Source organism: Oncorhynchus kisutch, linkage group LG13 (genome assembly GCF_002021735.2).
Source record: "Oncorhynchus kisutch isolate 150728-3 linkage group LG13, Okis_V2, whole genome shotgun sequence".
In the NCBI taxonomy this organism is placed as follows: Eukaryota; Metazoa; Chordata; class Actinopteri; order Salmoniformes; family Salmonidae; genus Oncorhynchus; species Oncorhynchus kisutch.
Genome location: NC_034186.2, coordinates 55,465,110 through 55,601,008, shown reverse-complemented (window position 1 = coordinate 55,601,008; position 135,899 = coordinate 55,465,110). Strand labels below are relative to the sequence as shown.

At 41.6% G+C, this 135,899-nt stretch overlaps 3 protein-coding genes across 12 annotated transcripts; 2 read left to right on the top strand and 1 right to left on the bottom strand.

The window, feature by feature from the left end:
- The first annotated feature begins 47,787 nt into the window (after window positions 1–47,787).
- LOC109902155 (thyroid hormone receptor-associated protein 3) lies at window positions 47,788–77,379 on the top strand. Of its 6 annotated transcripts, none has more exons than XM_031786590.1 (12): window positions 47,790–48,193; window positions 58,023–58,144; window positions 63,681–66,167; window positions 67,265–68,218; window positions 68,937–69,665; window positions 70,048–70,220; window positions 70,774–70,885; window positions 71,295–71,379; window positions 73,493–73,674; window positions 74,043–74,235; window positions 74,526–74,675; window positions 74,889–77,379. In XM_031786590.1, the coding sequence occupies exons 3-12, from the start codon at window positions 66,151–66,153 to the stop codon at window positions 75,156–75,158; spliced, it is 2,865 nt and encodes a 954-aa protein (XP_031642450.1). In that variant the 5' UTR covers window positions 47,790–48,193; window positions 58,023–58,144; window positions 63,681–66,150; the 3' UTR covers window positions 75,159–77,379. The 6 variants fall into 6 exon arrangements, with proteins under 6 accessions (XP_020353860.1, XP_020353861.1, XP_031642450.1 ...); XM_031786591.1 differs by having other exon boundaries at window positions 47,791–48,193; window positions 74,055–74,235; window positions 74,889–75,664; XM_020498271.2 differs by lacking the exon at window positions 63,681–66,167 and having other exon boundaries at window positions 47,788–48,193; window positions 74,526–74,679.
- A 1,518-nt stretch (window positions 77,380–78,897) lies between these two features.
- On the top strand, window positions 78,898–97,181 carry LOC109902156 (SH3 domain-containing kinase-binding protein 1-like). 4 transcript variants are annotated; one of them, XM_020498274.2, is made up of 17 exons: window positions 78,899–79,026; window positions 80,199–80,356; window positions 80,643–80,700; window positions 81,246–81,355; window positions 82,330–82,420; window positions 82,537–82,598; window positions 82,710–82,755; window positions 83,844–83,938; window positions 85,443–85,544; window positions 86,052–86,103; window positions 90,918–90,968; window positions 91,177–91,300; window positions 92,782–92,947; window positions 93,826–93,879; window positions 94,128–94,318; window positions 94,721–94,784; window positions 95,094–97,181. In XM_020498274.2, exons 1-17 carry the CDS (start codon window positions 79,023–79,025, stop codon window positions 95,124–95,126), a joined length of 1,461 nt encoding a protein of 486 aa, XP_020353863.1. In that variant the 5' UTR covers window positions 78,899–79,022; the 3' UTR covers window positions 95,127–97,181. The 4 variants fall into 4 exon arrangements, with proteins under 4 accessions (XP_020353864.1, XP_020353863.1, XP_020353862.1 ...); XM_020498273.2 differs by having other exon boundaries at window positions 81,243–81,355; XM_020498275.2 differs by lacking the exon at window positions 93,826–93,879 and having other exon boundaries at window positions 78,898–79,026; window positions 81,243–81,355.
- Window positions 97,182–102,409: 5,228 nt separating this feature from the next.
- On the bottom strand, window positions 102,410–125,903 carry LOC109902157 (protein eva-1 homolog B). 2 transcript variants are annotated; one of them, XM_020498276.2, is made up of 4 exons: window positions 125,568–125,903; window positions 110,129–110,280; window positions 107,895–107,994; window positions 102,410–107,696 (listed from the first exon to the last, which is right to left on the bottom strand). In XM_020498276.2, exons 3-4 carry the CDS (start codon window positions 107,959–107,961, stop codon window positions 107,260–107,262), a joined length of 504 nt encoding a protein of 167 aa, XP_020353865.1. In that variant the 5' UTR covers window positions 107,962–107,994; window positions 110,129–110,280; window positions 125,568–125,903; the 3' UTR covers window positions 102,410–107,259. The 2 variants fall into 2 exon arrangements, with proteins under 2 accessions (XP_020353865.1, XP_031642448.1); XM_031786588.1 differs by lacking the exon at window positions 125,568–125,903 and adding an exon at window positions 124,954–125,051 and having other exon boundaries at window positions 105,925–107,696.
- Between the last annotated feature and the right edge of the window lie 9,996 nt (window positions 125,904–135,899).

The window sequence follows — 135,899 nt, the reverse complement described above, 5'->3', positions numbered from 1 at the left end:
CTACTATAGCCCATTTCTTAAAATTCTAAGGGATACATATTGGGTAGCCACAAAACCATCGTGTTCATGAGAGTCTCATCTCTCCATAGAGTGATCATCTTAGTTTGTAGGCCAAACTGTTTGGATGCTACAGACATTTTTGTGAGAAGACAGATTTTTGGGATGTCTCAGTGTCTGACAAACACCACTGTAGCTCGGCCACCTTTCACTGCAGATGGGTAAGGCCGCCATAGGCTGATGCGGTGGTAAATACATATCGTTTTATACATATTATACACATTTTACAGACACAATCTATTTTACAATCGTTACATTTAGTTTGTTTTTAGTCCTAACTACATTTCTGATGTTCATCCAGTTTGATTTCTGTTTGTAACTGTGCTATTTCACAAAATCAGCCCTGAGTCAATTTCTGTGGCCCTGTGGAAAACTAATTGGCATAATAAAACAGTCTGTTTAAGCTAGATATCTGTGGTGGAAGCTGGCCGAGCTACAGTACAGAGGAATAAAGTCCCATGAGACATCCCAAAAACCAGTATTCTCACAAACACTAATATGACACCTCTATGGACAGGTGAGTCTCTCACGAACACGTCCACAAGCCTTACAAGACTCTCCTGAAGGCAGTCCGGTAACAGTTACGAAAATGAAAGGAAGTTCAGTGCATTTGGAAAGTATTCAGACCCCTTGACTTTTTCCACATTTTGTTAAGTTACAGCCTTGTTCTAAAATTGATAAAATAATTTTTTTCACTCATTAAATATCACATTTACTCTGTACTTGGTTGAAGCACTTTTGGCAGCGATTACAGCCTCAAGTGTTTTTGGGTATGACGCTACAAGCTTGGCACACATGTATTTGGGGAGTTCCTCCCATTCTTCTCTACAGATCCTCTCAAGCTCTGTCACGTTGGATGGGGGCGTCGCTGCACAGGTCTCTCCAGAGATGTTCGATCGGGTTCAAGTCCAGGCTCTGGCTGGGCCACTCAAGGACATTCAGAGACTTGTCCCGAAGCCACTCATGCGTTGTCTTGGCTGTGTGCTTAAAGTTATTGTCCTGTTGGAAGGTGAACCTTCACCCCAGTCTGAGGTTCTGAGTGCTCTGGAGTAGGTTTTCATCGAGGATATGTCTGTACTTTGCTGCCTTCACCTTTCCCTTGATCCTGACTAGTCTGCCAGTCACTGCCGCTGAAAAACATCCCCACTGCATGATGCTTCCACCCCCATGCATTACCGTAGGGATGGGGCCAAGTTTCGTCCAGACGTGACGCTTGGCATTCAGGCCAAAGAGTGCAATCTTGGTTTCATCAGACCATAGAATCTTGTTTCTCCTGGTCTGAGAGTCTTTTAGTCCCATCCTTCCTCTACTCTCAACCCCTCCCATCTATATCTGAAGACCATCCCGTTTTGCCATATATTTTTCAGCTATGCTGTTTCACAATTGTTTTGAGCCTATATACATTTTATGGACACAGTATATTTTACATGAGTTATCTTGTTATTTTTAGTCACACCCTTCAGCTCCACTGAACCCTTCCCATCTATCTCTGAACACCATGCATTTTCTTTGATCCATTTCCAAGTTTTTTTTCAGCTGTGCTGTGATGTTTCACAAAAGTTATACTCTGCTGATTTTGCATTATTAATAGGAAAAAATGTTGGTCGCATTTCTATGTTGAAGATGAAAAAATAATTTGGTGTATTTTCCCCCACATTCCATCCAGTTTGCTTCATTTTTTATAATATTTTACACTTGCTCTTTCTTGAGTAAGTACCTCCATTTCTTTTTGTTTTTCCTCTAATGTATTTCTGTGTCTCTGTGGTACAGTTTTTATATTGCTATCTATCTGTACTGTTAGTCCCTCTATTTCAATTTTTAATTCTGAATTATTTTGACCTAAATTGCTCTTGTTTTAAAGATGAGTAGTGAATTTCATGGCCTCTAAAGGCACATAAAAAAATGGCCCATACAATAAGGGGATCTGCTATACCTACAGTTCGTTATGTCGGAAAACGTCAGTTATAAAATATTCTGTCCTGATTAAAATTACAACATCCTTGCCCACGTGGACATTCTGTAAGAGTAATGTATATGCCAATTATTTGATGGTCCGACAACCGCATTCTGTCCACTATCAACACTTTTTAAACTTTTGGTGCCAACGAGAATGACATAAGAAAGTAGACAATACGACTTGCTAATATTGAGCCTCCGCCATGTATATCTCCGTAGGTCAGGATATTTAATCCTCCTTATATCAACTAGTTCCAATATATCTATGATATTTGTATCTATGATATTTGTAGTTTGAGTTTGTAGTGTGATTTTCTTTTACGGTCCATTGAGGTATTTAAAACCATATTATAATCTCCACCATAATAATAGATTATTCTATTGCTTGTAGGCTTGATAAATGATGATATATATTTCCTATGAAGCGTTGATCATTATGATTTGGAATGTTTCATTAGATTAATGAGCCAAATCTGTTTGTGGTTCAATAACATATTTAAAAGTATCCATCTACCTTGCGGGTCTGTTTGAACAATTGGCACATTTGAACAAAATTATTGTTAATTAATATCATCACCCCTTTTGAGTTTGTTGTGTGACAAAACTGCACATTTTAGAGTGGCCTTTTATTGTCCCCTGCACAAGGTGCGCCTGGGTAATGATCATGCTGTTTAATCAGCTTTTTGATATGCCGCACCTGTCAAGTGGATGGATTATCTAGGCATAGGAAAAATGTTCACTCACAGGGATGTAAACAAATTTGTGCACAAAATTTGAGAGATGTAAGTTTCTTTGCTTGTGTAACATTTCTGGGATCTTTTATTTCAGCTCATGAAACATGGGACCAACACTTTACATGTTTGCTTATATATTTTTGTTCAGTATATAATAAAAACTGCATATCTTAATGCATTTCCACAATTAATGGATAATATGTGTAAAAATGTAGTACGAATGATTGTTACCTATAACCAGGATTGGCATTACGAAACATATATTTATTACTATTATTTTGGGAAAAAAACAATTATTGTGAATCGTCCTGAATTGTCCCTAACATAATTGCCCCATCGCAACAGATGTGGAATAGACACACACAGACACACATGCACACACTCACACACACACGTACACACACAAGTGGTTGCATAAATTTGTGAGGCCTACAGATGCATAGTACAAGACCTATCGAGAAACATCCACCTGGAAAACTTGCAACCCTGGGTAGACCCTATCTTTGGGTCCGCCTGTGTTTGATAATGGGCCAAACTGAGATACCTATTCCTGTCAGTGACGAGAAGAACCTAAACACACACACTGTGTCAACGTCACCTTTTCACCCCTGGCACTAGCAGGGTTTTGTTCAATGTAAAAATTAAACAATCCTGGACAGGGACCATTGGATAGTGATGGGACAGGGATTGGGTGGGTGGGTGGATTATATGGCAAAGTCTGATGTGTGGGGGTTCAAAAAGTATTCATACCCCTTGATTTATTCCACATTTTGTTGCATTACAAACTGAATTCAAAATGGATTAAATCAATTAAAAATTCTCAACAATTTAAACACAATACCCGATAATGACATGGTGAAAACATGTTTTTAGATATTTTTGCAAATAGATAGGCTGTTAGTAGCCTGAAACCAATTGTTTCACGAAGCATACCCATTTAAATGTCAGTCTATATTAGTTGGACTCCATGTTTGCCAAAGTTACAGCCTTTAGAAGGCCCGTTTCAAATCAAGAACCAAAAACATGGAGGGCCTATGTTGAGCCTATGTTAGCCCCAGTTCTATCTTGAGGTGATCTCTCGTTAACCTCTAAAAGTCCAAGCCGTTGGGGGGGCCTTTACTACTATAGCTCATAGAAACTAATTGAATAACACATACATAAATGGCAAAAAAAGACAGTCAAAAAAAAGAATCATAAGCAATAAGGTTTTGAAGTGTCTGTCTCAATGGAAAGATGAGACTCCCACGAACAAGACGGTGGCCTCTGTTTTGCTCTGCGACAAGTGTCACAGGACTCATCTGAAGGTGACCGGTACCAGTTAAAACAATGAATGGAAGTATAGAGGGAGTTCTGTGCCTACCCAAAAAATTGTACTGCAAAACCATCTGGTTCATGAGAGTCTCATCTTTCCATAGAGTGATGATATTAGTTTGTAGGCCAAACTGTTTGGACGCTACAGACATTTTTGTGAGAAGATTGATTTTTGGGATGTCTCAGGGTCTGACAAACACCACTGTAGCTCGGCCACCTTTTACCACAGATGCGTTCAATGCAGATATCTCTAGTTTATTCTGACATATTTTGATTTTGATTTCTTTATTATGCTACTTAGATTGACGCTGGGCTTCATTAATAGACTCCATTGTTTGGGGGGGGGGGGGGGGGTGCATTATGTAACTTAATATGTGACCAAATCCACAGAGAAATGTGAGTTATAGATATGTCATTCTCATTGAAAGCAATTCTAAGAAGCGGTAGATCTGTTCTATGTGCACAATTTTTATGTTTACTGTGCTTAAATTTTGTTTTTTACTTTTGAACACCAGATTCAAGTAGCTGAAAAAACAATATTTTTGGTTATGGAAAATATATTTAGATGGTGCAATGATTCTCTGCACTATACTTGCTTGTTTTATCACAAACTCAAATTAGAAAACTATTACAATTCCAGCAACTAGGAAATGGAGGAGCGATTTCTGCATAGTGCATCTTTAAACCATCAACACGTGCTAAGATCAACAACACAGATGTTCTCAATTGCTTCCAAAATGTCCCACTCCCTTAAAACCTGTTGAGTGTAGGGGGCAGTATTTTGATGTTTGGATGAATAATGCACCCACATTAAACTGCCTATTTCTCAGGCCCAGAAGCTAGAATATGCATATAATTGTCAGATTAGGATTGAAAACACTCTAAAGTTTCCAAAACTGTCAAAATATTGTCTGTGAGTATAACAGAACTGATATTGCAGGTGAAAACCTGAGGAAAATCCAACTAGGAAGTGCCTCTTATTTTGAAAGCTCCCTGTTCCATTGCATGCCTTCCCTCCATTTAAAGGGATAACAAACAGATACATTTTCCTATGGCTTCCACATGGTCTGAACAGTCTTTAGACATAGTTTCAGGCTTTTATTCTGAAAAATGAGCGAGAAAGATCACATCGCATCATTGGATGGCTGGGTGCCAGCAGCGTTTTGCATGCGCCAACAGAGTGGAGCAGACATTTTCTCTCTCACTCCTAATGAAAAAGCTAAGGTCCGGTTGAAATATTATCGATTATATATTGTAAAAACAACCCGAGGATTGATTATAAAAAACTTGGACATGTTTCTACGAACTTTACGGATACTATTTGGAATTTTTGTCTGCCCCGTTGTGACCGCTCGAGCCTGTGGATTTCTAAACAAAACGCGCCAACCAAATGGACGTATTTTGGATTTAAAAATAATCTTTATGGAACAAAAGGAACATTTATTGTGTAACTGGGAGTCTCGTGAGTGCAAACATCCGAAGATCTTCAAAGGTAAGGAATACATTTTCTTGCTTTTCTGACTTTCGTGACCAATCTACTTTGCTGCTAGCTGTTTGTAATGTTTTATCTGCTGAGAGAGAAGTCCTTACATAAATGCTTGGTATGCTTTCGCCAAAAAGCGTTTTTGAAATCTGATACACCAGGTGGGTTAACAAGAAGCTAAGCTGTGTTTTGCTATATTGCACTTGTGATTTCATGAAAATGTGGCGCTCTGCAATTCAGCGGATGTTGATGAAAATGATCCGGCTAACGGAATGGGTGCATCAATTAACCCTCTTTTTATTTAAATTTATTGTCACGCCCTGACCTTAGAGATACTTATTTTTCTCTATGTTTGGTTAGGTCAGGGTCTGACTCGGGTGGGAAATTCTATGTTTTCTGTTTCTTTGTTTTTGGCCGAGTGTGGTTCCCAATCAGAGGCAGCTGTCTATTGTTGTCTCTGATTGGGGATCATACTTAGGCAGTCCTTTTTCCCACCATTAGGTTGTGGGATCTTGTTTTCAGTTTAGTGTCTTAGCCTGACAGAACTGTGCTCTTTCGTTTTTGCTTTTGTGTTTTTTGAAAAAAAGAATCATGAACACTTTCCACGCTGCGCTTTGGTCTACTCTTCCTACCGCCAACGAGAGCCATTACATTTATGAAGGGGTGGATCAGCATTAATATTGCGGATAGATTGTTGTTTCCATCAATGTAAGGGAAGACCCCCCTGAAGTGGACAAAAATGAATGGCAACACATTGGCACCGGACAAACCATATACACATTGGTCAATACCACCCAATTGGACGTAAATTCGTGCAAAGTTGATGGCAAATGTCATATGGCTATTGCCAGTTGTAACACTTCAAAAATCCAACAGGGGGTGAGTGCGCTCCACCGTGGTTTTTCATATTGGAAATGGACATCAAGTCAACATCCAAAAGCAAAATTTGGAAAAAATGTTATTTTTGTAAAAAATTATCACCCCTTAAAAAAGTGCTTTCTGGACCGTTTTTCGAAATTCTTTCGATTTTTTTGTCAATTACACATGTGTAAGAACTGTATGAATATACTTTTGTCCAATTTTATTAGCATATATATTTTTTTTTTACATGCGCATAAGAAATATGTTTTGTCCATTTACAATGTGATTTCATAGGAAGTCAAAAGTCAAAAATGTCAAAATTTAGTAAAAAACTTCACACACCCTTAAAAAAGTGCTTTCTGGACCGTTTTTCAAAATTCTTTCCATTTTTGTGTCAATTACACATGTATAAGAACTGTATCAACATACTTTTGTCCAATTTTATTAGCATAGTTTTTTTTTTTTACATGCGCATAAGAAATATGTTTTGTCCATTTACAATGGGATTTCATAGGAAGTCAAAAGTCAAAAGTAAAAAATGTCAAAATGTTGTAAAAAACTTCACACACCCTTAAAAAAGTGCTTTCTGGACCGTTTTTCAAAATTCTTTCCATTTTTGTGTCAATTACACATGTATAAGAACTGTATCAACGTACTTTTGTCCAATTTTATTAGCCAAATTTTTATTTTATTTTTACATGCGCATAAGAAATATGTTTTGTCCATTTACAATGTGATTTCATATGAAGTCAAAAGTCGAAAATGTGAACTTTTTAAAAAACTTATCACCCTCGTAAAAAAGTTCTTTCTGGACCGTTTTTCGAAATTGTTTCGATTTTATGTCAATTCATCATGTGTTTTTTTGGGGCCAAATACCATAAGAAATTTGACATGCTCAAAAATCCTGCAGAAATGCAAAATTGACTGGCCAGATGAACTCGGGATGGCCTGGCAGTGATAGTTGCTCCTTTCCATCGCTCATTGTGTTGACTTCATCATGTCCATTTTGTGATGTTTTTTCACTGTTGAATCATATTGCAAGTGTACGGGCATTTGCAATATGGTTCAATGGGCATTTACCATATGAAATTTGACATGCTCAAAAATCCTGCAGAAATGCAAAATTGACTGGCCAGATGAACTCGGGATGGCCTGGCAGTGATAGTTGCTCCTTTCCATCGCTCATTGTGTTGACTTCATCATGTCCATTTTGTGATGTTTTTTCACTGTTGAATCATATTGCAAGTGTACGGGCATTTGCAATATGGTTCAATGGGCATTTACCATATGAAATTTGACATGCTCAAAAATCCTGCAGAAATGCAAAATTGACTGGCCAGATGAACTCGGGATGGCCTGGCAGTGATAGTTGCTCCTTTCCATCGCTCATTGTGTTGACTTCATCATGTCCATTTTGTGATGTTTTTTCACTGTTGAATCATATTGCAAGTGTACGGGCATTTGCAATATGGTTCAATGGGCATTTACCATATGAAATTTGACATGCTCAAAAATCCTGCAGAAATGCAAAATTGACTGGCCAGATGAACTCGGGATGGCCTGGCAGTGATAGTTGCTCCTTTCCATCGCTCATTGTGTTGACTTCATCATGTCCATTTTGTGATGTTTTTTCACTGTTGAATCATATTGCAAGTGTACGGGCATTTGCAATATGGTTCAATGGGCATTTACCATATGAAATTTGACATGCTCAAAAATCCTGCAGAAATGCAAAATTGACTGGCCAGATGAACTCGGGATGGCCTGGCAGTGATAGTTGCTCCTTTCCATCGCTCATTGTGTTGACTTCATCATGTATATTTTGTGATGTTTTTTCACTGTTGAATCATATTGCAAGTGTACGGGCATTTGCAATATGGTTCAATGGGCATTTACCATATGAAATTTGACATGCTCAAAAATCCTGCAGAAATGCAAAATTGACTGGCCAGATGAACTCGGGATGGCCTGGCAGTGATAGTTGCTCCTTTCCATCGCTCATTGTGTTGACTTCATCATGTCCATTTTGTGATGTTTTTTCACTGTTGAATCATATTGCAAGTGTACATGCATTGTTGTGCAACTGGTAACCCAAAAATAAAAATATGGTGATTTCATTATGTCCATTTGTTTATGTTTTCTTACTTTTGCAAAGTCACTGTGCATTTGCAATATGGTTCAATGGGCAGGTACCATCACGAATTTGTCATGCTATAAAAATCCTCAAGGAATGTGAAATTGACTGGCCTGATGAACACAGGATGGCCTGGCAGTGATAGTTGCTCCTTTCCATCGCTCGTTGTGTTGACTTCATCATGTCCATTTTGTGATGTTTTTTCACTGTTGAATCATATTGCAAGTGTACGTGCATTGTTGTGCAACTGGTAACCCCCCCCAAAAAATATGGTGATTTCATTATGTCCATTTGTTTATGTTTTCTTACTTTTGCAAAGTCACTGGGCATTTGCAATATGGTTCAATGGGCAGGTACCATCACGAATTTGTCATGCTATAAAAATCCTCAAGGAATGTGAAATTGACTGGCCTGATGAACACAGGATGGCCTGGCAGTGATAGTTGCTCCTTTCCATCGCTCGTTGTGTTGACTTCATCATGTCCATTTTGTGATGTTTTTTCACTGTTGAATCATATGGCAAGTGTACGTGCATTGTTGTGCAACTGGTAACCCAAAAATAAAAAATATGGTGATTTCATTATGTCCATTTGTTTATGTTTTCTTACTTTTGCAAAGTCACTGGGCATTTGCAATATGGTTCAATGGGCAGGTACCATCACGAATTTGTCATGCTATAAAAATCCTCAAGGAATGTGAAATTGACTGGCCTGATGAACACAGGATGGCCTGGCAGTGATAGTTGCTCCTTTCCATCGCTCGTTGTGTTGACTTCATCATGTCCATTTTGTGATGTTTTTTCACTGTTGAATCATATTGCAAGTGTACGTGCATTGTTGTGCAACTGGTAACCCAAAAATAAAAATATGGTGATTTCATTATGTCCATTTGTTTATGTTTTCTTACTTTTGCAAAGTCACTGGGCATTTGCAATATGGTTCAATGGGCAGGTACCATCACGAATTTGTCATGCTATAAAAATCTTGCAGGAATGTGAAATTGACTGGCCCGATGAACTCGGGATGGCTGGGCAGTGATTCTGGTTAATCTCAGTCGCTTGTTAGGGTTGATTTCAGAATGTCACTTTGGTGATGGTACCTCACTGTTTAAACATATTGCAAATGGACAAGAGTCACCAGCAAGTCACCGTCCGTCAGTCAATTAGATATCATTCTGACACCAAACTGATAGAAACTGACACCAAACCCACTTTTTCCAACTCGTTTAGTAGCCAACTATCACATACTTCAGAGCTGGCCCAAAATTCACAACGCCTTCGGTTCAAACCATAAAAAAAACATAAAACACGTAGTTACGTTCTAGCTGCGGGTCCATTTCTTATGTTATGTGTAGGCCTAGCTGAGGCGACCCCGAATCCCAAGTTTCGGCTCGATCGGTCATTTGGTGTCCGAGCAAAACCCTAATTGGTGCTGAAAATCCACTTTTTTCCATGACTTGCTATGGGGTCCTTGAATGAGCTATCGGACAGAAACGTTGGGGTCCGTCTCTATGAAACGAGACGGTCGCAATGCACCTAGTCTTGCGTTTCTGAGACTTTTCTAAATGTCGTCATTTTCGTAACGGTCAAAATGAATTGAAGTCATTGCAAATGTACGAGGCTGTTTCTCGGTCCGAGAACCTTCTAGAGTCACGTAACTCACCACGCACTATTGACCGGAGGTCTAGAACAGGATTCTAAAGTTTCGGAACTCTAGGTCTGACGGTTCTTTTTTAGCTCGAACAAAGCAAACTATTGCAGTCACTGTCTGTCTCTACGCACCCCAATACGTCCCTCCATCCAAGTTGTGTTTTAGGGTGATTTATTTTTCCTTTGAAATTTTATGGGAAAAATGACTGATTTACAGTTCATGGGGGTTGCCTAATCACATATATGAAGTTTTGGAAAGGTCTGACTTTTTTAACCCCTCGAAACAGCCCAAGAGACACCAATTATGACACTTCCGGTTGGCACAGGAAGCTATAAATCAACACATATCCTCACTGGGGTATGCTTTTACAGAATCCTGAGTTTTAAGTCCTTACGTTAAGAATTGACTGATTTACACAGGGTTGAATGCACTATGTCTATCAAACTGCAGGCAGGGTATGGATAAACACTTTTAGGGTGATTTTAACCACTTCCGGTTGGTCCAGGAAGCTTAGAATCAACACAGGTAGACCTCGTAGTGGCCTGATGGACTGTCATCGAAGACAGGTTCATACGACATTCATAACCCACATAGGCTTCAGGTTGAATTTAGGGGTGCAGGCAATGTATTCCTATGGGGAGAGAAGTCAATGCAAACTCTTTGAAGTAAACACCCTCTTTTAACTATTAAGGTTTAATGCCACACGGTCAACGTTAGGCTTGCACGGATCGGGAGGACCTTAGGAACGTACCTGAGGTCGAATTGTGCTTCTCACCCTAACGGTTCTCTCACTGTCACCCAAAAGCAAATGACGTTGTGGGGCAGGCTTCATTTTGGGCCTACTTTTCTAATGGTCGCTGCGCCTAGACCGAGCGAGCTACGGTCAAGCGGGATATCTCGTTGAACTCGGCACGGCCTAGAGATTATGTTTATGCCATTGCCTGCTCTCTGTGTCTTTGAGCACCGCACTTTATCACTCCATCCTTGCTGTGTGTGTATGTGAAAGCTTTTCTTTGACATCTGTTGGGAGAAATGACTGATTTACAGTTCATGAGGGTTACCTAGTCACACATATGAAGTTTTGGAGAGATGTGACTTTTCTAACCCTTCAAAACAGACAGTGTGACCCAATTAAAGGCACTTCCGGTTGGCACAGGAAGCTATAAGTCAACACATGTCTTGATTGACATAAACACTTACAGAATCCTGAGTTTTAAGTCTTTAAGTTAAGAATTGACTGATCTACGATCTACACAGGGTTGAATGTAGTCATTTTCACCTTTGAAGGTTATGGATTTATTCACGTTTTGGTGTTTCAGCATATAGCCCAAGATGGCGGCCAACAAAGGTCAAATAAGGTTTTGAGGCCAGATAGAGGCATATAAACTGGTTAGGGGTGTTTGGCCTTTAGGCTTGTATGTCCCTTCATCCCATGAGAGAGAGTTTAGCCTTTTAAGCCTCTCTGTGTCCTCTCATTCCCAGAAAAAGTCATTTTACCGGTTAGGTCAAATAAGGCCTTGAGGCCTGTTTGTGACCTCTGATGCCCAGATAGAGGCATATAACCTGGTTAGGGGTGTTTGGCCTTTAGGCCTGTATGTCCCTTCATCCCATGAGAGAGAGTTTAACTTTTTAAGCCTCTCTGTGTCTTCTTATTCATAATCTTTTAATTTTTGGGTTACCAGATGCACAACAATCAGTATCCATCGTGAAATTTCAAAGTGTCCATAATGCACTCAGGTCGCCCCCGACAGAGAGAGGGCCGTAGTAGGGTGTTTCCATAGCGGGCATTAATATCAGAATGACCCTTAAATGCATTTAGGACCATATTTGAATTTTTGGGTTACCAGATGCACGTTTTCAATCACCAGGTGCACGGGTCTATTTCCTCTTGGGTTACCAGATGCACGTTTTCAATCACCAGGTGCACGGGTCTATTTCCTCCTCCAGCACTTGGCTAACAGTCCATAAAGCACCCAGGACGGCCCTGAGTGAAAGAGGGCCGTAGTAGGGTGCTCCTATAGCGGGCATTAAAATCAGAATGACCGTTAAATGCATTTTGGGCCTTCTTTTTTTCAAAGTCGCTGCACTCAGAACGAGCTACGGTCAAGCGGGGTGTCTCGTTGAACTCGGCACAGTCTGGAGACTGTGGTGATGCCATTTTTTGTGTTGATTTCAGAATGCCATTTTGGTGATGGTCCCTCTCCGTTTAAACACATTGCAAATGTACAAAAGTCAACTAGCAAGTCAGTGTCCATCAGTCAATTAGATGTCATTATGACACCAAACTGATATCATTTGACACCAAACCCACTTTTTCCTACTCATTTAGAAGCCAACTATCACATATGTCAGAGCAGGCCCATAATTCACAGCGCCTTCGGTTTAAAACATAATAAAAACGTAAAACACATAGTTACGTTCTAGCTGCGGGTCCAGGTCGGACATTATGTGTAGGCCTATGTGAGGCGACCCCGAATCCCGAGTTTCGGCTCGATAGGTCCTTCGGTGCCCGAGTAAAACCCTAATTGGTGCTGAAAATCCACTTTTTTCCATGCCTTGCTACGGGGTCCTTGAATGAGCTATCGGACAGAAACGTTGGGATCTGTCTCTATGGGCCGAGCCGGTTTCAATGCACCTAGCCTTGCGTCTCTGAGACTTTTCTAAATGTCGTCATTTTTGTCATGGTCAAAATGAATTGAAATCATTGCAAATGTACGAGGCTGTTTCTCGGTCCGAGAACCTTCTAGAGCCACCTAACTCACCACGCACTATCGACCGGAGGTCTAGAACAGGATTCTAAAGTTTCGGAACTCTAGGTCTGGCGGTTCTTTTTTAGCTCGAACAAAGCTAACTATTGCAGTCACTGTCTGTCTCTACGCACCCCAATACGTCCCTCCATCCAAGTTGTGTTTTAGTGTGATTTATTTTTCCTTTGAAATTTTATGGGAAAAATGACTGATTTACAGTTCATGGGGGTTGCCTAATCACATATATGAAGTTTTGGAAAGATCTGACTTTTTTAACCCCTCGAAACAGCCCAAGAGACACCAATTATGACACTTCCGGTTGGCACAGGAAGCTATAAATCAACACATATCCTCACTGGGGTATGCTTTTACAGAATCCTGAGTTTTAAGTCCTTACGTTAAGAATTGACTGATTTACACAGGGTTGAATGCACTATGTCTATCAAACTGCAGGCAGGGTATGGATAAACACTTTTAGGGTGATTTTAACCACTTCCGGTTGGTCCAGGAAGCTTAGAATCAACACAGGTAGACCTCGTAGTGGCCTGATGGACTGTCATCGAAGACAGGTTCATACGACATTCATAACCCACATAGGCTTCAGGTTGAATTTAGGGGTGCAGGCAATGTATTCCTATGGGGAGAGAAGTCAATGCAAACTCTTTGAAGTAAACACCTTCTTTTAACTATTAAGGGTTAATGCCACACGGTCAACGTTAGGCTTGCACGGATCGGGAGGACCTCAGGTACGTTCCTGAGGTCGAATTGTGCTTCTCACCTTAACGGTTCTCTCACTGTCACCCAAAAAGCAAATGACATTGAGGGCCAGACTTCATTTTGGGCCTACTTTTCTAATGGTCGCTGTGCTTAGACCGAGCGAGCTACGCTCAAGCGGGGCATCTTGTTGAACTCGGCACGGCCTAGAGAATATGGAAATGCCATTGTAGGCTTTGTGTGTCTTTAAGCACCGCACTTTGTCACTCCATCCTTGCTGAGTGTGTGTTTCTGTGTGTGTGTGTGTGAGAGAGAGCTTTTCTTTGACATCTGTTGGGAGAAATGACTGCCTTACAGTTTATGGGGGTTGCCTAATCACACATATGAAGTTTTGAAAAGATCTGACCTTTTTAACCCTTGGAAAATGCCACTGTGACACCATTTAAGGCACTTCCGGTTGGCACAGGAAGCTATAAATAAACTCATATCCTGATTGAGGTATGCCTTTACATAATCCTGAGTTTTAAGTCTTTACGTTAAGAACTGAGTTATTTACGGAGGGTTTAGGGAGTGTGTGTTATTTCAGAAAATCATAAAAAATCACAGAAATCTCGCAGAGCTCCGAAGCACACTTTAAAAAGATTCGTAAGAACACCCTGCAACTGGATCTGTAACCGTTGAAAAAAAAAACACCTATCCGTGAACATCACCAATCTGTCGTTGTACGATTTCTCTTAAATGACGATAGATAAATGGCTGTTTTTTTTTTATTGACACCGGAGGCTCCTTGACTTTGACGTGAGGTGGAAAAATAATTTCTCTATTTTCATTTTGGACCTTTAATCCCAGATAAATGGCCATAACTCAAAAACCGTTGAGGCCTAGACGCCATCTTGTTCGGGGCCAACTGCCCATTATGCCAAACCTACGCTCACCGAGTTTCGGCTTTGAAATATTTTAAGTTTTCGAGATAAGGCCCCGTCGTGAATTGTGATGTTTTGTCCAATAGCAATATGATTGCTTATGCCCTCTTGTGGGAATTTCCGGGACAGCGGCAAAATGACCAAAATCGTATTATTTTTGTAAAACGGAAACCGAATGTCCGACAAAGTTCATTTGATGACTTCCCGGTAGGTCCGGCCCTGCCGCTCGGAATTTTACAAACGATTTCGGACGTCTAGTAAGGGACCGTACATTTCCAATATGGACTTTCTCACTAACCATATGGCACCTGCCGAAATCTTCCCTTAAGGTATGTAATTGTCTGCATCATTTCCAATCCCCCATACATTTTTGGGTAAATATATATATCCACATACATACATACATACTTACATACATACATACATACCCATATATATATATGCATACATAAACATTCATACATATACACATATATTCATACATACATACAGAAACATACTTTTTTTAGAATATACCTTTATTATTCCCCGCAAACCCTACCACCCTTCCCCCAATTGGAGTAAACTAATAAACAATATCACTTAGGCTTCTACCTTCAGTGTATACATATTATACACATTTTACAGACACAATCTATATTACAATAGTTATATTTTGTTTGTTTTTAGTCATTCCTCTATTTCTGATGTTCATCCAGTTTGATTTCTATTTGTAACTGTGCTATTTCACAAAATCAGCCTTGAGTCAATTTCTGTGGCCCTGTGGAAAACTAATTGGCATGAAAAAACTGTCTGTTTCAGCTAGAGATATCTGCGGTGGAAGCTGGCCGAGCTACAGTACAGCGGTATTCAGTCCATGAGACATCCCAAAAACAGTTTTCTCACAAACACTAATATGACACCTCTATGGACAGGTGAGTGTCTCATGAACACGTCCACACGCCTTAAAAGACTCGCCTGAAGGCAGACCAGTACCAGTTAAAAAAATGAAAGGAAGTACAGTGCATTCGGAAAGTATTCAGAACCCTTGGCCTTTTTCCACATTTTGTTAAGTTACAGCCTTATTCTAAAATTGATTAAATCGTTTTTTCCCCTCATCAAATATCACATTTACTCCATACTTTGTCGAAGCACCTTTGGCAGCGATTACAGCCTCAGGTCTTTTTGGGTATGACGCCAAAAGCTTGGAACACCTGTATTTGGGGAGTTCCTCCCATTCTTCTCTTCAGATCCTCTCAAGCTCTGTCAGGTTGGATGGGGGCGTAGCTGCACAGGTCTCTCCAGAGATCTTCGATCGGGTTCAAGTCCATTCTCTGGCTGGGCAACTCAAGGACATTCAGAGACTTGTCCCGAAGCCACTCATGCGTTGTCTTGGCTGTGTGCTTAAGGTCGTTGTCCTTTCGGAAAGTTGAACCTTCGCCCCAGAGGTTCTGAGTTCTCTGGAGCAGGTTTTCATCAAGGATCTCTCTGTACTTTGCTGCCTTCACATTTCCCTCGATCCTAGTTTCCCAGTCCCTGTCCCTGAAAAACATCCCCACTGCATGATGCTTCCACCACCATGCTTCACCGTAAGGATGGTGGCAGGTTTCGTCAGAGAGTGCAATCTTGGTTTCATCAGACCAGAGAATCTTGTTTCTCATAGTTTGAGAGTATTTTTGTCCCATCCTTCCTCTACCCTCAACCCCTGCCATCTATCTTTGAAAGCCATCCAGTTTAGATTTCTATTTGTGCCTTCTTACCACACTGTCTGTGTGAGTGGACCATTTCAGTTTGTCAGTGATGTATATACGCCAAGGAACTTGAAGCTTTCCTCCTTCTCCATTGTGGTCCCGTTGATGTGGATATGGGGGTGCACCCTCTGCTGTTTCCTGAAGTCCACAATCATCTCCTTTGTTTTTTGATGTTGAGTGAGAGGTTATTTTCCTGGCATCACACTCCCAGAGCCCTCACCTCCTGCCTGTAGGCTGTCTCGTCATTGCTGGTAATAAATCCTACTTCTGTTGTGTTATCTGCAAACTTGGTGATTGAGTTGGAGGTGTGCTTGGCCACGCAGTCATGGGTGAACAGGGAGTACAGGAAGGGACTGAGCACGCACCCTTGTGGGGCCCCTGTGTTGAGGATCAGCGAAGTGGAGGTGTTGTTTCCTACTTTCACTACCTGGGGGCAGCCCTTCAGAAAGTCCAGGACCCAGTTGAACAGGGCGGGGTTCAGTCCCAGGGCCTCAAGCTTAATGGCGATTGCATTGTTTGTGGATCTATTGGGTCTAGGATGACAGGTACGGTAGAGGTGATATGATCCTTCACTAGTCTCTCCAAAGCACTTCATGATGACAGAAGTGAGTCCTTGACTAGTCTCTCAAATCACTTCATGATGACAGAATTGAGTGCTATGGGGCGATTGTCATTTAGTTCAGTTATCTTTGATTTCTTGGGTACAGGAACAATGGTGGCCATCTTGAAGCGTGTGGGGACAGCAGACAGGGATAGAGAGAAATTGAATATGATCAAACACACCAGCCAGCTGGTCTGCGCATGTTCTGAGGATGCGGCTAGGAATGCTGTCTGGGCCAGCAGCCCTGCGAGGGTTAACACGCTTAAATGTCTTACTCACATCGGCCAAGGAGAAGAAGAGCCCACAGTCCTTGGTAGCAGGCCGCGTCGGTAGCACTGTTTAGCTTGTCTGGAAGTAAGACATCGGTGTCCTCAAATACATAGTCTCATGTTTGAGCTGTTGAATTGCAACTCCACTTTGTCTCTATACTGACGTTTTGCCTGTTTGATTGCCTTGCGGAGGGAATAACTACACTGTTTGTTTTCTGCCATATTCCCAGTCACCTTGCCATGGTTAAATGCGGTGGTTCGCGTTTTCAGTTTAGCACGAATGCTACCACTTATTCACAGTTTCCGGTTAGGGTAGGTTTTAATAGTCACACACTCTTCCTGATGAACTCAGTCACCGAATCAGTGTATTCGTCTGTTCGTCCATTCAGTTAAATGTTTAATTGGTTGTTGTTGTCCAATGTGGATGTATTTCCATAAAAACAGAAACAAAAGAGGGACACTCACGGTATGAAATCAGGATGACCCCTCCCCCGGCCTGTCATTTTCTCCACTGATCCATGGAAAAGTCTTTCTCCCCCCCTCTCTCTCATTCCTAATTTATGCTCTGCACCGTCTCCCAAATGGGGAGTGAGACACCGAGGATTCTAACTCTTAAAAATGGAAAGTCCCCCTGGCATTCCTCTCCTCATCTCTCGCTCTCTCTTGTTGACGTGTGATTGGAAAGGAAGTCATCTCACCAAAAAGACAGGGGATGGCTGTCTGCTGGTCTGAGTATTTGGTGTGATGATGTGCCTTGGTGTGACATGGCCGTCCTTACATATGGTCTTCGTACAGACAAAGATTTATTGTCACTGACTGCCACATTGTCCAAATCTGATTCTGAATGAAAATAGATTATTACATAAGCAACACGTGCACATGACTGGACATGAAAATGTTTCAACATTGCAGACCGGTCTATTCTTTTTCAATTAGATGAATTTTTATTTAATCTTCTTAATATATAGTATGTAAATACCATTTTAAGAGGTTGTAAAGAGGGAATGGGAGGAGTGTGACAGAAATGTGCAGTGAGAACTCTCTCAAGCATATAGTATATCATGTTTCATATCAGTAAACAGAGTGTATTGCACAACCTCAAGGAGCTGCACTACTGTATCTGAATATAGGGCATCCTGCTTCACAGATTGGCCTTCACAGATTGGCACTCACAGATTGGCCTCTCTGATTGGCCTCTCTGATTCAACATGCATTTTTGGTAACACTACTTGGCCACAAAATAACTGGAAAAATATACAGTACATGTTTCTATTAAAGATTATAGTTTACCTTTTGGATTTGAAGTTATTAACGTATGGCTACTTTATGGATTTTTTCTTCTCCTGTATCTTAATTTGCTTTGACAACTGGAATGAATGACTGGCAGATATACAGTCGTGGCCAAAAGTATGGAGAATTACACACATTTTTATTTCCACAAAGTTTGCTGCTTCAGTCTTGAGATATTTTTGTCAGATGTTACTATGGAATACTGAAGTATAATTACAAGCATTTCATAAGTGTCAAAGGCTTTTATTGACAATTACATGAAGTTGATGCAAGAGTCAATATTTGCAGTGTTGATCCTTCTTTTTCAAGACCTCTGTAATCCGCCCTGGCATGCTGTCAATTAACTTCTGGGCCACATCTTGACTGATGGCAGCCCATTCTTGCATAATCAATGCTTGGAGTTTGTCAGAATTTGTGGGGTTTTGTTTGTCCACCTGCCTCTTGAGGATTGACCACAAGTTCTCAATGGGATTAAGGAGGGGTTTCCTGTCATGGCCATGGTCCCAAAATATCAATGTTTTGTTCCCCGAGCCACTTAGTTATCACTTTTGCCTTACGGCAAGGTGCTCCATCATGCTGGAAAAGGCATTGTTCGTCACCAAACTGTTCCTGGATGGTTGGGAGAAAATGCTCTCGGAGGATGTGTTGGTACCATTCTTTATTCATGGCTGTGTTCTTAGGCAAAATTGTGAGTGAGCCCACTCCCTTGGCTGAGAAGCAACCCCGCACATGAATGGTCTCAGGATGCTTTACTGTTGGCATGACACAGGACTGATGGCAGCGCTCACCTTGTTTTCTCCGGACAAGCTTTTTTCCGGATGCCCCAAACAATCGGGAAGGGGATTCATCAGAGAAAATGACTTTACCCCGGTCCTCAGCAGTCCAATCCCTGTACCTTTTGCAGAATATTAGTCTGTCCCTGATGTTTTTCCTGGAGAGAAGTGGCTTCTTTGCTGCCCTTCTTGACACCAGGCCATCCTCCAAAAGTCTTCGCCTCACTATGCGTGCAGATGCACTCACACTTGCCTGCTGCCATTCCTGAGCAAGCTCTGTTCTGGTGGTGTCCCGATCCCGCAGCTGAATCAACTTTAGGAGATGGTCCTGGCACTTGTTGGACTTTCTTGGTGCCCTGAAGCCTTCTTCACAACAATTGAACTGCTCTCCTTGAAGATCTTGATGATCCGATAAATGGTTGATTTAGGTGCAATCTTACTGGCAGCAATATCCTTGCCTGTGAAGCCCTTTTTGTGCAAAGCAATGATGACAGCACGTGTTTCCTTGCAGGTAACCATGGTTGACAGAGGAAGAACAATGATTCCAAGCACCACCCTCCTTTTGAAGCTTCCAGTCTGTTATTCAAAATCAAATCAGCATGACAGAGTGATCTCCAGCCTTGTCCTTGTCAACACTCACACCTTTGTTAACGAGAGAATCACTGACATGATGTCAGCTGGTCCTTTTGTGGCAGGGCTGAAATGCAGTGGAAATGTTTTGGGGGATTCAGTTCATTTGCATGGCGAAGAGGGACTTTGCAATTAATTTCAATTAATCTGATCACTCTTCATAACATTCTGGAGTATATGCGAATTGCCATCATACAAACTGAGGCAGCAGACTTTGTGAAAATTAATATTTGTGTCATTCTCAAAACTTTTGTGCACAACTGTACTGTATGTCTCTGTGGTAGGTCAGGCTAATAATACTATAGTGAATGTATGACTTTGAATTTAGAATTAACCTCATATTTTGAAGTAAAAAACACAGCACCCTTGTTCCCTCACATTTAACCCAAATGGACTTAACATTTTGCAAATGCTAACATTATATGAACACATCACACATCGCCTAGACACAGTGCATAGTGGAATTTTCACATACATACATACACACATGGTGTCTGAGTATGGTTGATGGTGTCTGAGTCTGGTTCCCCCCAGTTCTCCCAACTATCTCTCATTAGGGTCCAGCTGCTGAGTGTCCTCATCAGGTAAACCTTTCGCACTAAACGTCTAAACACTGGTTGCGGTTTGATATAGTACCCTTCTCCCCTAAGTGTGCACTCGTTCATTCCATCTCATAGATTAAAAAGTATGCCATTGTTGTAGGGAATATGGTGTAAACTCCCTCTACCCCATGCTCACACCTTCCAATGCTTTTAAATCTATGAGGTGGAATCCAAATCCAAGGGTAGAGAATTGAACCAACAGTGCCTCAGATAACCTCATGGCAACCTAGTAAAGGTTGTCAATGGATCCCATCCATATCTAGACAGAACCCCTTCTTTAATTTTACTCCCCCAAATTGGTGGGTCCCACTTCATTAAAAATAAACAGTTTCAGGGCAGGCTGTACACCAACAGAGGTGGCGAGTCCTGGGGCCACAAGTCAAGTTTCTCCCCCAGGGCTAAGAAATGCAGGCCTTCTTCTTTAGGATACACAAGTAAGTATGCATAGGATGAAGCTCGTGTAGCTCATCAGCAGTCAGCAACCCCCCAAACTTTGGGCCCATTCTGACCCCTCTCCGGCAACAAGGTTTCTTCAGCTATCTCCCTACTTCTGTCAGCATCCACCCTCCATTTTATTTTCTAATTTTGTGTCTGGCTCAGTATTATTACAGATGTACTTACAGATTCAAAATATTACAACTGACTTCTTTTGTACACTCACATTGGAAGCAATACAGGGACCCTAGTATGGATGTTGTACACTGCCTAGACATTGTGAGCAGAACATTTGCATCATAAATAGGCTCCAGACTCCTGTGATTTAAAGTGGAGTTGTTCGACGGTTGAATTTGCCAAGCTAATAAATAACTGCTGATGGTTGGCGATAATAAAGCATTTTGGTTGGCATTGGATGTTGTGGAACCTCTAGCTGCCTGGCTGTCTGGATTTGGTTTACTTCAATTGAATCGTCGAGGAGCCTGAGGTGCTGCCAAGCCAATCCAGAGTGCGGAAGGATGGGATACAAATACACAGATTCATACACACTTGTGCACTCGCGCACGCTGCGTCATGCATTCACGTATGAACAGTCATGCACACACATACACACCAGTGGAGGCTGGTTGGAGGAGCTATAGGACAACAGACTCATTGTATTAGCTGGAATGGAATAAATGGAACGATATCAAACATATGGAAACCACATGTTTGACTCCATTTCATTGATTCTACTTCAGCCATTTCAACGAGCCCATCCTCCTATAGCTCTGCCCACCAGCCTCCACTGATACACACATAGAACACACACATTCACACATGTGGCCTTTGGCATGGCCTATTGGCCATGCTGTTAGGAAGATCATCTGTAAATAAAATAAAGTAGCGTTGCAAGTGGATAGGACACAGTGTTCGCGAGAAGCGGGGCAGTTGATATCGGACATACAGATGACCAGCACGTGTTCCCAGGTGGATAAGACACAGTGTTCGCGAGAAGCGGGGCAGTTGATATCGGACATACAGATGACCAGCATGTGTTCCCAAGTGGATAGGACACAGTGTTCGCGAGAAGCGGGGCAGTTGATATCGGACATACAGATGACCAACACGTGTTCCCAAGTGGATAGGACACAGTGTTCGCGAGAAGCGGGGCAGTTGATATCGGACATACAGATGACCAGCACGTGTTCCCAAGTGGATAGGACACAGTGTTCGCGAGAAGCGGGGCAGTTGATATCGGACATACAGATGACCAGCACGTGTTCCCAAGTGGATCTGATTCCCCATGTAGCAAACACCAACTGAATAACAAAAGAGATCAATCGGGAGAAAACAGAGGGGGTTTGATTATAGGTTATGAGAGTGATGTTGTCTCGGCTGTGTTGCAGGAGACTTGAACAGTTTAGCCATACTGTCATTGTAAATAAGAATTTATTATTTCATGCTACCTGGCACTGTCCATCTAACCTACAATTATGGAAAGACATAGCACACAAACTGTCTACCTTTCTGTGTCACAGCTTTCCACTCTCCCCATCCCTCTGCCTTCTTGGAAATGTCTCACCTGTTGATCTACCACCCAAACATCATCCTCACATTATGATTGCCTGCAAGGGATACTTCAGGATTTTGTCAACGAGTCCTTGTATCTACTTCCCTAGAGTTTTATGTCTCTGTGTCCAGTATGAAGTTAGAGGTAATTTCGCGATCCAATGCTAACTAGCATTAGCGTAAAGACGGGATGTCTATGGGTATCTACTAGCATGCTAGCAGATACCCATATACTTCCAGTCATTGTGCTAATGCATGAATTCCGAAGTATCCCTTTAACTTAAAAAAAAAGAGTTCTTAACCGAATTGCCTGGTTAAATAAAGGTTGAATAAATTATAGAAGGAGAAAAAAGTGCTCTGTAATAGACAACTTGTAATGTATACTGGTGAGAATATCCTTTGGCAATTTTACGTGCGGTAATGACAAATGGCCTTGTTGACCTTTTTATGTGCAGTAAGGTCTGCACTTTGCTGCACGTAAAAAGGTCAACAAGGACCACTGTACTGTAGGTCTGAAGGCCATTTGTCATTCTAGAGGACCAGGCTAAGCAGGGCAATGCTAAGAGCAGGCTATTTCAGACCATTGCCACTCACAAGGCATCTTGTACAAAAATCAATAAACCTGCTTAAGTTCAAGTTCATGGGCCTCGTTCTGTCCAGGAGCGTATTAAAATGACCATGGGAGAATGCTCCCTCCTCTGCACAAAATATAATTGTTCTGTTCTGTCATCTGTTTGTCTTTTCCATAAAAAGAGAGGGAGAAAAGAACTGGGAAGAGAGAACGACCGGATTTCTAGACATGTGTTCTTCATCTGATGTGAAAGAGGCACCAAATCAGTATTCTATAGGAAGAGGCAATCTCCACAGGCATTGGGACTCAGGAAGTCAGACCGGAGAGAATGGATGAGAACTGGCCTGCGATCTACAAGTCCACCTACTGTATCTACAGGGCAGTCACATGATACAGATGTAGGATCTTAATTTGAGCCAGTTAGCAACAGCAGGAAAATAATCCTGCAGCAACTGGAAATGTGAATTATTATGTGGATTATAATTCATGGACATTTTTGTAGGGGTTTATGAAAATCAAGTCTGAAATGTCAAAGTGGAAATTAAAAACTTCAGAAGTGTCAAGATCGTTACAAGGAATGGACCAAGGCGCAGCGTGCGTAGAGTTCCACATATTTTAATAAATTGAAACTCACAAAACAAAACAAAACAAAACAAAACAAGCACAAACGATAAGTGCCGTTCTGGACTGCTCACAGGCATCTACACAAACACAAGATCCCACAAAGCAAAAAGGGGAAATGGCTGCCTAAATATGATCCCCAATCAGAGACAACAATAAACAGCTGCCTCTGATTGGGAAACATACCAGGCCAACATAGATGATTAAACACCTAGATAACCCACCCTAGTCATTGTCACTCCCCAACCACCATAGAGAATAAACAGCTCTCTATGGTCAGGGTGTGACAAGAAGCCTTTTTAAATGTCAAATACAATACAAGCTTTACATTTCTTGCATCGCAAGTTCTCCTGCAAAGGGGGATCAAATTAATATCCTACATTTGTAATATAACATACCCATGCAAAGCCAAATCTCTTTGCACATGATGGTAGTAAAACTCTCCATATCACCAGAGTAAAGAATTATCAGCCTGAATAAAGATGATTGTGAATTCAGAGAGATGTCCGACTTGCGCAACATCTTGTCTTTTAGTAGGATCAAGGGACTGGGGTAACAACAGTCTAACATTATGCAAACTGGAGGAAGACCAGATTCATGTAGTGTTGTGTTCTTCAACATCTTCGTTGCCAGTAGTATGACTCAGCTGTGGAGTGCAGATGTTGTTAGTGGGTAGTTGCATGTGTGGGATATTGCTGATAAAGTATACTGGGTGTGGTTCAGTGCATGATTGTGTGTGGTATATTTAGTCTATAAAGAACCAAGGCTTGGCTGTGTGGTTGAATTAATATAACATACAATGGCCATGATGACTCAATGGTATGGGATGTAGCTATGAATCAGAGTTAATGGGAATGGAAGTTTGACATGGTGTTGCCTGTGATTTGGTGTTGCTTTGAGGCAATTGAAAATGAAAGCTGTGTGTGTGTGTGTGTGTGTGTGTGTGTGTGTGTGTGTGTGTGTGTGTGTGTGTGTGTGTGTGTGTGTGTGTGTGTGTGTGTGTGTGTGTGTGTGTGTGTGTGTGTGTGTGTGTGTGTGTGTGTGTGTGCGCGCACGCACGCCTTTGTATGTGTATGTGATAGAGCCAAATTAAAAGAGGTAAGGCACTGTATATCTGGCCTTAGATTGAACCAGATGTAGAGTATACTATTTCATCGTCCAGATATTATAAAGCCATTTATGAGAGGAAAGATTTTAAGAGTGCCTGGCACTCTTTACAATGGTGTCACATGTTGACACAGCTACTTAGTGAAGACCAAGAGCCTTTGAGCCCTCTGTCTATGGACAGAAAACTTTCCCTTTCGATCCGGCCCCTGGATGGTCCCCCGTGTGTCACGGAGAGTGCATTTACAGTACATGTGTCTGCACCATGGTGAAGAATGGGGGTAACGCTGCTTAACTTAAATTTGGACTGTGCCCAATAGCCACAAGAGTAGAGCTCTGGATCCAGCATCACAGACTCCTAGTGGGAGTGAGACTTTGCACAGAACAGAGCCAAGTAGAGCAGAACAGTGGGTCTATTCAAACCAACTATTTTCCCCCAGCAGTATTCGGAAATTATATAAAATGAGACCACCGTTTTCTTTCACATTCAAAAAACATCAAGCGAAAATGAAAATAAAGTATTTTCCTTTCCGAAACAGCAGCTCAGCAGTGGTTATTGTGTCTTACAGTTCAGTTTCGCTTCACGGCAATGGCATAGCTATGGGGACAAGAGAGAGAGAAAAACATTGGTCTCTTTTTCGGTTGCATGCAAATAGTACCATGAACCTTATTCACTCTTCATTGGGTTGTTTCATTTCAGAAGTGCAGGAGGCATGAACTGTTTTCATCTGGATAGGGGAGTGGAAGAATAAATCCCTTGTTATGAGTCTGATTGCCCTTCGACCCTCCCTCCCTCCCTCCCTCCCTCCCTCCCTCCCTCCCTCCCTCCCTCCCTCCCTCCCTCCCTCCCTCCCTCCCTCCCTCCCTCCCTCCCTCCCTCCCTCCCTCCCTCCCTCCCTCCCTCCCTCCCTATCTCTGGCCATGTGTAGAGAAACAGCGGCTGTTTGGTACAACCGCACCGGTACACACTGTAGCTAAGACTCTGAACTGAACATTTTGAATGCCCTCATCAAACCCTGAACGCCAAGGCTCTATGGCCTGCACAGCACCAACTGCCAAACAAGGTGATAATTGGACCGGACCACTTTGATGGTCAGATAGGGGGCGGGGGATGTTAACAACACAAAATCTGATACGAATGCCTAGCTTATTAGGTTTTTAGTACAGGCTCTATTCTGAGCGCTAGGCCTGTGGGAAATAATTATATGATTATCTTTAGTTTAGTAACCAAATGTGGTACGGCATCAAAGCCAGATGGGTTGCTTTGGCTCTCGTGGCTCAGGGTCAGACGACCTCAGGATTAAAAGAATAGATCACCAAAGTGAATACATTGGGTTATGTCATGGAAATTCATCATGGAAATTCAGTATTGAGAGAGATTGGTAATTTCTTCAAACAATCGTCTTTATTTAATATTGATTGATTGTTTCAATAATGAGACCGTCAGCCCACCGGTCTTGACTGACTGTTAGGTTGAGAGTCTAGCCTTTATAGACGATGCACCGTTTTTATATAGCTGACAGCAAGATTGCTTAGTCAGTCATTTCTAACCTTCCCATAAGCCACCTTGGGTATCTGCACAGGATGGTATTTGACTTAGTTTCCCAGGTGCCAGGAAGATGAGACAATGAGGGACTGTTCTCAACTCTTCCAGGCTCTCTCTATCGCGAGTCACACACACCAAATCCTGTCTACAGAAGGCCAGCTTTTAGGTTTTTCAATCCATTGTCAGCTTTAAGCTATCTCTAGTAGAACCCATGTCCTCAAAAAATATTGCATTCTGTTGAAACAATGTTTCAAACTAGCTTATACTCCCTTATCACACTGTCAACCTCATTCCAGTCATAGGATCAGTCACAGAGTCATGAAGTTATGCTGATCATCCAGCCGACCCAATCTGATGAGTTTGATCAAACCAAAACAGAACAAACAACCATAGGGAGTGCCATGTCTCACTTCAAGGATGACAGTATCCACTTAGTGGCATGGAGAGGCCTGGGGCAACTACTGTAAACAACTCCAGTCAGCTGGTAATGATGTCTCCTTGGTTACAGTTGCAGGTCGAGTTCCACTCCAGCAACGTAAACTACAGGACCACACAGTAGTGTCCATTGATCTATTCAGTCATCTTTACAGTGTGATATGAAGATGGGTCACTTTTAGAACATTTCACAAGACCTAACATTATAAACGTATTTGTGATGTGCTCTGTGTCTGAGGGAGTTGGTGTTATGGAAACAAGTTTTGAAGTGGCAAAGCCACCACTTGTGAGAGGTGCCGTTGAAGTTGGCAAACACTTCTAAATGTATGCCTACTTTGGCTCTGGAGTTGCTAGGGTGGTTAAGTCTGTAGGTCACAGTCCGTGCTCAGCCCAAAGCCATGCACAATACCCGCAAAGCCAAGCTAAATGGAACAGTCGACACTGAAGAATACTAATGAGCCTGGATGGAAAATAGACTTTGTATTATCAGCTGAAATGCAACATTTTACTGCATTTTACTATGAACTGAGGTTGTTAATGGTTGAAGGAAAATTCCTCTTTCATTTTATTGTTTAGGATTATTTTTCTTCCTCCAATTTCTCGTTACCATGTTGACTCGAGACCTAGAAATGTGATCTCCTCCCTTGTCATTGAGGTTGTGGTCTCTGGCTTTGGCCCGCTTTCATCCACCATTTTTCTGCTCTCCAATTGGGATAATTGAGCACTGATCAGATTCAGAATGATTTGGTTAGAATAGGCTCAGAGCCCTATACAACTAGGGTCTTCACAACAACATTCTCTATCAGCCACTGTGAGGCCCAAATGAGCCATTGTGTACCTTAACAGAGAAAACCATAGACATACAAATATTGTTTATCCATCATTGGAGGAAACATGGCATGAGTTCAGTGTTCCAAAAGCCATTTTGTTCTTCCCACAAGTTAGACCACCGGCTAAAGCCTAAACGGATCCACACCAGCGGATACTGGAATGGTCTGGCCATCTTTCAGATGCTATTTCCAGCGCTGTGACGACTGACGCCAATGTTTAATTTCTATGCATGCTCACCTCTAAATCCCATGCCATGACTGGCAAGATTGGGACAGGGAGTGTGGCATTATCGGAACCAAGGATCTTTTTAATTTGGTTGTTTCTCTGTCTCTCTTTCTCTCTTTGAAAATGCGGTCGGAGATTAAGCCCTGGAGCATTCTAGAAGGAACTCACATTGTAGTTTCCCGAAGAGCATTCCCCTCTGACCATATGTCTCCTGGAGGGAGCGGCCATTTTGATTTCCTCGAAAAGCCACACACTTCCGTGAGAGGAAAACCACTGAAGCAATGTTTTGGATATCATAAAAGCTATTTCTAAATGCAGTAGGCATATATCAACCGATGTTTGAACTCAGTGGGCATCTGTATCGTCTTCATGAGATGAAGATTCTTTACGGCTAACGACAAACATTCCCACAACTTTAGAGAATGTTCCCTTAAGATTCTCATTAGGTCATTAACTAACATTTTCATAGGAATGTTCCTGTGATGTGCAGAAAATGTTTCCAAGAGACCATTCCCTTAATGTCAAATAGAATTTTACCAGAACGTGGTTACCATGCTCTCAGAATATAAGATATTAATGTTCTAGACATGTTTCACGGGAACATGGCAGAAACATTAACGTGTCCAGTTTTCTGTGGGTTAGGAGAATATTCCCTCAACGTCCCAGAAAACATACCCAGAACATGGTTGTCATGTTCTTAGAACATAAAATGTTAAAGACATGTTTCATTGGAACATTGCAAGAAAATGTACGTGTAAAAAACTACTTACACATCAAGTCTTGTTACTGTTGCCAAGCCAATTAAGGCCTGACTGGTGAACCTTTGTCTGTTGGCAAGATTAGAAATACTCACACACACAGTGATTTCAATTTACTGTACGTATTCGACACACCTTAACTACATTGTGCATGTTAATTTATTCAGTAAATATTATTCAACATGTCTCCCCCTGAGATTTGAACTCACAACTTCTTAGTTCACGGTCCTCAGATCTTTCTGCTACGCGACCATGTCCAGGGCAGGCATTAGTTAATCTGACTATTCTCTAATCATTGATTATATTTACTTACTTCAGCGATGTAAGGGCTTTCTGTATTAGTTGTCTAATGTTGCAAGTGACTTTTATCAACACTCTTTGCGAGAGGTTTTGTTGTCTTCTCAGGAATTCAGCCTTCTCTGTGCTATCCCTGTTGTGATAACCTATAGGTCTGATGTCTGATTGGAAGTTAACAGCAATGCTATTGGTCAACAGCTCAGATCTAGAATCTAAACATGGCAAAATGGATACAAAAGGGTTGATTGTCTCTCACTCTCTATTTGTTCCTGGCCTGATGTGGTCACTCTCTCTTCTCTTTCGCTTTCTCTCTCTCCACCAAAAGCTTTGGGCCATGGCACAAGCCACGGATAATTTTCTCCCTCTTTCCGTCTCCGATCATGTATAAAATAATGCCTTGTAATGCGTGCTAATGCTTTGTAACTTAAGATTTATGTGTTGTATGTGAATACATACATTTTATAATAGTAAATACACATGCATTTAGAATTCCAATTCCTGTAATTCAAACATAGTCTCTTGTGTATTGCTAAATCATCTTTATGGAGTCCGTTTAAGATGCTGGTGGCCTCGTTGTGGTGGCCTGGGTTCGATACATGCTAGTTGAGTTGCCCTACTCTCACATTCTTAGCGATATACACTGAGTGTACAAGATGTTAGGAAGACCTTCATAATATTGAGTTTGCCCTCAGAACAGCCTCAATGTGTCGGGGAATGGACTGTGCAAGGTGTCAAAAGCCTTCCACAGGGATGCTGGCCCATGTTGACTTCAATGCTTCCCACAGTCGTGTCAAGTTGGCTGGATGTCCTTTGGGTGGTGGACCATTCTTGATACGGAAAACTGTTCAGCATATAAAACCCTGCAACGGTGCCGTTTTTGACACACTCAAACTGGTGCGCCTGGCACCCACTACCATAGCCCATTCAAAGGCACTTAAATATTTTGTCTTGCCCATTCACCTTCTGAATGGTACACATACACTGACAATACCAACTATTAGAAATGCCCTCCTAATACCAAGTTGCACACCCTCCTTTTGCCCTCAGAACCGCCTCAATTCATCGGATCAGGGACTCTACAAGGGGTCGAAAGTTGGGTGGTGGACCATTCTTGATACACACAGGAAACTGATGAGCATGAAAAACCCCGTCTCAATTGTCTCAAGGCTTAAAAATTCTTTAACCTGTCTCCTCCACTTCATCTACACTGACTGAAGTGTATTTAACAAGTGACATCAATAAGGGATCATAGCTTTCACAGGTGTTCCTAATGTTTTGTACACTCTGTGTATGTTAATTATTGCAATTTTTAGTTACACTTGGAAATATTACTGATGAATATCTGTTTATTATCATAATGTGTATAGATTTCTCCTCTTTCACGCATTTGGCAACCAGCTTTGTGCCTTTGTGCACACCCTCCAGATGCCTTTTCATGTTTGATGTGGTGTTTCTTGACGAACAGAACCATGCTGCCTTTCCAGAGTTGGCATTTGCAAAGTAATTCTACTCGATTAACTCAAAATAATGGGCCAATTTTCACAAGGAAAAGGTTAATCAGCCATATTTCTAACATTTTCAGGTTTACTATGGCCTATTGGAAATGAGTTGGCCTACAGAATGAATTCCGTTACCACAAGACGATGGTGGCAGGTAGACTAGTGGTTAAGAGCATTGGGCCAGTAACTGAAAGGTTGCTGGTTCAAGCCCACTAGGTGACAACATCTGCCTATGTTCCCTTGAGCAAGGCATTTAATCCTAGTCATGCAGAATCTGTTTTTGAGGAAAATGACACCAAGCCACCGATTTGAAGGCTGCTGGCCCAGAAGCAAAGCAAGGTAACTGAACTAAATGACTAATCATAAAGTGCTTTCGGAGGCTAGTTAAGGACCATACCAACTCCACCTCCACCTTCCCTATAGACCAAGTATTCCCAAACTGAGGTACACGTACCCCCAGTGGAACACGCAATGCCGTCGGGGTACGACACATTTTTAAACAGTCAATTTTGATTATCCAACAGGGCTATACATTTGGGTGATGTTTTCCTCTCGCCTGATTAGCCTCGTTTCACTGCCAAAAATCAAATTAAGCCATCTAGTGTTCAGCGAAATAACAACACAATGTCAAATACAGGTAGCCTAGTCAAATAATTCAATCACATTAACCGTTACTCTCTCGTGGGAAACATGGCAATTGGAAAAATAAGCCACGGGAGTTTTTTGAGCGAGAACTAAGACTACTTTCGAGTAGTATGACGTGTATAAAAGTATCAGATACCGTTAATAAGAAGGAGCTAGAAGCGTCTTATATGGTGAGCTACCGAGTGTCTAGGACAGGCAAGCCCCATAGTATTGTGGAGGACTTCTTCCTGAAGTTGCAGATATAGCTGGGACAATGCTGGGGGAAAAGGCCCCAAAAACTATACAGACAATCGCTTCATCTAACAACACTGTTTCATGACGCATCAGTTGCGTCATCAACATGGCAGGAGATGTTTTGAAACAATTACTGCTTCGCATACAAGCCAGTGAATTCTATGCGTTACACCTGGATGAATCAACAGACGTGGCGGACCTGTCACAGCTCCTAGTATATGTCCGTTATGTTTATGAGGGGTCAATTAAGGAAAACATTCTCTTCTGCAAACTACGGGAAACCAGGAAAACAGGAGAGGATATTTGTTAAGTACTGGACAGCTTTGTGACATCAAATGAACTTTGGTGGTCAAGATGTGTTGGTATCTGTACTGATGGCGCAAAAGCCACGACAGGGAGACATAGTGGAGTGGTAACTCGTGTGCAAGCAGTTGCTCCCGATGCCACTTGGGTACACTGCAGCATCCACTGAGAGGCTTTTGCTGCCAAGGGAATGCCTTGGCAGCACTACAGTCACTACAGTGAAAATGGTTAATTTTGTTAAAGCAAGGCCCCTGAACTCCTGTGTATTTTCTGCAATATGCAATGATATGGGCAGAAACCATGTAATGCTTTTACAACATACAGAAGTGCGCTGGTTATCAAGGGGCAAGTTATTGACACGTTTTTTAAACTTAAAGTTTTCTTCACTGACCATAATTTTCAGTTGTCTGACCCCTTGCATGATGACAAGTTTCTCAAACGACTGGCCTATCTGGGTGATGTTTTTTCTCGTCTGAATGATCTGAATCTAGGATTACAGGGACTCTCTGCATCTATATTCAATGTGCGGGACAAAATTGAGGCTATGATTAAGGAGTTGGAGCTCTTCTCTGTCTGCATTAAGACACATTAAGCCCTTTGCAACCACGTACCTACGTGAGAGTGGATTCTCGGCCCTCACTAGCATGAAAACTAAATCAAATCCAAATCAAATCAAATGTATTTGTCACATACACATGGTTAGCAGTTGTTAATGCAAGTGTAGCGAAATGCTTGTGTTTCTAGTTCCGACCATGCAGTAATATCTAACAAGTAATATAACCTAACAATTTCACATACTGCACATACTGCACATCCAGGCACATACTGTGTGTGGAAAATGATTTAAGACTGGGACTCTCTCCAATACAACCCAACATTGCAGAGTTATGTGCATTCTTTCAAGCACACCCTTCTCATTAACCCGTGGTGGGTTATTCACAATTTTTGATGCGTTTTTGTTGTGACACCCACCTCCAGGTCGATCTCCTGTGACATCTGCCTCTAGCGGGGCCTTTACCCCTTTTGGTTTTCCTCTTCATCTCCTGTCTAGCTTCAAATTTGTTTAGGATGTAGTGACAGGTGTCTTTCCAATGGGATGTAAGGTGGGCAAAGACAGATGGCACGTAGTCTGGGCTCAGTGGATTATAACTTTTCCTTGTGAAAAGATTCAGAAGAATCTGCTTCCTGTTATTCTTATAGTAAATAGTTCAGAGTAAGTTTAATAGTTGCAACACTGCTGTAGCTAGCAGGCTAACAGTGAAATCAGAAGATCAACTCCAATTTCCACTCTTAAAATAGAGATAGATTAGCAGGTTATTTCATTAAAATGCAAATAGATAGTAGGTAAACGCATATGGATGGCCCTCATTTTGGCTGTAGTCAGTGTGAAGCTTTTGTCGTCATTCCTCGTCGTCATTCCTCAGGTGTCAGTTGTCATGTAAAGATGGCATCATCAACTTCATTAAATTCAACTTGATACAACAACATTGATTCTGTCATGTAGCTAGCTAATATTAGGTAGGTAATCAGAAAGCAATTGTGGCTAACTGATTACAGTATCAATGCTGAACAAGTTGAATTTAATGAAGTTGATGATTTACAACAGAAAACATAGCTAGGCAGCAAACTGTGACAAGACGTACCAGACATGAAATGTACACTGCACAGCTGATAGTGCTTTGTGGGTGTCTATTCATTCCTCCGTAAGGCAGCAAGCCACCTCTGCTGGCAGTCTATGTCGGTTGGGATACGATGGTGTTTAACCCTTTCCATTAAGGTGCAATTGTTACACTCGACAGCACAACATATTACAGGCATGTTTGCTAATTCAGCAATTTAGATAAAACTACTGAGGGAAATAGTGTGAATGCTAATGCTCCGCAACTGATTTTAATGGAACGATGCTAACGAGTTGGGCATCAGTATTGCGGGCACCACGGCAGGCACCACTGTTTATGACATCAGGTGCAAACCATTGATAGGTTTCTAGGTAGAACCATTTACAGACGGTTCATAGAGGGTTCTATTTTTTTTTTTAAAGAACAAGAGTAGCAGATCAGCTAATGTCTTCACACACAGCAGAACATCTTTCTTATCGCGACTGAGTTTTTAGGTCCCTTTCAATGCCTTTGTAACTTTGTAACTTTCCGTAATAGTGGTGCTTAAGATTTGTTGTGTTTGTCGTGTACTGTAGCTTTCCTTGAGAGTGTGAGGCTCTGTCTGTGTGCTGGTGTGGAGCGTGTCAGGCAATGACTTAGGACCTTGGGGCGTAGGCCCTCAGCTCCCAGAGACTGGCATAAAGTACCGTATGTCCGTCATTGATTGCTGCGATTAAGTTACGGCTAAGGAGATGGCCTTTTGAAAATATGCCGTCTAATAAATGAGAGAGGGAAAGACCATCAAATAAACGTGATTTATTGCATGCCCTCCCCACCGAATCAGTTTCACCGTTACAAGAAAAGAGCAGAATGTTTTCTGTTGAAAGAGAGAGAAAGAGAAAGAGAGAGAAAGAGAGAGAGAGTGAGATTGATTGACTTCTGGGGCCACTTCTAGAGGGCAGAGGGGACCCGAAGAAACAACAAGTGACTTGTGGTGTGATAGTAGATTCACAGACCAAATGATCCTCGAACTAAGTTTAAATGAACTCCCCTTGAACCTCTCTCTGTGTGTATGTTAGAGGTGCATTAGCGATGTGCTATATGGTTCTCAAACCTCCCAGACAAAAAAGCAAACTGGACTCTCGGGTGTCAGCAGAGGCCATATGAATGTTTTATGACGGAAACCATAGGGAGCGTTCACTGTCGCCCCATCCCTCTCCCGCGATCTCCGGTTACCAGTGATACTCTGGAACAGTAACGGTAAGCGAGACCGTTAATAGCCTGAAATGTTGACAGACAGGCCTGGGAGATAGGGTGTCCGAGGTAGGGTAGGATTTGCGCGGGCACTCATTGGGGTGCACCTGTGATAAGGGTCTGTGTGGAGTGTTTGCGTGTGTGTGCATGTGTGTGTGTGTGTGTGCATGTGGAATGTGTAGGCAGATGGGCTTCCATCAGGGATGTGTTTGTGATGTTTCACATCAAGCAAACAGAGAGCTGTTTATAGCATCAGACCATAGAGCCTGCTTGTATATTCTTCTTTATTGAAATAACAGATCACAACCTTCCCAACATGGGATTGAGCCTATCGCTATGGAGCAAACAGTTCAGTTTATTAACCCTCGTAGAATCAAGGTCTCAGCTGCCCTACCCGGGCATCTCTCTCCCCTAGGGTCTCTGGCTCTTCCTAGGAGTTTGGGAAGGCAGCTGGTTTGTACTGTACCATGTTTTCACATGCTTCCTTACAAACACACACTCACATGCATGTATGCACACACGTACTCACAACCTGCACAACTGGAGAACTGTGTCCTTTGTGTGGTCCCACCTGTATTGTTCACAACACTCACCATCCTCAGAGGAATGAGCTTCACAAAACCATAACTATTTGCATAATGTCAGCTCTATGCTGGAAGTGTGCGTTGTTCTCTTTTCTCTCTACACACAAACTCTCCAGAGACTAGCACTAACATCTTCAACAGAAACTTAGATATTGACTATGAAGAAGCCGAATTCTTGTTAGTCGTGGAAGGAGGCTGTTGCAGAAGCATTTCCGTCAATTACAGAAGTATGTCTATTCCCATTCCGTTTGGTCTGATCTGAGTTTGATATGGATCAGCTGGGTTTTTATATAAACCCCGTTGAACGCAATGAAGAAGAACATGTCTTTTATCAGCACATAGTGGATGGAAATATAATGTGTCAGCTGCTACTTGTGCGACATCATGCTTCACATCTGTGCTATATGGTCTGTTCCTTACATAGAAGAAGGCCCGGGACATGCCAAAGTGCTTCCTTGAATTTTGGGTCTGAAGATGAACATTCCAGTTGATCATGGGGTGACGCTACTCTCTCCGGTATTCCATGGTCCATTGCAAAGTTGGGCAACCAGACAGCATGTTTTCATTTCGCATCTCATGAATTACTTTCGGACGAATCCACCACAAGAGGTGTCATGTGGCCTTGGACACCTCTGAGTTCAGGTTTGGAGCATTTATTGGTCAACGGTGGAGAGGTTTGAATGGCTTTGTTAGATGCCGGCCCCTTTCCGTTGAGATGAGTTAAGACTACAGCTACAGCGCAAAGCCATAAACAACATAAATCTAATCATGTTAGGGCAGAATCCACCTCCCCCATGTTCCCCCCTACCCGCTCACAGGCCTTTCCACCTTAGGGGGGGATTCATATAGTTCAAATATTTTGCCATTCAATTTTAGCTCAACGCTTTCCCTCTTAAGTCCCCCAGGTGGAAAATGGTTGTACCCCTCAATACCACCACTCTCCTCATCCCCTGCTTGACGTAAATTCTGCTCTTTAGCAGTAACTCCAACTGACCCAGCTGCTGTGTGTGTGAGCCACACGCGGGGAGAGTTCTTTATTTTATGAGTGCACCGTAGTGCATTATAACGAGGGATGTCTATTTAGGTCTGGGCTCTTGGCAGAGACCTCTAAGTAGGGGCTTAAGAACCAAACTTAGATGAGGAAAGAGGCATGGGCCAGGAGAGAGAGAGAATCTCCTCTGTTGCTAAGCCTTCTCAGGCCGTTGACTCTGTGCACAAAAAGGCCCGATAACACTTTACCGAAACCTTCAAATATAAGGCATTCTGAAGCTCATACAAGTAGTGAAGCACTATATACCAGCAGTCTTTAAGTCGTGTTCTCAAAGACCTATTTCAGCTCTATCAAAGCTAGCTCCTGAGATGTGGATAAACTGTGCCATGTTACAGAGCTCTCTGACTCTGCCATGAATTGTCCTACGTTCTGCAATGACGAGCCGCGAAAGAGCCCATGTGAGGCTCCAGAGCAATTAGAGCAATGGGAGAAGTTAACAACTCAAATTGGTCTCTAGCATGTGAACATTTTGCTTGGATACATGTTATATGCAGTGCCTTCAGAAAGTATTAGATCCCTCAACTTTTTTCACATTTCGTTGTGTTACAGCCTGAATTTAAAATGTATTGAATTGATCATGTTTTGTCACTGGCCTACACACAATACCCCATAATGTCAAAGTCGAAATATGTTTTTCCAAACTGAACTCTTGTCATTAAGTATTCAACTCCTTTGTTATGGCAAACCTAAATAAGTTTGTTAAAGTCACGTAATAAGTTGCATAGACAATAGTGTTTAACATGATTTTTGAATTACTCCATCTCATCTCGGTCTCCGACACATAATTATCTGTAAGGTCCCTCAGTCAATCAGTGAATTTCAAACACAGATTCAGCTACAAAGACTGGAAAGGTTTTTCAATGCCTCGCCAAAAAGGGGATGTATTTATTATTATATATATATATATATTTTGTTTTACCTTTATTTTAACTAAGTCAGTTAAGAACAAATTCTTATTTACAATGACGGCCTACCAAAATGCAAAAGGCCTCCTGTGGGGACCGGGGCTGGGATTTAAAATAAATATGAGTGGCAGTGGTGTGGAGAAGGGAGGGGTGAGGGGACGATGACAATGCAAATAGTCTGGGTAGCCATTTGACTAGATGTTCAGGAGTCTTATTGCTTGGGGGTAGAAGCTGTTTAGAAGCCTCTTGGACCTAGACTTGGCACTCCGATACTGCTTGCCGTGCGGTAGCAGAGAGAACAGTCTATGACAGTCTATGAACATTTTTAGGGCCTTCCTCTGACACCGCCTGGTATGGAGGTCCTGGATGGCAGGAAGCTTGGCCCCAGTGATGTACTGGGCCATTCGCACTACCCTCTGTAGTGCCTTGCTGTCGGAGGCCGAGCAGTTGCCATACCAGGCAGTGATGCAACCAGTCAAGATGCTCTCGATGGTGCAGCTGTAAAACCTTTTGAGGATCTGAGGACCCATGCCAAATATTTTCAGTCTCCTAAGGGGGAATAGGTTTTGTCGTGCCCGCTTCACAACTGTCTTGGTGTGCTTGGACCATGTTAGTTTGTTGGTGATGTGGACACCAAAGGAAACTGATCAGAGATTTCACCACGAGGCAAATGATGGCTTTAAAACAGTTACAGAGTTTAATGGCTGTGATAAGAGAAAACTGAGTATGGATCAACAACATTGTAGTTACTCCACATATTAACCTAATTGACAGAAGGAAAAGAAGAAAGCCTCTACATAATCCAAATATTCCACAAAAGAAACATCCTGTTTGCAACAAGGCACTAAAGTAATACTGCAAAGCAATTCCCATTTTGTCCTGAATACAAACTGTTATGTTTGGGGCAAATCTAATACAACACATTACTGAGTACTACTCTCTACTCTTTTCAAGCTTAGAGGTGGATGCACCATGTTATGGGTATTCTTGTCATCGTAATTCTTGTAAAGGACTGAATGTTCCAGAGTGGCCGAGTTACCGTTTCGACTAAAATCTGCTTGAAAATGGTTGTCTAGTGCGTTTCACATCCGTTACACTAGCAATGATCAACAATGAATTTGACAGAGTTTGAATACGTTTTTAAAGAATAATGGGCAAATGTTGTACATTCCAGATGTGGAAAGCTCTTAAAAATTTACCAAGAAAGACTCACAGCTGTAATCGCTGCCAAAGGTGCTTCTACAAAGTATTGACTAAGGGATGTGAACACGTTTGTAAATGACATATTACATTTTCAATACATTTGCAAAAGTTTCTTAGAACATGTTTTCACTTTGTCATTATGGGGTGTTGTGTGTAGATGGGTGAGAAAACCCCCAAATGTAATCCATTTTGAATTGAGGCTGTAACACAAGAAAATGTGGAATAAGTCTAGGGGTGTGAATACTTTCTAAAGGCACTGTAGTTCAGGTTCAACGTGACAAAGTCTATTGTTTAAGTCTGAAATACAAACTATGTGGGTCTAGTCTACAGAGGAAATGAAATACTGTAAAGGTGCATAAAATGCCTGTCTAATTATGCATTGGTCGGTTCTCTTCAAAACATGATTATTTTCTCATTTTCTCCCACGTGTTTCCAATGCAAAGGGCATACTTTGGAAAACACATTAGCTTCCTTGTATGGACTTCTTATTATTTGTCTAATGACACTGTTTACTTCGAATATATTAGCCCTTTTCATCCCTGTCACAATTAGAAACAGAAACATCATTCACAGTTTTTTCCAATACGAAAAAACATTAAACAAGTTCTGTTTGTTCCATCAGAGTTCTAAAACCCTGGTATGATGGTTATTCTCATGAGGGAATAAATAGTGAAACCAGTGCTAATCCACAAACCTACTGATACTGTGTCCACCTGTATACACTGTCCTTGGCCCAGTTAAATACAGTCGCGTCCTTTGTTTTCTTTCCTGCTGACAGATCTTCTATCACATTTGTCAAACCACTTAAGTTTATTTTATATTTTTAACATCACATCCCTGGATGAAAGCATCTTCAGGCAGTCCATCAATCTAATGACTGGCCAAAACTGCCTCACAGCTGTACATACATACAGACAGTACTATACATTTATTTCTTGTTTCTGCTGCATGTAACCATTTACACAATAGCAGACTTGCTGATATTCATATGCCATTACAGCTGAGCTGTACTCGTCTTACTCTTATGCCTTGAATGTATCAAAGTAGAACAATTCCGAAACTATTGTAACAGCAATGATGTCTGTCAAAAATCTTTAGATTCAGAGTGGTTGGACAAGTGTAGCACGGTAAAAATGTAAGTGATTTGCCTGGCCTTTAATTACCTTCACCAGTGGACTCCTGAATGAGATTTCAGGAAAAGGGTAGCCATGTTATTAATGAAGACTCATATTTAATCTGGCGCTATGCAAATGTAATCCAGATTTACAGCAGCATGAAATTTGGGCCGTTTTGGGAATCTGAACCACATCAATGCCAGCGACGGAACAATAACCAACTCACAACAACCAACTTAGACAGACTTCCAGGCTGAAAAAACTGCATAGACTAGCCAAAATGTCAAGCTGGTCTATGCTGGTTTATAATGGTCTATGCTTGTCAAACTGGTCTGACTAGCATGGTCTAGCTGGTTAGGCTGACCATCGGGTTCTTGGTCACCTCCATGACCAAGGCCCTTCTCCCCTGATTGCTCAGTTTGGCCAGTTGGCCAGCTCTGAGAAGAGTCTTGGTGGTTCCAAACCTCTTACATTCATGAATGATGGAGGCCACTGCGTTCTTGGGGATTTTCAATGCTGCAGACATTTTTTGTTACCCTCCCCCAGATCTGTGCCTTGACACAATCCTGTCACGTAGAAACATCTGAAGGATGATCAATGGAATCAGGATGCACCTGAGCTCAATTTACAGTCTCATAGGAAAGGGTTTGAATACTTATGTAAGTAAGATATTTCTATTTTTTGTTTTTAATACATTTGCAAACACTTCTAAAAACCTGTTTTTGCTTTGTCATTATGGGGTATTGTGTATATATTGATGAGGAATTTCAGAATAAGGCTGTAACGTAACAAAATGTGGAAAAAGTGAAAGGGTCTGAATATTTTTGTGATTCGCTGTATGTAATGTATTGTCTTAAATAATTAGGCACTTCGATGCTGGTTTATGATGGTATGCTGGTGACCAGTTTATGCTGGTGCAGACCCAGTTAGGGTTGAAATATTTTCAGATTAAACTATCTCTTTGGGAGCATATACCAGGTTTAATTTTTGTTCCACATTTCTTGATATGGAATGGCAAAGAACTGCGTCAATTAAGATGATCGTAAATCTGCGTGTCAACTTTACTTGTCATCTGTCTTCTCATCAAATTTGGACTGTTGATTATAATGACACGGGTCAGATGGCACCTTCTTGGGTTTCCGACCTTCGTCTCCCTTGAGTGCTGACACAGATTGATGTGGTCTGAGGAGGTCCGAGCACACAGGTCTGTGGAAACATCTAGAGGGTGATAAGAGGTTCTGGCCAGAGGGATGACACCACCTCTGGAGTCTGTCTGGATGTCATGGGAAGCTGTCCACCACAAACGGTGTCATCCTCTTAACCCAAACTCAGGTCAACCCCGGCCTGTCTTTCAAAGAAAAAGACGAAGAGACTGAGCCCGACTTGGTAAAGTGTGAGATGTCCAGACTGATTGTGGACTACGATAGGACTGGCCAGATGGTAGAGACATCGCATATCAATTTACTGGACTCATTATGAACAAATATGACATCTAACTAACTCTACCATCCTGAAATATAAAGTTTTTTGACACATTTGATGGAGGTCTGTGGCTTTAGGAATTTACAACTGAAATTATGAAATGTACTTTCCTCCACACTGACATTTATATCATTGCAGTCACTAATTCTAGCCTTGTGGCACAAAAAAGAACCCATCCTTCAATGCTCTGCAAACAACAGCAGATCAGACAACCATAATCAAATGTCGTTTGGGGGCTGAATGGTAGTGACAGTCAATGGAGGGTAATGGACATTGAACTAGTGTTTCATTTGTTTGTTTTCTCTTATTCATTTGTATGGGACATTGTGAAATCTGTGGATTTCACCTTGTAGTTGTTCTAATCTTGGTTAGAAAGGTTAAATGCCTCTGTACTTAGGTGAAATGGTTTACCTTTATGGGTCCTCACCTTGAATCCTTTAAATCCAATTTAAATTCATTGGCCTCTCCTTTGAAGCTGATCTTTCTGGGCTCCTGGGTAGCTGGATAGTTGCAAGAGGCTCACATAAAAAGGCCTTTAATTGAATAGCAGCGTTCTGTAGAGGGTGGAACAGGTGCCATGGTTGTTTCAGCTTGGAGTAGGAAAGTGAGTAGAGGCTGGATTTGGGAGTTGACGTGGGATTTGACGATAGCATGGCGTCATGGCTCCAACCAACCCCATCTCCCCACGCCGCCATTACCGGGCAGGAAACGGTTAAAGTGTGTAGCACTATGTGCAATATGTATGACTGCTCTATGCATCACTTACATAGTTTGGGCTTTACAGATAAATTGATCTGAATGTTGAGAACGTTGTTAAATGACATACAGTGAGATCTAAATCTATAATGCCTTCATGTCATCACAATGCTTTGTAGTTTAATAATCGAAACATGGCCAACTGTACTGCTAAACTGTAGATCCCGCCACGCTGTGGTAACCATTAACAGATGGTCAAAAGGCTTTAAAATCAATATCATGCAAAGTCACTGGCACGTAGACACTGAGAAGTGCTTCTGAGTTCAGAAGTGCTTCTGAGAAAACATGTTTGGTTCAGACTGTATGCCCATTTATGATACTTGTGTCCACACAGCAATGTTGGGAAATTACACAACCTGCCAAACACGTCACTTTCTATTCAAAGTATGTCCTTGATCCCTAGTAAGGTACTGATTAATCATTGGTCTCAATCAGTATTTTATTATTTAATTGATTTAACCTTTATTTATCGAGGCAAGTCAGTTAAGAATAAATTCTTATTTACAATGATGGCCTACCAAAAGGCAAAAGGCCTTCTGCGGGGACGGGGGCCTGGGATTAAAAATACGAATAAATTAAATTAAAATATAGGACAAAAGACACATCACGACAAGAGAGACCTAAGACAACAACATAGCAAGGCTGCAACACATGACAGCAGCACAACATGGTAGCAGCACAAACCATGGTACAAACATTATTGGGACAGACAACAGCACAAAGGGCAAGAAGGTAGAGACAACAATACATCACGCAAAGCAGCCACAGCTGTCAGTAAGAGTGTACATGATTGAGTCTTTGAATGAAGAAATTGAGATGAAACTGTCCAGTTTGAGTGTTTGTTGCAGCTCGTTCCAGTCACTAGCTGCAGCGAAAGACGAGCGACCCAGGGATGTGTGCGCTTTGGGGACCGTTAACAGAATGTGACTGGCAGAACGGGTGTTGTATGTGGAGAATGAGGGCTGCAGTAGATATCTCAGATAGGGGGGAGTGAGACCTAAGAGGGTTTTATAAATAAGTATATACCAGTGGGTCTTGTGACAGGTTTACGGACACGACCAGTTTACTGATGAGTATAGAGTGCAGTGATGTGTCCTATAAGGAGCATTGGTGGCAAATCTAATGGCCAAATGGTAAAGAACATCTAGATGCTTGAGAGCACCATTACCTGATGATCCATAAATGACATCTCCATAATCTAGCATGGGTAAGACGGTCATCTGAATCAGGGTTAGTTTGGCAGCTGGGGTGAAAGAGGAGCGATTACGATAGAGGAAACCAAGTCTAGATTTAACTTTATCCTGCAGCTTTGATATGTGCTGAGAGAAGGACAGTGTACCGTCTAGCCATACTCCCAAGTACTTGTATGAGGTGACTACCTCAAGCTCTAAACCCTCAGAGGTAGTAATTTCACCTGTGGGGAGAGGGGCATTCTTCTTATCAAACCACATGACCTTTGTTTTGGAGGTGTTCAGACCAAGGTTAAGGGCAGAGAAAGCTTGTTTTACACTAAGAAAGTTTTGTTGTAGAGCATTTAACACAAAATCCGGAGAGGGGCCAGCTGAGTATAAGATTGTATTATCTGCATATAAATGGATGAGAGAGCTTCCTACTGCCTGAGCTATGTTGTTGATGTAAATTGAGAAGAGCGTGGGGCCAAAGATCGAGCCTTGGGGTACACCCTTGGTGACAGGTAGTGGCTGAGACAGCAGATGTTCTGACATTATACACTACACTCTCTGCACAGTAGAGTTGCACAGTAGAGTTGAGGTGATTTTCTTCTTGAGGTTCAGAATAGGTGTTGGTTGAGTCTGTGCTTGTTGTCCATAAGCATCTCCTGCTTCAGTATCTTATATTATTCGTTACTATGAAAGCTGCACTGTCTGTGGCCCCCTGTAGATGAGGGCAGTTATATAGAACTTAGTTTGGATATTGTAAAGACCTGTGTGTCCTGACCTGTCAGTTAGGGAGCAAACGGCTCCAACAGGTGGGCTGTATGTGGGGGAGTGGGACCTCTTTTATCCAGGCACAGATTAAGAAAGTGGTGTCAGAGGGGTCGCCCAAAAATAAACCTCCCTGCTGTCTGTACACTCGTGGGTTATACCAATTCTGTGGGTCACAGTCCAGGGCTAATAGGGTAGGTGGGGAAGTCCACGATGGGCGTGACTCAGGGGGCAACAATTCAACTGTAAGGGTTAATGCAAAACCACTCTTTAGTACATACACACACATACAACAGTTGAGGAGGGAATGTGGCCTGTGTTTGTGATTGTCCAAAAAGGTTTGTAAAGTGTGCGCTGTTCAGTCAAAGAGAACCCAAATATCCTTGGAATCGATATATAACTGGATAGCTATTCATTAATTTACAATAAAGACAAACGTGTCTCCATTTATGTATTGAAATGTGTTGAACTAGTAAAATACTTGTGTTATAGCTGCTCTGAACCATAGACTGGGCTCTGAACACATACAAATGAATTCTGTCAATTAGATCGTAAATCATATACAATATTTGTTTAGATATGAGTGCACAAAACTCATGTTTGTAAAACTCAAGTGTTAAACGTTTTTGGAAGGTGTTCCTGAAGACAGTTTAACACCTATACACTACATTTCACTCCCAAACCCCAAAAATATTCTGAGATACAGCTTGTTAAATAAAGGGTAGGATAGTGAGGCCTTTTGGTGACCCCGTCCAACCGCAAACACTGCATACCAACCCCTATTTGATGGAGAGACATCTTTCTTTGACACTTTAACCACTTTACAACCACTGACCTCTACTTTGCCTGCTCTCACATCTACTCATGAGGTGAACAATGTACTGTAGGCATTTGCTTTTGGCTTCCTGTTTTAAATGAATCTAATAATCTCTCAGATAGCACTATTTGTTTCGAGATTGACTTGTGCTATACATGCCACACATTTGGTTAGAGGAATTTGTGTTTGCAAAGGAAAAATTGGTTCATCATCGCTGTCCAAGGTTCTGGCAGAAGTGGACGTCTGTTTCAAGGTTTAAACCTTCCAAGGCCTCTTCTTTTATCACACATGAGGATAATTTGATAATATTCACAAAATATCTCAGAGTAGGAGTGTTGATGTAGGATGGGTTTTGCCCTCAAAATCAAAATGTGTAACATTTTAGATCTGCACTACTACTCTAGATCTGCACTACTACTCTGAGAGGATTTATGAATACAGGCCCTGCTCTTCAAATATTGGCAGAACAAGTGTTACACAGTAGAAAACAGGACGCAAAGACAAAAGCAACTACTGTCTTTGGGTGATTTGCTAGCAGTCACTGTTATAGGCTGTGTTGCATTTTGAACAAAAAGCTTTTGCCATGAGTGGAAAAGTCTAACTTCCCTTTGCTAGTTACTGTGGTGTAGGGTAACTAAGTAAAAATACTTTGAACCACTACTTAAGTAGATTTTGGGGGTATCTGTACTTTACTTTACTCTTTGTATTTTTGACAACTTTTACTTTTACTCCACTACATTCCTGAAGAATCTATCTAATTTTTACTCCCATACACTTCCCTGACACCCAGAAGTACATTACATTTCAAATATTTAGCAGGAATAGGAAAATGGCCCTATTCACGCACTTATCAAGAATACATATGGTCATCCCTACTGCATCTGATCTGGCGGACTCAATACAAACAAATGCTTGGTTTGTAAATGATGTCTGAGTGTTGGAGTGTGCCCCTGGCTATCTGTAAATGTAAAAACAAGAACATTGTGTCATCTGGTCTGCTTAATATACTTTACTTTTGATAATTAAGTACATTTGAGCAATTGCATTTACTTTTTATACTCACATTTAAAACCAAATATTGTTTTACTTTTACTCAAGTAGTATTTTACTGGGTGATTTTCACTTTTACTTGAGTCATTTTTAAAAATTAAAGTTATTTTTTACTTTTGCTCAGGTATGACGATTGGGTACTTATTCCAACACTGCCTAGTTACTATTTGGGTATTGTTTTCTAGCTGGGTCTACGCAAGGGGTTACTTGTAGGTTACTTGTGGGTTACTTGTAGGCTTACCACTGGAAAGCTGTAGGCCTACTTGGCATGGGAACATTATCACTATGTACTGTACATTCTATCTGGTCAATGTCAAGATAAAGAACAAAGATAAAAAAAGGAAGTGTGACAGCCAACTTGATGAAAAGATCTCACAGCAATGGATGTTTACCGTTAATAGTCAACTGCAAAGTATAGTTCCACGTGCATTATGCTGATGTTATAACTCTATCTCGTGTTATTTTTTTTTTTTGGAAGACATTTCATTTCATTTGGCTTCAATTCATCTGGCTACTGTCTTTGGCATTGCTAGGGCCAGGTGTTTTTCCTTTCCCAGGGTTAGATCACATGGTCAGGAAAAAAATACTGTTGCCTTAACCATGACCTATGAATGAATTATGTATCATTGTATGATGGATTCATTGTGTTATCTCATCCCCCGGTAATGGAATTCCGTAGTTGGGGTTGTGGTTCTTGTGATTTGAATGGGCTCAGTACTACTCAACAGAACTTTGCCTAAGGGGTTGTTTTGTTTCCTGTTTTTCCAGACGGTGTTAGTTTGATTTATCCTAATGTATACCCATATTTGCCTTGCAAATACACAGCTAAAGGCAATGGCATTGTAACCCCGGCATCTGAACTGTCAGTGCAGCCAATTGGTCCAAGCACTCAGGTCTGTTGATAAATTAATACGTTGATTCCTATGGTAGATATTGAACAATTAGTGCAAAGTTTATGCCACCTTCATCATTTCAGTCTTTATGATATATATCTTAATCAAGACTAATGATGTTTCCTCCTGTCCAATTTCTGCCTGGACTGAGAGAACTTGCTGTAGTATGGCAACAAATGATGGAACATGCCTATACGATTCTTTCTTATATTGTATATACAGCGTACATGACCAATGACATTTCTGCAGAAGCGCTGTAGTGACTGCAAATTGTAACAGTTGTGGTGGACTTTGTTACAGTGTAACTCGCAGCTGGAGATGAAACAGAAAACATTTAGCTAAAGTGTAACTATACTGAACAAAAATGTAAACGCAACATGTAGCAATATCAAAGATTTTAGGGAGTTTTACAGTTCATGTAAGGAAATCAGTCCATTGAAATAAATTCATTAGGCTCTAATCTATGGATTTCAAATGACTGGGAATACAGATATGCATCTGTTGGTCACAGATATCTTTTTAAAAAAACAGTAGTGGCATGGATCAGAAAACCAATCCGTATCTGGTGTGACCACCATTTGCCTCATGCAGCACAACACATCTCCTTAGCATAGAGTTGATCAGACTGTTAATTGTGGCCTGTGTAATATTGTCCCATTCCTTTTCAATGGATGTGCGAAGTTGATGGATATTGGCGGGAACTGGAACATGCTGTCGTACACGTCGATCCAGAGCATCCCAAAACATGCTCAATGGGTGACATGTCTGGTGAGTACGCAGGTCATGGAAGAACTGGGACATTTTTAGCTTCCATGAATTGTGTACAGATCCTTACGACATGGGGCTGTGTATTATCATGCTAAAACATGAGGTGTTGGCGGCGGATGCATGGCATGACAATGGGCCTCAGGATCTCGTGACGGCATCTCTGTGCATTCAATTTGCCCTCGATAAAATGCACTTGTGTTCATTGTACATAGCTTATGCCTGCCCATACCATAACACTACCAGCCACCATAGGGCACTCTGTTCACAAAGTGGACATCGGCAAGCCACTTGCCCACACAACGCCATACACGTAGTCTGCGGTTGTGAGGCCGGTTGGACGCACTGCCAAATTCTCTAAAACAACGTTGGAAGCGTCTTATGGAAGAGAAATTAACATTCAATTATCTGGTAACAGCTCTAGTGGACATTCCTGCAGTCAGCGTGCCAATTGCACACTCCCTCAAAACTTGAGACATCTGTGGCATTGCGTTGTGTGCCAAAACTGCACATTTTAGTGGCCTTTTATTGTCCCCAGCAAGAGGTGCACCTGTGTAATGATCATGCTGTTTCATCGGCTTCTTCATATGCCACACCTGTCAAGTGGATGGATTATTTTGGCAAAGGAGAAATGCTGATTTACAGGGATGTCAACACATTTGTGCACAATATTTGAGAGAAAACAAGCTTTTTTTGCATATGGACATTTTCTGGAATCTTTTATTTCAGCTCATGCAACATGGGTCCAACACTTTACATGTTTCGTATATATTTTTGTTCCGTGTATGTTTGACGAGGGAATACCAGGAAGGAAATTTGACCTGGGTGCACTGAGCAGCACTAACACCCCCTGCTGCGCTGCGAAGGAAGGTTCTACTGTAGCCAGTACCATAGCTTCGTATTGTATGCGTTCTCGGATAATTTCTCCACTTTGAATTCATTCCTCGTGAGCGCATAGCGCAGTGTCGCATTACAACTGCTGTAGTTATTTAATGTGACATGAATACAAAACGGACCTGATAAAAGGCTTGTTGAACGAGCTGATAAACGTCATTCCCGCACATTTTTCGGTCAATAAGATGCTTGACACACAGTAGCCAAAGTTAGCTCAACTGGCCTGTTTGTTCGGACTGCAACCTATCATCGAAAATTACTTGGTTGACAGTGTGACAGCAACGGATCCTCCGCCGACTGTCAACCAAGAAGCTGTACGACCCGGACCCGCCAGAGGAGCGTGAAAAAAACAGAAATATCGGAGGTAAGCTATAGCCTGTCTATCCCTGCTGTAGTATGTCCTTTTATCCCCACCAGCTACTATATATGCTATAATGTATTACTTGTGAGGTTATTCTCATGGCATGATACAGTGTAATGTTATGTTTGTATTTCTCATTTCTTGACACCACTGTCAAGCAACTAGCGATGGGTCGTTCGCGAACGAGTCAGCTCTAAGAGCCGGCTCTTGTTGGTGAACATTGGGAGCCGGCTCATATATCAGAAGAGTCGAATCTATTTATAAAAATATTTACCTAAGATATGAATGATCAAAAGATTTAAATGAATAAAATGAACTAATTCAAAGAACGAATAAATAAATAAAATAATGTAGTCCTAAATACTCAAGTGCACACATTCATTCTGAAAGATCTGCATATCTTCTGAGCTGGTGGAAGAACAAGGCCTCTGTCTACCCACGGCTTACTAAAGTCATGACAGGGAGACTCTGCATAGTTGCCACATCCGTTACCTCAGAGGGTCTTCTTGAAACAAATCATTACTGAGAGAAGCAACCGCATCAGCCCCTCGAAAGTGAGGAAGCTTGCATTTCTGAATGCAAATCTCTCATAAAAGCAAAATATGGTCAGCATTGCGGTGTGCTGCTGGTTATAACATGGCAATAAAGAAGAGAGAGAAAAGAGGGACCAGTTTAATGTTTTAAGTGGGATGCTGCAGTTTTGCACATTGTTATTTATTTTTCTTTGATATGGTGCAGTATTATATTATGCTGTTCAGATTGTATTTGTTTTGAATGATTAGATTTATATGCACTTTGTTTATATACATTACAAAGTTATACTTTAAATGCTAATGTTTAATAGCATTCTTTTTCATAACAAACCAATGCATTGTTAAATACATTCTGGTTAAGGTAGAGATGGTTTCATTAAAAAATGTAATTAGAATTGTTTTAACACCAATCATAGTCAAACTATCGCACATTTTTGACTTGAAACAATACAAAACATATTTTTTTAAGAGCCGTTTGGGAGCCAAAAGAGCCTGCTCTTTTTGGTGAGCTGAGCCGATCGAGCCGGCTCACTGAAAAGAACCGGAATGACCATCACGTCAAGCCCCGGAAAGTCAACAGCTCGATGTCACTTTAAATGCATTTCATGTTGTCAATTGATTGATCAGCAATGATAGAGCTCAGTCAGCCAGTGAGGTACCCAGCTTTCTTCATAAATGCATCAGTTGCATAGAGCAAAACCCAGTCATAGTTCATAGTCCACCCCCCAATTATAATTTCTAATTATTTATGAGTAAAAAATGGGACATGTTTAATTGTGCCGCCCTTTGCGTAAATAATCACTACATCATAGCATATCCTGTTGCAGTTTGCTCTAAGATCCTGGTTTATTGTTCTCTTAATGCAAATAATATCTGTTCAAATGTACACAGATAAGAAAGGTGTAACCACATTCCCACCGGTATCCTGACACAGGTCCTTATAACAAAGAGGCTGTGCTGTACTTGCTGTACTTCTATATGCTGTTAATGGGGATCATTGTAAAGCAATAGGATTTACAGTAATCGGCCTTGTTGGTCTTTTACAGTTTGTATGCTCTGTTGTTGACTAGTCTACAGTTGATGCTGTGAATGCATGGGCGATGCCTTCTATTCTGTGTGGTGTACATTTGAGGACACCCCTGTAACTGGTACTCTCCGGTGTCGAGGTGTTGTATCTACAGGATGTTGTATCAACACTTGTCTTTTCACGGGATTCACAACTTACGTGACATTTCTTTTCAGACAGTCGCAAAATGTGATGAGAAAATCAAATCAAATCAAATTGTATTTGTCACATACACATGGTTAGCAGATGTTAATGCGAGTGTAGCGAAATGCTTGTGCTTCTAGTTCCGACAATGCAGTAATAACCAACAAGTAATCTAACTAACAATTCCAAAACTACTGTCTTATACACACAAGTGTAGGGGGATAAAGAATATGTACATAAAGATATATGAATGAGTGATGGTACAGAGCGACATAGGCAAGATACAGTAGATGGTATCGAGTACAGTATATACATATGAGATGAGTATGTAAACAAAGTGGCATAGTTAAAGTGGCTAGTGATACATGTATTACATAAAGATGCAGTAGATGATATAGAGTACAGTATATACGTATACATATGAGATGAATAATGTAGGGTATGTAAACATTATATTAGGTAGCATTGTTTAAAGTGGCTAGTGATATATTTTACATCATTTCCCATCAGGTGGAGTTCACAGGAGAAGTCGACAATTTGATATGGCGTTTTTGACTCTGTCAACTCTGGGGTAACATCACTTGTGTGTGAATGTAACGACTCTGGCCCTGGTAGAATGGCTGACACTGAAAGTTGACCAAATACATCAGATATCTACAGCTTTAGACTACATTTGAATGAAGATGTCTGTCAATGGGCAATACCTAACATATACATCATCTCATCACATTGCTGATATAAGGAACGATAGCTGGCCACTTGCCATGCTGTTCACAACGGACCAAAATAGAGAGGACCTTTAGCTGTTGAGGTCCATCTTAATAGCAGCAAGTTGAGAAGCATGTCCTCGCAATTTGAGGATGCCTCAGTAATGTTCTGCTATGTATTTTCAGGACAACAGTTGTGTAAATCAAAAGCTCACACAGATATGAACTTTCCGCCTATTTACAGCAAGAAATAAACATACTGATTATAGCGCTGACTGAGGAGGTTTTTTAAGAAATCTCAAGTGGGAACAAAGAGTGATTATATGTACTGCACATGGATCCGACTCTTTTGGTGGGAGTGGATGTGAATTCGCTGTGGCGGTTTGCATCCAATAGAGGGACTGTCTCACGTAGACAAGACCCTGCTAGGTAAAGTCCCCCCTTATCCCAGCTCGCTGGTCACCATAGCATCTCCCACCTGTAGCACACGCTCCAGCTGGTATATCTCTCTAGTCACCCCCAAAACCAATTATTTCTTTGGCCGCCTCTCCTTCCAGTTCTCTGCTGCCAATGACTGGAACGAACTACAAAAATCTCTGAAACTGGAAACACTTATCTCCCTCACTAGCTTTAAGCACCAACTGTCAGAGCAGCTCACAGATTACTGCACCTGTACATAGCCCACCTATAATTTAGCCCAAACAACTACCTCTTTCCCAACTGTATTTAATTTATTTATTTATTTTGCTCCTTTGCACCCCATTATTTTTATTTCTACTTTGCACATTCTTCCATTGCCTTTACCTCCCTTCTCACCTCATTTGCTCACATTGTATATAGACTTGTTTATACTGTATTATTGACTGTATGTTTGTTTTACTCCATGTGTAACTCTGTGTCGTTGTATCTGTCGAACTGCTTTGCTTTATCTTGGCCAGGTCGCAATTTTTTTTTAAATAAAGTAGACAGACACTGCACTTTCAGTGAGGACACTGAAATGGGGCCCTGTATTTTCTCACTCTGTATTTTCTCACTCTGAGAAAATAAACCACATAACTTTCTCAGCCTTTCAGTTATTAAGTGATTTTATTTGTTTGTTTGGTATTTAATGATTATTGTTGCATTGTCCAATTCAATGTTGGTTTGTCAGCTTCGGTCAGTGTTGAGTTTGCCTCAGAAAATCACAATGACGCAGTCGTTGGTTGAGTTAATTATTATCTGAGAGTTCCATCATCAATAGACCTAAATCAAGTTACAATGAGCCTATTTGGTAATAAGGCAACTTTAAGAAACATAATAATTATCCTCTGATGTCCATGGAACTGTATGGAAGGAAGCTAACACAGTGTATCTTGACTCCAGCAGCAGAGTCCGCTTGGCAATCCATGAACCGCCTCTACAAAGCCACGTCTTGAGGGAAAACTCTGACAATGATGCCCACATTTCAGTGACAGTTGCTGTTGAGAGAGTTGTCTCAGTGGTCCATATAGTTGCCAAATGTGATTCCAGCTGCTTCTGAGGCATCCAGGTCTTAATGATAGAGTAGTTGATTGAGCGGGGTGTGTCTGCTTATATTCTTGCTGCTATATCGAGTTGCCCAACCATTGTTCGCAACAACTTCTGCCCTTAAATAAAACGAACAGGTGACCGGGCTTGAGCAGCTGTCACTCTTTGCACCAGGGTGGGTGTTTTTGTGTGTCTGCCAGTAGAGGGTACATAATTAGTGTAGATGCTTGTTACAGCCTTTTGGATGTTTAAATCCTAGTGATTAGGCTGGGAAGCACACTCTGTGAGGAGGAGACAGGCAGCTGCCTCTGGTTATCAGTTGGAAGTGGGTCACTGTGCTCTGACTGAAATGGACCCATGATTCATCCCACTTTACTGACACTTATTATTTATTAGGTTACAGTTAACTACACCTGGAATGGGCTACACATATCCTTGCCATTTTACCAGGAAGATAAACCAGTCACACACAATTCAGGGGAGCATCTATTTAAGTTAAAAATGATGATACATGATACAAGAGTTACCTAGTGAATGCCCAGTTTGCCCAGTTTTGGCCCTGGCAATGCGCTACATGGTTTTACCTGTAAGATAAACCAGTCACACAAAATTAAGTGAAGGAAGTGATTATACTCTAGTTACCTAGTGGATGAATGCACAGTTATGGCCCCTATCTTGTTTCGTTTCATTTGACAGGCATTTGAGAGCTTTCAGAAAGGTTTATTCTCAGCCATATGAAACCCTTAAAATATATGTTTTTCTTGTTTGTTTAATGAGTTTTAAACAAATTCTTGGTATTACAGTATATGCACTTATACAGCTATAGGCTACGTGTATTAAGTCAAATCAAATCAAATCAAATTTTATTTGTCACATACACATGGTTAGCAGATGTTAATGCGAGTGTAGCGAAATGCTTGTGCTTCTAGTTCCGACAATGCAGTAATAACGAACAAGTAATCTAACTAACAATTCCAAAAAACTACTGTCTTATACACAGTGTAAGGGGATAAAGAATATGTACATAAGGATATATGAATGAGTGATGGTACAGAGCAGCATAGGCAAGATACAGTAGATGATAGCGAGTACAGTATAACATATGAGATGAGTATGTAAACAAAGTGGCATAGTTAAAGTGGCTAGTGATACATGTATTACATAAGGATGCAGTCGATGATATAGAGTACAGTATATACGTATGCATATGAGATGAATAATGTAGGGTAAGTAACATTATATAAGGTAGCATTGTTTAAAGTGGCTAGTGATATATTTACATAATTTCCCATCAATTCCCATTATTAAAGTGGCTGGAGTTGAGTCAGTGTCATTGACAGTGTGTTGGCAGCAGCCACTCAATGTTAGTGGTGGCTGTTTAACAGTCTGATGGCCTTGAGATAGAAGCTGTTTTTCAGTCTCTCGGTCCCAGCTTTGATGCACCTGTACTGAGCTCGCCTTCTGGATGACAGCGGGGTGAACAGGCAGTGGCTCGGGTGGTTGATGTCCTTGATGATCTTTATGGCCTTCCTGTAGCATCGGGTGGTGTAGGTGTCCTGGAGGGCAGGTAGTTTGCCCCCGGTTATGCGTTGTGCAGACCTCACTACCCTCTGGAGAGCCTTACGGTTGAGGGCGGTGCAGTTGCCATACCAGACGGTGATGCAGCCCGCCAGGATGCTCTCGATTGTGCATCTGTAGAAGTTTTTGGTCTAAGTAAGTAGGGATCAAAACATTTACTTTTCACAACTGTGTGTGACTAGGAGATAAAGGTCTTCTGCGGAGAGTACTTTGCAAAATGTCTAATTTCATAATATGCCATACCATCTGTTGACCAGGGTTTAGGTTCCCTTTATTTTCCAAATGTGGATGCGGGAGCACGCTCTGAATGCTGGTCATGAAATGTGCCCGGTAAGAAGAAAAGTATATTCCAGTGCCTTCAGGAAATTAGCCCTGGAAGCCAAAAATAACAAGCACAGTCTGCAATGAAGAAAAGCAAGGGAAGGAGCACCATAGAGGAGTAGCAGGAGGAGGGATCCATTTCAGTACTCACCAAAATAGTAGCAGGGATATACTCTGCGACCACCATGTGCTGCTTGGTGCCGGTGCACCGTTTTTGAAGTCCTCCCAATGTTTAGTCTGCAATTTCCTCCTCACGGGCATTCCCCCTCAGATGCTTCTCAAAATGAAAAGTAAATGTTTTGATCCCTACTCACTTAGACCGAAGATCATATGCCATGGAGAGTGTCCATAGACTGAATAATCTCATCTGCTGGATCATATGAGTCATTCTCAGAATATAGCCAGAATCCCCTTAAGGAATCGTATTTACCCTCCACAGGGGTAAGGAACATGTTAAGATGTTAGGCACTGATTGTGCTATTCTAGAATGGACATTCTCGGGCCACTGATTGGCAGTTGCATTAGGCCCAATAATCAGATCATCTTCTCAACTCTCATGAGCCAATCCACTTGCTGGTCTGGCACCATATGACTATTATCCTTTCAATTAGTTTATTTCACAGATTGTTGACATTCAAGGTGAGCCAGAGTGACCTCTTCCCTTCTCTTTGTTGGCAGCCCAGTTGTTCAGTCTGTGAAACTTATAAAGCTCTCCAGTAATGTCTTGTAACTTTGTATAATCAAATCACGTAAAATACACGTATTTGCAGATGTTATCGCAGGTGCAGCGAAATCTTCCAACAGTGCAGCTCCAACAGTGCAGTAATAATACCTAGCAATATGAAACTATACGCACATAATCCAAAATGTAAAATAAAAATATATAAAAAATATCAGAACGAGAAATGTCAGAGTTATTGGGTACGCCCATCTAGTACCGGGTCGGATCCCTCTTTGTCTCCAGAACAGACTAAATTATTCGGGGCCTATAAGGTGTTGGAAACAATTGTTGCTCAAATGATATCAAGGGACCTAAAGTGTGCCAGGAAAAAATTCCCCACACAAGTACACCACTGCCACCAGCCTGTACAAGGCATGATGGGTCCATGGACTCATGCTGCTTATGCAAAATCCTGACCATTGAATTGCAACTCCACTTTGTCCCTGTACTGTTGAATATACACTGCAGTGATGATGACCAAATAAAATTATCTTGGGCGGTAATGTGGTCGGCATTTGATGGGGAGGTATTCCAGATCGGGAGAACAAAAGGACTTGAGTTCGTGTACGTTACCACAATCACACCATGAGTTGTTAAAGATGAAACAAACCCCTCCGCCTTTCTTCCTGTCTGCGCGATGGATGGAGAACCCCGCTGGCTGAATGGATGGGGACAATATATCTGGAGAGTGCCATGATTCTGTAATACAGAGTATGTTACACTCCCTGATGTCTCTCTGGAAGGAGATCCTCGCCCTGAACTTGTTTACTTTATTGTCCAGGGAGGGTATACACGCTAGAGGTCGACCGATTATGATTCTTCACCGCCGATACCGATACTGATTATTGGAGGACCGAAAAAAGCTGATACCGATTAATCGGCCGATTTAAAAAATGTATTTGTAATAATGACAATTACAGCAATACTGAATGAACACTTATTTTAACTTAATATAATACATCAATAAAAATCAAATAAATAATGAAACATGTTCAATTTGGTTTAAATAATGCAAAAACAAAGTGTTGTAAAAGTGCAATATGTGCCATGTAAAAAAGCTGTTCCTTGCTCATATGAAACCTGTCCCGAGAGAACCCTTAAAATATATGTTTTTCTTGTTTGTTAACATATGAAAGTTGGTGGTTCCTTTTAACATGAGACTTCAATATTCCAAGGTAGGAGTTTTTAGGTTGTAGTTAATATAGTATTTATAGGACTATTTCTCTCCATACCATTTGTATTTCATATACCTTTGACTATTCAATGTTCTTATAGGCACTATAGTATTGCCAGTGTAACAGTATAGCTTCCGTCCCTCTCCTCGCCCCTACCTGGGCTCGAACGAGGAACACATCGACAACAGCCGCCCTTGAAGCAGCGTTACCCATGCAGAGCAAGGGGAATAACTACTCCAAGTCTCAGAGGGAGTGATGTTTGAAACGCTATTAGCGAGCACCCCGCTAACTAGCTAGCCATTTCACATCGGTTACACCAGCCATTAGGCTGATAGGCCTAAGTCATAAACAGCGCTGTGCTTGCGAAGAGCTGCTGGAACTACGCACGAAAGTGCTGTTCGAATGAATGCTTACGAGTCTGCTGCTGCCTACCATCGCTCAGTCAGACTGCTCTATCAAATCATAGACTTAATTATAACATAACACACAGAAATACGAGCCTTTAGTCATTAATATGGTCGAATCCGGAAACTATCATTTCGAAAACAAAACGTTATTATTTCAGTGAAATACGGAACCGTTCAGTATTTTATCTAACGGGTGGCATCCCTAAGTCTAAATATTCTTGTTACATTGCACAACCTTCAATGTTATGTCATAGTTACATAAAATTCTGGCAAATTAGTTTGCAATGAGCCAGGCTGCCCAAACTGTTGCATATACCCTGACTCTGCGTGCAATGAGCACAAGAGAAGTGACAATTTCACCTGGTTAATATTGCCTGCTAACCTGGATTTCTTTTAGCTAGATATGCAGGTTTAAAAATATATACTTCTGTGTATTGATTTTAAGAAAGGCATTGGTGTTTATGGTTAGGTACAGTCGTCCAACGATTGTGCCTTTTTTTTGCAAATGCACTTTTGTTAAATCATCCCCCAGCATTGCATTGATTATATGCAATGCAGGACACCCTAGATAAACTAGTAATATCATCAACCATGTGAAGTTATAACTAGGGATTATGATTGATTGTTTTTTATAAGATAAGTATAATGCTAGCTAGCAACTTACCTTGGCTTCTACTGCATTCGCGTAACAGGCAGGCTCCTCGTGGAGTGCAATGAGATGCAGGTGGTTAGAGCGTTGGACTAGTTAACTGTAAGGTTGCAAGATTGGATCCCCCGAGCTGACAATGTTAAAATCTGTCGTTCTGCCCCTGAACAAGGCAGTTAACCCACCTTTCCTAGGCCGTATATAATATATATTTTTTAAATCGGCAAAATCGGCACACAAAAATACCGATTGTTATGAAAACTTGAAATCGGCCCTAATTATTCGGCCATTCCGATTAATCGGTCGACCTCTAATACGCGCTGCTTGAGTCTGAGTCAAATGTTTAGACTCATCACTGGAATGAAACAGATTCCTTAATGCAAATGGCTGACTACATGAAACTGGTTTGACTGACTACATGAAACTGGTTATGTTACTTGCTGCAGTATCCACACTGTTCTCCAACAGTTTTTTGGCAGTAATAGTTAGTGTACGCTAGTAGCTTTTTTGCACTTCTTTTAAAGTTGCTTCACTGTACATTTTTGCGCAAAAGCTTTGTCTCTTGGAGGTATCGTTGTCATGGTTTTCTGGAGTCACAGCTCTTTATCTTAATCCCTCTGTTTCTGCAGTGACTGTAGATAATCATTCAGCGGCCTAGCCGTCTGGTTGTAGTTTGCCACCTGACACTTCGGTGACAGTGATTTACAGATTTGCCCACTTTTACTCGTTGACAGCCATTTTGCTCTAAATCTTCAAATATGTTGTGAAGAATCCTTGATCTTGTTAAGTTGTATTACATCGTGGGTATCTCCTATGTAGTAGGCCTCATTGAAGAATATCCGTTTTTGTACGCAAAAATGAAATCATAGTCAATCATGTTTATTAATACTATGACCAGCACTAGCTGATTACATTTTTCCTTGTTCTACTTATTCAATGTTGCCTATGTGGGCCTATTAAAAGGTGGGTGAAATTTTGAAATTGTGTAGATGCTCATGATCACTGACTCCCCTCTGTTTGTCTGACAGGCTGTTGTCTCAAAGAGGTAGCTTGCAGTGATGCCCAAGGCAATGAAGTCAGCCTCTAAGTCTCGGTCCCACTCCCGCTCCAGAAGCAGCTCACGATCCAGATCTCGGAAGCATCGCTACAGGTGGCTAACAACGTAACTTACTGTAACTGATCTAACTTGCTTACCTACAAATTACGGACCACCTCAAACTAGGGCATTGTTATGAATTCATATTATTTTGTCTATAAATTGTCAGGTTAAGAGGGATGAGGCAACATATTCCACCTTATAAGGACATATGAAGTATTTCTTTTCTGTCAATAAATTTCACAAAAGGTTATCACATGCATAGAGAGCTTGAAGAAGATTTTGAAACAGAAACAAGAGGGGAGGGAACACTTTTTCTGAGAAAGATTGTTTCCGTCTTGTTGTCTATCTGGAAAGCAACGAGTGATAAATCGAAACCGAGATAAGAGTTGCTGACAGCGTCTTGACAGATATGCTACACATAGATTGTAAGAAATGCTTTTGACCCGACAACGGTTGTTGCTATGTTGATTAGTCAATGTTTTAAATGCTCCTGATTGGTTGCTGACCTCCAACAGTTATGTGTGGACTATGCATGCTATGTTTGGGCCTCAATGCATGACCTGTTTCATTTGTCATCACCAACATGTGAAGTTGATTTGAGCATGTCCAATTGTGTGCATGGCATGTTGAATTTGTCATCACCAACATGTGAAGTTCATAGGAGTATGTCTAATTGGGTGTCAAATGAAAGCTGAGTCATAAATGTGTTACAAAGTATCTATTACCTTATATCATGCTTTATAAAGGGTCCATAAATGTGGCATGACTGTGTGACATAATCACCAATGTCAAAAGTAACATAAATCACTATGTCGAATGTGAAATAACCATGTGCTTTATGAAGAGTGTTGGGTTGAAGGATTGGATTACGATCTAAAATAAAGTCATGTTAGTCACAAGACCCCTAATCTCATTCACAGACTCATTCGCAGACCCTTCCACCCAAATGTGCGGAAGTTCTGGAGGACCAACGCATCATACGTGGCTTTTATTAGTTTTTTTTGTTAGCTAGTGACAGCGGTGGTCTCAGGTTGGACTACTCCAAATCATTTTGGCTCTGACACACACAAAAGCTTTGCAGGTCCATTAACCCATTTAAATACCTTACAGTAACCTGTGGATCATGAGAGAACCTTCATAAATCAGCAGAACGTTAATAACTTATTGATTGACACTATGTAGTGTCCTGTAATACTTTGTTTGATGTGAGACATCTTCGGTCATTCATAGCACATCCATTAAGACTACATCACATGATGCTTTACTTAATTTAAAGTCAGAAAATGTTTGTAACTGAAAGGTTGCTAGATCGAATCCCCGAGCTGACAAGGTAAAAATCTGTCAAGGCAGTTAACCCACTGTTCCTAGGCTGTCATTATAAATAATAATTTGTTCTTAACTGACTTGCCTAGTTAAATAAAAATAAAGTCATATGATGCTGTACTTACTATAAAGTCAGACACCTTTGGTCATTCCTAACACATACATCAAGGCTTAATGATGTAAACACAAATGAATTATTACTAACAAATAAACATCAAAGACATGTTTAACACATACATGTCCTTTCATATGTATATTATTTAAACAATACAAATTCTTTAAGTTTCAAGTCCAGCAATGCAATTACATTGAACATTACACAGAACTGTGAATAGTGCAGCTTGTCCCTGAGATGGCGGACAAATGGTTCTTGCCTCTCTGCCTCATGGAGGTACTGGATGTTGGTTCCAACCTTAAAAGTAACAACAAAGAAAGTTAGCATGTCTGTTAGGAAATGTCTTTGTCACACCATCTGGATAAGGGCATTTCTGTGCAGAGCCAGAAACTAAATGGAGAGATGGGAAATTCCATTCGATTCATATTATTATATTCCTCTTTCATTTACAAATTTCATGACGTAACTATGAGATGTGGATGTATCTAAGGGGATTTTTATTTAGCTGAACCTGCTAGCTAGCTTGCTAAATTTAATCTAGCTAGCAATTGCTGTAAAGTACCCAAAATTATTTTAAATAACGACTGAGGTAGCTACAGTATATAATCTAATTCAACCCTTTAACTACTTTAAATGACAGTAAATAAAGGTTTATTTGCTTGTTTTTTGCTGTCCGGTTGGCACCACAATTGGTCATTTGATTTGCGAACTCATCACATGACCAGCGTCTCATCAGCAACACTAAAAAAGTACTTCAGAGTAACTGAATTTCAAAAAGTTTAAAAATAAAAGTCCCCCGACATAACAGTATAAAGGTTCAACAACATGCATTTTATTAATGATATTAATGATATATGAAAAATGATTGTCTAAACATTAACAATAGTTGTTCATATTTAAGTGAAATATGCATTAAATTTGGGTTTTAAAACATGTTCCAAGGTCAAATAAATGCCCCCAATGCAAATCACTGTTTATGGAATTCATATTGGCTTATAGAGCAAGAACTATTCTGGGTGCCACAGTAAAAGTATTGTAGGGAATACTCTGTAGGGTCTATAGAATGTACAGTACCAGTCAAAAGTTTGGACACACCTGTACTCATTCAAGGGTATTTCTTCATTTTTACTATGTTCTATATTGTTGAATAGTAGTGCATACATCAAAACTATGAAATAGCATGTGTTAAACAGCTTTGCACACTCTTGGCGTTCTCTCAACCAGTTTCATGAGAAATGCTTTTCTAACAGTCTTGAAGGAGTTCCCACATATGCTGAGCACTTGTTGGCTGTTTTTCCTTCACTCCTTCCTTGGTCCAACTCATCCCAAACCATCTCAATTGGGTTGAGGTCGGGTGATTTTGGAGGCCAGGTCATCTGATGCAGCACTCCATCACTCTCCTTCTTGGTCAAATACCCCTTACACAGCCTGGAGGTGTGTTTTAGTTCATTGTCCTGTTGAAATACAAATAAAAATCTAATTGTATTTGTCACATGCACTGAATACAACAGTGAAATGCTTACTTACAAGCTTTTAACTAACAATGCAGTTTTAAGAAAAATATGTGTTAAGTAAAAAATAGATAAGTAAAAAAAATAAAAATAAAAAATAATTAAAGAGCAGCAGTAAAATAAGAGTAGCGATGCTATATACAGGGAGTACAGGTACGGAATCAATGTGCGGGGGCACCGGTTAGTCGAGGTAATTGAGGTAATATGTCCATGTACGTAGAATTAAAGTGACTATGCATAGATAATAAACAGAGAATAGCAGCAGCGTATGGGGGGGGGGCAATGCATATAGTCTGGGTAGCCATTTGATTAGTTGTTCAGGAGTCTTATGGCTTGGAGGTAAAAGCTGTTGAGAAGCCTTTTGGACCTAGACTTGGCGGTCCGGTACCTCTTGCCATGCGGTAGCAGAGAGAAGAGTATGACTAGGGTGTATGGAGTCTTTTACAATTTCTAGGGCCTTCCCACTAAGCGCAAACCAGATGGGATAGCATATCACTGCAAGATGCTGTGGTAGCCATGCAGGTTAAGTGTGCCTTGAATTGTAAATAAATCACTGATAGTGTCACCAGCAAAGTACCCCCACACCATCACACCTCCTCTATGCTTTATGGTCGGAACAACACATGGAGGGATTATCCGTTCACCTACTCTGTCTCACAAAGAAACGGTGGTTGGAGCCAGAAATCTCAAATTTGTACTCATCAGGCCAAAGGACAGATTTCCACCGGTCTAATGTTCATTCATGTCTTAAAGTAATGAATGACTGTCGTTTTCCTTTGCTTATTTGAGCTAACATAATATGGACTTGGTCTTTTACCAAATAGGGCTATCTTCTGTATATCACCCATACCTTGTCACAACACAACTGATTGGCTCAGACGCATTAAGAAGGAAAGAAATTCCACAAATGAACTTTTAACAAGGCACACCTGTTAACTGAAATGCATTCCATGTGACTACCTCATGAAGCTGGTTGAGAGAATGTCAAGAGTGTGCAAAGCTGTCATCAAGGCAAAAAGTGGCTACATTGAAGAATCTCAAATATAAAATGTATTTTGATTTGTTTAACACTTTTTTTGTAGATATTACAAAAACCATTTCATAGTTTTGATGTCTTCACTATTATTCTACAATTTAGAAAATAGTAAATATAAAGAAAAACCCTTGAATGAGTTGGTGACTGGTACTGTATATATGGTGTCATTTCTTGGGGTTCTGAATAAAATGAAGTGTTACTGGCCATTTACTCAACCCATTCCATTGGCGGTCACAATACAAATCCTTGTATATGGAATACATAATCATCACATGTGCGATTACTGCACTACGGAAAACCCTCTAACCAAACAACAGTGCAGGGCATGAGCACTGAATTAAAGGGCAACTACACAATTTTTTTTTACGTTTCTTAGATTTTTCACAGACCTCAAAACGCATCCCCTGATGTTTGAGCATTGTTGTGGACACAGAAAATCTAAGGTTGTTGTTTTTCTATTAAAAAAGTGGGGAAAAAACTGAGGGAAAACTTGAAAATATTGGGGAAATCTGAATCGTAGAAAAACTAAACTGAGAAAATGGAATTAGGTGAAAATTCTAACTGATTTTAAAAGGCCACACTAATGTTTTTTGGCTGTGCGTGACTGCATTTTGTGGGAAGTTGAGGTCAGGTCCAATATAGGGAAATAAGTTGGGCCATCCTAGAAATGTTTTAGAATAATGTAATATATCACGTTTTGCCGATGCTTTTAATGAAAGCGACTTACAGTCATGCTTGAATACATTTTTAAGTATGGGTTGCCCCGGGAATCGAAACCACTATCCTGTCATTGCAATGCTCTACCAAGATGCTTGACAGGGTTATAAATGCTTTGCGAAGCCTCAATTTAATATGATATATAAGGCGTTTATTAAGCTGTGCTTATGCCACCTTTTATAATGTACAGGTTTATGTCATATTTGACATAGTGGGTTATGTCACATTTGACATTCGGGGTTATGTCACACAGCTATGTCACATTTATGAACCCTTCATAAGGCATGACATATAGTTATAGATTATTTGTAACACATTTATGTAGTGTTTATGAAGGCTTTATGAAGCCTTTATAAGCTGCACGTTATTTAAAGCTGGAATAAGCGAAGGCTTTGATTTCTTGTCAAACATGGAAAAGGGGTCTTGTAAAACGTCGACCAGAAAAAGTCGTAAAAGGTATTAGAAATACATAAAAACACAATAATGTTGAAGTAAAGTACCCCTGCCAAATAATATCAACACTTAACATGTTTTCTGCCTTCAGTAAGTTTAAGAAACATTGCCTTGTGCCTTTAAATTCTGTTACCAATATCCCACATACTCTATCTTTAAGATATTTTCTCATTTCTAATAAGAGGAGAGAGGATAATTCAAATTCACAGAAATAACAAGTAAAGGTAGACCTATCAATTAGTTATAGTGTTTTTACTAATATACACTTTGTTTATGAATGATTAAGTGGATAAAACTTGCTATTTTAATAGGCTAAAATGGGAAATCATAGTAGTCACAAACCACAGTTGGGTGACCTGCTACTGTCCTTCCTTCCACTGGAATATGGTTATGTTCAGCTGATAACGGTTTCCTTTCTATTTCTGTCGTCAGGTGGTGGCAAGAGTGTGAAGAGTCGGACAACTCCCCCCCCCCCTCTCTCTTCTTCTCTACCTCCAATTAATGTCACCTCTCACAGCTCTTACTGACACCTACCCATGAGCCACCTCTCTTTCCATTTACTGTAACCAGCAGCATCCTCATCCTTCATTTGGCCCAGATCGGACCAAATCTGAACCAATCATAGATATCTATGTTACACAAAATTGGAGCGTATCACAGTACAGTAGAACACAGTAGAGTACAGTAAAGTTTTTAAAAAAGCAGTGTATTGTTCAGTACTCGAGAATAGAGTGGAGTAGAGTTCAGTACAGTACACAGTAGACCACACTAGAGTTGAGTACACTATAATGTATTGTACTGAACTGTACAGTTCCGAATACTGTTCTGAACTGAATTATACTTTACTTTACTAAATTCTACTCTACTTTAATATGCTCTACTCTACTGAACCCTACTGTACTGCACTGAATTCTACTCTACTGTGCTGTGCTGTGCTGTACTCTACTATACTCTACGGAGCACTACTGTGCTGTACTTTTGATGTCCAAACTTGTGAAACATAGACGTCAATGACTGGTTCAGATTTGGTCCGGTCCGGACCGACCAAATAGGGTCTTGTTTGGTGGCGGAGCTCATTAAAAATAATATGCAAAGGAGGATACTATATATTTCTACCTTTGTGTACCTATTCAGGATACATCACCATGAAGAGAATGACATTCATATCCATAGTTATGCATTTATGTGTAGGTCAGATCAGAGACCCATGATGAAATTCCTTTAACGCAATTCTGTTAATGGGTGTAAATCCACTTCACTTAGTGTAGTTCAATAACCAAAATAGATTTTTTCAAAGTCAATGTCACGTATACTCCCTCTCCGGCCTCTAGGTCATCAGGCTGCTGATTATCCCGCACACCTGTCACCATCGTCTCGCGTACCTGCGCCTCATGACACTCACCTGGACTCCATCACCTCCTTGATTATCTTCCCGATATCTGTCACTCCCCTTGGTTCTTTCCTCAGGTGTCATTGACTCTGTTTTCATGTTGGTGCGTTGTTTGTGTTTCGTGTTGGTTGGTTGGTTTATTAATGAATTAAAACACTCACTCACTCCCTGAACTTGCTTCCCGACTCTCAGCGGACTCGTTACAGTCAAGGTGTCATGTCATAGCTGACACCCCAGTCTTTCTGCAGCTGTCCATGGTGTTATATTTGAGTGTGCTTGGAAGGGGTTACAGTGGTGCTGAAGCATACACTTTCTGATTTCCTGCCTCAACCCATGCATTTTCTGTGCTTTATGTTGAGTTGGCACTCATATTAACTGCAGAGCGATAACAGCTTTCTGATGTACTAGACCCAGGGTCTAGTACACTTTATACAAAGGAAATTGATGTGTGTGGGAAAGAGCTCTGGTGCTGTGATGGCACACTTGCCTCAGTGAGACTTGGTTCTTGGCTATTGTAACGAGTTCTCCCACTACTACACAGGCCTTTGACTTGCACCAGAAACATTTCAGAATGATTTGCATTACCTGCACCTCTCTGATTCGGGAGGGGTTGGGTTAAATGCGGAAGACACATTTCAGTTGAATGCATTCAGTACAACTGACTAGGTATCCCCTTTTCCCTTACTACGATATTGGCATTCCTTAATAGGCTACATGTTCAACATCTACCTAGTGCTTTTACTATGATGTGTAGCCCTAAATATAAATTAATCTGTCATTCGGCTGCAATGTTCATTTGCAAGGGAAACTAATTTGAGTGTGACACCACCGGCCACTCTTGCTGCTGGCAGAATTGTTTTGTGGAGTCTGAAATGCATGGCAGCTCTTCTCTGTGGAGTGGCACTGCATGGCACTATTAAGCCATGGTCTTGAGTTCTATGAGTTCAGAAAAGAGATGGCTTGAACCTGCAAGTCAATGCTGGACCGGGATTGGCCTATCACTGTTTACAGTGTATGAAATGTAAACCCTCTCGCAGTACAAGACGGCACACGCGCAAACATGACTTATTTTAGATATAAGCATTCCATGAAATGTTCCTTCATCAAAAGTACTGCATTTACCCACAAATCTTTAGCATTTCAAGTGAAATTTAAATCCAATGTAAAGATAGCCTACATTGTTTGGTTTGAAAATGCTGTATTATGTAATATTAGGCCATTTCCATCACAAAACTGTGATTTGAGCTGTCCTAAATCCCTGTATATAGTAGCTGGCTGACTGAATTTCTCCTTTTAGCCTATGTTTCTGGGCAGACTGGCCAGCCAGGGTAATTGGCAAGCCGAGCCCCGTCCTTTTGCTTTGAAGGATTAGACTAGACATTTTTCCCATATGGCCCATGTGACTGCCTCTTTCCACTAGTGCTCAGCATAAGAGATGCAGAGTGTCTTGCTTTCAATGTGAGTGTGCAATGCTGCTCGGTGCACTACCTTCTCTACTCACTCTTTATTCCAATGAAAAAACACACTGGGTGAGTAGTACCGCAGGGCTTTGTTGTTTACTTCAAAGGTTTCCAGATGGCTCTTACTTAGGAGTTGTTCTGTCAATGGTGGTTTTCTTTTTCGATTATGTGTGCTTGTAGTCTAAGTGATGTAATTGTAGGTATTTTTCTGTAATGCTGACTGTAGTTTGGATTTCTCCTTGTTATTTGTGCAAGTTATCCATCTTTGCCTGTGTAGGGATATTGACTGTAGTGCAAAGCTGCTGAGCAGTTTGAGATTTTTAATGACTTTTAACTCATGTTATCAAAGGATTCGGACTATTTACCAGGCTATGTATTGTTGGATCGTGCTGATATATGAGTAGTCTCTGATGTATCCTCTTTAAATGAGACTGTTTTCTTTACTGTAGCTAAGATGGACCATATGTGTCAACTTAACCTTAATACTTAGAGGCAATAGATTGTTTAGAAACTGGAGAAACTTGTCTAGTGGTACTGAAGGCTTCTTCTGTTATGCTTTTACTGTCCATGGTGCTATGGAGCCACCATGTGGACTGGGTAGACCTCACAGCCATGTCTCTAGACGAATCGAGAAGTCTGTTTTTCTCCATTGCTTCCGTTGTGCACCCATGTATTCCCACTTCCCAGCAGTTACCTTTTAAGATGTGGTTTGCTACCTCTGTTAATATATTTGTCAGATGCACACAGATGCGTCACAGTGTGCCATGTGCATGGGATTATGATGTACTTTACAGAAACAAAACTGCTAAGTACATGAGTATCTGTCACTTTTTCTTTTTTTCCCCCTGTAACCAACAGGCACTTGATTATTTTTTAAGCTGTAGACCCAATGTGAACTGGAAACTAAATGTGTTGGCCTAGTTGTTTTGGAAGGTCTTGGAAGGAGGACAGCATCACTTTCTTAAGCAACACAAACAAATGTATTGCTCAGGCTATAAGGTTGTTTATAGTCTTGAGAAAAACAGCTTTGCACACCTTATTCCTCAAAGTACTTTTTTCTAATGATATTTATACAATGGAAGGTGTAATCATTCATCTTCTCTTCGACTTCCATCCCTTTCATCTCTGTATCCCTTCTGCCTTCTCTCTTTCTCCCACTTTCAAAGCTCTAGGTCCCGCACTCGCTCGCGCTCCAGATCTCATTCTCCATCCCACAATAACCGAGAGCGGAACTACCCAAGGGAGTACCAGAATAATAACCGCGAGTTCCGGGGCTACCACCGAGGCTTCCGGAGGCCCTACTACTTCAGAGGCCGAGGGCGTGGCTACTTCCCACGGGGACGCTTCCAGAGGGGTGGTGGAGGCGGCTATAACAACTACCGCCCCAATAACTGGCAGAACTACAGGCAGCACCCCCAACAGCAGCACCCCCAACAGCAGCAACAGCAACAACAACAACAACAGCAGCAGCAACAACCCCACAGCCCGAGACGGGGACGATCCCGTACCCCTAAAAAGCGGTCTGGTAGCCCTCATTCCCACAGCCACTCCAAGTACTCGGACCGCTCTTCCTCGCCCCGATCCCGGCGCTCCCACCACTCCTCTTCCTCACATTCCTCCTCTCCCACACGCAGGTCGGGCTCTGGGTCGGCTACGCAGAACCCTAAGGATGTCAAGGAGGAGCGTTCTGCCTCCAAGGAGGTCCAGAAGAAAGGAGTAGGAGGAGGAGGACATGGTGAGCCTGTGGAGATCACAGGGGGGTCTGCAGGGCCTGATGGGGGCGCCAGTGGGGACAGGCCCAAGGCTAACTGGCAGGGCGTGACGGATCACAGCAACAGCACCAGCCCCAAGGGGTCAAGTCCTCAGGTGCGCTCAGCTGTTATCATTGGTCAGGGCGCTCCAGCTTCGACCCTGTCTAGTCCCTCTCCTAAAAGCACTAATGCTAATGGCCCCAATTCCAATGGTGCCCCCTCATGGCAGATACAGACGGTGGGCAGTTCACCTTCCACCAAAAGCCCTTCTCAGAAAAGCCCCACACCTGTGTTCTCTGGCTTTGGCTTCTTCTCTAAAGACGACAACCTGGCAGGAGATAAAGCAGCTATCTCCTCAGTGTTCAAAAGGTAATACAATTATTTGTCTCCTGTTCTCTTTGCCACTTCTGAAATATCTTTAGAAGTGAAAGGTTAACACACACACTACCATGTTTTTCTCATTTTTGGTGCAAGAATTTACTGCCCCCAAGTTCACGTTGTAGCACATGATTATTGTCAACATTTTGGTCAAAGTCCCTTTTCATGGCTAGGAAATATCTGTCATATTTATTGACACCTTTCATTTAGTGAGGTTAGTAGATAGTTGTAATGTGCCAATTGTATTGAGTCTTTTTTTAAATTTGTATTTAGAATTCATGGTTCTTTCCCAATGCGTCATGCACCACATAGAATAATTTGTCCCTGGTATTTGTTCTTGGCCCTAAGCCCTTGGTGGACGTCGTCATAGCATGCTGAAACAGGAGTTTGTAAGTTGAGAAGGCATTACAGGCCCTTGGGAGTTTTGAGATGTGTGTGTTTTCTTGGCCAGTCAACGCTGCACTAACCATGACAAATCCCTCATGGCTTGGGCCTTTGAAGAAGGGAGATCTTTTGCTGGCTGTCATATTCTATGTTTATAACTTTATCCTCCATTACCCCAAGTCTTCCATTTTTACCTACACCATTGACAAGCATCCTTATTTATTTCGCATGGTTTTGTAATAAAGTTGCAGGGCACTCACCTGAACTGTTGTTCAAGATGCATTTAAACACAGTTGTTTCTCTATCTCTCTTCGCCATTGTCTAGGTTCTTAGAAGAGCACAATCATAAGAAAACGCAGTCCAGTTGGGAGAATGGCAGAGAGATGAAAACCAATGGTGGGGATGTGGAGTGGGAGAAAGGGAATGGCATGAAGGCCTCTGGGGGCATCGTTGACAGAGAGCCCGACAAAGGGCAGAATGAGAAGTACAAGGAAGACTTTGACGATGAGGGGAATGTGTCGTTGAACCGCTTCTTGAAAGCCTCCCCTTTCTTTCCCTGCGATGGCGAGGAAGAGGAGTTGATACCCAAGCCCCATCCCAAGGTGCTCCGCAAAGAGCATGACCGGGAGGACGATGAGTCGCCCAAGCCAAAGAGCAAAGTCACCCTCTCTGCCCGCGAGCTATTTGAGGAGCGCTTCGGCAAGTGGGAGGACCTGGCCTACTTGCAGGTGGCTGCCAAAGATGATGATCTTGATGCCATGGCGGAGGAGATTTACCGCAGCCGGAAGCAGGAGAAGGCTGCGGCCATAGCTGCAGCCCTGGCCAAGAGAGAGGCCATAGCGGGCATGCTCAGAGGCTTCTCTCCGGAGAACGTCAGCAAAGACAGGAGGAAGGAGAAAGCTGCCTCCAGCCTGTACCCCACACCCGCACCATGGAGGAACTCTGACCGAGAGATGTTCATGGTCAGGGGGGAGGACTCTCCCCCAAGGGCCTCTGAGAAAAGAGGAGCAGAGTTCAGTGTCAGAATGGATTCTCTCAGAGATGACGTGGCAAGGTAAGCAGTATGCACCATCACAACATAGATTCACACAGAGGACTCTGATGCCTTATCGCCTTGGATAGGTTTCAATCTCCATTAGCAGGAAGTCATTAATCATGAGACACACTCTTTGGCTCAGGCCTGGGCCATGTTTTATAGCCTCTTTGAGTCATAGTTCTATGAAACCATGAGCTTTATCAAAATGAATAAAGATGTGTGCTGTGACAATTGAGATAATGATATTACCCCTCCAGATTAAATCTTTCGGGTGTTGTTTATAAAAGTCTCATGAGAAAGATCCCATTCTCTTTTGTTCTCTGTTTATTTTCCGCCATAAAGGGAAAAGGTGAAACATCAAATGACATTTTTGTTGTTGTTGTTTTGTCTCTTTCCCCAGCTCCTCTGGTGTTATGGTTGGTGAGCGACGATTATCACGGGATCTTGTGCATCCTACTAAAAAGGAGCTGGAGTTTCGCTCTTTCTTCCAGCACATTCAGGCCACACAGTTACAAAGGAGTCCTTCAGAGCTGTTTGCACAGCACATTGTCACCATTGTCCACTACATAAAAGGTGACTGACCTCTCTCTCACCCCTGATCCTTTGCAACTGACCAGTCTCTCTGCTAGCTGGGCTTTAACACAGGTGCAAGTTAAGGTGCAATTACGATATCAAAAGGTTTATATAGCCTATAATCATGAAATAGGTCAATCTGAAAAGGGTTGCCAAATGCTTGTGAAATAGCTTGGCCAGTATGCCTATCTAGCCCTGCAATCCTGTGTGGGAATGATTATGGAGAAATATTGCTGTACACCAAAAAAAACATGGAGTCGTTTTTCAGGCACAAATGTTATCTAATGGAATTTGGTTTCGAGACGTTTTCCAAAAATGTTCTTCATTGCTATGAAACATTTGCATGGTTATTATACCGTTTATGATCCTATGAGGCTAATAAACTCACATTAAAATATATATATAACCTTTGATACAGCTGAAAATATTGTTTTTATGGTCACAAGCTAACACTGTGCGTAACTTATGAATTTAAAGTAATAAAAATGTGCATTGGCAAAGCATGTATTGTCATATCTGTTGTGTAACAAGTTCTGGTTCCTGTTGATTACAGCACAGCACTTTCCATCCAACGGAATTACTCTAAATGAGCGATTTGCCATGTACCAAAGAAGAGCTGCTCAAAAGGAAATGATGAAGCCAAGAAAGAGCCCAGAGATACACAGGTAGAGTCTCCATTCTGAGCGACCATCTCACCTTCAGTGTGCTGTGGCATCACCTTTTGTTTATCAAAGCTTGCAAAGGTATTTGTCTTGCCTTTTGTCAATCAGTGCACGTTCACTGGTGGTCTTGTTTGCTATGTGATATCCTGGAGTCATCCGGGTCTATACATTGCTCGTAGACAATTCATTTTAGTCCTCATCTGATCATCACTGAAAATAAGAATAATTCCTTGCAGTCATTTCAGTACTCACCTGAGCAGCACAGACGTGAAACTAAGAGTAATTCTTGGCAGTCATTTCAGTCCTCATCTGAACAGCACTGACCTAAAAATGTTTTAGAGTAATCCCTTGCTAATGTTGTATTTGCCACCTGAGCTGTGGCAAAGTTAGACATTGTGTTTCTCTCTTGCAGGATAATTGATGTTTCTCTCAGTGCTTTTAAGAAACACTCTCACCTGTTTGAGGGGATGAAAAGCTCCGGGGATGGCAGTTACAAGGTGACTGAACATTTTGAAATATGAAGTATTTTGGGAAAACTGACAAAACAACAGCGAGCGAGCGAGCGAGCCATCCACCTTTAGACTGCGTTCTCTGTCTAAGCCTGTGCTTTTCTTTGGAGGGAGATGCATAACGTCTAAAAGCAAAGCAAATGCAAAACGAGGCACATTCAGTTTGTTGTGTGTTATATACTCCCCCTCCACGTATGATGATTTGGTTATACTGTGGGTACAAGCCTGCCTGAGGCCATTGAGTCGAAAAACATGAGGGGTCAGAAATGGAAACGGCCAATTGCTCCTGTGTCCAAGCCATTCAAAGGACTCTAAAACAAATGTCATAGTAAGTATTATTCTTCAACAAATAAGGGGAAATATAGTCAAAAGCAAAAACCTGTTGTACTTGTAGAGTGCTTATACAGTCTCTAGGCCTACTTATAACTTCGGTCATTTGATGACATCTGACTGAGACCATTTTGCGGTATGGCTACATTGAACTCTCTTCAAAACGGAAACATTTTAGGGGAATAAAACAGTGTGAAAGTCAATGAACTCAGCTCCTTCAGGAGTTTGAAACCGCATTATGTTCAGTTGTGTTGCAGAGGTTCAACATTGTGTTGTGCAGACCTGGGAAAGTACACCGAACAAAAATATAAACGCAACATGCAACAATTTTGTAGATTTGACTGAGTTATAGTTCATATAAGGAAATCAGTCAATTGAAATAAATGAATTAGGCCCTAATCTACGAATTTCACATGACAGAGAATACAGATATGGTTCTGTTGGTCACAGATATACTATATATACAGAATAACTGATCGTCAGGAGCTTAATGAAATGGGTTTCCAGGGAAGAACTGGGACATTTTCAGCTTCCGGGAATTGTGTACGGATTATGCTGAGACGTGAGGTGATGGTGGCGGATGAATTGTACGACAATGGGCCTCAGGATCTCGTCACGGTATCTCTGTGCATTCAAATTGCCATCAATAAAATGCAGTCGTGTTTATTGTCTGTAGCTTATTCCTGCCCATACCATAACCCCACCATCACCATGGGGCACTCTGTTCACAACATTGACATCAGCAAACATGCCTTTTGCCATCTGCCCGGTATAGTTGAAACCGAGATTCATCTGTGAAGAGCACAATTCTCCAGCTTGTCAGTGGCAATATGAGTATATTCCCTCTGAAGTCGGTTACGACGCCGAATTGCAGTCAGGTCAAGACCCTGGTGAGGACGACAAGCATACAGATGAGCCTCCCTGAGATGTTTTCTGACAGTTTGTGCAGACATTCTTTGGTTGTGCAAACCCACAGTTTCATCAGCTGTCCGGGTGGCAGGTCTCAAACGATCTCGCAGGTGAAGAAGCCGAATGTGGAAGTCCTCTGGGCTGCCGTGGTTACACGTGGTCTGCAGTTGTGAGGCCGGTTGGATGTACTCTAACACGACATTGGAGACGGCTTATGGTAGAGAAATGAACATTCATTTTCTGGCAATAGTGAACATTCACTTTTTGGCAATAGCTATGGTGGACATTCCTGCTGTCAGCATGCCAATTGCACGCCCTCAAAACTTGAGACATCTGTGGCTTTGTGTTGTGTGACAAAACTGCACATTTTAGAGTGGCCTTTCATTGTCCCCCGCACAAGTGTACATGTGTAATGATCATGCTATTTAATCAACTTCTTGATATGCCACACCTGTCAGGTGGATAGATTATCTTGGAAAAGGAGAAATGCTCACTAACATGGATGTAAACACGTGTGCAAATCACTGGAAAGAAATATGTTTTTTGTATGTATACAAGATTTCTGGGATATTTTATTTCAGCTCATGAAACATTGGATCAACACTTTACATGTTGCGTTTTGATTTGTGTTCAGTGTAGTTCCAGAATGGTCTGTTTTCACTTATGCCGGTCAAATGTTACACAGCAGCCGTTAAACGGGCCGTTCCCAGAGTTTGTTGGTTAGTTATGGTCTTGTAACAGTTCTCCCGGCCCCTCGCATGCAGTGTGCAAACAAGTCTGATTGCAGACTGACAGCACATCTCAATGCTAACCCATAGCATGTCCATGTCTTTGTGTTCTTTTTATTATTTTTCCTGCACAGGACGAAGGTAAAAAAATGAAGGGTGACTCAATGGACCTTCGTCTGGATATTGAGCGCCGTAAAAAATATTCTACCCGGGAGAGAGATTATAAACAGGACGGGGGGAGAGATTCAGGAGACTCCCCAGAGGCTAGCATGGAGAGGTCCGCTGAGAAATCCTCCAAGCACCACAAGAAGTCCAAGTATGTTCAACCAACTCACACTCTATAGCAGTGGTTCTCAAACTTCTCATCGGGGCCCCCAACAGTTCCATGTATTTTATTTATTACATGGCTAGCACACCTGATTCAACTTGTCAACTAATTATCACGCCTTTGACAATGTGAATCAGGTGAGTTAGTTCAGAGCTACAACAAAATTGTGAAAGGTCTGATGGTCCTTGAGAGTTTTTAGAACCACTTCTCTATCACAAGCATCACAATCACTTTACTTTACCACATTTACTTTACAAGTCATGTACATATCTGCAACTAGCCAGGGTCTTACAAGACAAGCAATGGAGCTAACAATGAACTGACTTTTAAAGTTATTTTGGTCCCTCAACCTTAAGCTCTTCCTCCAGGAAAAACAAGAAGAAGCAATCTCGCTCTCGCTCCTCCTCTTCATCTGCCGAATCTCACAGGGGAGGAGACTATCCCCACAAGGAGTCTGAGCTCAAAGACGAGGGCTTTAACAAGGCCAGGCTGGGGCCTCGGGGGGACTATGGCAGCCCTATGGAGAGGGGACGAGGACGCGGAGGCTTTGTAAGTTTGCTCATGGACGTGCACTCATATTAATTTAGGAAAGTAAAGGATCTGATAAAGAATAGAATCATCAAGAGAACAAGACAAAGTACCACCACAACTAACCTGAAAAGAAAACCCCATTTGAAATCGAAAAAATATGCCATGATAGCAGTTTATTTTCTTCCTTGGCTTTGCACTTGGAAAGATTTTTCTGGGAAATCAAACTCATGGATAGTTATTTTAATTTGTGCAATAATTGTCTTCTTGTTTTTGTGATCTGGGTTCTCTGTGTTTGACTCATGTTGCAGCAATTTAGAATAAGAGGAAGGGGCTGGAACAGGGGAAATTACCAGGAAAACAATGCCAACGGTAATCCCCCTAACATGGGCATACCAGTTCACCCCAAGAATGAGGACTGGGACCCGGAGTACACCCCCAAGAGCCGAAAATACTACTTGGTAGGTTTGTACCCATGCCATTATAAACATATCTTTGTTTCCTCTTGCCTATATATACAATTCCATACTCAAATGAATTCATTACTCAAATCAAATCGGTGAATTCACCAAATTCACAGCTCCTTTGAACTTGCTAATAATGGTACTACCTTCAAGCTCACTTCAAGATATTAACTCTTTCTCTCTTTTCCTGTCTTTCCATTTCTCCTTCAGCATGATGACAGGGAGGGCGAGAGGAAGTGGGTGGACAACCGAGGACGGGGGAACTTCCTGCGTGGCAGCAGGGGCCGTTTCATTATCCGGAAGGCCAGCGTTGGCACACCCAACAACCACACCAACAACAACAACAGCAGCCCCAAGTGGACACATGACAAGTTCCAGGTCAACAGGGGGGAGGAGGAGGGCGAGCCCCAGGAGGAGGAAACGGAGCAGGACCACAAAGACCAGGAGAAGTCTGAAGACATGGAAAACACTGAGCAGTGAGGGAGCTCAGGGAGAGTGAAACATTGTACCAACACAGTGGCAATGTTCTATTGTCTCAAGTCATCTGGGTCGTGTTCAAATGGATGAAAACAGACTGAAACAGGGGAGAAAAGGACTACCTGGACTTGTCCAGTAACGAACACTGTCCAATAAGAAACTACCTGGACTTATCCAATAAGAAAAGACCCTGCTCTCAGCCTTTATCCATCAAATGGCCGGACTTTGCGGAGAGTTGCCCGTGCACAAATACACACATTAGGAATCAATCAGGACTCTCTTTGACACAATATCTTTACACAACATTATGTTATACTTTTGTCAGGGTATAGCTAACTTGTGTTTTATCTGCTTATAGTAGAAACACTGTTAGACAGTGAACTGCTGTGTTGGAATAGGAAATATACATAACCAACCTCTGCGCTTGATAGGTTAGCACCATGAACAGTGCATTGTGGGGTGTTATGCCTCTTAGTACAGGGCTGATGCAACATTGCATAACACTTTTTTATATCTTGATGCGAGAATGTCACACCTTTTTGCAGAGCATGACAAGAGGATATTTTTGTGCCATAGATTTGTTCAAATATGTCAGACACATATTTATCTAATTAAATTACTTTTGAGGCCAAACCGATTAATACTAGAAGATAAACATTTTATTTATTTATTATATAGTAGTGATAAATCATACACTATTATACAGTAGATATATTTTTAGACTAGTTTAGCCATCAACCTCAGAAAATGCAGTATGCTGTTTTAGGTTTCAACAATGTAACCTATGGATTCAAATACGTAACCTGCATGTTCAACTACGTGACATACCTAGTTGTTTTCAAATGCGTAGCATTCAACTACGTAACATTCAACTTTGTAGCCTGGTAGAATCTAAAAACATGCTAAAGTACAGTTAGAGGCAATCGAATCCCCTTTTTACACGACAACTGGGCCAGTTTCTAATGGTTTCTAATGGTCTATATGGTATGGTTTATAGTGGTCTTGCTAGTCCAGCATCTTGCAAATTACCCTTCTGACAATGGGACCAAATCGGGTCAAAGGTTATATTCTACAGACCTGCATTGTAGAGTGAAACAAGAGGCTCAGCAGTGGTGGAAAAAAGTACCCAATCGTCATACTTGAGTAAAAGTAAAGATACCTTAATAGAAAATGACTCAAGTAAAAGTTGAGTCTCCCAGTAAAATTCTACTTGAGTAGAAGTCTAAAAGCATTTGATTTTAAATATACTTAACTATCAAAAGTACATTTAAAAAAATATATATACTTTAAAAGTATAAATCATTTAAAATTCCTTATATTAATCAAACCAGACAGCACTATTTTCTTGTTTTTTAAATGTATGGATAGCCAGGGGCACACTCCAACACTCAGACAAAATGTGTTCTATGAGTCCGCCAGATCAGCGGCAATAGGGTTGACCAAGGACGTTCTTTTGATAAGTGCGTGAATTGGGCCATTTTCCTGTCCTGCTAAGCATTCAAAATGTAAAGAGTACTTTTGGGTGTCAGGGAAAATGTGTGGTGTATAAAGTACATTGTTTTCTTTAGGAATGTAGTGAAGTAAAAATTATAAATAGTAAAGTACAGATACCCAAAAAAACAAATACTTTAAAGTTCTATCTAAATACTTTACACCACTGGCAAACAGAGACTGTTAAATAAATTGGCATACCCTGTCTGCAAAGTCACAATAGGCTACCTGGATGTTTGTTATCATGTCTAGTTTGTTGAGAATCCTGTATTGGATTGTTATATCTTGTACATTTCAGAACTGTTAACTTGGTCTTGGGTTGGGTGTGTACTACTTATTAATGTCTCACCATTGGAAGTCTGAGCCTCAGAAATACCTGTGCAAAGTCATTCAACTTTTGATTAGACGGCACAATTTGTAATCATTTGTAGTAATTAATGCTTCCTTTGTATATTAAGAAAAATTGGTGATCGGTTAGATCATGGCACACTCAATGCTTTGATGTGATAGGTTTTCTTCATTGAATGGGGACTTTCCCCCTTGTGTGACGTCTATGTTAAGTTTGGATTGCAGAGTAGACTGTGTGGGGTGCACTCTTTAATGTACATGATAAACGTTGTGGTTGACACATTCATGTTCAATTCTATGTGGTTGGGGGCAATAACTTTTTTAAATGGTTCCTGTAGCCAATGTTTTTCAGATGTAAATTAAAAAAGAACTTTGGTTAATTTAACATCTGTTAAATGTAATTCTGTGTTGCTGATTTTATGTACAGTATCTTTATTCAATAAGGAGTTGAAAATCTAACATTTACATTATTGACACCTGTCTATATTGTACTGGAAAGGTAAGGTTGTAAGAGCCACACAGTACATGCACTAGACACAAAAGTGCAGAGATGTATAAGTCGTTATACTCACTTTCATTACTGCATTCTGTGTATAGGGAAGAGAAGTGGTGAAAGCTTTGATTTTACAGATGTAGGATCTTAATTCGATCCCTCTTTGTCGCTGAGAATTTTCCTGCGCTGCAGATAAGCTTCATCATTTCCATAAATTCACTGAAACCCCACTCTAAAACACAGTTGGCACTCCAGTTTCCTTTTAACACCTGATTTACATGACAGCACGCGGTGGGCCTTTTACTCTATTGTTCCTCAAGCGGCTGTTGACATCCACAGATCCCCATCAAACCAACTCCTTGAATGCCCTACTCCTTGAAGTTTGCAGTTACCCTTTAGTGTGTGTACTTTACTGTATTTATGCTTGGGATATCGCTCTTCAACAGGAGAAGTTCAAAATCGCTGTAGGACGTCTTTAACAGTATTGCACGTTCACATAGCCTACTTTAGTCCAGCTAATAGCCTAGCCACCATTTAATCAACGTTATGGACTAAACATTTCAATCCTGTTGCTGTAGTATTCTTTCTGTGACGATATAGGTCAACATGAGTAAACATGAGCTAGATAATATTTAACGGGAAACCATTCGATGTGGTGAAACAGTATTAGCAATGGAGGGTGAACATTTTCACATATTGCCGCCTGGAGCCTCCAAGACACATGTTCAATACCTTGAGAGAGTAATGCAATTTCTTTCTTTTTTGCTGCAGCAATGTCCTTTTCATGCAAACCATTGCAGAGTTGTTCAGTCAAGCATGCTCGTTATCTTTTATTTATTATTTATTTTAACTTTATTTAACTAGGCAAGTCAGTTAAGAACAAATTCTTATTTTCAATGACGGCCTAGGAACAGTGGTTTAACTGCCTGTTCAGGGGCAGAATGACAGATTTGTACCTTGTCAGCTGGGGGATTTGAACTTGCAACTTTTTTGGGCTACTAGTCCAACGCTCTAACCACTAGGCTACCCTGCCACCCCGAAATCTGCTATCTCCAATGTAAGCTTCTCTATGAATGGACACCTATTCTACCGTAAGGGGTACACACACACACACACACACACACACACAGTACACACATCATTACGTCACATTGACATATTGTGACTCTTGTTTCTTTCCCATACGATGTATGACAGTTACTTTTACAGCTGAAAATATGTGGCCATATTATTTTTCACCCTTGCCTATCGTCTCTCTCCAAATAGAAACCTGTCCCACCTGCTCTCTCTCCTCTTACTCTCTCGCTTGCTCTCTCTGACCCGTCGTCCTCCTGGCTGGTGGCTTGTCATGACTAGCCGAAGTAGATGTTAATGAATGACTAGAGGGAAGGAGGGCCCTGGCTAGCCATATATAGCTTTGCTTCTTGGGCAATACTTTCTTTCAGTTCTCCTTCTCTAGCATGAGGTGTCTGTCTGTCCTCTGAAGAGGATTTACATAAACGTCTAGAAGAGAGAGTAAAGCTTTCTAAGAAGTCATGGGTAAGTGCATTGTAAATGTGCGGTCCATTCAGCAGGGTCTAGAAGGGTTTTGGGGAATGTTTACAATGTCTGTCAATCAATCAGTTATGTTCAGGGCAATTGACAAGAACTATAGTTTAGAAAATGTATGGTCATTTTGTATTCCCAAATAATAGTTGCGAGTGGAGGTGGTTTTAGTATACCAGAGCCTGTTCGTGTGTCTAGATTATACACCCTCTTTGTCATTAGACAACAGAGATAATGATCTTTCTTATTTATTTTCCAGAAAACAAAGGGGTAGTAGGTCTCTGGGTGTCCACTATACTTTTGCATTTGGTGTTGCAGGGTTGCTTCATAGCTAACATTGACATAAATGCCTAAAGCCAGGTAAACAGGTTAGCACTAGTACTAGCAGTGGATAATGGGTGTGTAGGCAATGGGTGTGTGTGGTAATAAAAACGACTTGAACAGAAATCTTTTCACTATCCCAGGGCAAATTCCAAACTGTAATGTTTGATATCCATTTTTCTGCCCCAGTACTGTACTGTAACCTTGGTTTACATACCTGTGCATGTTGTTCAAACACAAATATGCTACAGGAGACTGATTTGGTTTACAAAGGCCTTTAGTCAGAAAAAACAAAAGCTTTTCTTGCCTATGATTTGCTGTATGTTCCAAGCACAATAATCTTGATATCACATTGTTGTCCATTGCAACTCTACTACTCTCCTCCAGCCTTGCATGGAACATACCACATAGCCTGTTGAAACAAGCATTGCCGTTCTAGATGTTGGGGCACATTACCTGTCTAATGAGTCCAAATAATCTCGCAATACCATTACCCTTCTCACACTATGCAGCCAAGCTGAGTCAAACAAGCTGGTTATATACCCACCATAGTTGCCAAAGCCATGCTAGAGAGGACAATGTGAAAGGCAATATCCATGCCAGCACAGTACGGTTTGGATCAGCACAATAGTGTGAAAAGGGTCCACGTAATCTCTCTCCTCCTCCCTAAGTGTTTGAGTTACCAGACTATGGTGTTAACCTTCTAAATGTTGGGCCACATTATTTGTTAAATGACTCTAATTAACTGCAGTTCCTCAAGCAATGTTGTTCGGTCTGTTTGAAAAGAGAATGAAACTTGCAACATCATATTCTCTTCCCCCTCCTCCCCTATTTGTGTGTCTCAGAGGTGCTGGTGCTGATAGCCTTTGAGAGCACAATGGGAGATGAGATGACGGTGCAGGTGGGAGACGTAGTGACGAGTGTCTCCAATGCCAGCGAGGAGGGCTGGCTGGAGGGGGAACTGAGGGGCAAGAGGGGCATCTTCCCCTCTAACTTCGTCAAGGTACGGTATGTCCATCAAGAGTTTGCCTTCATGCCTTCAGTCCCAGGATTAGGATTAATACCATCTCAATTCAGTCAACAAAGTCAGATGAAATGATAATCTGTCAAGGAACTGAAATTCCATCATTTCAGTTTACTTCCTTCCTTGACTGATTTGAAATCCGTTTGACCACATCTCTGATCAGCCTACTGTTTGTGCATTTTCATGAACTACCCGTTGTATACTGTATTACTTGACTCGTTAGCTTTTTCATTGTATGTGTCTGTATATTTTATTTCCCACACAGGAGGTGCCAGTGTATTTGATCGGTGACAGCAAGAGGGAACCAAGAAGCATACGGAAATGTATGTCACTCTCCAATGGCTTTAAACCTCCACTACCATGTTACTCTGTTTATTGTGTTTCCCATAACTTGGATCTGTAGCTTAAACTGGATCCAGATATGTTTCCCAGTCTATCAAACACGAACCCTGTTTTGTGCTGAAATGTGGAAGTGTTTTGGTTCGTGCCCATCGAGATACACACACACTTTGTCAGCACGACAGGCTCAAACAAATTAAAGGCCTTGTGCAGATATACAGCCTCGCCTGCTAGCACCAAGCTTAATTATAATGTACAAAGAAGGAACCGATTAAAAACCACACAGAGTCTACTGTTAAGGCACAGTCCCTTTGAGGGATTCAATTAGTTACAACACGACAAAGCTTCAATTCTTCTAGTCATGCTTTGAGTCTGGAGTCTATAAGTGATCATGTTGAGACTTCTGTATTTGTTGACTTCTACATTTCTCTACTGAATTTCTATTCATCATTAGTTTTAACTATTACTTTAGAAAAATAAGAACAGTTTTGACTAATCTTGTGGCTGGTACAATGCTTTGTTCAAGCAGCAAGGATGATTAAGCAAACAAGGAAGTGTGAGGTGGCCTTTGCCTACAGTCCCTTGAATGAGGACGAGCTGGAGCTGGTTGTCGGGGAGACCATTGAGATCCTCAGAGAGGTAAAGTGCTGCTTTTATTATTACTGACGCTAGACTATCGATGGATGGGAAAACACTTGCAAACATACTAGAGGAGGAATCTCCAACAAATATCCCACAAGACAATTTAACAAGGCCCTAGACCCAAATTATTCTGAGACCCCTGCTATAGTGTCAGTGTAAATTAGTTGTAGGTTTGTTGGAGAGAACATTAGCTGTTCTCTTTAGAAGGATATGTTTATGTTTTTACTTCATAATTGTAGTGGCATATCATATTTACTTTCTTTGTATCATATCTCTAATGGCAAATTCATGAGCATGAGGAAACAACCACAAATCATTTATCTTGTTTGCCTAGCTAGATATGATACTAAAATGTCACCCCTCCAAAAGCTCAGAAAAACAAATAGTTGCACAGACATTTCCAGCAATGCATATTCATTTTGATATTTCCCCAAGATTATCCAGAAGAAATCACGTTTCTCACACACATAACAACTTTACTCTGAGGTGTGTACAGATGTAGGCTCTTCATTTGAGCCAGTTTGCTACAGCAGGAAAATAATCCTGCAGCAGTAACAGGAAATTATAGTTATTATGTGGATCACAGGAGGTTGGTGGCACCTTAATTGGGGAGCACGGGCTCATGGTAATGGTTTCACCGTTCCAGACGTTATTATGAGCCGACCCTCCCCTCATATAGCCAGTGGAGAACTGATGTGGATTATAATTCATGGATATTTCACAACAAATTACAAACTTCAGACACCTTTTTAAACCTCAAACACACTCAGAGTTGTACATTTCCTGGAAATGTTCTCCTGCAACCGGGCGATCAAATTAAGATCCTACATCTGTAAACACTATGCTGACCAAACCTGTTTTGAGAATTCCTATGCATGTGGATGATTGGTGAAACATTCTCTGTTACACGGTGCTATTCTTATATTTCTGTTTCTCTTCTTTTTTCTTCTCTCTCTTCTAACACCTGATAGATTGAAGATGGGTGGTGGATGGGAATGAAAAGTGGTAAAGTGGGAGCATTTCCATCAAACTTCACCAAAGAGATATTTGTCTCTCCAAAAGGTGGGATTTTCAAATGTTATTATTATTTTTTTTGCATTGCTGAGTTACTGTACATGTTCTGAGAGTGGACTTGATTCAATATACCCTTATAGAACTTCCTTCTCAATCTTTTTCAGATGTCAAGCATAACGAGAGCAAAACCAGACCCAAACTCTCAGATACAATGTTTAGTAAAGAGGTATGGAATGCAAGATAAATCAATATACAATACACATGGGATGTTTTTCTCCTGAAAACGTAGGTGTGAGATGCCATTGATGAATTTAATACATTTGTTTTTTTTGTTAAGACAAAGCTACCTCAGAGGACGAGTGTTAGGAACAAAACAAAAAATTGTAAGTTTTTATAGTTCTTATTCCTACTTTATGTATGTCGTATAAATGAGTGGACTGCATTTTGAAATACATTTTAAATTGTAAAATAAAAGGTCCATCCTTGTACCCCTCATCAAATTCATCCTCCTTGTGGGAGAGACTTTTTGATACATTGAATGAAACTGCAAAGCAATGTCTCTGCTGAATATAGACATGTTCTGATGTACTACAACAACAGAGACCTCTGCTTGTGACAAGTGTTCTATTTTTGGACCAAACTACCACTTAGGCAGGTGTCCACAAATAATAGACAGCCACATCATTGGCATGTGACTGCCAGTAATTCCCACAGTTTACCTAATAGGCTATGTGGGTGTTGGCCCACAGAAACTTTGACGTTCACCCTGGCCTGATGTCACAGTTTCATGTGGAAAAAGGTCAATGGTTCAAACAGGCTAAACAGGTTAATCTCATATTTCAGTAAAAAATACTTTAAAGTACTACTTAAGTAGTTTTTTGGGGTATCTTTACTTTACTATTTATATTTTTGGCAATTTTTACTTTTACTTCACTACATTCCTAAAGAAAAGAATGTACTTTTTACTCCATACATTTTCCCTGACACCCAAAAGTACTCATTACATGTTGAGTGCTTAGCAGGACAGGAAAATGGTCCAATTCACGCACTTATCAAGAGAACAAGTGGTCATCCCTACTGCCTCTGATCTGTCAGACTCACTAAACACAAATGCATTGTTTTTAAATTATGTATTTTGGAGTGTACCCCTTGCTATCTTCACCTTTTAAAAACAAGACAACGGTGCCATCTAGTTTGCTTTATATAAGGAATTTGAAATGATTTATAATTGTACTTTTACTTTTGATACTTAAGTATATTTAGAACCAAATACTTTTAGACTTTTACTCAAGTAATATTTTACGAGGTGACTAACTTTTACTTGAGTATGACAATTGGGTACTTTTCCTACCCCTGGTCATGATGAGGTATTGTGATAAATTACTGTCAGCGTCTGTTCAACATGATTTTACAACCAATGCATTGCTTAGGTTCTCTATATAACACTCCCTTCTCTATTATGTCTACTCAGTGAAGGAATGTTGTCAAGTCATGTTCGACTATCCAGCCTTGACTGAGGATGAGTTAAATCTAAAGAAGGGAGACATTGTTACAATCATCACCAAGGTTTGTACGAATGCTGTCATCCATGTTCCCCAATGCAATATACTGTACCTTCATGACTTTATGCCTTTTGGGACCAAAATCAAGGATATTCTGCTCCAGTTTTGGACTAGTATAAACATGGTTATACAATTTCATAAATATTTTTTCTCCTCTTCAACCAGACAAACCTGTTAAGTGACTTGTGAGCAATTCCGTGAAAATATGTGCCACTAGACGACAAAGCATGCACAATTGCATAAGTGGGGAGTGGTATAAATTATATTCCAAATTACAGTGGTGTAGTGTAAAGTAACTACATTAAGTAAAAATACTTTAAAGTATTACGTATGTCGTTTTTTGGGGTATCTGTACTTTACTTTACTTTTTATATTTTTGACAACTTTACTCCAATACATTTTTAAAGAAAATATGTACTTTTTACTCCCATACATTTTCGCTGACACCCAAAAGTACTTGTTACATTTCGAATGTTCATGGTAGGACAATAATGTCGCCCAATTCACGCATGTACAGTATCAAAATAATGTATTGTCACACCTACTCATTCAAGGGGTTTTCTTTATTATTTACTATTTTCTACATTGTTGAATAATAGTGAGGACATTAAAACTATGAAATAACACATATTGAATCATGTAGTAACCAAAAAAGTGTTAAACAAATTAAAATATATTTTGTATTTGAGATTCTTCAAAGTAGCCACCCTCTGCCTTGATAACAGCTTAGCACACTTTTGGCATGCTCTCAACCAGCTTCATGAGGTAGTCACCAGGTATGAATTTCAATTAATGCCTTGTTAAAAGTTAATTAATTAATACGTTTGAGCCAATCAGTTGTGTTGTGACAAGGTAGGGGTGGTATACAGAAAAAAGCCCCCATATTATGAAAAGAACAGCTCAAAAAAGCAAAGAGAAATGACAGTCCATCATTACACTTTTTTTGGTTCCAAAATGATTCCATATGTGTTATTTCATAGTTTTGATGTCTTCACTATTATTCTACAATATAGAAAACTGTAAAAAAAATAAGAAAAACCCTTGAATGAGTAGGTGTGTCCAAACTTTTGACTTGTACTGTATATATCAAAGAGAGAATCGTGCCGTCTGGTTTGCAAAAAATAAGGACTTTGATGTTTAGCATTAACTTTAACTTTTTACTTTTGAATACTTTTTCCACCACTGTACTTAAGTATATTCAAAACCATATACTTTTAGACCCAAGTAGTACCCAAGTAGTACCCAAGTAGTATTTTCCTGGGTGACCTTTACTTTTACTTGAGAAATGTTCTATTAAGGAATCTTTACTTTTACTCAAGTATGATAATTGAGTACTTTTTTCCACACTGTCAAATTATGAGTGGAAGGTTTATAAGGTTCATGATAACTTTGAAGATCAAATATTAGTGTCCACTGTGGGCAATGACCATGGTCCTCATGGACATTGTCGTTTTTTGAACTATGTGTAGTTTTTTGAGTTGCTCTTTACACAATGTCTCCTTCTGAAGGAAACAGAGGACGAGGGCTGGTGGGAGGGAGAGATGAACGGACACAGAGGTTTTTTCCCCGACAACTTTGTCATGGTGATACCGACGACAGATGGTCTCCAAGTGAGTGAGGGAAACGTTCTCAGCAATAGTCTTGCTGTAGCCCTGTGAATGGGAATTCCCCCCCACACATTCCAGGTGGTTTTAGCCATTACATTACACTGACCTAAGCAGCTATGACACCAACCAATAATGAACATGAGCTATTTATTAGACCGCAACAGGTCAATAAAAACAAAGCCCTTCATCTACAGTTGGCTGACATAAAAATAAAAATACATATATACATATATATATATATATACATATATATATATATATGTATACATATATATATATATATATATATATATATATATATATATATATATATATATATATATATATATATATATATATATATATATATATATATATATATATATATAAAAATGTTATAAAACAATACAAGACAATACGAATGGCCGCTCGCATCACTGGGTGCTCTAATCAGTGGGTGTGTGTTACTGCAAATAGGCAGTAAAGAGAGACTGAGCCAACCTGTTGTGTTTTCCATCCCTTTTCCTCCAGTCTGGGAGCACCAGCCAACCACCTGCGCGCCGTGGCACGGAAAGACGCTCAGGTAAAGACAGCAATTTCCTGTTTTAACAAAGAGTCCAGTGCAACAGGATATACGGTTACAGCAGTTAATCCATGATACCAATATGACAGTACAGAATGTCTTGTGATTTAGATGCTGACGATGGAGCTTTTGAGGTTTAACAGAATAGCTGGTGCAACAAAACATACTGTGACACCCATTGAGCTCACAATAAATTACTATTATAATTAGTATTAGTGTATTAGTATTTTAATTCCTAATTCTATGGTGACACCAATCTGTGACACACCAATATGAACACCAATATGATTTAGAGATGCTAATGGGAGCTGAATTAGAGAATTCTCACACAATGAAATGGCTACGGTTGCTACTGTTGGTGTTCAGTCTGGCACGGTGTTCAGTCTGGCACGGTGTTCATGTTTTAGGGTGTGTGAGGTTGTTGTTTTAGCAGCCGAATATGAGATGATTTTGTGTGGTCCAAATGGCTTCCTGAATATTTCCAAATCAAGGTCTTTGTATTTTACAGATACTGTTCTTGTAGATGGAAAACAGACATTAACATAGGCATGTTACAAAACATGTAATACTGTACTCAGGTTGAGGGAGTATGGTGACCCTAAATGGTCAAGTTACAGTAGCTTTTAAAATTGAATGACAATGGCACAGGGAGACACCTCACCTCCTCTCTACTCAACCAAAACATCCAGAACCTTAACACCCATGAAGACCTACAGGAAATCCTGCAAAGACTGAAACCATATCAGGATCTTGGCTACTTCACAGAGACCATCATATGATTCTCTCCAAAAAAGTTATGACATCAACACTTGAATCTAGGATGATGATTCATATTGGCCTTGTGCTAACATCCACTCTGCCCGTCTGTCGGCTGTCTGTAACTGAACCACACTGAGGTTTTTATTAGCAAACCAGACCACAGACACACTCACAAATCTTATGTAAGTGAAACCTCCCCCCTAAAGATCAATATAATGCAGGAAAGCCCCAGAATACTCAGCTATTTTGGTTTCAAATTCACACAACCACACCTATATTAAATGTATGGATGTAACCGGTAACAGGTTAGATACTTTGACAATCTAAAATGTGGTTTGTGTGATATTAATGGAAGCTCCCAATCTGACACTGAAAAGTACTTGTTACATTTTGACAGGAAAGTGGTCCAATTCACACACTTATCAAGAGAACATCCCTGGTCATTCTTACTGCCTCTGATCTGGCGGACTCACTAAACACAAATGCTTCATTTGTAAGTTACGTCTGAGTGTTGGAGGAAAAAAGAAAGAAAACGATGCCGTCTGCTTTGCTTAGTATAAGGAATTTGAAATTATTTATACTTTTACTTTTGATACATAAATATATTTCAGAAATTCAATTTATTTTTGATACTTACGTATATTTTAAACCAAATACTTTTAGACTTTTACTCAAGTAGTATTTTACGAGGTGACTTTCACTTTTACTTTTCTATTAAGGTACCTTTACCGTAGTACTTTTTCCACCACTGCATTTTAGAATAATAGTGAAGACATCAAAACTATGAACACATATGGAATCATGTAGTAGCGAAAAAAGCGTTAAACAAATCTAAATATATTTTATATTTGAGATTCTTCAAAGTAGCTACACTTTTCTTTGATGACAGCTTTGCACACTCTTGGCATTGCCTCAACTAGCTTCATGAAGTAGTCACATGGAATGCATTTCAATGAACAGGTGTGTCTTGTTAAAAGTTAATTTGTGGAATTTCTTTCCTTAATGCGTCAGTAGTGTTGTGACAAGGTAGGGGTGAAATACAGAAGATAGCCATAGGTAAAAGACCAAGTCCATATTATGGCAAGAACAGCACAAATAAGCAAAAAGAAATTACGGTCCATCATTACTTTAAGACATGAAGGTCAGTCAATAGACTGAAAATAAATTTGAACGTTTCTACCATCAAGCGCTATGATGAAACTGGCTCTCATGAGGAACGCCACAGGAAAGAAAGACCCAGAGTTGCCTCTACTACAGAGGATAAGTTCATTAGAGATACCAGCCTCAGATTGCAGCCCAAATAAATGCTTCACAGAGTTCAAGTAACAAACACATCTCAACATCAACTGTTTAGAGGAGAATGCGTGAATCAGGCCTTCATGGTCGAATTACTGCAAAGAAACCATTACTAAAGGACACCAGTAAGAAGAAGAGACTTGCCTGGGCCAAGAAACACGAGCAATGGACATTAGACCGGTGGAAATCTGTCCTTTAGTCTGATGAGTTCAAATTTGCGATTTTTGGTTCCAACCGCCGTGTCTTTGTGAGATGCAGAGTAAGTGAATGGATGATCTCCACATGTGTGGTTCCCACTGTGAAGCATGGAAGAGGAGGTGTGATGGTGTGGGGGTGCTTTGCCGGTGACACTGTCTGTGATTTATTTAGAATTCAAGGCACTTTATCAGCATGGCTACCACAGCATTCTGCAGCAATAAGCCATCCCATCTGGTTTGCGCTTAGTGGGACTGTCATTTGTTTTTCAACAGGACAATGACCCAAAACACACATCCAGGCTGTGTAAGGGCTATTTGACCAAGGAGGAGACTGATGGAGTGCTGTATCAGATGACCTGGCCTCCACAATCATCCGACCTCAACCCAATTGAGATGGTTCGGGATGAGTTGGACCGCAGAGTGAAGCAAAAAGCAGTCAACATATGTGGGAACTCCTTTAAGATGGTTGGAAAATCATTCCTCATGAAGCTGGTTGAAAGAATGCCAAGAATGTGCAAAACTGTCATCAAGGCAAAAATCTCAAATATATCTTTTTTGGTTACTACATGACTCCATATGTGTTATTTCATAGTTTGATGTCTTCACTATTATTCTACAATGTGGAAAATAGTTTAACTAAAGAAAAACCTTTGAATGATTCGGAGTGTTCAAACCTTTGGCTGGTACTGTAAGCAGGGCTTGGTTTAAACCCTGGATGGGAGACCACAGGGGAGCTATAAATAAGTTATCCAGTAGAAGGTGCTGCCTAGCCTAATGATCGGACATTGTTTTAAAGATACAAATGCGACATATTTGATGTTGAAATTTGGTGGTGATATAATCCTGTGGTTGTAAACCCTCAAAACTAGAGTTGACATGGATTACTTCTTTCAAATCCAATGTCGTTTCCATGTAGATTCCATGTCACAATACGCTGACAAATTACATTCAAACAACGTTGATTCAACCAGTTTGTTCCCAGTGGGGAGGGATAGACAGCATGTAAAACACTTTTTTTTTTAAACCTAAAACAGTAAAGAGGATGTGGGAGTCCAATCTTGAGACTGTCAGTAGCACACATAGCAGGATGTGGTTCACATGCAGGTTTTATCTAAGTGCACCAGATCTTGCTTCAAACACACACTTCTGCTGACGGTACAACTTGTGTTTAAGACGCTAACTGTTAGTTAGCTGTTAGGCTGGATGTTTCGTCCCAGCTTTAAATAAATAAAGCCTTTCTAATTGAATACAAAGAGTACAGAACATTAAGATGCAATATTTCAATCACATAATGTATTTTAATAATGAAATCTGTGCACAAATACTCAAAAAGGTTTGTTATTTCTACAAGACCCCTTTGATTGATGTTTTGAGGCACTGGCTCTTGCTGAACAATAACAAACGTGCATATCTTGCTGTTTGAGTTCAAACATTAAAAGGCCTGACAGTCATTTGGAGATAATATCATCCCAACTCAAAACTGCACTTGAATCCCTCCACCCCACCCCATCGCTCCTACTACCCCATTGGCGTCTAGTGTCACTGGGGGGTTGCAGTTATGTCACAGGAAGTCATACACCATGATGGAGAGGGGAATGTAATACAGTTGGTCACATGACCTGGCTGAGATGCCTTGGAGGAAGCCAGGGGGTGGGGGACCGTAGAGAGCTCTGTCTGTCACAGTGGCTTTTCACAAGCGGCCCAAGCAGCCAACTCTGCAACAACTCTAGTGCTTCACATTGGTGGAAGGGCTTGGTCAGGGAGTTTTACATGTGCTTTGAACTGAGAAGGTAGGCTCTATTCCCATTCATTTACTATTGGTCAGTCTGTGGAATTCATCATCACCAGTCTCTTTTGGTGGTTTATTGTCTTGCATGTCAGCATGACACTCATCATGTTCTTCCTCTGTATCTTGAGAGATGTGCTAAAAGCTATAATGCAGATTCATGTTGTTATTGACTTGGCTGTATTGGGGTCAGTTCCCTTAACTGCACTCAAGTTGATCTTTTTTTAATATATTTTTTTATTAAACACTATAATTGCTTGGTTAACTCTAAATGGTAATTGAAAGGCAGAATATTGTGCTTTGTCAAAAGACACTCCCATAAGTCTATTATACCTAGCTGTTCACACTTGAGGGATCTCCTTTGTGATAAGTTAGTTCCACCCTCCAAGCCAAGGCCTTCTCAAGAGAGATTATTGGGAACAGTAACTACAGTATGTTGGATTCTGTAGGATTCTATTGGACACAGCTGTGACCTAGCCTGCTCCTATGACATACAGAATCTTGGCTTCACATGCCACTATACTGGTTGGAATTGAATCAAACTCAAATGGAAGAAAAGTAACAAAGTTTCTGCACTACATGAATATTCATTTGCATTTTAATGAAATTATGCTAGGTACATTTTTGCAGAGAATTATTAACCCTGGAGGTCTGCGTCTTGATGCTGATGTACACTCACCGTTGACGTAGCGAAGAGAACAACACACCAGTAGCAAGATAGATAGCTGTGGCCGGGTATAATATGGTGTGCATTTTGTGCTCCTATGGTCTTCTAGACAAGGCAGAGGGTTCAGCGATGGAGAAGAGCAGCCCTGCAAAAGCAAAAGGTAATATACAGTATGTTGATACCATTCAATTAAAGTACAGTTTTACTGTGTCTGTAGTCTTATTTAACCAGATGTTGTATTAAATGATACTTTAAAATACAGAGGAGATGAGGCTTTACAATTGTACCAAGGTGTGTGTGTTGTTAATAAGTACATATGAGTACAGTTTGCTTACTAGCAATGCTTAAATGTGCACATGTGCGCACAGATGAGAAACCAGAGAGTAAAGACCTGAGAAGCAATCCCCCAACCAAATTCAAGCTCCCTGCTCCAAGTAGACCTGCACAACCACCTCCAGTGAAGGACAAGCCTCTGAAGTTTGGTAGTAGCAAGTGAGTGATTCTAGAATATCCACTACTGTTTTTAAGTATGGTGTCACTTATAAATGTCATTGTTTTTGAAAGAAAAACCTTTTTTTGTCCATGAAAATAACATAAAATTGATCAGTGAAAAGGCTGGCCTTCTAGGCAGAGTTGCAAAGAGAAAGCCATATCTCAGACTGGCCAATAAAAAGAAAAGATTAAGATGGACGAAAGAACACAGACACTGGACAGGGGAACTCTGCCTAGAAGGCCAGCATCCCGGAGTCGTCTGTTCACTGTTGACATCGACACTGGTGTTTTGCGGGGTACTATTTAATGAAGCTGTCAGTTGAGAACTTGTGAGGCGTCTGTTTCTCAAACTACATTTTTTCTCAGTCAACACCAACTATTTAGGTAGAGTATGGAGGTATAGTAGTGCCAACATGAATGCAAGCATAATCCAATGTTGACACTAATATCACTCCATAGTATCAAGTATGAATGTAAATAGTTCAGACTTGTAAATGAAGGATTGCTTTCAGACTTTGTTACTGATCAGAATGTACAAATAGGGCACTCATATGGAAGCCGTAGTAGATATATAATTGCAAAAGCCACTAATAAGAAAAGCAAAAGGTCTCTGTCAAGAGAGAAACTGTTGATTCTATTTAAACTGGCAAGGAAGGAGAGTGTGGAGGAGAGTTTTGGTCGGTGCCTAGGTTACTATAGTACATAGTCTTCATGTCTTAATGCTGAATTGCCAGGATTCCCAAACCTTGAGCGGTTCACTGGAAACTCTCAGATGAGTCAGTGTGGGCCTAAACAGACGAGAGCAGCCCATTTCCTGTTTCCTGAACAAACACACACGCACACACACACACACACACACACACACACACACACACACACACACACACACACACACACACACACACACACACACACACACACACACACACACACACACACACACACACACACACACACACACACACACAAACACGACTGGGAAAACAAAGAAGAAAAAGCCATTCGGAACTGTTCTTTCCAAGTAACTGTAAAATGTTGGAGGCAATGCAATGATAGTGTGGGCTTGGCTAAAAGCATTTTGCTTATTTGTCAAATTCACTTTGGATTATATCAGGTCAAACAAGTTTGTATATTTTATTAAAAGCTATTGCGTCTTTTTGTTCTAGTGAGGGTGTGGACGTTGAAAGGGGAAGTCTTAATGCTTGGCTAAACATTAACTCACTGAGGTTTCAATATGCAGTACATCACCACCTGCCTCTTAAAACATGCAACAGGAAACAGGATGCCACTTTTTCCACACTAAACCACAACAATTTTCATCAAAAGAAAATCTCAACTGTAGAAAATGAAGCATATGTTTCAGTTTTCTTTCTTTACATCATAGATTTTTGGGTCTAGTTAACCTTATGAATCAACCAGTGTAGGCCTGAAATAATGAAAGTTTAATATCTCTGAAAAAAATTCCTATTTTCCCCCATTAGAGCCAATGGTGACCTCCTTCCTCTTTCACCAAAATGTTCAGAGGACAGCAACTCGGACCAGTTTGACGGAGTGGAGGTGTCCCCTGAGAAACTGAGTCACCCCACAGCCAACAGAGCCAAACCCCCACAGAGACGACCCCCATCAGCCCTTGTCTCCAGTCCACAGGTATGGCGACAATATTCCTTATTGTATTATTATTAATATTATTATGTTACAGAATGCACCTCTGTACAGTGTACATATTATGACATACTAGGAACAGAAGCATTTCGCTACACCCACAATGACATTTACTAAATATGTGTATGCAACCAAAATAATGGTATTTGATTTGATTTAGGACAGATCACATGTTAGAACAGTCACACATCCATGGAATCTGTCAGAGTTACTTTGAGTTAGTGTCATTGTCGTATGTGTGTCCTAACATGGACACCACACACTGTTATGTTTCCTCTGAAACCACAGGGAGACAATGTGGCTTAATCACATGACGCATGACAGTAGACCCCCCCAGCTCTTAGGATATCATAGCGATGATGATACAATCCCTGATTTGTCTATTGTCATGACGCTACCAGTCCCTATCTGCCCAAAGGTGCACACTATACTCCACATCCACTCTGAAACCACAGGGGGGCAGCGTGGCCCAATACTCATCATGTGACATTATGAACCCACAACCCCAGGTTAGCATAGAGATGATGATACATTCCCTGGTTAGTCTGATGTCATTTTCTAATGTCACAAGTACATATCTGCCTAGAGGAATCATTGTCATCACAGTCATAGGGGCATATCAGTGGAGAATAGTGGCCCCTGTTAGATTACATTCCTCCAGAGTTTCCCTGAGGACTATTCGCTCGTATGACGTGGCCCATCTGGCCCACTAAGTCTGAACTCACCCGCCCAGAGAGAGAGATGGCCTGTTCATAAGTGGCTTGACAAGTTGCATGCCATGAAAGGTTAGTGAGGCCATGATGTGAGGAATGACTCTTAAAAAGAAATCGTCATTAAGGTCATTGTTGTTGTTCTAACCCTAGGCTCTGAGTGGCAGGGACCAGACAGAAGCAGAGAAATTGCCTAAACTGCTGGAGGTTTGCAAAATTGACTTTGATTCCATATACATGAATACTCTATCATCATGTTAGGCCTTGCTGGCAAGTACATAGAACACAAAATTAACATAACGGCAATGTATCTCTCTCAAAGTATAAATTAGCCACAAAGTAACAACTGACTTTAAATAGGCTTACTGAGATTGAATAGATTTTCAAGGGCTTGAATTCTGGACCTGTCAACCCTTGACAATCAAACTGAGAGATACCTTGCCTATACATTGCAGATTTCAGAAAGTCATTCACCACCATCCAAGCCTGAGCATTCTACCAAGAATCCAGTACCTTCCAGGCTAGCACTTCCCAAGGCTGTAGTGGAGGCCAGGGCAACCCAGGAGGAGAAGCCTTGTCTGGACAGCCTACACGCTGAGGTCAGGGAGCTGAAGATGGTTCTGGAGCTGCTGCAAAACAGACATGAGTGAGTAGTATTACCCATTTATTCAGACTTCTAGATAACCAGGGGGAAAACTTGAGGAATCTGGGACATTAACCCGTTTGTTCAATTGTTCCACCAAGCTATTTTCAACGATTTTGATAATAGGTAGAATCTACAGCACACCCAAAAAACGATTAGTGAAGGTGCTGAAGGCAAAATGCAAAACTGGAAACACAGGAAAAAGTCTCTGTACACTTCCAGTCAGACCTCTCATAGCCTGGTTAAACCAGACTGAATGCTGGGCTCACCATTGTTGAAACAATTCAGTATGGGTTAGCCAGGCTACATCTCTCCTGCCAAAAATGTAAACCATTCCATCCTTTTCGAACTCTTCTTTGACCTCTTAGTGCATCGATTGATATATTTTCTGTTCTCTCCTTGTAGACGAGACATACAGGAACTGAAAGAGGAACTGAGAGACGAGAGAAACAAACGTGTGGCGCTGCAGGTACGTGGAATATTTACAGTGAGCTCCAAAAGTATTGGGACAATATTGTTCTTTTGGCTCTGTACTCCAGCACTTTTGAATATGAAATGATACTATGACTATGAGGTGCAGACTGTTAAATAGCACATAAATATTGCACAAATATCGCACAAATAGCATACCCCCATGACATGCTAATCTCCCCTGTTATTGTAATAGTGAGAGGTTAGCATGACTTGTTTTGAACATACAGTGGAACATACAATGTTTGGAGCATAAACACAAGCTTTTGACTTAACTGAATATTATCACAATGTTTCCCCTGTTCAGGAGGAGGTACATGGTCTTAGGACTAAACATTAATCTCAACTGACACCATGACCGGGCGGTACATCTAAGTCAGGCTCTGTAATGTCATTCCCTTGAACACAAACTTGAAGTGAAATTCAAAATGTTCCTGGCGTTGGAGTGCAAAGAGAAGAAAGAAAGGATGCATGTCTACTTCCTCTGCAGACAAACCAGCTGTGGCCACATTAAGGGCTGGAATCAATCCGGATCTCTGAAGTATCACGGAAGATCCGCTTAAAAATGTAAAGGCAATGTTCCAACGTTTGCATTTAAGGTAAACGCTGCATCGGCAATTACCTTTAAAGGGATACTTTGGGATTTTGGCAATGAAGTCTTTTATCTACTTCCCCGGCGTCAGATGAACCCGTGGATACCATTTTTATGTCTCTATGTGCAGTTTGAAAGAATTTGCTAACTAGCATTAGTGCAATTACTAACTAGCGTTAGTGCAATGACTGGAAGTATCTACTAGCATGCTAGTAGCATGCTAGTAGATACCATAGACTTCCAGCCATTGGCCTAACTCTAGTTAGCACTGGCTCACAAAACTACCTCTAACATTGAGTACATCTGACTCTGGGGAAATAGATAAAGGGATTCATTGCCAAAATCCCGAAATATACCTTTACATTTTAACACGGACCTTCCGCGATACTTTTGCGATAACGAGTGAATACAGACATAGATTGTAGTCTTCCATTTTGTTTGAGGGCATTCTGGACTTGATTGGCAAGGGACCAAAATTGGCAGGGGGCCAAAATGCTTTGTATAGATCGACCAAAATACTTTGTAGCCGGGATTCAATTCAAGATGGGTTACAGCGCAGTGCACAATACAACTGATAATGTGTCTTTTAAAGGACTTTCACCCAATATTTACATGGTAAACACTGCACACGTTGGACCAAGCCTAAATCACTTTTAAAAGTATGTTATAGTGTGCCGTGCTTTAACAACGCCTTGCATTGAATCCCGGCCTTTGGATAGAAAATATGTTTTATTTTATATTGATGATATTGTATATTTCATTGAAAGAACAACACCAACCGAAAATACAGAGGACTGGTTTTATACATTGAATGTGGGCCACGTTTCTCAGTGATTATTTTCCTGTAAAAGCATATTTCTTATTTTTATGAGCATGTTTTGAAGCACAAGTGTTTGCAATATTTTGAAGCACTGTGTTTGCGGAACATGAGTCAACTTAACAAACTACTTGTATCTTTTGTGTAAACATTGTATATAAGAGTAACTATTTTATGTCTCTTTTATAAAATATAAAATAATACCTGTCCAAAATACTCCAGTGACTCAGCAACTATTCTGCAATGCTGCATGCATCCATTGGGAGGCACCTTTGTACTACTGTTGTGAATTCAGTGCTGCATTGTAGTTGGCTTTCAGGCCACAAAAACAAAACTATATAAGTTAATTCTGTATAAATTAACCCTTTTCTCTTTTTTGGATGTGTCTTTAAGAATAGGTGCCAGGGGGTCACACTTGTGATCTAAATGTTAAATTAGTCATATAAAGGGTAAAGTGAAACTAATTAAAACCTTGAAAATACAAACACACTGAAATGAAGTGATCCGCCAGTGAAGCATGTCGGTATTATACTTTTTCAGCTGGATAAAAGTGGAACATCACACCAGAACATTAACTTAGCATACTGAAAGCAGAAACAAGTTGACTCATCACAGTGAACAAAAACAGAGGATGAAGGAAGACAAACAAGGAGAGATTTACTGTCGGATATTTGATGAGATATCAGTATTTGTTGTTACCATTTTAGGCCTTTGGCTTCTCTTGAGTGAGCCCTATAGATCTGTTTCTCCCGTCTCGGCATTGGCGACATGCTTCTGGCACTGCCCGGGAAGTCTGTGAGCTGGAAAGCACATCTGGAGAGCATCTGGAACACATTAGAGAGAGTGGGCTTCTGAAACTGCCATGGGAACAAACTATTTTAAAAAATGGCATTGAATACGTGTGATGGACTGCATATTCCCTCTCGGGCTAAAACTGCTAGTGTAACATGAAATAAACTAAAGTAAATAAATAGGGTTTGTTGGTACGGCAGTATTTTCATCATTTCTTTCACATAAGGCCTTTTGAAAGTGATCCTTCATCCTTATGGACCTGCAAAGACAACTGAAAACTGTACTTCATGAAACATATTTGATAGGTCACTAATCATAACTGTTACAGCACAGGCATTTCCATTAAACACATACATTTTGCAACTTCTTGAAACCCCATAATCAACCAAAGAGACAATAGACAGCCTTTTCATTAGTCCAGAACATTCTATTTTAAAGGGAAACAGTTACTGTTAAAAAGGAGGGATTTGGGAGGAGAGAAATGGTATCAGGCATGGAGGCATGGAGCCAGATATAAGATTTGGAGAAGGGTCAAATGTAAACTAAAATTAGCCTTCATAAAAAAGGGTCTGATACAGACAGAAAGAGAACAGCTTTCCTCTTCTGTGGAGAGGAAATGAGGGATGAGGAGAGGGCACGAGCTACATAGATAAGCTGGTTAACCTCCAGGAAATGACAACAAAGCCATTTTTTTTTTACATGTGTCATTGCGTTGATAAGGAGCCACAAGTCACAAACAGTACAGTTGTCACTGGTGACTGTCATTTCATTCAAAAGACATGGGCCCTTTTTGAATGCCTTTGTCAATCATTCCTTCCTATATAGGTTCAGAACTTTTGTGAAACAGAATAGTTAAAAATATATGTCAAATGTCAAACATTAGAAATAGATGGGAGAGGTTGAGGGTAGAGGAAGAATAGGACTAAAAACAAACAAAATATAACTATTGTAAAATAGATTGTTTCCTGTAAAATGTATATAGTGTGTATAAGCTGGAAGTAGAAGCCTAAGGGTTGTTTTTTCAATAGTTTACTCCAATTAGGGGAGGGATGGGAGGGTTAGAGGAAAATAATACAGGAAAAAAAGATGTGTGTATATATATATATATATATATATACCCTTGTGGCTCCTTATCGACGCAATGACACATTTAAAAAAAAAAATGGCTTTGTTGTCATTTCCTGGAGGTTAACCAGCTTATCTATGTAGCTCGTGCCCTCTCCTCATCCCTCATTTCCTCTCCACAGAAGAGGAAAGCTGTTCTCTTTCTGTCCGTATCAGACCCTTTTTATATACACTACCGTTCAAAAGTTTAGGGTCACTTAGAAATGTCCTTGTTTTTGAAAGAAAAGCAAATGTTTTGTCCATTAAAATAACATAAAATTGATCAGAAATACAGTGTTGACATTGTTAATGTTGTAAATGACTATTGTAACTGGAAACGGCTGATTTTTAATGGAATATCTACATAGGCGTACAGAGGCCCATTATCAGCAACCATTAGAAAACCCTTTTGCAATTATGTTAGCATAGCTGAAAACTGTTGTTCTGATTAAAGAAGCCATACAACTGGCCTTCTTTAGACGAGTTGAGTATCTGGAGCAATGGCATTTGTGGGTACGATTACAGCCTCAAAATGGCCAGAAACAAATAACTTTCTTCTGAAACTCGTCAGTCTATTCTTGTTCTGAGAAATGAATTCTATTCCATGCAAAAAATTGCCAAGAACCTGAAGATTTCGTACAACGTGTACTACTTCTTTCACAGAACAGCGCAAACTGGCTCAAACCAGAAAAGAAAGAGGAGTGGGAGGCCCCGGTGCACAACTGAGCAAGAGGACAAGTACATTAGACTGTCTAGTTTGAGAAACAGATGCCTCACAAGTCCTCAACTGGCAGCTTCATTAAATAATACCAGCAAAACACCAGTCTCAACATCAAGAGTGAAGAGGAGACTCCTGGATGCTGGCCTTCTAGGCAGAGTTCCTCCAGTGTCTGTGTTCTTTTGCCATTATTTTATTTTTATTGGCCAGTCTGAGATATGGCTTTTTCTTTGCAACTCTGCCTAGAAGGCCAGCATCCTGGAGTCGCCTCTTTTCTCTTGACTTTGAGACTGGTGTTTGGTGGGTACTATTTAATGAAGCTGCCAGTTGACGACTTGTGAGACGTTTGTTTCCAGCTACAATAGTCATTTACAACATTAACATAGTCTACACTGTATTTCTGATCTATTTGATGCTATTTTAATGGACAAAACATTTGCTTTTCTTTCAAAAACAAGGACATTTCTAAGTGACCCCAAACTTTTGAACGGGGGCGGCAGTGTAGCCTAGTGGTTAGAGCATTGGACTAGTAACCGAAAGGTTGCAAGTTCAAATCCCCGAGCTGACAAAGTACAAAATCTGTCGTTCTGCCCTTGAACAGGCAGTTAACCCACTGTTCCTAGGCCGTCATTGAAAATAAGAATTTGTTCTTAACTGACTTGCCTAGTTAAATAAAGGTTAAAAAAATAAAAATAAAATAAAAAAACGGTTGTATATGTATGTATATGTATGTATATGTATGTATATGTATGTATATGTATGTATATGTATGTATATGTATGTATATGTATGTATATGTATGTATGTATGTATGTACAGTGCCAGTCAAAATTTGGATACACCTACTCATTCAAGGGTTTTTCTTTATTTTTGCTATTTTGTTAAACAAATCTAAATATATTTTATGTTTGAGATTCTTCAAAGCAGCCACCCTTTGCCTTGATGACCCTTGAATGAGTAGGTGTGTCCAAACTTTTGAGTGGTGGTGTATGTATATGTATGTATGTATTTTGTTAGGTTACAGCCTTATTCTAAAATGGATTAAATAATTCCCCCCTCTCATCAAACTACACACAACTCCATGACGACAAAGCAAAAACTGGTTTTTAGAAATGTTTGCTAATAACAAAATAGAAATATTACATTTACATAAGTATTCAGACCCTTTACATGCTCCACAGCTTTTTTCAGGTCTCTCCAGAGATGTTTGATCTGGTTCAAGTCCAGGCTCTGGCTGGTCTTCTCAAGGACATTCAGAGACTTGTCCCGAAGCCACTCCTGCATTGTCTTAGGGTCATGTGCTTAGGGTCATTGTCCTGTTGGAAGGTGAACCTGAGCACTCTGGAGCAGGTATTCATCAAGGAGCTCTCTGCAATTTTCTCTGTTCATCTTTGCCTCGATCCTGACTAGTCTCTCAGTCCCTGCCGCTGAAAAACATTCCCACAACATGATGCTGCCACCACCATTCTTCACCGTAGGGATGTTGCCAGGTTTCCTCCAGACGTGATGCTTGGCATTCAGGCCAAATAATTCAATCAAAATCGAATAAAATCGGATCAATTCTGCTACTTCCAATCTTGGTTTCATCAGACCAGAGAATCTTGTTTCTCATGATCTGAGAATCCGTTAGGTGCCTTTTGGCAAACTCCAAGCGAGAAAAGTACATTCCTTCCTATCTTCCTTGAAGTAATCACAGATCTGACTTGGTTGCATTGGTGAAACTAATAGGGTGGTAACCTTACTTCCACCTATCCAATCACTTATAGATCTGTGCTTACGAGGAAACGAGGAAGGAAGGATGCATTTCTAAAGTATTCAAACAGGGCCATGGTTTGTTTTTCCAAGGAAACAATGGAACTCCAGAGATGTATGGTTTGTGGCATTTTGATTTGATTCTCAATTGCAAAATTGCCCGATTATGCTAGTCTATAGAATCGTCTGTGAACAACATGAAGGGTGAACAACATGAAGGGGTTAACCCGTTACATTGGGGAGGAATAGAGCGCGTGTGCTGCTGTTGTTGTTTTACCCTTTCTACGATGTTCAGATGCTCTCGGTGTGCGAGTCAGAAACTTTCCCACAGCGTTGTGGTTCTCTGTGTGGTCCATCCTGATTGGAGTTTCCTCATCTTAGCGTTTTGAAACTCCTCTTTGACTCATTCATAGATTTTTTTTTTTGTCCATGTGTTTTTCTTCACAGTCGTATAATCGGTATGAGTCAAACCCGGCAAACAGTTAACAACTACAACGTCAGAGACATTAATGGGGAAAATAGCTATGTCATGGGATCGTCCCTGGGAACCTCTGTCAAACGTTGTCATTTTAACATTCTCAAAACTGCTAATGTTCTGGGAATAAGAAGGTAACCAGAAATTGTCTGCTGGGAAGATTTGCTTTGAAGAACCTCTATTCTCAACTCAACTCAATTACTACCACTGGGATTGATAACATGTCAGATGGAGAAAAAAAATAGCAATTGACACATTTAGTCATACAATAACTTATTCAGCTTGATGAAGCCCTACGTAGATGCAAATGTCACTATATACAGTAAGGGTGATGATATAACAGGTCTGCACATTTGGTACTTTGCAAATTGTGGCATGACCATTCTGCCACCCTTTATATGGTGTGACACTCGATTATACATTAAGCATTTAAGGCCTTATTAAATGGAAATAAATACCTCAGTGTCTTCGATGATCAACATTGGACCGTGAAAATTGCACTGAATAACGTTCATATATTTCCAGTTTAATTGCCATACTATTTCATCTAATTGAATGTTCTGTAATGTACTGACATACCCTCTCATTTGATTTGATTTATAGTATTCTTTCTAACAAAGATATCTACATATATTTCAGGATATTGCTCAACTTGCCATTGGCTCAACCATTGGCTCAAGTTACCCCATTGACATTGTTTCAACTTACCCCAAGGCAAACACTTTGACTACATTAGCCCACACAGATACAAGGATGCACTTGTATGCTAGGTTTAGGAGCTCATATTGGAGCTTATATAGGCTCCAACTGATGTATAGAACAATCTTACAATTATCTACTTTGGTTTAGATACAAGCATCATGAACCCTCTCCATGGAATTATGACCTGTTCCTAAATGTTTGGTCAAATTATAAATTTTGTGTATGGTTTCCTAGAAACCAAGATGGCTCAACTGACCCCTTTGGCTCAGTTTACCCCACTCTCCATTACTGTTCTAAGGGAATGTCCGGTCTGAAAAGTAGAAAAGGTATTGTTAGTCGTGTTACTATCCGTCTTTTTCTAAGAAATGTGTGTTCAATGGCCGTGTAATATAGACTAAGGGCTCTATTCATTCCGCATTGTGGAATTTCAGCTTTACAGTGTGATTGAAATTTAAAGGCAATGTTCTCGCTTCACCAGACTACATTCATCGGAAATTGCCTTTACATTTCTGTTGCGGACTCTGTAACGCTTCAGTGTTACAGATTTAATAGAGCCCTAGCTCTTTAGAAGAGGGTTTACACCAGGGTTGGGGTCAATTCAAATGAAACTCAGTGACTTCAGGAAGTAATTTGAATTTAATATCCACAAATTCTAAAACGTTTGGCAAAAATAGTGTCTCATTTTCAGTTTATTGAGAACTCATTGACAATAGATGCCCCTTTTGGAATTTCAGTTTACTTGTATAAGCCACAGTAAGATATCAAGTCATTCTAAATAAGTACTCATTCAAATTATATTGCTATTCATTTCTTCATAGCATTGTACCCGACAGGGATATTACATTTTAATCAACATGTCAGTTTTCACATCAGTACCATAGAGTCCGCTATAAAGCTAGCTTGCTCCATGGGCCTACAGCTTTTGGAAAATGGCTCACTAAGTGTGTCACTCTCCCCATACGGGTTACATGGCGGAGGGTAAGGCTCCGATCAAGCCTCTGACCGACAAGAGCATGCTGAGAAGATCCAGGAGCATGCTGAGAAGATCCAGGAGCATGCTGAGAAGATCCAGGAGCATGCTGAGAAGATCCAGGAGCATGCTGAGAAGATCCAGAAGCAGAAGAAGCCCTTCATCAGTGAACTCGAGAAGCAGGTCCACTGCCACCCCATTACTGACAACATCCAGGCCTAGTTCAGTCCTCTGGCTGACAACCTGCAGGCCCAGTTAATGGCCCTGGTCGACAAGATGCAGGCCCAGTTCAAGCCTCTGGCTGATGACTTCCAGGACCAGATGGAGCAGGTCTTCCAGACCGTGGTTGACCAGACCAAGGCTCTCCTCCCCCCCAGTAAAGCTAACGTAACATCCCCCTAGCTTGGGTTCAGACCATAGATGGAAAAAACTTTCCCCTCTGTCTGTTTCACCTGTGTCATGTCAAGAGGAGTTAGATGGTCATCATCTTGAAATTATGCCAACATTTCACCAATAAAGGGGTTTAAAGGTGGCAATTTTGTCTGTGATTGTTCCTTTTTTAGTTCACGTGGGCACATTGCAGATGAAAATAATGACCTGTGTACTGCCATGTAAATTAAAGATTAAAGGTCAAGTTATGAGGTTGAAATTAGATGAATTTCTGGGCGGAATTTGATGGAACGTGCTTATTGAAGTTGAAGTAGTATTTGTTTTTGATATACTGACCTTTGGGCCAAGTAGTTGCTTATATTGGATGGAGTTTAGCTGAATTACTATATTAAGATATATTCATTTAATTGATTTTGACCTCTAGGCCTACTACACAGTAAGCGATCACAAAAAATAAAAATAAAATATAATTGGAATAGAAAAGCCAGCAAAAGTAGTTGGTTTGGAAGGGGGTGTCCCTCAGTGGCTGTCCATGTGGGTGTTTCAGTGAGGAAGACACAGAGGTGCACCAATCAGTATAGAAGCACAGCCCCTTTCATTATCGATGCATCCTGCTGACAACAACAAAAGAGCCTTTCCAGACTCTGAAGTCAGGAGGAGTTCGAGTTAGGTGTCAGCCAGACTAATGACTTATGCCATGTTATGCCAGGCAATGTTCCCGCAGTTACGGAGAGCTCAATCGGTCAGCTCTGTTGGATATTACCTTAACATTTGAACGCACATTTTCTGCGATACTTCTGCGATACTGATTGAATCCAGCCCTTAATATGATATCTGAGTGAGAGTGACTTACAAAAACAATGTGGGCCCTCTTGAGGTCAGGGCACCTGGGGACGTGCCCTTCGTGCCCCGTCGGTAATTTGAACATGATTGCTTAGAGTTTAGAGTTTAGATAGCTGGCTAGACTAACTATACTAATTTACCAATCTACTTTTTTTTATTGATATGGGCCAATTGAGTGACTGTCAGTGAGTGACATATAACAACAGGAAAACTGCTGATGCACAACAAAGTTTTGAAATTGCACCTTGTCTATTCTTCTATAACTCTCAACAGCAAGTTGAGACCCCAATTATTATTCATTCTAATTCGAAAAAATTCCAGAGGTCCAGACCCCGGTGTCATTATATGTAGCTACGGCCCGGACCACATAAGGGTTTAGCCCTGACCTCAACAGAGAAAACCTCGCCAAGGCAAACCTGCTACCCTGTCTGCTTTTCCAGCACATTGTGTACTTCGAGGAGGTTTAAGACATGTTACAGAAGTTCTTGGCTGATTTCCTCCACAAGCAATGCCTTCCCCCTCACAACGTTAGCGTGGCCACTTTATGCATGGGTGTCGAGCACAGTCAGACTCCAGTACTAAGGCTTCTGGCTGCTAGGTTGGTCAAAAAGTCGAATGGATAGAAGACATATCTACTGAACACACACTGGTTGAATCTATGTTGTTTCAAGTTTTAATGTCACCTGCACAAGTACAGTGAAATGTCTTTCTTGCAAGCTGTAAACCCAACAATGCAGTAATCAATATAAATGACTGCATTAGTTAAATGTAATTTCAATCACATTACGTTGAACCAACGTGGAATATATGTCGAATTGATGTCTGTGCCGAGTTGGTACACTGATAATTATATTTAGTTGGAGGGCCAGGTATTTATTTGGGGCTAGGGACCTTTTTTTCCGAATTTCCGCCTGACTGACGTGCCCAAAGTAAACTTCCTGTTACTCAGGACCAGAAGCCAGGATATGCATATAATTGGTACCATTGGATATAAAACACTTTGAAGTTTGTAGAAATTTTTAAATAATGTATGAGACTATAACACAATTGATACGGTAGAAGAAAATCCAAAGAAAAACCAACTGGAATTTTGTTTTTGAGATCCCATGCTCTTCCAATTGAAAGCTATGGGTCCTATGCAATTCCAGCTCCAGGATTGCAATTCCTATGGCTTCCACTAGACGTCAACAGTCTTTGTTCAAGGTTTCAGGCTTGTTCCGAATTTTGGGAACCAGCATGTGGGCGTGCAACTAAGAGGACGCACACTTGCTAATCTTTTATATTGAACATACTTCTTTCCGGTATGAAATATTATAGTAGAGTTACATTTTAGGGTACCCGATGATTAAATAGAAACGTAGTTTGACTTGGTTTAACAAAGTTTAGCGGTAGCTTTTTTGAATTCCTGCACGTTGAACTCAAATTGATGGCGCCAACTAAACATACTTTTTTGGGATACAAAGAAGGATTTTATCTAACAAAACGGCCGTGCATGTTGTAGTCAGGACCCTTTGGTTTACAATAGGCTTTACAGCGAAAGCATGCCATTCGATTGTTTGTGGACGGCGCCCCACATCAACGTATTTTTCAACCAGCACAGGCTTCATAAAATCACAAATAGCGATTAAATAATCACTTACTTTTTGAAAATCTTCCTCTGATTTGCAATCCATCAGACAATGCAGTTAGATTAACACGAATTTAAGCTTTTAACCTATATACAACACTTGTATGTACCTAGATGTTTAATATCCAGAATTTTAAGATGAATTATTTGAATTGCGCACCCTCCAATTTCACCCAAAATTGTCAACGGGTGTCCCGCTGATGGGACGCATAGCACTAAGAAGTTTTTTAAATAATTTGAATAACCTGTACAGCTAAAGCCCAAGAGAACCAAACTGGATAATGATCATACCCAAGATACATATGCAGATTGTGTTATTCATCAACGTTCAACATGATTCTGTTGGCAATCAAATATCCTTTTGTCCTGTGTTTTATTTCCAACAATAAAATAAGGCTTTATTTCGTTTAGATAGACCACTGGGTTTTGCCAAAACATTTAGTAAACAAGTTTTCAAGATATTGTACTATAAAAATCATATCTATTTAACATTTCAAGGCACACATGGGAGCAATTGATTAAGAATAACAATTCACTATGAGTGACCTTACAATCCATTGCAATTAAATGGTTCAACTGAGGTTTTTCAGTTGTTCAATTTCAGCCCTAGACAATCTTTATATTGTACAGTATATTCAAAATACATAGTCTAGGAACATTTTAAGAAAGAGCATTGTTTGTCTAAAAGACATTAAGTGTAACAGAAACAACCACAAGGACTTTTGAGTTTCACACTTTAATTATTTAATTTCCCCTAGTGTAATTGGTTCTGAAAACAGCCTAAAACTGTGTTCTTAAACTGAGCAAATTGAGCAGTCCAATTCCAAAATGACTTGACATCAGGTGAAAAATGGTCTCACCGAATCTATTTCTATTTTCTTACTTAGGCAAAGCTATTTTCTCACAGAAGGTTCCAAGACCACTCTAAAGCATTGAGGATCATTTCCTAATATAATGACAAACAGCTCACGGCACTGTCCCGCTGTAAACTCACCAGTGTTGAGGGAAACATGGCCCCATAGCAAACAAAAGAAAGTGACCTCTCATTGCAAAATACTTGGTCCCTACTCCCTACAGTATCTCTGGCTATTTGTCAATGGCTGTATTAGTCCTTCCTTACTCCCTTTGTGTTTTTCTAAGGGCAATACTTTCTTCAGGCATCTCTCTACACTGTAGACTCCAATTATGATAAACATTCCCATTCACATGCCTAAATCACAAAGCAGCAGAACTGGTCTCAAAGGTGCCTTGTGGTATAACTCCATTATGGCAGTGGTAGTAGGTGACAAATGTTGATGGGGGAAATACATTCACACAGCACACCACTATCACATAGTGTTAGAGTCAAGACTTACACTTCAAGGGCCTGTTCAGAGGGATGTCACGTTACAGAATGTTCAGATAGAAACTTATTGTGCAGAACAGATATGTTTGTCTTTCAGGTAGAATAGTGACTTTTGTCAGCTCTATTCATTATATTTCTATCTGCAACATTCAGAAGATTTCACATCACTGAATACACCCCAGATCGAAGTAGCACGCCACTTGTGACCTGTCTGTATACAACAGCATGAGTGACACCCCTCATGGGAATCTGTCTTTGGCGGGTGTAGACCACAGTGTACCCCCTGATTCCATAGCACCATAGTTCTATATAGTATGTCCATTCAGTGGCCCAGTAGTACTGGACGTTAGTAGTAGTGCACCCGACCTATAGTGCCTGTTCCTGAACCCAGGATATCAGGCTGCCCATTCCTCCAGATCTCCCGTATGATTCGCTCCCTCTCCTCCAATCGCTGTGCCCGCTCTAACTCCTCGGCCGACGTGAACACGTTAACGCTCAGTGTCCCGTCCGATTGGCTGTGGTTGTGGTGGTTGCCAATAGGAATCTCTGTGGTGGGCATGGGGGCAGGTGCTTCGACGTCACCCTCCTCTTCCTCATCCTCATCCTCGCTATCTTCATCACATTCGTCCTCACTGAAGTCCTTCAGGTGTTTCTTCTCGGGCGTGGAGGCCGGGATGTTGGTGCGGGGCTTGCAGGAGATCCGGATGACCAGGAGGCAGAGGGTTAGGACCAGGCCAAAACAAACCCCAATCACAAAGTACAGCCCAAAGCTCTCTGGGTTCTCTACAGGACAGAAAAAGATAACTGGTAATTTCACCTAGTATAACAAAACCCCACAATATGTCAAAAAGGCATTGTGCTAGTAGCCTAAATCAATATTGTTATGACTGGCACATTGGTGATTTTGTTTCATTGATTCATTTTGTGGTACTTTAAAAGCAATGTGAGAACTGCTGATGTTAAAGTGATTGATTGATTGACCTTTGATGTGTGCATAGGCAGCTATGCTGTTGCTCAGGAGGTCCATCTCTTTCCTCTTTGCGTCCATGCTGACGATATGTCCAGTAGCCTTTGCTTACACCTAGAACAAATAAACACAACCCACTGCATCAGAATTCCTTGCGATCTCAACTTCAATGCCATGCATGCAATGCCACGTACTGTATGCAGTAATGTATGCATGAATTCAGTTATTCCCACTGTGTACCACAGAAAGTTCCACAACAAACAAACTGACACAACGAGACTTGGCCAAAAGACACATGCTACCCTCATGCTACCCTCATGCACCCCACCGAAACACTTCTGCTACCACAAACCCCTATAATTCCCCTCCCCTTTAAAATGTAGTTCAAGTGTTTTACGAGTGCCTCTAATGCCACACTAGATGTTTTCTTGTTTGCTATCACGCCAAACGCACTGACCACAGAATATCTCCATAGGGACATTTTCTCAAAAGTGGTATTACAAGTTTATCAGCATTCAAAGCAGAATTACTTTCACATTGTTCCTCAACTGTAGTGTATGATATACTACATTTTTCTACATAAGACCGAATTGAGCCGGTCGGTCACATATGTCTTTGGGTGGGTGAGGACCAGGCCTAACTGGTCCAACTGTGGCAAACAAAAGCTCCACTTATTCGTCCTCAAATACCAACCACGCAAACTGGGATCATGACGCATTTGGTACATGGTCCTGCCTGTGAGCCGTGACAGGCCTCTACAGTGAGGGTCAAGAGGTCAACTCTCTCCTCAGAAGCCAATGAACAGCACTTCCTCCAACGAGCCTCCCAGATCAATGGGGGCAAGGCCTAAGGCCCTCTGTGTTGTTTTTACAGTACCTGTTTAGTTCACCCTTTCAATTTCCCTGACTGACACAAATAGGTGAACACCTGGAAGACCTGTGTTGTTGCAATTGTTTAACTATGTATTTTAGTCACACTTTCACTGTCCCTGACTGAAACAGAGTCACTGGGTTTTCCTTTTTTAATCTTGTTCTGAAGGCAGCTCTGCCTGGAGAGCAGAACCAAATGTGAATGATTGAGTTTAGACAATTAATTTAATTGGTTTAAGTTTTGGCCACTGGGCTTATCCCTGGTGGCGCTTTCTGGTCGTCTGAGTCTTTTCCTCAGCGTTTCCTGACGCTCTGTTTGGCTCCATTGTGTTCCTGCAGGCCCTCGATGGCCCGGTCATTACTCCCTCACCTCAGACTCCCCAGGAAGTCTCAAGTTTCCCTCACAGAGAACCTTGCGGCGCCACGCCTCGCCACACAACAAAAGTATGACGCCTGGTCCTGCTTCTTTTCCTATGTGGTCTGTTTTTATTTTCTGTCAATTACATAGGCTAGGCTATAAAGGCAAGCCCCTGTGCTTTTGAGAGAGAGAGAGAGCGAGAGCGAGAGCGAGAGAGAGAGAGAGACTGTTTCCAATCAGAGTGAGAGGCTGGGTGGATTCTCCCATATGGAACACTCTATCCACAAGGCCCTGCTGGGTCTCTCCTGCATTTCCTGTGCAACCCCCTCCCTTCACCCTCAACCCTTGTCATAGCCCTTTCCTGCTGACTCTGCCCTTTTCTCGTCCGCTCCACTATTGTTCTCCCCCCGACCCGCCTTGATGACATCCTCACATGGTACATGGAAGGCACATGACACAGGAAAACCAAGATGCTATAGATAGTGACACAGGGGCCCAGCCAATACGAGTCTCCCTGAACCCTTCAATGTGTTAGCATTAGCCTTCGATCCCTTTCATTCTACACGTGTTCTGTGTTATGGCTCCCAGGGGAACAAACATGTTGTTCAAGTAGGACAAGATGGCTGACTCTAGCACAGTCACATCGAGCACTAACCCGTGGAATTGCTCACAACAAGCTAAGTCATAGCACATGGCATGATATTCTCATAGCCTACAGATCATTGACATCAAAAATGGCACAGGCCACCTGTTTTTGTTCTGTCACCTCAACATGGTTGGCTGATCTCTTCAGTCTATGGATTTTACACTAATGTGAATCCCGATGATATTATACTGTTGTTTTCACGCTCATTTGTTAATGCAGCAAGGATTGAAAAATGCAACAAAAACATTGGTCAACCATATGTATTGCACATGCCTGACTCTTTAAAAAAAGCACAATGCTCTTTCTCTAAGATATAAAGACAGGCAATAAGAAGAACAGACATATGTACACCTTGTATTGTATCATAAACCTTACCATAAAATGAAGCTGTAGTGGTAACTATTCAGTCCCAGCTCATGATGGAAGTGGAGAGGTTTGCTGAATGATTGAGCGACCCTCTCTCTCTGTCTCTCTGGATCTACGCCCGTGCCCTTCGCTCCTCAGGCCGAACAGTTCATTTGGCCGCCCTGAGACAAGAACAAACACACAGACACTCACACAGCCGTCAGCCTACATCAGATCCAAACTCACTGAGGCGTTGGCAATGCAAACAATGACAGGCCTTTTGCTGTTGCCGAGGGATACACAGTCCGGCAGCAGACAAAATACAGGCTTTGCTTTCAGTAGTACAAAAGTTCATATTTCGATACACAAACGCATACATATACAGTGCATACTGTATAAATACAATTTACATACACATATGTTCAAAAGGCATGTAAGTAACTATGTTATAAACGTTAAACACTGAAACACTGCACTTGTTCATGTATGGAGGCTACACAACAATAAATGATGTGCAAGGAGGAAGAGGCATTTTTTGGTGGGGGATTTGTCCAAGGTGTTTGTAATCAAACATGACAAAGATTGAATTCTCACTAGGTTTTTGTGTGTATTCCTAAGCACTGATATGTTTGAAGTAAAGTCAAAGCTGCTTACAATGAATGAAAGTATATAAAATATCTCTGATAAAGTCACAGGCTGATGTTTCCCTGGAAACAGCTGAACACACAAACTTAAGTCTCATCCCATCTCTGACACATCAAACCACTGCAATATCCTCAGAGCACTTTGTCTCCAAGAAGTAGAAATCCTAGTCTATAAACCCGACAGCCACCGTATATCTCACAGAATATGAGCAGCTCTTTAAATGCCAGGTGGGGAAAGAGGACCGTGAAAAACATTCAAACATTTTTCACAAACCCTTTATGTGTTGAGAGGAAAAAGCCCAGTGCCAGTTTGAGTTGGTTTAGCAGGGCCTCTTTGCTTCCCAGTGCAGATTCAGATCTTGCTGACTCTTGCCAGACCCTATGTACACTAATGCTGGGCCGAGAGAGTGTTCGGGGCTAGCAGGGACCCAGGGAACAGTCGCCATGACAGCATCTCTCCACTCCAGGCCACAGAGTCATATGGTCAGTGAGCCTTTTGTTTTGGACCACAGAAGCGGGTTCCATCCGCACACTCTTCCTGTTTTTACTTCCTTCCTTTTCAATTACTGCAGCTTGTGTTTGAACAGACAAGGTCAACTTTCCCCCAGCACATCATTCCTGTAGCCTGGTCCCAGATCTGTTTGTGTTGTATGTATAGCCAACTACAGTCATTGTAATTGCCAAACAAAAACAGATCTTGGACCAGGCCACCTTGGCCTGATCCTTGCTGAGCTATTTGAAACAATGCATCATCTAGGCAAAGCAGCCAGTACCCGCATAGGATACTGTCTAAAGAGCTTAGGTAATAAAGTGTAAGTGATTTCACCAGTTTTCCAAGGTCATGGCTAATGATTGGACTGCTAACTGGGCCTAACTGCTCTTTTCTCACAGTGGAATGCACCAGAATGGAATTAGTCAGAACTCAGGCATCTGAGAAGGGTGGTTAAAGACAACCGGAGACTCGTTTAAAGCCAATCTAAACAATAATTAACCTGGGCCTGTTGTTTTGTTTTGTTTTTGTTTTGCCCTGAGGAATAAATTATGAACAGACGTGCTCTCCACCTCCCTCAATCCCTTGACTCAAATTTCAGTCATGTTCTCCAAGTGACTTTATGTTCTATTCAATAGCAGATGTTGCTATGCCCCTTCACTGCTGGAGAGAAAAACACTGTTCACATATGTTTCAGTGTTTCTGCAGTTTTGGGGACCTTGAATGCTGTGCTGAAAATGTTCTGGCATATTACTCCCTTCAAGAGCCTCTAAAGGGGTTCAAATGCTAACTGGATCATTATGCCACTACAAAAAAATGGACATAAAACCAAACAGGGTTTTCCTACACCTACATGCCAAAGACCCTTTATGGTACTGGAAAGTAAAAGGTGGCACACTCTAAGCTAATGTTGTGTGAGAAGGCTTCAGCTTTGAAGGCCTCACACATAGATTACGTCACCTCGCATGTTACCAAATAATGCCTGTCATTCAATCCTAACTGACCTCATATCCTCAGGTCAAACAATTTGAACACACAATCCACTTCCTGTGTCCTCAGTCACATGGTGGGCAGCATCAGTCAACCAATGACTTCACATTGAAGCCAATCAGTGTGTACTTAAGAGTGTAAGAAAAGTGTATCTTGACACCATGTCAAGATACAAAAACAATGAAAAGTTCCCCCAAGTCTCAAATAACTGTAAGGCAAATAGTGCTGAGACTGACGCTGAGGTAAACAACATGTGGTGTTGTGAGGCCTGGGAAGAGTTCATTCTCTATTTCTGACTGACAATTGTTTGCTTTGGTTGGGAGGACAGAGGAACCAAATGAAGGAAAACCCTGTCTGTTAAGTTGTGATATTTTTGTTCTTATCCTCTTGCAGAAGAGCATAATAGCTTTTCCTTTCCTACCATGTTTCCCCCCTTACATCCGGTTGTACTGTCAGTCCGGAACCTAGACCAGACAAATGCCCTTAACTCCCACTCCTTAAACGGCAGCCCCGCCACTTGGTTTGCTATAAAGCTGGGTAAAAGAAATGTAAAAAAAAAAGTGAATTCATAGATGGAGGTATGGAAACAATGACTGACTGTCCACAAAGTCAACATGATAGTTTTAAAGTGGGCCTTTAAAGTGAAGGATAACATTGTCTGATTGTCTGAGCTAATCATGCTGTTATTGTCTTGTGGGGAGAAGCTGATTATGCCGTCTCTCTAGATAAAGATAGTTCCTAAATGATTGACTAGCCACATAGTGACAGGGACCAACCTCAGAGGCAAGACTTTTCGCTCCTATTACCAAACAGAAGCCCTTTTCCCTAGATACATGTACACTATAAACCATTCATAAAGTATCTAACCATAGTACTCCTCTGCCGCGTCTAAGAAATCACATTAACAACCCATGAGTAGGAATTTATCCAGGGAGTAATTGAATAACAATGAGAAACTGCATGAAAAAATACAAATCTCACAAGGGAACGAGTACACCTGCTTCCTCATGATAATGACACACTTTGAACCACAGAGGGATAGGGATATTTTTGATACCTAGAATTTATGTGCTGCTGTCATTTTTCCCTGGCACAATGGATGCTCTTTCTGTGGTTTGCCTGGCATAGGTCTTCAGTGAGTTGAAAAGCCCAGATTTGAATTTAATCACATTTTGTTGTTTTTATGCACAGATATAGCCTATTATACAACAACTCTGGCATGGGAGATCAGAGACAGAGCTGGTGTCACTTTGAGTTTGAGTGTAAAGTCAGGACAATTTTATAGCATTCATCAACTTTGCCCCTGACAACGTTAATTAAAATTATCCTTGTTTCTTATATTTTTCTTTCTGCTACTGAGAGAGAAAATCTGTCTGTGATTAATGATCCATGGGATCAAATGGACCACTGAGGAGTAATTTATTCATTGTTTTGAGCACATGGAGGCAGTTCTAAGCTCAATATACTCCACTTGACTTTTGCAACGTGAATAAATACTGTATGCTAGAATTGTGCAGCCTGTAGAGCTACTGCTTTGATTGACATTTTTTCCCATTTTTCACCGAAAGCCATGATGTGAGATTCTGTAAGTAGCAGAAAAGCAGGTTAATGGCTATTCCCTAGATGCTCATAAACTGAAGTTGTATCACAGCAATATCTACTGGATGTTTTTTTTCCATACCTTTCCTATTTTAACAGATTTCTGTAAAAGAGTTTACCATGTGGCTTCAATCACGGCAGTGTATGGTCTCACAGGCTTTCTCTAGCCTAAACCCAGCCAACCAAGATCCCCTGACCACCAACCAAGGCAGGACAGCATCCAAGTCCAGAAAAGCCTGAACTTCAAGTTCAAGCTCCCTCTGGGATTTGACGAGATGGGATACAGCTTTTGTCATTTAGATTTTTTTGTATCAGGTTAGGAAAACATATGTAGCAGGTTAGGAGAATATACGTAGCAGGTTAGGATATTTATGTTAAGGTTAAGAAAAGGGTTAGGGTTAGGAAAAATGCCCCCACCCCAAAAACTTTTGATGTTAATTTGACAGAAGCTGTATCCCTTCTAGCCATGACCCTCTCCCTGAGAAAGACAGGCAGAGGTGCAGGCGGTAATGTTCCACCCAATAAACACGGACACTTTTCCTAAGAGCTAGGGCTCTGTTCGCCGGGGCCTGCAAAAGCATTCAGAGGGTAGACATCTGGTGAAGGCATTTTCTGTCCAGCGCGGCCGGTCTTTCTTGACGACAGTAAAGGGTTGTAAGGGCTTTTCAGAGAAAAGAGAGTGTCTTCCTTTCTTGTTTTCTCTTGACATGGGATCTTGGGGATCAAGCTGTGCTAAGTGTTGGTGCTGTTTTCCATTGCACCGTGCCCTGGCCATGGGCTCGTACTGTGGGGGGAATTATTTCAGTTTGAGTCCAGTCAGACATGTGTTTGCCATCAGGCCCAGTGACACCGAGCACAAGGTAGAGCTGACCCCAAAGATGTCTGCCAGCTGAGAGTATGGGGAGCTCCACTGAGCTGAGACTCAAACGTAGAAAATCTGCTTTTCGTTTTCTCCTCCCGAACAGCGAGCAGGATTGCCACCCAGTGAAGGTGGTTTCCAAACATTAGCCTTGGATTAACTTTCTCTGGGTTATAAGTGAGCCATTTTAAACTGCCCACCGGGCACAAACTGGGAGAATCAACCATTTTTGTAGATCATTTTTTACCCAACTTTTAACCAAAATGCACTTACATGGCTCAACGATTGTTTTGATTTCACTTTCAATTCACGCTCATTGACAACGCAATCAAAGCAGGTATTTTAGTGACATAAGAAATTATCTAGAGAGCAATCTCTTTACCCCGTGAGGATTGGGCTGGTGGGGTATGGGGAGTAATGGAGATACGGGCCCATGGGGGTGGAGGTTAATAGCGGCCAGATGTGGGGTTGAGGGGTTTGATGTTAGACAGAGACAAAGTGCTGCTCTCCTATGGAAATCCAGAAGAGAAAACACATGCTCTATCACCATATCAACTTTATCATACGTGCTCCATCGCAATCCAGCTCATGCATGTTAACATTAGAAGCCTCCTCCCTAAGTGTGCTTTATTCACTGCTTTAGCACACTCTGCCAACCCGGATGTCCTAGTCGTGTCTGAATCCTGGATTAGGAAGGCCACCAAAATCCCTGAAATGTCCATCCCTAACATTTTCCGACAAGATAGAACTGCCAAAGGGGGCGGAGTTGCAATCTACTGCAGAGATAGCCTGCAGAGTTTTGTCTTACTATTCAGGTCTGTGCCCAAACAATTTGAACTTCTACTTTGAAAAATCCACCTTTCCAGAAACAAGTCTCTCACTGTTGCCGCTTCCTGTAGACCACCTTCTGCCCCTAGCTGTGCCCTGGACGCCATATGTGAATTGATTGCCCCGTATCTATCTCCATAGCTCGTGCTGTTAGGTGACCTAAACTGGGATATGCTTAAAACCTCGGTCATCCAAGAATCTAAGCTTGATGCCCTCAATCTCACAAAAATGATCAATGCAACTACCACCGTACAACCTCAAATCTGTAAACACAGGCACCCTCATTTATATCATCCTAACCTACCCCCCAAATACACCTCTGCTGTCGTCAACCAGGATCTCAGCGATCACTGCCTCATTGCTTGCGTCCGTAATGGGTCTGTGGTTGAACAACAACCCTGCATCACAGTCAAACACTCCCTAAAACACTTCAGCAAGCAGGCCTTTCTAATTGACCTGGCCAGGGTATCCTGGAAGGATATTGACCTCATCCCATCAGTAGAAGAGGCCTGGTTATTCTTTAAATGTGCTTTCCTCACAATCGTAAATAAGCATGCCCCATTCAATTTTTTTTAACCAGGAACAGTTAGGCAGTTTGAAAAAGCTAGCCTTTGCTTTCCTAACAGAAATTTGCATCCTGCAACACAAACTCCAAAACGTTCTGGGACACTGTAAAGTCCATGGAGAATAAGAGCACCTCCTCCCAGCTGCCCACTGCACTGAGGCTAGAAAACACTGTCACCACCGATAAATCCACGATAATTGAGAATTTCAATTAGCATTTTTCTACTGCTGGCCATGCATTCCACCTGGCCACCCCTACCCTGGTCAACAGCCCTGCACCCCCCACAGCAACTTGCCCAAACCTCCCCCATTTCTCCTTCTCCCAAATCCAGATAGCTGATGTTCTGAAAGAGCTGCAAAATCTGGACCCCTACAAATCAGCAGGACTAGACAATCTGGACCCTCTCTTTCTAAAATGATCAGCCAAAATTGTTGCAACCCCTATTACTACTTGACTTCCGTATCTCTAAAGATTGGAAAGCTGCCGCGGTCATCCCCCTCTTCAAAGGGGGAGACACTCTAGACCCAAACTGCTACAGACCTATATATATCCTACCCTGCCTTTCGAAGGCCTTCGAAAGCCAAGTTATCAAACAGATCACCAACCATTTTGAATCCCACCGTACCTTCTCTGCTATGCAATCTGGTTTCCCAGCTGGTCATGGGTGCACCTCAGCCACGCTCAAGGTCCTAAACCATATCATAACCTCCATCGATAAGAGACAATACTGTGCAGCTGTATTCATAGACCTGGCCAAGGCTTTTGACTCTGTCAATCACCACATTCTTATCGGCAGACTCAACAGCCTTGGTTTCTCAAATGACTGCCTCGCCTGGTTCACCAACTACTTCTCAAACAGAATTCAGTGTGTCAAATCGGAAGGCCTGTTGTCCGGACCTCTGGCAGTCTCTATGGGGGTGCCACAGTGTTCAATTCTTGATCCGACTCTCTTCTCTGTATACATCAATGATGTCGCTCTTGCTGCTGGTGATTCTCTGATCCACCTCTCCACAGATGATAGCATTCTGTATACTTCTAGCCCTTCTTGGACACTGTGCTAACTAACCTCCAGACAAGCTTCAATGCCGTACAACTCTCCTTCTGTGGCCTCCAACTGCTCTTAAATGCAAGTAAAACTAAATGCATGCTCTTCAACCGATCGCTACCAGCACCTGCCCGCACACCCGTCCAGCATCACTACTCGAATATGTAGACACTAGAATATGTGAACATCTACAAATACCTAGGTGGCTAGCTAGACTGTAAACTCTCCTTCCAGACTCACATTAAGCATCTCCAATCCAAAATGAAATCTAGAATTGGCTTCCTTTTTCGCAGCAAAGCATCCTTCACTCATGCTGCCAAACATACCCTCATAAAACTGACTATCCTACCGATCCTTGATTTACAAAATAGCCTCCAACACTCTACTCAGCTAATTGGATGCAGTCTATCACAGTACCATCCGTTTTGTCACCAAAGCCCCATACACTACCCACCACTGCGACCTGTATGCTCTCGTTAGCTGGCCCTTGCTTCATATTCGTCGCCAAACCCACTGGCTACAGGTCATCTATAAGTCTTTGCTAGGTAAAGCCCTGCTTTATCTCAGCTCACTGGTCACCATAGCAGCACCCACCCGTAGCATGCGCTCCAGCAGGTATATCTCACTTGTCACCCCCAACGCCAATCCCTCCTTTGGCCGCCTTTCCTTCCAGTTCTCTGCTGCCAATGACTGGAACATATTGCAAAAATCACTGAAGCTGGAGACTCATTAGTGAGGGACGTCATGAAGTCCATGAAGTCCCTCACTAACTTTAACTTCTTTGGGACTGGGGGGAAGTATTGAGTAGCTTGGATAAAAAGGTGCCCAGAGTAAACTGCCTGCTACTCAACCATAAAAGCTAGAATATGCATATAATTAGTGGATTTGAATAGAGAACACTCTGACGTTTGTAAAACTGTTCGAATGATGTCTGTGAGTATTATTGAACTCATATGGCAGGCAAAAAAACAGAGAAGAAAATCCAACCAGGAAGTGGAAATCTGAGGTTTGTAGTTATTCAACTCATTGCCTATCGAATATACAGTGTCTATGGGGTCATATTGCACTTCCCAAGGCTCCCACTAGATGTCAACAGTCTTTAGAACCTTGTTTGAGGCTTCTACTGTGAAGGAGTCTGAATGAGTCAGGGCTCTGGCAGAGTGCCATGAGCTGATCACGCGCGCTCACGTGAGAGCGACCTGCTTTCCATTGCATTTATGAAGACAAAGGAATTCTCTAACCCTAACCCTACATTATTGAAGATTTATGATAAAAATGTCCTAAAGATTGATTCTATTCTTCGTTTGACATGTTTCTACGAACTGTAATATTACTTTTCATCTGAACTTTCGCCTGGACTTGCCCGCGCCTCGAGAGTTTGGATTGTGTACTAAATGCGAACAAAAAGGAGGTATTTGGACATAAATGATGGACTTTATCGAACAAATCAAACATTTATTGTGGAACTGGGATTCCTGGGAGTGCATTCTGATTTAGATCATCAAAGGTATGTTAAGATCATCAAAGGAATATTTATAATGCTATTTCTGACTTCTGTTGACTCCACAACATGGCGGATATCTGTATGGCTTGTTTTTGTGTCTGAGCGCTGTACTCAGATTATTGCATGGTGTGCTTTTTCCGTGAAGTTTTTTTGAAATCTGACACAGCATTTGCATTAAGGAGAAGTGGATCTAAAATGACATGCATAACACTTTTAGCAATGTTTATTATGAGTATTTCTGTAAATTCATATGGCTCTCTGCAAAATCACCGGATGTTTTGGAACTACTGAAAATAACACGCCAATGTAAACTGAGATTTTTGGATATAAATATGAACTTTATCGAACAAAACATACATGTATTGTGTAACATGAAGTCCTATGAGTGTCATCTGATGAAGATCATCAAAGGTTAGTGATTCATTTTATCTCTATTTCTGCTTTTTGTGACTTCTCTCTTTGGCTGGAAAAATGTCTGTGTTTTTCTGTGACTAGGTACTGACCTAACATAATCGTTTGGTGTGCTTTCGCAGTAAAGCCTTTTTGAAATCGGACACTGTGGCTGGATGTTTGTATGTTTGAGGAATTTAAATTATTGGATTTCTGAGGTTTTGAATTTGGCGCCATGCAATTTCACTGGCTGTTGGCGAGGTGGGACACTACCGTCCCACATATCGCAGAGAAGTTAAGCACCAGCTGTCAGAGCAGCTCACAGATCACTGCACCTGTACATAGCCCATCCAACTACCTCATCCCCATACTGTTATTTTTTTGCTCCTTTGCACCCAATATCTCTAACCCGTATCTCTGCACATTCATCTTCTGCACATCTATAACTCCAGTCTCTATCACTCCAGTGTTTAATTGCTAAATTGTAATTATTTCGCCACTGTGTTCTATTTATTGCATCACCTCCCTTATCTTACCTCATTTGCACACACTGTATATTTTTTTCTATTGTGTTATTGACTGTATGATTTGTTTATTCCATGTGTAACTCTCTGTTGTTGTTTGTGTCGTACTGCTTTGCTTTATCTTGGCCAGGTCACAGTTCGAAATGAGAACTTGTTCTTAACTAGCCTATCTGGTTAAATGAAGGTGAAATTAATAAAACATTTATGTAAAATACTGTACATACAGGGCCCAGGACATTGATGCTCAGAATTGGAACTTAATGAGTTTGTGTGTGTGTGCAAGAGAGTATAAGTGGGAATGTGTGTGTGAGACAGAGCGTGATGATGTGTGTCCATGCATACACCCATATGTGTGTTCATCTTTGCCTCCTCATATGCACCCCTGTGCTTTCTTAAAGCACAGTAACCCTCAGGTGATCCCCAACCTCAAGCTCCAGAAATAGAGTTGTGATCTTTGATCGATCTGGGCCAGCATGTACCATCCGACCACAACCACACACTGCATTCATTACACAAGACTTGTGATTACCCTATGACACAAAATGTGTTAACCCTTTCCATGAGTGGCTGGGCAGAGTTAACCATGTCCTGTTCAAACAAGTAGAGCTGGTTTCCTGGACATAAAATAAGCCTAGTCTTCTGGGAAAGTGACACGTGCTGTCATTTTTAGTCTGTATGGTATAAGTTCTTTAGTTCGTCAGGGTACAGTTTTGTCGGAGCTGGACAAACGACTTGTTTGGTGTAGACCATAAATATTTGATAACCGACCTTAAACTATGATTCAATCATAAGATTGAGCTTCTGAGTCAAGTGTCTCTTATTTAATGTGCAATCAATGAATAATAGAGATACTTTACAAACGTCACTGTACCAGTTTCCAGAGGTGTGAACTCGAGTCACATGACTTGGACTCGAGTCAGACTCACAAATATGATGACTTGAAACTCGACTTTGACTTTAACACCTGTGACTCGTGACTTGACTTGGACTTGAGCGTTATGACTCGACCTGACTTGATACCCTACACAAGCCCAAATATTAAAAATCATGCTATTAAAAAAAGTGTGCAGCGCATTAACTCTTAATTTAACGGATTACCTTTTGAATCGGACAGCAGCCAATCAAATTGTGTCAGCTGAGAAAAAGTTGTGCGTGGCAGTGCAGAGGAATGTCGGGGGGTGAATTCAGATGGAGCCCTTGGAAAGATGATACCCAAAATAATTACATTGGGATATAAAGACGACGCTGTATCAACAAAAAAAAGGATTGCAACTTGTAAAACATGCGGGAAGAAAATTACAGACGGAGGGAGCAACAATTTCCAACGTTGTTCGACATTTGAAGCTGCACAAAGAACGGTAAGTCGTGGCTAATATAGCCGACAGCTATATATTTTATTAATTTACTAGTGTATCTTGTAGCAAACGTAACGTTAAATCAATGAGCATCCACACAGTCAGTCAGTGCGGGAATGTGATCGTTGCACCCAAGATTGAGCTTCAACTGGCTAGGCAATTGGTAGCCTAAATCCTGCCTGATGTTACTAAATCCATTGACATACGTTAGCCTACTGTAACCACACAGAGACAGAGACAGAGAGACAGAGAGACAGAGACAGAGACAGAGAGCGAGAGAGAGAGAGAAATATAGTCCATGGAAATATAAAGTTTATTTGGAAAGTAGTTAATATATATGTTTTTAAAATCATTCATGATTTGCGTAAATGTAATATACTAACTATTACTCTTGTTAAAAATATGAAATTGTATTACATTTGGTGAAGAGCACATTATGACTTGTTTAGGACTCGAAACTCAAACTTGTAAAACAATGACTTGGTCCAAACCTCGGCCAGTTTCTGTGTGCTTAACCCTGTCATCTTGTTTTTATTCCTTTTTCACCATATGGTTCCTCTCTTCCCCCAGATTCCCATGTAAAGTTTTAAACAAATTCTACCTTAATTGCAGGGCTCTTTATGTTCTTGGACATTCACATGTGTACAGAGATAGAGAGGCTTAGGCAAACCCTAGTGGATTTAGCATGTCAAACATCCCCCTAAGTCTAAGGAGACCAGGGTGAAGCAGTCATTAGAAGGCATTGAGGCTTTATGAGACAGCAGTGGTTTTAGTTGGAGTCTTGCTAAACACAGCTTCAGAGATAAATCACTCATCAACCTATTATTTGTCAATGGCGAATCTGAATCGAATACAGTCTTGTTGGCTTTACATCTGATTAGACAAGGCAGTTCATAGCTTCTGCATCTCTTTGAAAACCTGTTTATAACATTTAATGGCTACTGGTCTACAAAATATAATATACTGTGCCTCCCACTTCATTTAGATAGCATGTCTCAAACTCTCTCTCATGTTACACAACAAAACAAAAAATATACCAACACACATGTGAGAGTAATGGTTTAACTCACCCTAAGAAGTTGTCAGATGTGAGTTACTGTATCAGTTTCTGCTAGGCGAGAACAGCAAGACCAAGGCAATGGCTTAAATAGCAATACCAAGGCATCATTACAGGATTGTAGTGGTAATAAAGCAAATACACCACTCATAAAATACACCACTCATCTTGATCCAGGGCTACAGTGGCTTACATAAGTATTTAACCCCTTTGGTATTTTTCCTATTTTGTTGCCTTAACCTGGAAATAAAATAGATTTTAGGGGGTTGGTATAATTTGATTTACACAACATGCCTACCACTTGGAAGATGCAAAATATGACAACAAAAACAGAAAACTTGAGCGTGCGTAACTATTAGGATTGTAGTGGATTGAGCCACCTTTTGCAGCAATTACACCTGAAAAGTCTCTTGAGGCATGTCTCTATAAGCTTGGCACATCTAGCCACTGGGATCTTTCCCCATTCTTCAAGGCAAAACTGCTCCAGCTCCAGCTCCTTCAAGTTGGATGGGTTCCGCTGGTGTAGAGCAATCTTTAAGTCATACCACAGATTCTCAATTGGATTGAGGTCTGGGCTTTGACAAGGCCATTCCAAGACACTTAGATGTTTCCCCTTAAACCACTCAAGTGTTGCTTTAGCAGTATGTTTAGGGTCATTGTCCTGCTGGAAGGTGAACCTCCGTCCCAGTCTCAAATCTCTGGAAGACTGAAACAGGTTTCCCTCAATAATTTTTGTATTTAGCTCCATCCATCATTCTGACCAGTTTCTCAGTCCCTGCCGATGAAAAACATCCCCACAGCATGATGCTGACACCACCATGCTTCACTGTGGTGATTGTGTTCTCGGGGTGATGAAAGGTGTTGGGTTTGCGACAGATATAGCGGTTTCCTTGTCAGCAAAAAAGCTCCATTTTAGTCTCATCTGACCAGAGTACCTTCTTCCATATGTTTGGAGAACACCACAAGCCTTTTGGCAAACACCAAATGTGTTTGCTTATATTTTTCTTTAAGCAATGGCTTTTTTTCTGGCCACTCTTTTGTAAAACCCAGCTCTGTGGAGTGTATGGCTTAAAGTGGTCCTATGGACAGATACTCCAATCTCCGCTGTGGAGCTTTGCAGCTCCTTCAGGGTTATCTTTGGTCTCTTTGTTGCTTCTCTGATTATTGCCTTCCTTGCCTGGTTCGTGAGTTTTAGTGGGTTGCCCTCTCTTGGCAGGTTTGTTGTGGTGCCATATTCTTTCCATTGTTTAATCATGGATTTAATGGTGCTCTCTGGGATGTTCAAAGTTTCTGATATTTTTTGATAATCCAACCCTGATCTGTACTTCTCCACAACTTTGTCCCTGACCTGTTTGGAGAGCTCCTTGGTCTTCATGGTGTCGCTTGCTTGATGGTGCCCCTTGTTTAATGGTGTTGCAGACACTGGGGCCTTCAAGAACAGATGTATGTATACTGAGATCATGTGACAGATCATGTGACACTTAGATTGCACACAGGTGGACTTTATTTAACTAATTATGTGACTTCTAAAGGTAATCTGGTTGCACCAGATCTTATTTAAGGGCTTCATAACAAAGGAGGTAAATACTTTTCTGTATAAAGTTATTTTTTTCATTTCACTTCACCAATTTAGACTATTTTGTGTATGTCCATTACATGAAATCCAAGTAAAAATCCATTTAAATTACAGGTTGTAATGCAACAAAATAGGAAAAACGCCAAGGGGGATGAATACTTTTGCAAGGCACTGTACAGTATGTGTGTCTGTGAAAGCACTCTGAAGCGCTCTGTTGTCTCCTGTGCAGCAGAGGGCCAGGCAAATGGTTTAGAGTTTAGACAAGCGTTTCAAGTCAAGGATTGACCTGTGACTCCTTAGAGGCCACAGATAAGGCAAAAACCCCAGTGATAAAACATAGGGCAGTGAGATTGAGGAGAACAAGAGGATGGTGGGGAACATAGCTGGGAGAGGTCAGATACAAGTCAACTGTCCCAAAACACGCTTGAGGGTTTAAGGCATTCACACTTATCCTCTGTTATCTGTCACTTTATCAGATTGACACAGGGAGGGACAGCAAGCCGCCTGCCCACTTACAAATGCTAATTAGAGGGGACCTCTGAGAATGGCTATCTCCTACTGATAAGAGGAGCTGACCACATCACTCCAGTAGAGACGGTCTGTGCATGTGTATGTGTGTGAGACAAAACCATTATTCTCCCCCCCACACACACACGTACGCACACACACAGGACCCCTATATGTTGATGAAACGGGAGGGCTGCACATCAGTGAAGCATGACGCTCCCACCTCGGCTCCCCCAGATCGTATTACGCAGTTGATGCGGCCCTGACCAAAATACAGAATGCGGCAGGATGTTTGCATTTATTGCGGCGAAAGTGAAGTCATTTATCACCGCAAGGTTAGCCACTGTGCAGCTAGTTGCATCAGCCCTGCTCTCTGGCACTGATCCATCAGATACATGTTGGGGCAGTGAGCTCTTAGCTCTTGTAAGAGCTCATGTTGAGACACTCAAAGGTGAGCATTGATTCTCTTGAGGACACTCCAACAAGGAACAGTATAACCCCTATAAATGAGCTTGGATCACGTAAAGATATGAATATAGCTACTGTTCCCGGAAGGAAGGAAACAAGCTACAACACACAGCGCTGGAACCTATAGCTGTGTGTTCTCCTGAGTGCACTGACAGAAAGGGAACTTCTAGTCGTCATTAGAGTTTTTAAGTGTTCCCAAACTCTTGCAACCACAAGAGTACTGCTTTGCAGAGTTCTGAAGGAACATAAACTGCAAAACATGAAACAGCAGACACTCATTGAAACCCCACTGTACCTAGACACACACCACAGGTCGCACCCCCATAAAAATCACTCAGTTTAAGCTAGAGATATCAGGTTTGCATTAGATGCATCTCAATCCACTGCATCTGCCTATGTCACACTTCCACATCTGTGGTGAAAGGTGAAAGAGCTAGAATGGTGTTTGTCATACCGTTTTGCTCTACGACCCCAATAAGCGTCTTGGGACTCGTCTGATGTCGGGATCTGTCAACTTCCGTCTGTAGAATCCGAACAGTTTGGGCTACACACTAATATGATACCAGTTGAAAAAAATGAATGGAAGTATGTATATATGTGAAGACTGTTTAGTGCCAAAAATAAGGGTTAAATGCATGCAAAAAATAAGTTACAAATGTCTCCTGATCTTTCTTATATCTCTCAGATATAGGGGAGACATTTCAGAACAAACTCCCTTTAGATTTTTTGGGGGACTATCTGTTGTTCCATGTAGTGAATCTGTCATTCAACGCGTTTGTATGGGCTAATAGCAGGACGGCCCAAAAATATTTTTAAACATATTTTTGTGGGATACTTCAAGGGGTATTAAAATTCAAAATCAAATAGCAAAATTATCCTTGGTATGACCTTCTCAAAAAAAAATCCATATAGCTTAGTAGAACACCCTCCCCCGGCTTAAGCAGGGCTTATGGTTTTTGAGGGAAACGCAAAAAGTTACAACCTTTACATTGTAAATACAGTGATTTAAATACCTCGTTGAGGTTCATATGTTATTGTACATACACAGACTGGGGTTGTCACACTCACCAAGTAAGTAGTACTGTCAAAGTGTCCTCTTAGGAAAGTTAATTCCTGTCAAGATAAGGTAAGGCTCAATGCTAGCCTCAGTCAAAACAGTCCACTTCTCGCATCCAGGTTGACAAAATCAGCACAACAAGCAATCCTGACTTTGTCAATCTTGCTCGTTCCTTGTGTGTGACTACTGCTGTTCTCCAGTCCTGGAGCGTGTAGAGAAACCTATAGGGAAGAGGTGGTAGCTTGCTCTGAATAACAGACTTTCCCTCTCCCTCACGGTCTCCACTCTCTCTGCCAGCAGCAGGAAAAGCTGTCATACAACCTCTCAGAAAGAGAGAGAAAAAAGGAGGAAGGAGGAACTGCCAAAAATGAGCAGGGTTTGGAAAAGAGGGAGGGAAGAAGGAAAGAGGGAGGGAGTATTGGGAAGGGAGTTCTTCCCCCTCGTCCCCTCTGTTAAGGAAATGGGCAGGAAAAACACAACCCCCGACAAATGAAGGTTGATTTTCCACACTGAGTACAGAATGACAGAAAACACGAACAAAAACAAAACACGAGGCATGACAGTGATGGATTGTCATTTACCTTTGGAGCTATTAATAATAACTGTATATAAGCAACAAAACACACTGTATTGCAGCTTAAGCCTTTTTGATTTGAAGATGAATGGGAAAGTGGGACTTTTGGGGGGTAGGAGTAAACATGTAGTCTGAAAAATGTGACAACCCCCTCACAGTTGTGAGCCACACTCATAAACATATGGCTATCAATTAGATTTTATAATCCATTATAGAGAAGAAAATGAAGACTGAAGAGGTTTGACTGCATAAAATGTGGTATCTCTCTAGTAACTGTCCTTGCTGAATAACAAAATAACGCAAAACCATGTAAGTATCCATAGTCTTTTGAACACTTTTGGAAAAAAACCTACTTTTCAGGCTTAGCACTTGGCCGTGACAGCATGACATGGCCATAAGTCCTACATTACGGGCTCACAGCACATGCTCATCTTGTTTTGTAACCCAGACTTACTAGCAGGGAGGAAACCCCCAACCAACTGAAGAGAGTGAGCAGTAAATACACTGGGCCACCAAGCAAAGCCTTGACCAGATTTAATTAAAGCCAGACGGAGTGGGTGGGCATGGAGATACAGTATTTCCCATCAACATGGACCGGGCCTCCATGGGAATCAAGGGAGGGGAAGACTTCTCTACAAAGTGCTGTGAAATCAATATTGAGAAGCTGCATTAAGAAGTGCGTCATCGAGTTTCCTAATTTCTCAATGAGGTCAATGTCGGCGCAAAGCTGTTATTCTGATACACCCTGCTGCTGAGGTGGAAAAAGCAAGAAACATGGTATTGGGATACGTCCCAAATAGCACCCTATTCCCTATGTAGTGCTCTATGGGCCCTGGTAAAAAAAAATAACAAAATAGTGCACTATAAAGGGATTAGGGTGCCATTTGGGATGTAGCCTTGGGTTCTGTCCACATATTTCACTCATTAACCCACGCTCACAAGAGAGCAGAACTTAACAACCCATGAAGGGACACAAGCTCTTTGGATGCTCTGGAGATGGATTCAGTTCAATTGGACTCCTTCGCCACTCCAGTTCAAGCATTCTCCCTGTCTGCCTCTCTTCCCAGATGTTTTGCTTTTCCCTTGTCCCTAATAATAAAAGTTGGAGAAGAAAAAGAGACAGCAGAAGGCATCTCTCCAGCACCCCCCCCCCCCCACCCCACCCCACCCCCGTGTCAGCTGAAGAGATGGGGGAGATGAGAGGAGGAGAGTGGGGTGGGTTGGGTTGGAGCAGTTGGTTTTAAGACTGCAGTCCTGTACGTGCGTGGGCACACACATACTATATTGAGCTCTAGGATCTCAGTGTTTTTTTCTGAGGTCGCCAGGCAGCTCCATCCCTGATCGCATTCCTGCCTGGATGATCTTCTCATGGCTGGCAGATGTCCCCCTGTCCCTGGGACTGATTTACACTCTAACACTGAGAGAGAGGGGTGTGTGTGTGTGTGTGTGTGTGTCCGTGTGTGTGTGTGTGTGTGTGTGTGTCCATATGTGTGTGTCCATGTGTGTGTGTCCATGTGTGTCTGTTAGGGGTGGAGAGGTGGTAGAATCTATGGAAGCCTCCGGGCTGTTACTTAAGCATACCTTACAGAGGGGCGCAGTGACTCAAGGTTGTGTAGACCATAGATTATGAGAGGCTTTTGTCACAGGAAGAAGGAGTGGGTGAGACTTTGTTCAGAGATGTGAAGGTTCTATCTCTAGACCAGGTGGGAGAATTAAATGAATGAAGGACGATGAAATGAGAGGTGGATGGATGAAGGAAGAAGGAGGGGAAGATCTCAGACAAGATAGCACTTGTTCATTGAGCGAGCTGCTGCTTGAGGTGATAAACTATAACAGCCTGGCCTCATAGATGAGACGTAACATAGTAAAAGTACATCTGTGACACTAAAATTTGTTTGATATGTTACGTTTGGTATGGGGAAGATGGTGGGCATATAATGCGAATGTCTAGCAACCAAAATGTTGCGCGTTCAAATCACATCACAAACAAAAAATTTGCATTTTAGCTAATTAGCAACTTTACAACACCGTACAACGTTTTAGCTACTTTACAGCTACATAGCATGTTAGCTAACCCTTCTCCTAACCCTAACCCTAACCGTAACCTAGCTAAGGTTAGCTCAACAAGCTCTCATAGTCTCACTCCAGAATTAGACGTTTATTTTCCGTTTCTCCAAATGTGAAATTTCGATGTTGCTCCAAAGTCAAATTTAGAAGTTTAATAATGGAGAAATTTACCAAAAATCCAGAAACTCCCAAGTGATTTCATACATTGAAACTAGTTCAGTGGAGTTTGCCCTCTCCCGTTTCTCTGCCTGTATCGCTGTACTGAAACAGCTGCAAAAACGTTGCTGGATGCAGGCCTCGCTCTGCTCCGTTGCCAGTGAATTTACAATTCAGACAAATGTTTTTATTGAACGCTTACAATGAGCAATTATTTACTGTCGGTTTTAGTACTAACATTTGTGATTATTTTATATCATTATTTCACGTAGCTGACTGCCACAGCAGTGGAGATGGGTAACAACTGCACATGTGTGCTCTCAGGGGAATCCCTGCCATGTAGAAACTGCACAATACGCCCTTATTCACAGATGCACATTTTTTGGGGGGGGGCAGAGAAGTGAAGACAGTGTTACACGTTAGTTATACAAAGTAAACCACAACCTACAAATGTCTGACAACAACATACTTGCTACTGGAGGGGCACCGATGAATGTTGTTAAACCGTATTTATATGAGCCTGAGTATTTGAACAAAGAATTGAGGCAAATTGAGCTTCAGATGGTCGCTGCCACCTTAGCCACCAAAGCCGCAGCAGTAGCTGGACCAAAGCCGCAACCCATCCCCAGGATCAACACAGGCTGGTGGTGCAGATGTGGCAATTGTGCTCCAATGGAGCGAATGAGGAATGTTTGAGCTGCAGAGAATTTGAGTATGTGACTACAATTCCTACAGAAATAGAGGAACGTAATGATGATGACGAGAGGTAAGGTTGCTTTTGCGACCACAGATATTGGTGACGCAACCCTGTTCCAGCTGGGCAATATGGACAATTATTTAATGAATAAGTAGCTAAACTTTACGTTATTGAATGATTACTTATCATAAATCTCTATGAGCGGGACCGTTATCAGGGTTATGTTTTCACATTAGCCCAAAACACTACATAGCCTTTGTTTATTTGTCACAATGGTTTTATGATACTCTATTCTGTAATGTAAGGTGACACAATGTCTATTGTCTCTCTCCATAATTTCAGATTACATATCTCAATCATATGGATTATTGCTGAAGTGCTAGTTACGCATACACAGCGATGTAAGGTTGGCTGCAGGGGTATTTACATATTTTATCGGAAAACAGTAGAATTTGGTGCCTTCTTCCGTTGATTTCCTATATAAAGTGCAGCCAGGGACCGAACACCAGTTAGCTCTTGCTGTCATCTCTGTTTCCGAGGACAAGGAGGTGACCCAGCTCATGGTGCAGCACATCTTCTGGATCCATGGACTGGGCGTGGACATGGTCTCCGACCGGGGACCTCAGTTCTCGTCCTGGCAGGCGTTCTGCACCCTCATTGGGTCGTCGTCCAGCCTGTCCTCTGGGTTCCACCCCCAGTCCAATTGCCAGTTGGAGCGAGCCAACCAGGCCCTCGAGACTACTCCACGCTGCCTGGTCTCCGCCAACCCCACCACCTGGAGCGAGCAGCTTGTGTGGGTAGAATATGCCCGCAACACGCTTCCCTGCTCTGCCACGGGCCTATTGCCATTTGAGTGTTCCCTGTGGTCTCAGCCCCCGCTCTTCCCCGAGCAGGAAGAAGAGGTCGGCATACCTTCTGTCCAGATGTTTATCCACCGCTGTCAGACCTGGAGGAGAGCCTGGTCGGCCCTCCTCAAGACCACCTCCAGGTATCGACAAGAAGCGGATCGCCATCGGACCCCAGCTCCCCTGTATGGTCTCAGGCAGAAGGTATGGCTATCCACCCGGGATCTCTCCCCCGGTTTATCGGGGGGAGATAAATCCCGCAAACTATCCCCCCGGTTTATCGGCCCGTTTCCCATCTCAAAAATGATTAGCCCCTCTGCTGTTCGTCTTCTGTTGTCCCGTACCCTTAGTATACATCCCACCTTTCATGTGTCCAGAGTTAAACCCATGACTCACAGTCCTTTGTCTCCTGTTTCCAGGCCCATCCGTCTTCCCCGTCTCATCGGCGGCCAACCAGCATACACTGTGAGGCGTGTCCTGAAGGTTCGACCTCGGGGCAGGGGGTTCCAGTACCTGGTTGACTGGGAGGGTTATCGCCCGGAGGAGAGGTGCTGGGTCCCCGACAGGAACATTCTGGACCCAGGCCTCATCACAGATTTCCAATGGAGACACCCCGGTCAACCAGGTATGTGCCCAGTTAGGTAGTCACTACTGGGGGGGGGGGGTTACTGTCACACCCTGATCTGTCTTTGTGATTGTCTCTACCCCCTCCATGTGTCTCCCATCTTCCCCATTATCCCCTGTGTATATATACCTGTGTGCTCGTTTGTCTGTTGCCAGTTTGTTTGTTTCGTCAAGCCTACCAGCATTTTCCCCTCTATTCCTGTCTCCTGATTGTTCCTGTTTACTAGTTTTCCCGGTTTTTCCATTTTCTGCCTGCCCTGACCCTGCCTGCCTGCCGTCCTGTACTTTTGCCCCACATATTTGGATTACTGACCCCTGCCTGCCCTTGACCTGTCTTTTGCCTGCCCCTGTTGGATTAATAAACTGTTAATTTGACATTGTCTGCATCTGGGTCTTACCTCAAATGTAATAGGAGAGGGCAAACTCCACTGAACTTTGGGTAAACTTCTCCTTTAAGGGTTAAGGTTTGGGAGAGGATTCAAACAAAAACAACTAAATATAAATGTCACCATTGGGATCAAACACACAACTTTCTGATATAGAGTCATGGGATTACACCCATCCGTCACCCCTGTCCACACCTTAGCGAAAACCAAGCCTTCTTGGTGATAGGGCTGCCGTGCTTATAGATCTTAGGAAATTTTGCAGTATTTAGTTTTTTTTCGGTGTTATTTCTTACATTATTAACCCAGAGACGTTTTTGTGTTTTTACATACAGCCGGGAAGAACGTTTGGATGTCAAAGTGACGCTAACTCACCAGTTTTACCAGCATTACGACCATGAATACAACTTTCCTGAATCGGCTTCTTTCGTTTGTACCCCCTAGGGCAATTGAACTGATTCCAGAGGCTGACCCAAAACACCACCGTGGGAGAAGAGGTACTCAGAGTGGATGTCTAGTCTGACTCAGTAGGCACGCCCACGCCCAGACACCACCCACCGCTTCAGAGTATATTACTCGCTAATGTTCAGTCAATGGATAATAAAGTTGACGAGCTCAGGGCAACGATTTCCTTCCAGAGAGACATTGGGGATTGTAACATACTCTGTTTCACGGAAACATGTCTCTCTCGGGATATACTGTCTGAGTCCGTACAGCCAGTTGGGTTCTCAGTTTATCGTGCAGACAGAAATAAATTTATTTCCAGGAAGAAGGGCGGGGGTGTATGTTTCATTATTAACTACTAATGGGTTGATTGTGAGAAAATACAGGAACTCAAGTCCTTTTGTTCACAGAACCTAGAATACCTCACAATCAAATGATGATCGTATTACCTGCCAAGAGATTTATCTTCGTTTATAGTCATAGCCGTGTATATTCCCCTTCAAGCTGATACTATGACGGTTCTCAAATAACTTCACTGTGTCTATGGACATATTCAATCGCTCCCTATCCCAGTCTGCTGTCCCCACATGCTTCAAGATGTCCACCATTGTTCCTGTATCCAAGAAAGCAAAGGTAACTGAACTAAATGACTATTGCCCCGTAGCACGCACTTCTGTCATCATGAATTGCTTAAAGAGACTAGTCAAGGAACATATCACCTCTACCTTACCTGACACCCTAGACCCGCTTCAATTTGCTTACCTCCCCAATAGATCCAGAGACGATGCAATCGCCATCGCACGGGCACACTGCCCTATGCCATCTGGACAAGAGGAATACCTATGTAAGAATGCTGTTCATTGACTATAGCTCAGCATTCAACACCATAGCACCATCCAAGCTCATCATTAAGATCGAGGCCCTGGGTCTGAACCCCGCCCTGTGCAACTGGGTCCTGGACTTCCTGACAGGCCGCCCCCAGGCCGCCCCCATCCTCAACACTGGGGCCCCACAAGGATGCATGCTCAGCCTCCTCCTGTACTCCCTGTTCACCCATGACTGTGTGGCCACGCACGCCTCCAAATCAATCATCAAGTTTGCAGACAACACAACAGTAGTAGGCCTGATTACCAACAATGACGAGACAGCCTACAGGGAGAAGGTGAGGGCCCTGTGAGTGTGGTGCCAGGAAATAACGTCTCACCCAATGTCAACAAAACAAAGGAGCTGATTGTGGAAAAGCAGAGGGAGCACCCCCCTATCCACATCAACAGGACAACAGTGGAGAAGGTGGAAAGCTTCAAGTTCCTTGGCATACACATCACTGACAACCTGAAATGATCCATCCACACAGACAGTGTGGTGAAGAAGGCGCAACAGCACCTCTTCAACCTCAGGTGGCTGAAGAAACTTAGCTTGGCTCCTACAACACCCAATGTTAAAGATAATCAAGGACAACAACCACCCCAGCCACTGCCTGTTCACCCCGCTATCATCCAGAAGGCGATGTCAGTACAGGTTCATCAAAGCTGGGACCGAGGGACTGAAAAACAGCTTCTTCCTCAAGGCCATCAGACTGTTAAATAGCCATCACTAGCACATTTGAGGCTGCTGCCGTATATATTTGAAATCACTGGCCACTTTAATAATGGAGCACTAGTCACTTTAATAATGTTTGCATATTTTGCATTTCTCATCTCATATGTATATACTGTATTCTATCCTATTCTACTGTATGTTAGTCTACACCGCTCTGACACTGCTCGCCCAAATATTTATATATTCTTAATTCCATTCCTTTACTTTAGATTTGTGTGTATTTTTGTGAAATAGTTAGATATTACTTGTTAGATATTACTGCACTGTTGGAGCTAGAAACACAAGAACTTTGCTACACGCGCAATAACATCTGCTGAACACGTGTATGTGACAAATAACAATTGATTTGAATGAATACATTCCATACATTTACATTCCAAACTAAATGTAAATCATAAAATGGAGGGAGACAGACGTTTACTTTGGTACGTCCACCCCTGAGTCCAGGTTGACTATAAATGTTAAGCAGGTTTTGGAAGAACAAAGACTATGAAAGTATAGCCTTTAGCTCAGATTAATCCTCATAGAACAGTGTTTGAGAGAAAGGAATAAGGATTTGCCCATGCGATCCAAAAGATTTCCATTAAACTCCTTTGTTGATGCTTTGTATTGTATGGGTGGATGTGTGAATGGTACTGGGGAACACGGGTGATGAAGGGCTGGGCTGCTTTACATACACATTCACACAAAGACAAAAAACGTCTGGCAAACACTGGAGCATGCATGCATGCATGCATGCATGCATACATACATACATACATACATACATACACACATACACACATACACACATACACACACACACACACACACACACACACACACACACACACACACACACACACACACACACACACACACACAATGTAGGAACAAGGGATTAAGGTTTCATGGTTCGCTGTTATGCTAGCTAGTAGCTAGCGTCAAGATGAGGAACATAGATCGTAATAAACAACTGCACAATTTTTCTATACAGCCACTAATCTGATAATTGACTATAATGATTTCATCAGTCAGTCAAGCTTCAATGGCCATTGAAAATCCCAGACAGTTAAATCCATGGGATAAACACACCTTACACCACTGTAATAGTCGTCTGTAGAAATGCAGTACCCTGGAAATGAATATCATTGGAGAGCTCCCTAAGGGAATTAGCATACTTTGTTATAAATCATAAACCTATGAAACATTTTCAAACTCCAAACACATGTTGCTCAGCCTCGGCTCAATCTGTGATTGCTTATCTTGACTGACACTGAAATGATATACATCTTAAAAAGTGCGCAGGATGGAAGGAATGGAGGGAGGAGAAATGAAAAAGCATGTTCCTTTCCCAGTTTACATGGACTGTCAGACATGCCAAGATGAAGATAGCATGTCAAGATACAACAAAATGCCTTGGCACCTCGCAACCATTCATTAGCTAAAGACTGCTGCATCCTGGAGCTCCAGCTCTCTGGCGGTTTCATGTCAAGTCCTATAACCAGGTGGCTGCTGCTGTCCAGGTTGTCCCTCGGATGCCCTCTGTTGAAACGGGTGTCATACGGTGTCCTCTCCAGGCTGGGGGAGTCCTGGTCTCCCATGTACTGCGGGGGCTGGTGGCGGTGCAGGGTGGGGCTGTCTTTCGTCAGCAGCTCAGCTCTCTGCAGCCGAGGGTCTATGATAGGAGTGTGGGACGCCACCAATAGGTGCAGCGTATCTGGCATAGCAGGGGAGGAGATGCCCTTCTGCTGAAGGAGGGGAAGGCTTGCCCCTGTCCTTTACCTGGTTTGGACTCTCTGGAGTGGGGTCCAGCTCCTATGGTCCTGTAGGTGTTAACTTCAGGGTGGGGCTGTGCTGGAGAACCCTGGCCATGGAGGGTGGAGTAGGGTTGAGACTCCCTGGAGATGTAGCCAGGCTTGGGGCTCTCTGACCTGGTGGAGTTAGCCTGGGATGGGGTGGGGGAGGGAGTCCTCCTGTCCATGAAGATGGTGGACAGCTTGGTAACCTCCTCAGCCAGCTTACGAGTCATGTGAGGGCTAGGGTCAGGGAAATACTTCTTCTGTCTCTCGTCTGGTTCATTCCCTCCCCCACCCCGTCCCAGGCTAACTCTACCATGTCAGCCTGGCTACATCTCCAGGGAGTCTCAACCCTACGCCACCCTCCATGGCCAGGGTTCTCCAGCACAGCCCCACCCTGAAGGGGACATGGTGTAGTTGTAGTAGGACTGCCTGGCTTGAACAGAGAGCTGGTAAGAAGCTGGGCTACTGGTGAGGCCATTCAAACCACGGCTCCTGTCTGAGTCTATGAGGCATGTATTGACTGGCGGCATTTTGGCACCCCTAGGCAGGACCGGGGACCCACCCCAGGACTGGCAGCGGGGCTGCTGCTGGTAGTACTGAGGCAGGCTGGGGCTTCTCTCTGGGCTGTAGGCTGCCAATCTGCGCCTCAGTTCAGGGAGCCAAATTCCTCCATTGCCCTGTAGGTGGCCTCTCTGGCTACAGTGTCCAAAGTGGCCCTGCGGAGACAGGGGGAGCTCTTGGGGGACTTGACCGAGGTGGGCCTGGACAGTTTGGGGCTGGAGCAACCGGAGGGCTGCCAGCTGTCCGACCACACAGGGTCACTGACACTCTTCCTAAGGTGGGCAGGCATATACCTCTCCTCCATGCCTCTATTGAAAGGGTTTTCAGGTTTCACTTTGGCACACAGCACTGCAGTTTTCCCTGCAGGTAGAGCCCACACCTACACCCTCCACCCAGTACATAAAGACACTTCTTTGTCTTTTGGCCCTGGAGGTCCCTCTTTAAACCAACTGGAGGAATCTGCCAGGAGCCACTTTATGACACACATGGGATTCCATGGCAGTGGCACCATGTTCCGTACGTGGAGCTTGTTTTGTGATCCACGGGCTCCAGCTCCCCCTACTTCAACTACTCCTATACACATACACGCACACATGTTGGCTGACACGCACA

What these genes read in the sequence shown, in the direction of transcription:
- LOC109902155 (XM_020498267.2), top strand. Translation starts at nt 58,053, where the DNA reads ATGCCCAAGGCAATGAAGTCAGCCTCTAAGTCTCGGTCCCACTCCCGC. An exon ending in TCTCGGAAGCATCGCTACAG is followed by an intron (nt 58,145 to 67,264) that starts GTGGCTAACAAC and finishes CCACTTTCAAAG; the next exon opens with CTCTAGGTCCCGCACTCGCT. An exon ending in GACGAGGACGCGGAGGCTTT is followed by an intron (nt 74,236 to 74,525) that starts GTAAGTTTGCTC and finishes CTCATGTTGCAG; the next exon opens with CAATTTAGAATAAGAGGAAG.
- LOC109902156 (XM_020498273.2), top strand. An exon ending in TTGTTACAATCATCACCAAG is followed by an intron (nt 83,939 to 85,442) that starts GTTTGTACGAAT and finishes CTCCTTCTGAAG; the next exon opens with GAAACAGAGGACGAGGGCTG. An exon ending in CCCTTGTCTCCAGTCCACAG is followed by an intron (nt 92,948 to 93,825) that starts GTATGGCGACAA and finishes TTCTAACCCTAG; the next exon opens with GCTCTGAGTGGCAGGGACCA.
- LOC109902157 (XM_020498276.2), bottom strand. Translation starts at nt 107,961, where the DNA reads ATGGACGCAAAGAGGAAAGAGATGGACCTCCTGAGCAACAGCATAGCT. An exon ending in TGCCTATGCACACATCAAAG is followed by an intron (nt 107,697 to 107,894) that starts GTCAATCAATCA and finishes TCTGTCCTGTAG; the next exon opens with AGAACCCAGAGAGCTTTGGG.